The following is a 110,264-nucleotide window of genomic DNA, read 5'->3' as shown; positions in this document are numbered from 1 at the left end:
TCTCATCAAATTCCCCCACACGTAGCTTTTGCTAGACCCTTAGCAAAAACAACACCTCACGAAAAACACTAAGACTCAAAACAAACGAAAATTTAACTAAGTATGAAAAACCTAAAACCAACGAAATCAAAGTAAAATGTAGAGAGATTAACATTAAAAACATAGCAAATATTGCTCTCATCAAATTCCCCCATACTTAGCTTTTGCCTACCCTTAGCAAAAACAAAAACAAAGACTCACAAAAAACACTAAGACTCAAAACGAACGTAAATTTAACTAAGTATGAAAAACCTAAAACCAACGAAATTACAAAAGAAAAACCAACGAAAATTTTAACCAAGTACAAATACTCAAAACGTTTACAAACACAATAACTCTAATGTCCTTTAACATTTTGTCTCAGAAATCTCATACTTACATGTCACCAAGAATACCAGTCAACAAGACTTTATCACATATTTTTTTAGAGTTAAATAAAAGATATACATAACACATAAGCATGTAGGACTTGGGAGCAACAATGGTGAGTGGTTGGAGCTTAGCATGCATATACAAGTAATGATTCACCTCACAAAGGATATACACTCTTTCTTCTCTCAGAATTCAAGGTTCATGCTTAAAAGCTTCTTGTTCACTCAAGTATATGTGAGAGATGATATATATTTTTAAACAAAAAACTCACATATCACGAAAGAAAAGCACATATATACATTTTTTTTCAAAAGATCTCATGAAGGATATCAATCACATGCACAAATGAACCCAAGCCATAAGTTCAATAGTTATAAACTCATCTCCACAGATCAAAGGCTATCACATCTTATGGATAAAAAAGGTCTTATAAAAGGGTTGTAATGGGGCCAAGACTTAAGGTTAATAGAAATGAAGGAATAAGGAAATCACAAAGGTGTCCTAAAAATAAAGTAGAGCACTTATAATGTAGAGACTTCTTCGAATTCCAACAAGACATTCTTTAACGTCATGGCTCCATAGAGGTCATATAAAAGGCCTGATTTCCTCTTGTTGAGCTTCTGCTTCATTCTAGACTTTAAATCCACAATGTAAAAATACAAAAGTCCACAAAAACTTAAACTTTTCAACCAAAGCCGTATACATCATATTTCTTTTCTTTTCTTTTTTTTCTACCATTTTTTTCTTTTTGTTTTCACGGCATACACATTACAAATAATTCTCATGGACCATTATACCCCCACACTTGAACTTTCACCTCTTTTCAATCTTCAATCTTTACTCCTTCTTCCTTTGCAAAGTCTCAAAATTAGCTCCACTAAGTCTTTAGAACGAAGGGCAAGGATGAAACTATACTAAGGTTTAGGGTTAAAGAATTTTAGGGTGCTGAAAGAAAAGGCTAACAATGTAGGCTCAGAGGGGTTAAACTAGGGGATAGTGCACACGTGTGTACATGAAATGGAGACACAAGCTTATTTGGTAATGGTGGTAAAATTCTAAGGTGCCTTTAGTCATTTCCAAAACTAGGGATATATATTGATAAAAGTTTTGACAAGTATAAAAGTGAATTCTAGCATTCTCTAGTCCATTAAAGAGCTATGACATGTAATCAATGAAATGAAAGATAATGAGATCAACTAAGCATCGCCAAGAAATTCAAGAATATACATATGAAGCATACATAACGTTTCACTCCACAAAAAAAGGGTACACGGGCTCAAATTCTCACATTGGCTATTTTGAATCAAAACTCATTTTAGCATGCTCATAATCTGTACCATGTTATCATATCCATATCCACTACACAATTATATATCACAAATAAATCATATTTAACCAAAGAAAAATAAATTTCCATCTTAATTTTGTGTTCATCTTTTAGCCATGATTTCAGATATATAAGCTCATCTAGACAGTTGAAAGGGTGATTGTAAGACTCAAAAACACAAAACAAATGACAAAGACAAAAACTACGCAACAAACAAGACACAAAAACGTTTTGGACTTGGGCTTTTTCTCTTCTTCTTTCGGTAACTCCTTTGAGACATGACTAGGTGAAGAGAGGAATGATTTAGGCGGAACTCAGCTCACTTGGTTATCCCCTCCAATTCTTGACGGCTTTTGAAGCCCAGGAGACGTACATCATCCCCTCCAAGCGGCTTGAAGCGAGTTGAAGTGTGGAGGTCGAATTGAGGATTTGAAATTCTAGGGTTTCACTGAATTCTTGAATTTTCGAGGTAAATTTCGGCCAAATGGCTTAGATTCTGACTTTGCACTAATTTTGAAAGTTGTTGTACATGTTGAGATGAACATTTTGGCCTAGGTTTCATGACCCAATTTGGGGGTTGCCGGTGGCGCGTTTGGCCAATTTTTTGGGGTTCACTTTTTAGGGTTGTCGTATACTCGTCTATATGAGCATGTTGATATATTATGGGGTCATGTTGTGATAATTTGAAGCATGCTAAATTTAACGTAGTTTCAATTTTCTCGATTTGCAATCCGTGAGGATCTGACCATTGGGTCGTCTTATAAATTTGAGAAATTGATCCTAGAAGTGTTCCGAAGAGCTTGGGAGGTCTCGGAGGAAGTTTTGTCTCGATTGACAAAATCTTCGGTTTTGGGTTCAAATGCTCGGTTCGAACTGCAACCGCTTTCGTTTCAAATCGTGTGTTAAGTTCAGATCTTATTTTACTTAGGTGATTGACGGAGTGTGCTCTGTACTTTATCTCAGCTATAAGAGAAGACGTAGTGGGATTTAGAGGTGACTAAATCTCACGAGGTTCATTTATGAACAGAGTTTAGTTTATCATTTCGGTTTAATCGCTAAATTGTGAAATTGTTTTCTGGAAATAAATATTTGTTTTAGATTATATGAACTTGATCGACTACTGTTCATAGGTAAGTAAAATGAGATTTTAATTATAAAAATGATTTTTCTTGAGTTTTACGATTGTGGACTATAGTTGGTATTAGTGGCATTCCTGAGTGGATGACTGCGTGTGTGTGTGTGTGTGTATACACGTAAAACATACATCTTAATGGTGTGGCATTGTGATAAGCACAATAACTGTGATTTTATTCAGGTTATTGTTTTGAGCATTTACTCTTTTCGGGAATGCAATATATCATGTAATTGTTTATCTAATTGTGTTGAAACAGTATTTGAGTTTTGGTGTAAAATTTGAGTCCTGTGGGAGCTTTTTAAATATTTTCGGTCTACGGATCTGGTGTCACAATAGTGATGGAGACAAATATATCAGATACCATGTTTTTGGCCAGGTGACGAGTTACGATTCAGTTAGAGCTCTAGTCTGTCTGTCATTATATGTCATGGGGGAAACACGTAGGTTTCTTGCAACTTATGAGTACACGTTTAGCAAAGAGAGTTTCGGGTGGTTTATTTTTTTTTATTGTCCATGAGGACATGGGTGTTGTATTTAAAAGGTGGGAGTTTTCACTGGAGTTAAAATGATGTTTCATTGGCTTTAGCGTGAGTTGTCTGATTTTCTTATTTATTTTCCTTTTTCATTTGAATGGTTTGGCTTTTACGCAATCTTCTGAACTAAAATTTATGCAGAAGTTGCTATGATTTGAATTGTATGATTTTAGGTGATCTTCTTAACTAATTTTCTATGCAGGGATTACTGATTTTTACCTTGTTTGATTGTAAGTTCGGTTGTGTATTGTGGAGTTAAATGTAGTTGGCTTTAACTTATTCATAAGTTGAGGAAATTATAAGCATGTGTCTTTCGAATCATTTCAGTTGAGTTTTACTCATACGAACTTAAAAAGGTTACTGGTTTGTTGTTGCAACACGATGCACTATTCCATGGTGAACGAGTTATTCCTGTAGGTCAGGGCAACAAGGGTTGAGATCGTGGCTTGTTGTGGTAGCAGCGTTAGGTTTAGAACCTAATTTGTGTATCTACTGCTGTTTGTAGGTATGCTACTTGTGAGCGTTTACATTTACTTTGATGCTTTCGAGTTTATGTAAACACTTGGTAATGTCATATGTGACTCTAGAGAACAATTCGGTATTGACATTTGTGGGTTTGGTTTGTTTGTTACTTAGTTTAAATGAAAAAAAAATATTTGTATGCATTTTGGGGCGATTTGTTGAGTTATCGCATTTTGGATTTGAATTTTCTATATTCAAAATTCGGGTCGTGACGTATAAACTTTATTTCTCATACTTTGTTATGTTTTTACCTTTATTATATAGTTTTTAACTTAGTTTTTTTTTTATAGGTGTTTTGGAGAAAATGATTAAATAAAGGCGTTAAATGACAGATGATAAGCATGTGAGAAGTATAAATATGGCATGAGGAGATGACAAGGACAAAATCTACATGTGCTACGCACATGTGACACCAAAACATGAAGGAGAAGAAGTTGTCACATGTCTTGCATGTGAGAATTAAAAAGTCTAAACTTTAGCTAAGTGTCATGTGCATATTTAATGATGGCATGTGACATTTAAATGAAAGTGTGCAAAGCATGTGCAACTTAAAGATCATATGCCAAACATGTGTGGTGCAAGACTTCCTAAAATTTATAGGAATTGGTTTTCTACTTCAACTTTCTGGTACTCATTTAGATACTGCAGGAGCTGTAGAACTTCAAATTTAGATCTGCAAACTCCATTTGAAAGTAGAATTTCAGGGCTTTTGATCCATATATTATCCATTTTCTAGTTCCTTGTGAGCTATGAATAGCAGCCCAGCAAAGTTGACAGACAAAGGTGGCGGAAAATCATAACTTTCTTCCTAAAATTTAGGAGAATTTGGTGGAGCACATTTGAAAAGAAAAATCTGATTTGACTTCTTTTACAACTTGGATTGGAAACCATATATAATGCACATGGAGAGCTCAAGAAAAACCTGGAAACATGTTCTAGACATAAAAGACTTATTTAAAGCTAATATAGACTAGGATTTCTTCAGGAAAAAAGGATTGGATACTCAAGTTGATTGAGAGAAGAATTTGTGGGACAAATATCTATAATTAGAGAAGGAATTCACATTTGAAACACACTACACACTTCACCTTCTCTTCTATCTCTCTTTCTTGTTCATCCGCCCCCATCTTCTTTTTCTTCTTCCTTATTTTTTTTATACTATATTTTAAGAACTAATTTCAGTTTACCCCCCTGAGGTATGGGTTCAACATCATGTTAGTCCCTATAGTTTCAATTTAATCAGTAACACCCCTAAGCTTTCTAATTTCATCAACCGTGTCCAATTTCACTCACTCCGTCCAAATTGAACATTAACTTTCATGATGGGGTCCATTTTTAGGGTCAAAATGGTCATTTCACCTTTTAAAAACAAAAAAAATTAAAATTAAAAAAAAAACCCACAACCAAATGGTCGATCAAGTCTCTCTCTGCTCCCTTTCTTCTTCTTCAACCCCTCGTTCTCTCTGAAACTCTGTACTTTACAGAAATCCAAAAATCTCACAATGAATTAGCCCAGAAACCGAATTCCTCTGAGAAATGAAAGCTTTGTTAAAAAAACAAACAACAATACAAGTTACAGAGCTTGAAGCTATATGGTTCTTCTTCAAAAAAATGGTAGTCTTGTTGTCGAGTTCTGTTGAATTACAAGCTCAAGAAACAATAGGAAGAATGAAAGGAAGCCATTTTCTTTGTCTTACCTCGGAGGACACGAACACCAAATTATTGTTGTAGTCAAGTATCCTTCAAAATCAAGTCAATGGGGAGCAAGTTCATGTGTTCAGTTGTGAGAAAGCTTGGCGGTGGAGATATAATCAAGGCCTGTCATATAAAGAACAGATTCAGTGCTATAATTAAAAGCATGATTGTTAGACATGTCAAAACTCTTAAAGTGGAAGAAGAAGAAGAAGAAGAAGAGCAGAAAGAGAGTTGACCATTTGGTCGTGGGATTTTTTGTAAGGGTTAAATGACTATTTTAGCTCTTAAAGTGGGCCATATTTTCAGAGTTAACGTCTAATTTAGACGGAATAAGTGAAATTGGACACGGCTGATGAAATTAGAAAGTTTAGGCGTGTTACTGATTAACTTGAAACCACAGGGACTAACATGATGTTGGACCCAAACCTCAGGGGGGTAAACTGAAATTAGTCCATATTTTAATTTTTTTTTTTTTCAAAACTATGAGTAACTCACTTTCTATTAGTCAGGGGCGTCATTATGAAGTCCCATTTATGAGCATACTTATGATTATTTTTACTTAGAAATTATTTGATTGATTTTGTGATTGGTATGTTTTGATTTGGTTTATAGAAAATTTTTGCATGTTGATTTTCTTTGAGTGCACACTTAGATTAAGTTGCATGTAATTGAAGCTAGGGTTAAGAGATAATTCACCTCATTGTTTTGTTTCTTTTTCCCAGTAAGTAGTAACCACTTTGGACAAAGGTGAAATCGAAATTTACTTAATGATTTTCTTAGGTAAGTGCGTTTCATACTAAGAGAACTTTAATCAATGAATAAACTTTCTTTGTGCTTAATGATTCTTGCTTGACTTATTAGAAATGCGTTTCAAATCCAGTTTGCATGCTTAGGAATGCTTTTAACGAAAGAGTGTGTTTCACCACGTTAAATAATTTAAGGAAAGTAACAAGGAATGCATTTTATGGTTGTTCTTGTTTGTTGTCAATCACATATCAACTAAATATTTCTAAATTCTTTTTCTAAGTATGTATGTAAACAGTGGTGAATTAGTAGCGCATCTAACTTGTTCATCTCATTTATCACAACTCATAAAAAGATTCTAAAGTGTTTTAATTTGTTCTTTCTGTTTTCAATAGTTAAAAACCCAAAACAATTTTCGTTTGTTTCCTAACCTTTGTTTTTCGTCAATTCTTAGTTAATTTATTTTGATGTTTGTTTCTAACATTTTTAGTGTTTTATTTTGTAGGTACCGACGTGGAAAACAAAGTGTCCCTCCCAATCCTTGGCATCAACGATCCCTAATTCCGAATGATACTACAACCACACAAGAGGGTTAAATCGAGTGCTTGCTTTGAGTGTATCACTAATTGAGTTCGCTAGTCCATCCCCTCTCTCATAGTGTTTCCAACAACAATATAACACATGCACTCATAATAATTATATAGGACTAAATACGGTTAACTCCCTATACTTATAGGGTTTTGACGTTTCAATTCCTTACTTTTTAATTTCAACAAAATAGTCTTCAAACTCTCTAATTTCACACAATAGATCCTTGCCATCAAGCTCCATCTAAATTCTCTGTAAAATTGCTGACATGGCATCCCTTTCACACCAAATTATCTATTATACCCTCATTTACTTTTTTTTTTTTTTTCCTTTTTTCTCTTTACCTCTTCTTCTTCTAGCTCTAGATCTCCTCCTTCTGTTTATCTCCATCTCAAAATCAAGCTTCTTCTCTACAGAGACAAGACTAGAGCTTCCGAGCTTGATATCAGATATGGAGAGTCTTTGTTTACAAACCTCCTCCATTGTCTGATGGTTGTGCATTGCTTCGATCGTCGTCATTGTGGTGATTTATGGAAGCTCCGACGCTCCAATCGGCTCCTCCAACTCCAAATCAGAATCTCCAGTCTTGATTTTGATTCTGATGGTTCAGTTGCGTAGCAAGCATCACCATCACCGCCACGCCCTCCGTTTTCGACGATCATAAAATAGTAATAAGCTTCAGTAATCAATTAGTGCCATGATCAACAAAGGATTGAATTTGCTGTGATTAGGACCCCTATGCAAACCTAGTTAATGGTGTGATTCTAAAGCAGGGAAATTTTCTTTTCTTTAACCAAAACTGATCGAAGCATAGTTGGAGAACACATTTGAGGGGTTTGATGTGTTGCATCGGTGCCTGCATGTATCCAAACTCAAAGAATTCATGTAGCAAGTCTGAATTTTGGATGGTTTGTTGTGTTAGCAAATGTTTGTGATTAATTAATTGGGGAAAAGTTATTTTAATTTCAGGGGTTGCTTTCTTTTCTTTCTCTTAGCTTTGTTTTTCTTTCTTTTCATTAGTAAGATTAATTGGGGAAACGTTAAGGTTTGTCTCTTGTAAAGCTGATGATGTTTCTTACATGGAGATTAGTTCTCCATCGTTGTTATTATTTTTAAGCAGTGGTTTGGAAGGGGATGATTGTTCGGTCTGGGGAGAATGGAAACTAATGGTAGCATGTATTTCTGATTCCCAAAGTCAAACATCAGATGCTTCAGATCGGTGGTGGACGCAGGAATATATATCTTGTTAGGTTTCTAGCCCATGAGTCTTTCCTAAGAGGTTTTGGATTCCTACTGATGAATGGAGTTCCAATGAGGAAGGAAAATCCTTATTGATGTAGGATTACCTGTAATCCTTGTTGATTACAGAGAAGGAAAAGGCATAATTGCCTACCACCAATAGGAATAGGTTTCCTAATTGGTGAAGAAAATTGATATCCTTATGGCTATATAAGGAGGGGTTCTGCTCTAGGTTTTTCATCACAGAGACAGAGAGCAAAGTGTATTCCATTCTCGGAGTTAGAGAGTGAGAGAGGGCAAAGAAGGGAGAGATAGGAAGAGAAGAGAGAGTCCTTGTTTTCTTATTCTTTCTGGTTGTACCCATTATAAATATAGTGGAAGATCGTTTTTCTGCCCGGTGGATGTAGGCAAAAGTTTTGCTGAACCACCTTAAATCTGTGTTCTTGTGCTCGTATCTCTGTGGTTGTTTCTCTTGGTGAGCTGTGTTTATTTGTGTTTTCGACTTCACGTATTGACCGAATCTCAATATATCTATGGAAGCAAGTTTCAAGTGACTCATTTATTAACATATTTGCACCAAATGGGAAGCAGAGGAATGCAATCAAAGAAACAGAGTTTGATAGAAAATTTTAAGTGACTCATTCATTAATAGATTTGCACCAAATGGGAAGTAGATGAATGCAATCAAAGAAACAGAGTTTACTAGCAAATTTCATGTGACTCATTCATTACAGACTATCATGCTCAGCCCTTCAACTTGGAAAAAACAATGTTTAGTAGCACAAAAGGTTTAACAAAAAAGAGAACTTGCAAGAAGCAATAAAGAGCACATACCTAGAAAAGCAGAGTACTTCCACATCTATAATTGTCCTCTACGAGGTGCCATGCTTTGAAAATGTTGAATAATAGACTCATTGTCAATGAAATTGAATATATCCTTATCAAGAAATACAACTAAGTTGTCATTCATCCATTGGTCTCCCATTTGCTTGCGAATTCAATTCTTTATAATATTCATGGTAGAGAAAGCTCTTTCAATAGAGGCCGTTGTAACGGGAAGTACTAGAGCCAAAGTGATCAGCAAATAAACATAAGGATATGTCTTATGTTTTCTTGTCTCAACTGATTTCTTTACAAGATCAGCAATCCCTTGCAATTCTTGGAACTTGTTGTTAGATCGCATATCATCAATATAAGTCTCCAACTGACATTCTAGCAACAACAACTCTAATGTAGAAAAATCATGAGGATAAAACTCAGCAAGACGCATCAAACTTTGCTTGTTATAGGCTGCAAATGAATAATTAGGACTTAGAGATGCCAAACAAAGGAGAAGTTCAGTAGTAGCCTCACTAAAACAGTTATCTAGCTCCTGAAGTTGGAAATCAATCACTGCACAAAAGAAGTCAAACCAATAGTAATGCATATTTGTCATTTCAGGAGCTCTACGTCACGATTTTCCTGGACATACATATTGATCATCCATGTTTGGAACACTAATATTATCTTTTCCACAAAATATAACAACATGCTCAAGCAAAGAAAGCCATCCACTCTCCCTTAAAGGCTGCAATTTTCTCTTACACACTTTCACTAAAACCATAGCATTCACTATGTCCTGATCAATCATCTTTTTGTAGGGCTTGTGATAACTCATGAGTGATTCCAAGTATAATTAAAATCAAATGCAAACTGAATATGAAATCAAATGATTGTAGCAACTTTAAAGAAATAAAAGCTTCATGCTTCTGATCAGAACTCGCTTTATCAAATGCTATTTCAACCAACAAATCAATTATGCAAGAAAACATGACAGTAAAGTTTAGAAGAGCACCATATTGTGAGCTCTAACGCGTATCACATGAACGCTTAATTTCAGTTTCTTGATTGAGTCCATGTCCATTTGTAGGTTCTCTAATTTTAAGTGACTCAATGACTTTAAGAGCTTTCTTTTCTCTAAGAATGTCCCAACATTTAGAAGATGCCCCAACAATGTTTACAACACTACCAACTGATGTGAAAAAAGCACATACCATTTCATGTTTCTTGGCTACACTGACCAGAGCTAATTGAAGCTGATGCGCGAAATAATGAATATAAAAAGCACTCGAGTTCTTCAAAATAAGTGTCTTCATACCATTAAGTTCTCCACTCATATTACTCGTGCCAGCAACCTTGACCACATAGCCTAGAGAAGCTTAATCCATGTTTAGAGAATAGTGCATATATAGCTTTCTTAAGTGAGATAGCAGTAGTATCCGCTACATGTTCAATGCCTATAAAGGATTCAATCACACACCTATTTTTATCCACATAACGAAAGATAACAACCATTTGCTCCTTTACGGATACATCCCTGGATTCATCAACTAGAATAGAAAAAAAGGCATCGCTCATATTTCTAATAATAATATTTGTAGTTTCAACAGCAGCAGCATTAACAATGTCCTTTTGAATCCTAAGTGATGTCAATTTAAGATTTTCAGGAGCATTCTTCTCACTTCATCACTGTGAACAACAAGAAATCGCAAAAGCTAAAGAAAGTTACCTTTTTTTTTTCTTTTTCTTATTTTTAAAAGAGGATCAAAGGATTTCACTCATGCCCTCATGGTGACTCGAACCCATGACTTCGTACATAGGTAGTGGGTGCTCTAACCACTGAGCTAACACCACTTTGTCTAAAGAAAGTTACCTTGATTGCTTGAGTTCTCTGACTCGTCATGACCACGAAAGGCAAGGCCTTTTCTTAGAAGAAACTGAATGCAATCAACTGATGCTCCTAGTAGAACTCGGTAATCTATTTGGGATAGATGTACATTGTGATCAATAATGTTTCGAATATGCTACTTTTCATTCATCAATGCTTCATATTTTTGCAATGCTTGATTATGGCCACTATTCTGCTTCCCTACATGATCATGCAATCTTTCTTTTTTCTTCCAATTTCGAAAACCAATACCAGTAAAACAATCACCTCCTCCTTGCTCACCAACATTTGATTTGAACAGATAGTAACACAAACAAAATGCAGCATCTTTGGCCATGCTATATTCTAACCAATTAGGGAAGTCATTAAACCAATTAGAGACAAACCTTCGTTTCCCTTCTCTGCACTGTATTTGGACAAATTGATGATTTCTAGGCTAACAAGGACCTCTTAGCAGATACTCTCTTCTAATTTGATCCATACGATTGGGATGATTTTAGTTCTTTCTCCAGGATTAGAAGCAAGATTAGCCAAATCAATTTCTACATGACTCTGTTTTGATCTTTCACTCTCGATAAGGGGTGATGATAACTCGTTTGATGTTCGTTTAAAGAATCTCTCCATCTTTGATCTTTCAAAACTGCAATTTTAATAAAAAAGAGTAATTTAATCTAATCAACAAATTCATCGATTTGGGAAGTAAACTAGAAGATGAACAACTAACCTGCAAGATTCGTCAATCCAAGGCTGAATTACAGAAGAGCAGAGATTGAAGACTCAAAGAGTCGAAGTCAGACTCGATCGAAGACTTGAAGTACTGAGTTTGGTTGTTTGGGGATTCTCAGTAGAACAAAAAGAATAGGAAAAGGTCTGGGGCCGTCTGGGAATTGGAATCAACCTTTACATATATACAATTATATATGAATGATAGAGAATTGGTGAAACGGTACCATACGTATCAATTATCAATTATATATTATATATCAATATATATATATATAGAGAAAAAATTTCAAATAGTACCCAAACTAAGGCCGACTCCTAACTTCAATACCCGACTATACAAAACTATCACTATGGTACCCCAAGTTTGAAGCCCGACCCAAGAACGGTACAAGTCGTTCATTACGGTGTTAACTAACAATTCGCATGCTAAATTTGGATGGGTATTTGGGTCATTTCGTTATCCCTTCTTCTTCCCCACGTCTCCTTCATCTGGGTTTTGAGCTCTCTGAGCTTAGAAGTTACTGATTCCTCTTCCTCTCCTCAACCACAGCTGTGGATGACCCATTTTCAGAGGTGGGTTTATCTCCATGAGAGGTTACTTCATACTCATGTTAATCGAACCAACAAACCAACATAAACATCAAACCAAATGGCTCAATAATAACCAAAAAACCCAAAACGTCTGCAGCCTAACTTTACATATCCAATTCTACAACTTCAACGATTCCAGAAACATCAAATCATCAATTTTTGCTCACTGTTTCATGTCATGGCTGAAAATTGGTCAAGGAAGACCAAAACCACCATCGTGAACAGTGAACCACAGTGGTTCAGTAACTCCAAAATTCCAATTTATGCTAATCTCCCCCAAACTTAAATTCAAGTACATAACGAGGTAGAGCTCGACAAGGGAAACAAGTTTGAGACCTGAGTTGACACCAAACGTTGCCAGAAAACATGGAAAATTTTTTTCTGAAAACTCAAACATCTTCTCCTCTTTAATTCTCTCTCCCAAGTTGACAGATGGACAAGAAGGTACCACAGGCTTCTTCACCTCACCAAGACGAAGCTACAACCACCAGTCTCGCTTGCAGCTGTGGCCGGAGTCGGAAAATATGCTGGAAAACTTGAGAAGCTTTCAAAGTTTGTCCTATCGTCGTCGCTGCTAGCTAGTTCTAAGAAGGGAGGACGGGGCTCCACTTCGCGCAGCCGCAAGGTAGCTAACGGCTTTGGTGCAACTTCGGGAGTTGGTCGGAGAGTGAAGAAATCATCGATTCCCCTTCGAAAAGAAAACGGGTTGATGTCGACTCGAGCTAATCTAACACCTATTAACCAATTCAATATTCAATCTTCCTCTCCCTCCTTCCTTCCATATGATCACACAAACAAGAGGCAATTATGGGGGAGAGGTTGTCTCACCTGTTGCACACAGAGAGAGAGCGAGAAGAGAGAGAGAGAGAGAGAGAGAGAGAGAGAGAGAGAGAAAGAGAAAGGTGAATAGTGAGGGAGAGAGAAATCAAGTTGGTATATTAAAAAAAAATCTGGGTTAAGACATCGATTGACCGAAATATCCCTCTAAATATGCCACCTAGCACAAAACTTAACGCCGTTAACAACGGCGTGTACCTTTTTTGAGTCGGACTTCAAACTTGGGTTACCAAAGTGATAGTTTTGCATAGTCGGGTACTGAAGTGAGGAGTCGGCCTAAGTTCGGGTACTATTTGAAAAAATTTCTCATATATATATATATTAAACATTGAAACATGGCTGATATTTATAAAAAAAAATTAAAAAAAAGATACTCAGTTGCCAAATGTCAAAAGCTGACTGGGGGCAGTGACCCCTACTCATCCCACTTTGCGTCCGCCACTACTTCAGACAGTACTAATAGTTAAAGAGAAGCCTACTGAGATGCCTAAAGATGCAAGAAGTGACAGTCACCTTCTTGAAAATTTCCGACAATTATTGGGTAGAGTTTGGTGAGGGAGTAAGCGATGACTTCAATATTCATTTCTCTACTAGCAAGTTCCTTCATTTTCAAATGGAGATAAACAGAAGGAGGAGATCTAGAGCTGGAAGAAGAAGAGGTAAAGAGAAAAAGTAAAAAATAAAAAAAGAAGGAAAAACAAATAAACTAATAAAAAAGAAGTGATTATACTCATTTATATGCGTGTAATTAAATCTAAAACACTAGAAATAAGTCAATCCTCATGTCAATTAATATGTAATTACTTTATTATTTATTTATTTTGTAGAAAATAAGAGGAGTTGCGGAAACGAGGGAAAATTGTGCGAAATTAGAGTATCTGACAAAAGGACGAAATAGTCAATCCTAGTCAATAATGATCAATGCCATCAAGGGAGTGGAATTCAATTATGTAATACCCCGAAAATTCGTTATTAATTTCTTGGAATTTCCAGGAATTAATATAGTGTTCTTTAGTATAATTTCGTGGTTCGAGGCTGGAGCGAAAGTGTTTCGGACGAATAATTACTTGAAACGTTTTATTTTCGAGCGGTCAAAGAGTTGACTTTTATTCGTTGAGTTTCTCTGAAAACTTCCTTCACGAAAGTTGTAGAGCGCATCGATAAGAATTCGTACATATGCGAAACGCAAAAGTCGGAGTTCGTATGAAGAAGTTATGACCATCGGAAAAGTTTCCATTTTGGTTAAATAGGAAAAATTACCAAAAAAAACAGAAGAAAAAAAAAACAAAAGTTTCCATTTTTGGAAACTTTTTCTCTCTCCTTTCTCCCGAGCTTTTCCGAGCAGCCAACTTTGTCAATCGATTTCCCCGTTGTCCGGCCACTGTTGGCCACGCCACGGGTAGCGTTCACTTCGTCTCTCCTCCCTCTACACATCTGTGGTAGCATCGTCACTCAATTCGAGCTGTGGAAGGTGCAACAAGGCGAAGAACATCTGTGGCGGCACAACATCAGGGGCTCGTCGGAACTCACATTTCCGACCACCTCAGGCGATGATTCTTGGGGACTTTTGGAATCCAGAGGACGTAAAAGCTTTCTCCCAAGGTAGCTTGCAACGATTCAACTTGTGGAGATCGAATTTTGAAGATTGGAATTCTAAGGTTCATCAGATTTCAAATCTTTCAAGGCAAATTCCGGTCAAATGGCTTTGATTCAGACTTTGTGCTAGTTATAAATGTTGATGTACATATTGAGAGGAAGAGTTTGGCATAGGTCGCGCCGCCCAATTTGGAGGTCGGCGGCGGCTCTGTCACAGTCTGTGGCGGCATTTTCCTGTAGCTTCCGGCATTCCACGGAAAGTTTATGTCCCTGATTATGATCTACTCATCGATATGAGCATTTCGATATACAACACTTAATTTTTGGAAATCTTATGAGCATGTTAGGGTTTTAGCGTTTTCGATTCGATTGGTTTTCGATCCGTGAGGATCCGGCCGTTCAATCGACTTGTGGTTTTGATATATTGATCGTATAAGTATTCCGGAGACTTGAGTGGTCCTGGATGAAGTTTCGCCTCGATTGGCATTACTTTCAGGGTTTTAGTTCAAATGGGGGTTCAAAACTTAATTGCTTTTCATTCGGGTACTAAGTTGTGACGTATATTACTTAGGTGATCGACGGAGCGTATTCGATATCTTATCTCTACTGTAAGAGAAGACGCAGCAGGATTTAGAGGTAAGTAAATCTCACGTGGTTCATTTACAAACGAATTTACTTAATTGCTGAATTAATTGATAAATTGTGAATCGTTTTCGGAAAATGAATGTTTGTTTTAAATGATTTGAACTCGATCCACTACTGTTCATAGGACTGCAGGTCACAGGTATGTAAAATGAGATTTTAACTATAAAAATGATTTTTCTTGAGTTTTGCGATTGTGAACTATAGTTGGTATTAGTGGCGTTCCTGAGTGGATGACTACGTGTGTGTATATATATATATTTCACGTTGATGGTGTGGCATTGTGATATGCATAATAATTATGATTTTATTCGGAATATTATATTGGAGCATTTACTCTTATCGGAAATGTAAATTGTTGATTTTATTGTGTGGAAAGAGTATTTGAGTTTTGTTTTGGTTTTAGATTGTAAAGAGTACAATTTTGCTATGGTGTCCACAATTGGTTTGTGTGACCTGATTTCGGGGGAAAACAATATATTTTGAGAATGTTGATTTATATTGTTTTGAAAGGTACTTGGAGTTGTGATGTAACATTTTGGGTTGAGTGGGACCTCTTTAACTGTTTTGGTCTTTGTACCAAGAGAATCTTTTATGGAGATTGGTGTAACATTTTTGGGTCGAGTGGGACCATTTTAAATGTTTTGTTCTGAGGGTTGAAAGGCCTGAGGTCCGGAGGTTTCAGGGATAACCTCAGTGCAGGACTATCGAGATACGAAGCCTTTGACAGGGTGATTGGTTACTATTTAGTTAGAGCTTTAGTCTGTCTGTAGTTGTACTGCTTAGGGGATAACTTTGTGTTATGGCACTCAAGAGTACATGTTTTTAAAAAAGAGTTTCGAGTGTATGCTTTCTTTTGTTGTCCAAGAAGGAAATGAGTTTAATATTATGGTGTTAGTTGAAATAATATGATTTATCACTTGGTGATGTATGTTACCTTTGAGAGGTAAGGATGTCGAGTTTTGAAAATGAGTCTTTTTGTAAGATCGTTTATTTAAGTTGAAAAGTGATTTCTTGGTTTGTTTTTGAGATTTCAAATGATTTAATTTGTCACGGTGGTGACATGTGTTTTCCTTAATAAGAAAAGGATTTTGATGTTGGAATTAATCATTGTGTTGATTTATTGTCCTTGAGTCGAAAAGGTGTTTTGTGGTTATGATAGGAGCATTTTAATGCGACGTTTTACTTGCTTTTCCCTACATTTTCTGCGTTATTTCCTTATTAAAACTCTGTTTAGGAAAGTTTCCATTCTTTGATTGGGAAAGTTCCTATTTGTAGAAAGTTTCTATTTTTGTAGTTTCTAATTTTCATTTTTAGAAAGTTTCCATTTTCAGTTTAGGAAAGTTGTCATTTTTCATTTTAGGAAAGTTTCTATTTTTCTTAATAGTTTCTATTTTCAGGACCTCGGAGCTAAAATGTGGAAATGAACTCATAAATGGAAAGAGGAGCTTGCGAAAGTCAAGGGGAGCAAAAATGAGAAACAATGAGCCACAGAAATGAGCAGAAATGAAGAAAAGAAGTTTTCCTGCTTCAACCAGGAAACCCTGCGAAAAGGAGGAAAGCTTACCAATGAAGTTTCCAACGTTATTATGAAAAAGAAATGGAAAAATGAAGTGTCATGACGTTGGAAGGTGACAAGGCTTGAAGTTGAAGCAACAAGGCCCAAGAACTCTCAAGACTCATTGGATTTTCGGCAAATTGGATAAAAGCCCACAAGAGCCCATGGAACTAGGGTTGTGACGCAAGAGTAAACCCTAGAGATGTTGTTGCCGTGAAATTCTAAGAAATAAACAAGGAAGTTGGCGTGAAAATCAGAAAATAATAAGAAGATTTCGGTGGAGATTTTCTAGGGTTATTTTTATGGAAAGAAAATATACTTGGAGATAAACCCTAGAGACTCCTAGCCGTCCAAGGCAAGAGGAAAACTAGGGTTTGCCGTGAGAAAAATCAGAAAATAAGAAGAGATTTCGAAGGAGATTTCCTAGGGAGCTTTTTAAGGAAAGAGAATATGTGTTGAACACAAAAAGCTCTCAAAAGGAGTCTAGATTCATCCCCCATATTCTCTAAATATATTGTTGCTGAAATTGGTGAAGAAAATCAGAAAATATCTCTATATATTTCGGCAAGATTATTTAGGGAATTAACATTGGAATTTTGTGATTGGATGGACTACATCATAGGGCTTATGTGGCATGCTACCATTGGAGGGAATTATGTGGAGTTACCAAGCAATTGCCGTGAGGATTCTTAGGGTTTGGACGGCTTGGAGACCAAGAGGCCGTCCCCTATATATTCTCCCCTTTTCTCAACGTCAAGGGTTCCCAAGTTTTGACATTCTACACTTTAGAAAAAAATCAGAAAAGTTCCTTAGCATAGCCGTGAGTTTCTCCATCTTCTAGGGCAAACCACGAAGTTCAAGCAAGGCCAAGGGAGAAGAAGAGAAGCCGTGAGCATCATCCATCCTCCACCTTGAAGATTGCTTTCGAAATTCAAGAGACCACATCACCAATTCGTTCATCTCATCTTCATCCACGGTGTAATCTGATTCTCCTTTGTAACCTTTGCTTTGTATTTCGTTGGTTTTGCCTTAGTTGACATATATGTATGAACAAAGTATTATTTCTGGAATTTTTATGATTAATTGATAATTTCAGATTCTTATATTGCGATTTATGGTTGCTTTTGTGTGAGTGTTTGATTAAATTTGCATGATAGATGTCTTTTGTATTTTGATCTTAAAAGGTTCGAAACTTTTAGGGTTTTTATATGATTGGTGCTACGAAATTAAGAACATGAATCAACTTTTTGGTTTTGTGTTCTTGAATCGACAAGTAGTAAAGGTTTTGTTGCAAAAATCGGATGTAATCAAAGAGAATTGCAATTAGGTGGACTTTTTCATACTAAGTTGCACACTTGAGTTGATAGCCTTTCTAGGTGTTTATTGCGTTGAACATGTTGTGATTGACTAGCTTTCTAGGGCTTGAATGCATGTTTGATAGGATTAGTCTTTGTGCTTTCAATTAGATTAATTAGCATTGAAAAGTAAAATATGGGAAATTGTTTGCTTTTAACGTTTCACATGATCAACTCCTCTTGCATGACTTTGATGAACAATGTTAGAACTTGAATCGATTTTAATCATATATTTCAGTTTTGATCTTTGTTCTCTCATTCCATTTGTATTTTTATGTTTTTGCATTTTAGTTGTTTTGTTAATTTAGTTTTATTTTCGAAAAATCAAAAACAAAATCCCCCTTTTTTTCGTGTAAAGTGTTTATAGTTGTAAATATCTTTGTGAATATTATACTTTGTTTTAATTTTAATTGTTTGTTTGTCCTACATTGACAGGTGTACCCTCAATCCCCGGAATAGAACGATCCCTATTTATTATATACTACTAATGACATTTCAGGGTTAAATTATGCGCTCGCTTTCGGGCGCATCAGGTTATTTAGGTTTACTCATACGAGCTTGCAAAAGCTTACCAGGTTTGTTGTTTCAACCCGGTGCACTATTCCATGGTGTATGGTTATTATGCAGGTTAGAATCTCGAGTAATCGTCATTGAAGCTGAGGTGTACTTTCTGCAGCATGGACGTAGAAGAGTAATTTGGTTTTAGTCTTTCGCTGTGTAGAGAGTATGGTGGGTATGTTTACTTATTGAATTGTTAATTAGTTTAATTTGTAAACTCTCTGTAATGTAATATATGACTCTAAAGAACGAGTCGGTATTGACATTGTGAGCTTGGTTTGTTGGTTGTTTAATTTAAATGAAAACTTTTCTAAGTGTTTTCTTGTGCTTGTTAAGTTATCGCGTTTCGGATTCAAAATTCTCTATTCGAAATTCGGGGCGTGACAGTTTGGTATTAGAGCATAAGGTACATATTTGGTGATAATTAATACTACTCGAGTGATGACTCGTCTGCAGCAGATCCCTATCATATACTCTTCGATATTGGTATAATCATTGGGTATGTCGTAGTGTGAGTGTTGATCATGGTGTAAGTCCTTAGAACTATAGGGTTGCCTTGTCGGTTTATGTTGGAACAAGTCTAGTTTTCTTGAGTTGCAGTCCTTTAAGGAATGATATGAACACTCAATTAAATCCTCTTCCTTCCCTTCCTCTAAGAATAGACCTCACCCTTAATTAAACCCAATGACGTCAGCAATGGCATCATCAGCAGCCTCATTTCTTCACTTCCCCTCGTGCTACTTATTATTTTTGTTTTTTTTTTCCTTCTCTTTTTCCTCTATCCTATCCCGTGCTGCCACATGTCCCTATCCATCCTTCTCTCTTCCTCTTGTGCAAGACAACAGCCACACAATTAAATCCTCTTCCTTCCCTTCCTCTAAGAAGAGACCTCACCCTTAATTAAACCCAATGACGTCGGCAATGGCATCATCAGCAACCTCATTTCTTCACTTCCCCTTGTGCTACTTATTATTTTTGTTTTTTTGTTTTTCTTCTCTTTTTCCTCTCTCCTATCCCGTGCTCCCACATGTCCCTATCCATCCTTCTCTCTTCCTCTTGTGCAAGACAACAACCACACAATTAAATCCTCTTCCTTCTCTTCCTCTAAGAAGAGACCTCACCTTAATTAAACCCATATCCCCATTCGTCCGCTTCTCTCCAACACACACACCACCAGACCTCACCCTTACCACAATACCATCCTCCATTTTCCTTTTCTGCCTAGAACCCACCAAAAGCCAAACCCATTTTATTTTCGAGAAAAATGCAGCCACCCTCCCCAAACTATCATGCTAAGGTCAATTTGATACCCGAACTCTCAAAAGTATCAGTGTGATACCCAAACACATATTTTGACATCAACGTGATACTTCCGTCAAAAATTTCTAACGGCTCCGTCTATTTGCTGACGTGGCAAGCACTTGGGTCCAAAAAAAGTTAAATGACTATCTTACCCTTTCGTTTTTGTTTTTGTTTTTTTTTTCCTCTTCACTTCTTCTTCTGGGATTTTGTTCTAGCCAAATCGCCGCAACCTCCGAAGCAAACTCCGCCACCACATTTCCTTACTTACCTGACAACATCATCAGCCACCAACCACCCACGTTAAAATGAATTCTGATTTCAGCCTCGAACGAGAGCTCAGCCCCTACCACAGATACCGCCCCCAACATTAAGAATCTCACATTAAATGCAAATGCAGTAATTTGACAACTTCTAATCCAATTAAAATTGAGAAAATAAGAACTAACAATGTCTGAAAACAAGAACAAACAATTCAACTTCTAATCCAAAATTTCAATCTCTCATCTCCACTACCAAAATTGGAATCCCACCTGAAAACTTTCACCGTTAACATGAAAGGCAGCAGCCAACCCAAGCTGTCGATGAACCCACGGCTACTGCCACCATCAAAGCCGCTCGACCACTTTAGCCACCGCGACTCTGACGCCAGCAGCCGCCCATAACCCTCGTCGCAGTCTCCGACGTCAACAGCGCATTCTAACTACTCTCATCCTCTCTGATCGCTCTCTTGATCGCCGAATCAGAACTTCCTCCAATCTCTTCTTCTTCTTCGCTGCTACCGCCATTATCGCCATCGACGTCATTGTTTAATCTGAGTGACGACACTCCCATCTGCCCCTGGTTCATAATTCGCCATTGGGAAGCAGCTACGAGTGGGAAACGACGGCATCATTTTGGGGATGGTGATCCTCGTCGTCTTTGGAATCGACGGCTGCAGTGGCATAGTCGTCGTCGATGTTGGTGTCCGAATCGACTGGTCGTGGAGGAGTACCAATAGCTACTATGGATATGGAGGCATGGTGGATAGCGAAGAAATCAAGGATGAAGTTGGTGAGAGAGAGGAGACAGGGGTCGACAGAAGGAGAGAGAGTGAGAGACTGATAGCCTCCAAAGCCATCAAAACCCAAAAACCAGAACCAAGAGAGAAAGAGAGAGAAGAGAGGAGAGAGAGAGATGGAGCTCTGTGCTCCGTTTTTTTTTTAATTAGTTAGTAGTAAAAGACTATTCTGCCTTGATAAAAATATTACATAGGACCCACGTGCTTGCCACATCAGCAAATAGACAGAGCCGTTAGGAATTTTTGACAGAAGTATCACGTTGATGTCAAAATATGTGTTTGGGTATCACACTGATACTTTTGAGAGTTCGGGTATCAAAATGGCCTTGGCATGATAGTTTGGGGAGGGTGGCTGCATTTTTCTCTTTATTTTCTTTTCTCTTCTCTCACTCTACCACCAAGCTTCATCAATTTTCTCAAGATTTGGAGGGTATTCAAAGGGGAACACTACAAGCATTCAAGGACTTCATCTCCATCTAGATTTATAGTTTGGGTAAAGGGGAGAAATTATAATGGATTAAATATTGCTTACTCTCTATACTTATAGGGTTTCATTGTTTTAGTCCCTGACCTTTGAATTTCACCTAAAAAGTCCCTGAACTCTCAATTTCCTCCCAATTCGTCCCTGCCGTCAATCCTCCGTCCAACACTCCATTATCTCGCTAACGTGGCAGTCATTTCCATGCCAAGTCAGCTGGGTTCATTAAATTTCAAAGGAAAAATGTCCAACATACCCTTTGCTTCAATTTTTCCATTTTTTCACTCCTAACTTGGTCAATTTTATTGCTCCAAATCACATATATCATAAACCAAAAAATGATTGCTGATAATTTTATGTGGCATAATAACCCAAACAATCAGAGTAAGCTGGAAGCATAAATTGAGCAATTAAGGTTCATCAACTATGAAGGTTCAAGACAACCATTCACCTACATTCATAATAAACCCAAAACGCATGGTATTTTCAGCAATAGCAAGCCACACAACAAAGATCTAATTTACCCAAAATAAGAAAAATATGATCATTACATCCTCAATAATTGTTCAAGTACCAATTCTGCTGGAATTGAAGATAGCTCTAATCATCTTATCAAAATATTAGAGCTAGCAACCAAGTGTCACAACACAAGGTTGCCCAAAAAAAAAGGATGCCTAAAAATTAATCATGTGCTTGCTAATGTCTGTTCCCTTTGGACAACTATTATCCATCTCCTTTACCTGAGTATTGCTTGATCCTTTGAAAGGACTTTATAGCTATTGCATCCTGCTTCCTTGATACCTTAGAAGATTGGACAGGCCTTGAACCTATTGGGGCAGATGCAGCTTGTTGAGGCCTTGAAGTTTTCGGGGCAGATGCAGCTTGAACAGGCCTCGAAGTTTGCTTAGCAGATGCTGCAGCTTGTTAAGGCCTTGATGCTTTTGGAGCTGACCTATTTGCTTCCAACCTTGATGCCTTCAAGGCAACCATTTTTTTCTAGAAACATACACAAAAACCCAATAGAAGTACATGAGCAAAGTTTTAAAAAGGTTGAGCATTACATACATAGACATATAGAGAAGATAATGAGTGTGATGTTACCCTTTGGTACACTGCCCTTTCTTTGGCTTTCTGCCTCAATTCATTATTGGTCATGGACTGTTTCTTGGCTTTCTTGGACTGCAACAAATAAGGAACAAGTAATAACCATGTTAATTGACAACCACACTTCAAATGACAATTACTTGAGTCATATAACTACTTCATACTCCCATTTTACCTGATTTTCAGAAGTTTGTCCCTCCTCATTGGAATTCTTCGTCTTCTTATTCAATGCTGCAATCTTCTTTTCTTTTGGGGGTAAATGTCTTTGACTTTTGATGTTGTGACCAACTTGGCCACAATTACGACACCTCAGCGATCTTTGTGCCCTTCCTAGTTTAACACCATCATCTGTCACCTTTTCTGAAGCATACTTGAATCTTTTTGTTTTTGGTCTTCCAAGTTGCCTTGTATATTTGGGGGGGGGAGATAGGTGGATCCTCACCTCTAAACCATAAATCCATGCTATTAACAGGTTGGACCAGGTTGCTATAGATACTCATTTAGGTCTTCGGTCTTCTTGAGATAGCATGCTGCCACATAGTCATCTGGGTCTTCCCTCTTCATGTATATGGCAGATTTAGCATGCTTGCAGGGGATTCCAGTCAAGTCCCACCTCCTACAAGTGCATGTCCTCATTACAAGGTTCACTACATTCTTTGATCCCTCAATATTCTCAACCTCAGCAATGTCTCCACCATTGAATGTTGCAATACAGTCCATAGCAGCCTTTTCCTTGTCTCTCTCTATAATAGCCTTTGGCTTGGGGCAGATATTCCCATGGTACCCTTTCATTTTTTCCTTTCTCACTGCAATCCGTCTCATTAACTTCACCCTTAATTCTTCAAATATAGTCACAGGGGGTTTACCCCTAGCATCTAATATCCAGGCATTGAAACTCTCGCAGATGTTGTTAATCATGATGTCACAGTCCACATCTGTGTTGAAGAAAGCCCTACACCAATGTCTAGCTGGTGTCTCGGGTACTGCAAACATAATCAATTAGGTTGTGATGAAAAACATCATATTGTAAAGAAAATGGAACATTGCAAGTAAAAGCTAATCAAGTACCTGTCATCCACTTATATGCATCATTATCCAGGCTTTTCATCTCATTCATTTCTTTCTGAAAATAAGGCAAGGTGGTTGCCTTTGGCACAAGCCCACATTTGATCCTTCATGACCTTTCCCGGAAAGAGCTTTGTGAAGTTTGTCCACATATGCCTCACACAAAATCTAATGTGAGCCCTTGGGACTATCTCTTCAATTGTAGGTATTAAACCTTTCTGTTTATCATTTATAAACACCCAACCCCTTCCTTCATATTGAATGTCTAGATCCTTCACCAATAACTCCAGAAACCAGATCCATGCATCCTTGGTTTCTAGCTCCACCATCACATATGCCGCCACCCATGATGTGTTATTTGCGTCAACTGCTACAACTATTAATAGTTTCCCCCAAAGGTCCCTTCAGGTGTGCCCCATCTAGTCCAATGACAGATCTGCATCCAGCCTTGAAGCCATTCTTGAGAGCTCCCAAGCAAATATACATCCGTTTAAAAACTGGTCTCTTGCTACCCTTAGGAAAACTTCATTTAATATCAATAGAGGTTGCTGGATCAACCCTCTGAAGCTCCCTGCCATAATCATAAAGCCATGTATATTGCTCTCGGATGCTTCCCTCATATTCCAACACAGCTGCCCTTTTAGCTTTATATGCCATTGACTTGGAAACCCTTGCTCGAATGGTTGATGACATTGTCTTTGCAAGAGATTCTGCAACAACAAACAGTTCACACTTTAATATATGGTAAAGCAACACAATTGCAAACATAATTGAGCAACACAAATAGACAACACATTTAGACTTTGAACTTTCATACCTGGCTTCACACTCTCATTAACCACAATCTGGTCCTTAAACTTTGCTGTCAAATATCTAAGCTTCACCATGCTATTGTTAAATTTTCTTGTGCACTTGTGTGTACCATCATATCCCTTGATCATGAGAGTGCTCTCATGCTGTATTTTGGAAGCAAACAAAAAGAAGGGACAATTGTCCTCCTTGCATACAACCCGCATCCTTGTCTTATCATTCTTGATGAAGATATACTCCCATCCACCTTGAATAGCATGCTCCCTCAATGCATCTCTCAATAGTACTTGAACTGTGGCAAACTTCTGTTTTAGTTTAAATTCTGGTTTCTTCATGTCGGATTTGCGATTGAATTCCAGTCTTTCATCTTCAAGCTCCCCATCGGAATTTATGGTAAAACCCAAATTCTCATCATCAGAATCTCTCATTATCAAAAAACTCAGTCACATTTTCTTACTCACTTTCCCTTTGACTATTAGAAAGCCCTACACCAGCCTTAGATGTTCTTTGTGTAGCTTCTTCATGCACAACTCCCTCCATCCAATCCTCATCCCCCTCATCACCATACTGTTCATACTCCTCATCATTGGCCTGGGTGTCATAGTCCTCATCCTTTCTGCCATCTTCACCAGAATTGACTTCCTCACTATCCCCTTCATCATATCTGCCTTGCTCACTGCCCCCATTATCAGAAACCCTTCCAAGGCACCAAAGGTCTGACTAGCATCCAAGTAATCGATATTTACATCATGGAAACATGAACTTTCATTCTCTACACCACTAGACAGCCCCTGCACACCAGACTGCCCTTGTACACTAGACTGCCCTCCACATGACTTATATACACCACTAAACTGCCCTCCGCCACTTGTCACTTTCCCTCCAGTTGAGCCTTGCTTACCACTTGAAGTATACTCCAAGAGCTTCTGTTTTCCCTTATCCTTTGGATTAAGACCACAAACTGTGCTTGCCTGAGTAGGTACATGGTCTTGGTCAACCTCTCTGATCTCAATTCCCTTGCTTATTCCTGGTCTTGGTTCATTTGGTATCTCTTTAATCACCACACCTAGCTTTTTTCTTAGTTCATCTGGTAGGTCTTCTATGACCACCCCACAGCTACCTTTTTGGCTGAAAAAGAAATCTTCAAATATGAAGCAGTCCTCATGCTCTTCCCCAAACACTCCTTTAAGCTCCATGTGGTCTAAATAAAGTATGACTAACCGCCAATGGGGTACAGCTGTACACATAACAATCACATCTGCTTCTATTTCCAATTTCATCAACTCATCAGTTTCATCCCCACACCTATACCAGTAATCAATTCTTTGGTGTTCATATTCCAGATTGAGTTGCTTAGCCATGTTGTCTACCTTTACAAGGGACATCTTGTCCTTGTCTATATTATCAAAGTAATCCACATTTCCAGCGACGTATGTGCCATGCCTGAAGCACCCTCCATGATAAACTTTAACCGTAAAATAGTCTGGATGTTATGCAAATTCAACAATGAAAATGGTTGGTCAATGTATATGGTCAATTAAAAACAGTTAGTCAATGAAAATAGTCAACCAAAAACCTTTAGTCAATTCAAAAAACAGTTAACCAAACTGCCTCCATGAATAGCTGAAAACAAAAAGGAACCAAATAAAAAAGCCTTTACAGGGCCAATATTCTTCACACATGGGAGACAAAGACAAGCACAATTCTTTACTTTACTACAAACTAGGACCACAATCAAAAACCACACAGAAACAACAATATTAAAAGTCAAACCTACACATCCAACCACAATTTCGACAGTATTAAAAGCCAACCTAGAAAATTCAACAACCACCGAATGCAAATCTCAATTAACTAAACCCACACACATAGTAGGCACAATCTTTATTACCACTCAATACAACAAGCCATGTTTCTCAAAACCCATAAAGCATACCATATCCCCAATTTTTAATCAAACCCTAGCACTCGAAACCATCACCACACTAAGAAAAACTATTTTTAGCTACCAGCAATTGTAGCACCCCGAACCCGAATTGAAATTACCAGAATTTCAACAAGTTTACCATTGATCAGGGGAATTTAACAGAGCCGTTGCTCTTGCATATCGCCTTCCTTCTAATTGAAAAGGAGGCAGTGTGTACATCAACGTTTCCTCATCAAACCATGGCTTAGCTGATGAGTTCTTCACGAGAATCAAACATGGTGATGCCAGTCTTGGCGTGATCTGTGTCAGCGACAAGAAAGAGCAAGTAAAGATGAAATTCGCGTGGTTTCGCGAAATTTACATGAATCTTCGCTTCACAAAGCTGTGATTGGATTGATAATTAATATCGAATCCTATGCCTTGCTATGTTATTTACTGGTGATGTAAAAAAAGCAGAAAGCTTCCTACAAATTGCAAGAGAAGAGAGAGAGGGGAATTTCTCAAGGGTTCCCGAGAGACCCAGTCTTTCTCAGTCCTATTTTTTTTTTTTTCTCTCCCTCCTTCCCCCATGATAATAATCAGAGAGATTAAGAGTATTGGTTTTTTGGGCAGCGTCGGTGAGTCGGTGAGTGGATAGAGATGAGACTACGTGTATGTTCACGAAGTGAGAAGAAGCTTCTCCCCCCTTCCTCAGATGGTCTTAACTTATATATACTTAATTTCAATGGTCAAGATTAAGCGATGATAGACAACGATCCAGATTCAACCACTTAAATTCCCTTTATTTCAAATAAACTTTAATAATAAATAGCTTGAGTATCCGAAAAATTTCACATAAATTTCCACTGACTCGTCTCGATAGGAACTTTAATACCAACTTACCCAGTCCTCAAATTGGACATTATCACTCATGAAAATTTCAGAAAATTTTTGTCTTAGGCACCCTTAATGATTACCAAGATAATAAAATTAATCTCAAAAATTTCATCTTAACTAATCATATAGTTTGTGTCACAAATTTGTAGGGTATTACAGCAATCCAATAGCAATAACCCAGAAACAGAAGGCCTAACCAATTTTAAAACCCCCAATTTTGGATTTCAAAACCCTAGATTTCATCATCTTCAATCCATTCATATTGGAGATGAATAGTTCCCCTCCAAAACTTACCATAATTAGGGATTTCATCCTTCTCGTTCTCCCCGTTTCCCGTTTGCAGCTCGAGGAACCCACAAATCAGCATCGTTCACGACCATGTCGCCACCACAAAACGTCGGTCTCTTCTTCGACTCAAGTTGCCTTCCTCACTCCTAGTAACAGATGATAGGTAATCTGATTATGATTTACGGTTTTCGATTTGCAATGTTGCCGGATTCTGGGTTTTTTGGGAGTTTAGGAACAGGGAAGAGATTGGCTTCGTTCTAAAAAATTCACATTTTAGGGTTTTTTTTGGAGTTTAGGAACTGGATTTTGAGTATATCAGATCGAAAGTACCGTAATAGAGGCAGAGCTGTTTTCGTCATTTTACAACCCACGTGGATCCACGTGGCGCCAATTGTTGACTCAAGTTGCCACCTCAGCATCTTAACAGACAATTTGGAAGGAGGATTGACGGCAGGGACAAATTGGGAGGAAACTTAGAGTTCAGAGACTTTTTAGGTGAAATTCGAAGGTAGGGATTGAAATGATGAAACCCTAAAAATATAGGGAGTAAACAGTAATTAACTCAATTATAATTCTAAGACTTGTTATGTATACTTTCTAGCATTTGCAACTTGTCTTGGTTGTTCTCCCTCAGTCCCTCCTCTATACCTTGTCCTCTTTTATTTGTATGAAATTGATGGAATTGATGATGTATATATTTATGGGTAGTGAGCAGAAATTTTTTGGGGGGCTAGGGTTGTGTGTCCTAGCCCAAATTTTATGTAAAGGATGTATTTTTTTAATGTAGTGATGCAATTTACTTTAATGGATGCTTATATCAATTTTTGTTGGGTTGAAATGCATGTCTAGAAGCCTAGTCAACTCTAGGGTATATATTTTGAGCATGCCTAGGATGGAGTTAGAGGCTTGACCCCCTCTAATTCCTAAGCTAGAACCAATTTGGTATTGTAGGGGATATAAGCATGGTGATTTACACTAGCCGCATGATTACGCGGGTGAATCGCTCAGTGGTCTAATTCTTGAGCTTTATGTCAATTAGAGCGAGTTAGAGATCCTTGAACCGGCTCTAACTCTCTCTTGCTAATTGAGTTTGTGTGACCCTTGAAACAACACATTAATACCGTAATTGAGAATACATGGTCCTTGAGCCTTGAACCGCCTTGGATATGACTATCGCCTAATCAAGAATTTTGCATCTACATTAGATAGTTTCCGGCACATAGGATTTGGGTGAAGAAGCCTCCTTAGCACCCAACACTCTCTTGTCTTGAATTTTTCGCAAAATACTTTAACATTGCATTTTCATTTTTAGCAATTTTCTATTTTCGGTTGTCAAATTTAGCTTTAGTTTGAAAAGTTAAGAATCACAATTTGGGACACTTACAATTTGGGATACTTGTTGCTAGGATAATTTGTATTTGTGCTTAGTTGTCCATAACCAAGTGGGGTTTGCTATTCCCTTGGGTACGATACTTGGAGCTTAATTTTTTTGTCCTAAACTTGATGACCATGTTGTATTACGCGTGAGGCTCTAGTATATGCACCAAATTAGTAAGTGAGGGTATAATAGATAATTTGGCGTGAAAGGGATGCCACATCAGTAATTTCACAGAGAATTTGGACGGAGCTTGATGGCAAGGACCTATTGTGTGAAATTAAAGAGTTGGAGGAGTATTTTGTTGAAATTGAAAAGTAAGGGACTGAAACGTCGATACCCTATAAGTAGAGCGAGTAAACAGTATTTAGTCCTAATTATTAAAATCACAAACACAAAGTAACTCAATTAATGATCATAACATCCATAATCTAACGATAATATGAAAATCCATAATTCATAACCAAAATTAATCCAAAGCATTTCTCCTAAATTAAACTCAAGCTCAAATCCGAGATATGTATCAAGAATCATAAATTACAACTAAAACACCAATCCAAGGAAGTCGTAAACCATAATAACACTCAAATCTGACATTCTCATCGAAAATCAACTAATATTAACTAAATTCACATTCAAACGAAACCCCGAAACCCCTATTTAATAACTCGTCGAAAATCCGAACTCACATCGGAATCGGCCAAACTTCAAAGGTTTCGTCAACTCAATAATTTAAACAATCAAATTAAGGAAAAGTCATAATGATCCAATGGTCGAATCATCCTATCTCGAAACCTGAAACTCCTGATACTACGAATTTCTGATCGATGTCAAATGATCAAAACGTGTTAAACAAATTATATCCATAGGTTCCTCACATTGAGCTCTACCTCAAGAGCTAAATTACATAGCTTGAGATGGCCTCACACGCCAACACTCCAACCCCAAATCGGGGGTCAATATATATACAAATGTTCATCGCAACCACCACCGCAACATCTATAACTTCGATAAAGTTTGATTTTGAACAAAAAGGCTAGAAATTACCTCGAAAGTTTTGGTACTCAAAACTTTAACTCGTCAAATTTCCTTACTCGCTTCTAAACGATCCATACTACCTTGGGGGTTTTGATCAGCGTTTGAAGGGCTAAATAACACAGGAAATTTGAGTTATTGTGTGCCTTTTGAGTACAATGTACTTCTTGGCACAGAAGGCGTTGTCATTGCAGGCCTTTCAGCATCTTCCAACTGACCAGCCTGGCCCATGGCACCGACCAAACACGTATGATGCTCAACGGTTGGTTCCAACTCGTAATCTGCTTTATTCGGGTTAACCACCAATCAGTTTAGGAAACCAAAACGGCAAAACCGCATTGCCAAAGCACGTCATAATTGCTAAGAAAGCTATATTCATCCTTTAAATAAGCTTGAATGCTGAAACCTTATCCCTTTGTTGTGCATATGCTGCCAGCATGACACTGCATCCACAAGATTTAGCACCAGAAAATTCTTATTAAAAACCTGCCTAGCATCAGACACAAACCCAGCTTTCCCATAGACATCAACCAAAGCAGTCCCTTCAACCTAAATTCACATCAAGCCCCGTCACAACAGCATGTGTATATAGTATCCTGCACTGCTCCAAAGCGGCAAGCTCGGCTGCAGCCTTCAGCACACCCGAAACACTATACATGCTTGACCCAACATCACAAGATTTCATGTCAGCAAAAGCCAGACGCATCAATGAGCCTCGAGTTCTGCGCCAACCCAACAATCACCTCCCCAAAACAGACCACATCCTTCTGGGAAATTTTTGTTGAGCACCTTGCGTGCATGAAGGGCCATCCTACATTTGGAGTAGAAATGAATGAGGGCTGACCAGGAAAACGGTTGCATCGAGATACCAAGCTTCAAGGAAAGCGAGTGAAGGGAAAGAGTGAGAGAGGAGAGAGAAGTGCAGGGTGGCGGAGCATAGAGCCGAAATGGTGGAGAGCAATGGAGGTGGATCGGCGGAGTTGGGTTGTGGCTGCGGTGGTGGTGGGTTTAGCACTGATGTCATCGGAGACTTGAGTTGATGGTCTTGGAGGGTTTTGCGTGTGCCACAATTAACCCATTAAATAGCCAATGAGACACATTCCCTCTTTGTATACTTCTCAAAATTTTTGCACTACATGGGCAAATGACCACAATCACCTCCAAGATTCTACAGTACTCCGTTTATATCACAACATCAGCACACAAGGACAATGTCAACAAATTCCATTGAATCCATCCCCCAAAGAAATCAATACAGAAATTTCTGCAACAAGTCGTTCTACTTCAAATGGATTTCTGCAAATAACACAAGAATACACAACATATGTTCATTTAAATTAGAGTTTTCACTAGTCCTACTACCACCCTGCATTTCATTATATTTTAATTCTGCATCCTAAGTTTCTGCATCTCATTTTTTGCATGCATTCACTGACCTATAACTGGGCGAAAAGGGGTAACTAACTACTTTCTCCCACCTTGCAAGCAGAAAGACTGAACAAGCAAGTACATTGAAGTTCAAGCAAACCTATGCATCAATTCAAACCGTTCAATAATTGTGTTCCCTTCCCTGTTGCCTATGCTACTCAAAAAATCAGACAATGAAGCACTGTAACAAATTTTCTTCATCTTTTAGCATCTTGAGAAGGCCCGCCATCTTGGATGTTGCCCTCTGGAGAAGCATTAGGAACTGTTGCTGCCACTGTTAATCTATCCTTGCTTGCAGCTGGCCTTGGCCCTACAGAATCCTGTTTGAGGGGGTCTTTCTCAACTGGCTTGCTAGATTCTGAACTACTCAGGGTACTTGCCTCAGTTCCAAAACTTTTCTTTGCACTGTCACCTTCATGGCCTTTTGCTTGGCCATTGACGGTTTGTTTCTTCGTCTCAGCCGCAATTCCCTTCACAGTTTCTTCAAGTTTTTCTAATCTCTCTCTCACCTCCGAAAGCTCCGGAACCGATCTTGCTTCTTTTTCTTTAGTAGCATTTAGTTCTATTTCTTCCACTTTCTCTTCTTCTTGTTTCTTCTTTTTCTGCTCCAGTTCCTGGGATGAACATTTGGTAAGGATTGAGAAACAAATGAAACGTAACCAAGAAACCGTTGGAAACCATATAACAAGCATGGCATTGATATGAGAAAGCTCATCTTGCTTAATAGTTACGCTGTACAAACTTATACATTAAGATGCTTTTACAACAATATACAAAGTTTACAAAATAGTTGCCTGTAGTATATATTCATGTATATATGTACATAATGATTCTGGAATGGACTTCGGGGAGTTGCAAAGTTTCCACAACAAGAAAAGAGTAAACACACCATTCACACAGCTCTGCATTTCAGTGGAAGTTTGCAAATCAATATCGACCCCAAGATCAGTCACGTATATATACATATATGTAGATCCAAATTGGTTTTCGTCAATTCTGAATATCTCTAGATGCTACTTAAAATTAATGAAATATCTAAAAGAAAAGGTTAGAAAGCTATGAGATAATTGTTTCTCAAAGCTAGTTGAGCTTCTGTGCTACTTTTTTCTTAAATGAATTAATTGTCCAACCTCCCAATTGTCTTCTAGCAAACACAGGTCAAGCAAAGGAGTATCTATCTTTTAGAGAAGTCTAGGAATTTTACTGATATCTATATTGGTACATATATGCTCTTATCAAACAAAATGTTATCACATTGTGCCTTTAAAAACACCTCTCAGCCTTTGAATTCAATCACTGAGTGGAAGGTTTCATGATACATGAGTATTGAAGGACCAACATAATTTTCCTAGAAATTGGGGTCAACATAAGGTAGAAAAACTCAAGTTACAAAATTAATGGGGTGGTAAGCTTGTGCAAATACCCAAAATTAGGTAGCAGTGATGCATGTCAGCTAATTCAATGCTTCATCTTCCCAAAAAAATCATCACAAGCTTCTACTATAATTGTTCGATATAATAGTAGAGGCCGGTTCAGAGAAAAAGAGTTTGCATTTGAAACTTGGCAAGTGTCCATAAGCTAATCTGAGGTGTTCAATGCCCAGTACTATTTAATTTCTTTCATCTAACACAAACCTGCAAGTAAACATCTAAAACCTATGTCTAATTGGAGATGCTCCAATCTAATTTATAAAACAATCCTGTGGAGACCGGAAATCAAAATCTGGAAAAGACAAAAAGGTAGTGAAAGTATTATTCAAATATGTATGCTCACATTCACATTTGAACAGTTAGTTTTACATATACACATATGTATGCATGTTAAACAGTCAGGTGGAAAAATCAGTAATAGATCCATTGTAGCGTCTTTCTTAAGGTTGTTTACTAAATTCAAGCAATGGTCTCAGTGCAAATAGCTAAGAGTGAGAGAAAATAAGAGGACAGATAATGATCTATGAAGGAAGAAACACCACATGGCATCCAATCCCTTGAAAGAGCTGCTAATGTATATACACTATTACACAATACAATATCAGGGATTCAGCACAAAGCATAAATGTTTACTTACTGCTTCCATTTTTCTCATATCATAGCGAGCATATTGAGCTACCAGATATACAGCTGTTACAGGAAAACAAGTTTTCAGATAGTAACTTGAAACCATGGGGACAAACCAAAATATGAAATATCAAGGACATTGACTTACATACCCAAGGAAGGCATACAAGCAAAGAATAGTTGTACCAGGTGGAAATCAAGCCTGAGAAGGAAAAGGACAGGTCTCAGAAAGTGAGAGGGATGTAGCAAACATTCACAATGCTAATAATGATTCTTTGGCAAATAAGCTAGAACACACGGGAAATGATTTGAGAATGTACAGAGGTAGTTATGTGTCGACTTTCAATGCGAAAAATAATAACAATAAAACGCCGAATGTATCTTTTGAAATCAGTATGATGAATCCTTGAACAACAACAACAGGCAGTGGTTTTAAAGTCAACAATATTGTATCCTTTAAAGCTTAAACACATGGGCATGGCTCCCTCTATCATATGAAGTCTCTAAATAACAACAAAAAGAGCAGAGAAAAGGATACCCAAATTTCTTTTTCTTGGGCGGGTCAGTGAAGAGCATTTTAGCGGCAGTCAGGAAGTCTAGCTTGTCAAGCTTCTTCAACGACTCGTCGTATGTAGTCAGACCATGGGGGGTTTGGAGCAAAATGGTTGCTTCTGGAATCGGACCCAGGTTTGTCTGCTCCAAAACATTGCTTGCAATCTTCGGCTGCAGTGGTACATCTCTCACTGAGGGCTAGTTGTTGTGTGATTGGATATGTGGAAGAAATAACTTGATCTGAGAATCCATCCCGATGATGATGATGATGTCTGGAAAGGAATTCAAAATTTGAAACACACTCTATTCCAGAGAGAGAGAGAGAGAGAGAGAGAGTGAAGGGTTTCTACAAGCAAAAGAAGAGCACTACCCAAGGCTTCTTTGGGCTCCGACGTCACCCAACCCTCTGCCCTTACAAGAAACGCAAAGCCTTTGGGGAATTTTATCGAACAGGTTCTGTGCATCAAAAACCAGAAACTTGAGCGGCGCGCGCGAAGGCGAAGAAGACGACGTTCGGTGCTTCAAAAACGCACCGTTTGGTTTAAGATGGAGATGCAATTAGGGCTCTTATGAGGTCCCCACTGTTTTATACCAATACAAGCTTTGATGTCTTTAACAGCTTCACGTTGTTTCACAAATGTAGAGTTTATTCTCTTTGCCCTGGGTTTGATGGATTATCATTACTTAACGTTAAGAATCAACTATTTTGGTTTTAAGGAAAGGGCAAAAGAGTCTTTTCACACCCTTATGAACAGTCAAAAACAGTGCACTGATAAATTTCCCACAAGAGGAGAGCTGCTGGGGGCAATTTGATTTGAACACGTGTTTCGCAAGGTTCGGCTCGAGTCCTTGTGGGATGGTCGCATTTAGAATTGGGAACTATGCTTGTCTGTGTCATCTCATCATTCTCATGTTACTTTTTTTCCATTTTTAGCCTACACCTTTTACCACTACACATATGAGACGCCACTTTGGATCAAAAGTTGTTTCTATTAGGTGAATCAAAATTATGCATTATTTTTAATCCTCTCTTACCAAATCGATGTGAGGTCGCTGAAAATAATCAATATATTGCAAACACTCCATAACACTGATAACCCTCCATAACTTGTTAGAGAAAAATTCTTTAATTGGGAAAATTTTTCCAACAGTGCACATGAACCAGCAAATCTCAACTATTGATATTTATCAACAAATTTTTTTTTTTTTAATAAATAATTAATGTTACCCAACCATCCATTGACATTGGTGCAAATGCACATCGATATACTAAATACTCTCTTTTTTAATTGGACCTGAACCTTGAGAATTTGCAGAGAAACCAAAGCCAGGCTCAGTAAACCATCCAAATGAATGATGAGAACCACTACATTATCAAAACGCCAGGGCCTCCTTCAAAATCTCGTCACAACAGTCTCCGAAGTAAATGAGCAAGAACTCTCTCTAACGCCTCTCGAATTTTGATGCCACCTTTGGAACCCACATCCCACGAATCCAATTAGAGTTCAATGACACAAATTGGCGAGAAAGCAAATGAGAAGATAGATAAGCTTAAATGGCATTTAAAACAAATTGCCAGAAAATCACAAGATCTACTACAATAGAATTAACTAACGCAAAAGCAAGATTTAGGTCAGCTGACCTAACAAACACTATAGAAGTCAAGGATTCAAATGTCACTAACATGAAGAATGGGTAGAGTGGAGTTGCTAAAAAAGATGTAAGCTACGAAAGATCAAAAAATTGTGCTAAAAATCAAATTACCCTAGAAAAGATGCAACTCCTACTTTAGCTCTCTAAAATAGCTTCGAGCTAGATACTGTTGGAGATTACTTTTCCCATTGTTCTCTGTCCTTCCATTGGATTTTTTTAAAAAAAAATTACATTACGAATACACAACTGGTATGGGTTTGCAGCTTTGGTAGTTCTGAATTCAATTATTGGTTTACCCAAAAGATAACCAAATATATATATATATATATATATATATATATATTTTTTTTTTTTTTTTTTTTTTTTTTTTTTTTCTCGGATCCCAAATGAAGTAGGAAAATTTTCATTCCATTTCTAAACACCTCATATAAAAATGCCCAAACAACACCAATTACTATTTGTATAATAGGTACAACCACTTCATTCAACATACAGTACAGACGCACTTAAAAGTTAGTATAACACATTATACCTATGAGTATAACCACTGGTAGTAAAAAAGCAAACACTGAGGTGAAAACTGTTATTCATCATCACACTATCCGATTCTATGAGGCTGAGGTTCCAAAACTATAACAGACCAACAAGACTACAATCTTAGTACTTCAAAAATACTCTAGGGCACTTTTAGTGAATACAAAGTACTCCACATTGAAATATTGCACAAAGTTGCTGAAAGGGGATACAAAATTTGGGGGAAAATGAATAACTAAGAAACAAATGAAAAAGAAGAAAATAAATAAACAGTATCTCCAGCCTTGAAAAATGGAGGTGGTACTGGAAGGAGGATTGAGACCTGTAAGAAGAAGCAAGAATATGTAAGTTGGGCTTGTGTGAGATGCATGAAAATAGTACTGATAAACTATTATATGAATATTTTTAAACTAGGCCTTGGAACATTCAAAAAAACCATTTTAGATCCAAGTTTCAAGTAAATCATTTGAATCAAAGAATTATCCCAATCAACATTTTGGTCTGCATTCTTTACCAAAAGTTCAACTGTTCAGTAAAGCCACTGTTATCAGCAGTGCACTGTATGTTACCCATTTGGTACTTTCTTCCAGTAGGTCATATGCATACCTTACAAGATGATGTCCTCCTTCCACGATTAATCCATCCCAGCTATAAAATATGGGAAGCACATACAGCGGTCTTTGGAAAAGAATCTCAGCAACAAAAAAACACGTCAAAATATTGGGGAAGAACCACAATTTGCGGCCTCACTCAAACAGCTTCTTAGATAAATGCAAATAAAAAGCAAGTAACTGACTCTCAGCTTTTGGGGGCAAATGCAGCAAGGGCATTGGCATGTTGAGGGGAGAGATTGTTCAGAAGGGGCTGCATTTGATGACCATAGATTGAAATCAGGTGAGAAAAAGCTCTGCCTGCATGTGCTTTGACCTCGGTAGTTTCAAGTGGTGATGCCACAACTTGAGCAAATACATTGACCAACTCAGGGACCAGAGAAAGAATCTGCTTTAAACAGAAAAGAAGTTGGTAAGAAAACTAAGGACCAACCCAGTCCAACAATTCAGACCATCCATTTTGGGAACCACAATCAAGAATCATCTTTAGTTCTTTACAGAAACTCCGCCAAATCAACAACCATTTGGTCATCTAACTGTAATCGAAAATTACATTTAGCTATCTAATTGTGACCGAAATAAGGACTCAAACAATTTCTTATCTGGCTTTTGTAAGGGGGTTTGAATCATGAACACACACACACACACACACACGAGAGAGAGATTTCATCATCTTGATCTAAATCAAGTTTCGGGTTGAAGAGGGGAACAACACACTGACCTCAGCATTAGATGAGAAAACAAGAGTAGAGATGCAAGTGTACACTGCCATGGACTCCTCATGATCTTCTTTTAATGGAAGAACTTTCAAAAAAACAGGAAGTACCTGAACAATTAACCAGGACAAATTACTGAAGCTCATCAATAATCACCCAAAGGGAAAAAACATAGTAAGTCAGAAAATGCTATCGACAAGATTACCTCATTCAATGGGATAAGCTCGGGGTGCACCATTATCATTCTTGCAACTGCACCAGCTGCATTATCCCTGACAGCATTATCTGGCTCAGATTCCCCAAATAGTGGGGAAAGCCGACGTAATATATCTCCATAGTATCTAGAATCTAATTAAGGAATTCTACTGGAAGGTAAATTCAAGTTTTAATAGTTTAGGCTTCAGTGCCAAATTTGTTGGTAAAAACCAGATAATTTTAAAATGATTCAACAAATGCAATAGCCACAACACAAATGAGATAACAACAAGAAAATACAAAAAAAAGAGCGAGGGAATGAAAAAAATAAAACCCTAAGCAAGGATACTTGAATGTCCCCTCACCCCCATTTCTGCACAACTCTCCAACACAAAATGCAGCATTCCTCCTATTGGTTGAGTCTGAGGATGATAGTTCCTTGAGTACCAAGGGCATCACATTCTGAAACCAGACAGACTTTCAGAAACTAAATTATTGTATTCCAGAATTCATTTGACATGTACTTAATTTTCATCTAAAATAGTAATATATGATGAAACTACATCGACATATGCTGCAATTGGAGCACCCATGTTCTGAGCAACTTCAGCAAGGCAGGCAATAACCATGGTCCGATCTTGCAATGGGCGTGAAGCTCTCTGCATATGCCAATAGTCAAATTAGTAGCATGCTACCATAAGGAAATGTTAGCAAGGCATTGGAACTAAATATGCTATGAATGTTATCGCAACCCACCGCAAATTCCATTAAAGGGCCGAAAAGTTTTGCAAAATTAGATGCAAAATGAGGACCCATTGACTTGGCAAAGGCAGGGAGCAGGTCAGAGACTGCATCCATGAGCTTTTCATCATGTTCAACATCACCATCATCGATTTCATCATCAGATGCTATCTGCTGACAAGCTGATTTCTCCTGAAGCAGTACCAAAGTAGCATCGACCAGCCGAGACATATCTGTTTAGATGACCGCACTTCATCAGCATCAACCAATAAATAATGCCTTGCATCTTATAAAAATAGAATAAAATGATCCCAACTATAAATCATACTTACAGGGTTCAATCGCCATATATCCAAAATCTTTGATGATGTCAGCAAGGCTCATACAAGCTTGAGCAACCACTTCCTTGTCATCATCTTCAGTCATAGTCTTGATATAAATATTCATGACAGTATCTGCAGATTATGAAGAGTATTATTGTATTAAAACAGGGCAAAACATCCAAAGGCACAAATATTACCCAATAACGGTTTTACCTAGTACTTCTTTAGCCTTTGCTTCTCCTTCCTGCAAAACAGGCAGTATAATATTAGTAGCATGACACCAATAAACTTCAGAGAAACTATCATGAACTCGAAAAGAAACCAAAGTTGCTTAACCAAATAGCAGGCTAGAAAACATGTTTAACAGATCAATAGTACTAGAATATTTAAAATGCAAACATGTTTTAAATAAGTCCTTTTTCAATAAATGAAACTGAAGATCACCAGTTGAAGGCATAGTTATTAATTACAAGTTACAGGATGAATGCAATAATTTTTATAAGGTGAGAGTGAGAGAGACTAACATTATGATTCTGGTATATCGCATGCGCTGCTGTTAAAATATCTGCATTAGAAATCAAACGAAAAACACAGGAAATTACTGGAATGGTGATATCCAACTTTATTATCCACATAAAAGCAACAACACTACAGAATGCAAACATTAATCCCTAGTCCTAATATCATCAAAATGTCCCAAGTGTTAGCCACAAAAGAACTAAAATATAGTAGTGTTGTCAAATAATAGAGATGTTCCAAATAATTCTTCCTTTTTCTGTTATTGAGAAAAGAGCTAGTCATGCCACCATTAAGGTTGGAACAGAAAAAAAAAAGACTCGGAAAGCATTTCATTTTTCATTAGCATGACTTGGACTGACCTTTCCAGTACTTCAAATGAAAACACTTATGTTGTTAATATTATAAATATAATACACACACACATGTACTTATTTGTAAATCTTCTGGTTAAGATGACATCTTTGGTATTATGCACACATGCCAACACTCAAGCTTCTGTCCCTTAATGATAGAATAATATTATTCTCTGAAGATGTAGAACACTCTAAACTATATTTCTTGACATACTGAAGAATGCATCCTTGCACAAACCAACTAGAAGAATATTAGATATTCATTGCTTGACTTTACCATGCATGAAATCCATGACCTCAACAGAGTTGAAAAAGCTAATCAACATGCAATAGAAACAAAGGGTTGTGCAATAAATAGGTAATTGCTACTTTCCTAGCATGTGCAGGCACAGAGAGAGAATGTTGCTACTCACGTTTCAAGGCAATGATTGCCTGAAGCCGAACATCTTCATGAAAATAGCCTGAGTGTCTAATTAGAATCTTCAATGACTCCTCCAAATAGCTTAAAAGAAGTCAAAGAACCCGATATAGTATTTGATGTATAATTAAATTTTTAATAATAATATAAAATATAAAATATAAAATAATAAAATAAATTAGATGTTTACAGGATACGGTCCATATGAAGTCTTTGTATGCTGCGCAAATAAGCCAAGAGCTTGAGTTGCAGCAGCCTTTTCATCCAAAACTCCTGTTCTTACACTGATATTTCGTACTCTTGGTTCATCATGAGCTTCGTCATCGGATGAAACTCCACCAAATCCATTAATATTTTCGTCATCAGACTCATCGATGTCCACTGCAGAGCCATCATCAAGATTGCAGGAGGAAAATGCCAAGGGGACAACATGAGGAAGATACTGTGTGCAAAAAATGGAATAACATGAATATGGATAGTAACTGAATAACTGCACTAAGTTTAAGCCAACCAAACCATTCCAGACCTGTATAAAACCTTCATCCAAAATTTCTGCAACGTTACTGAAGAATCCATGAGTATATTCTCGAAGCTCACTAAATTCCAATCCAAAACCCTGTAAAATACTAGACATTAAGGGTAATTACATAAAAGACGCAGAAATCATAGTCAAAGGGAGAGAATGTTATTACAGAAATTGCAGCTTCTATATAAGGGGGCAAAATTGGTTCCATCCCAGTTCTCCCCACAGACATCGCAACTATTCCAACTAATTCAGTAGCTCTTGCTCGTGAACAGAGATCCTCATCATTAGTAAGCACCAAGAAACTCTTCATCAACTCCAAAACCCTTTCGGCATATGGAACAAAGGCTTGTTCTGCAGCAGAAGCAACTGAACCAATTGCAGACTGCAAATGTGGTACCCAAAAGAAAATTAAAAGAACTAAATTATCTATCCAGAATAGGGAAGGTTTACAGAAATCATTTGAAATATTAGGGACAAGAACCCATACCATGCATGTCTCCTGCAAATTACGAGGGCTACTATGGAGAGCCCCTAGCAGTTTCCCCATCAAGGGATCAAGGAATGGAAGTATTTCCTCACCCATGTTCTCACAAAATGCAGCCAAAGCATAATATGACTTTTCCTGCACATATGGATTATGTTTTTAATCATTCAGCACATCAATAAGAATCTTGTATTTTATTCCTTTTAATAGGAAGACAAAGATTATAATGAAAAATATATAAAAGAAAAAATAGGACAGCAGTCCAGAAGAAAGAGAAACTACAGAGCCTACACCCAACAAAATACCAGAAACAAGAAAAGGCAAAAGCCACCAAACAAAGAAAATAAAATCCCCACACTCAAAACCAAACTCTAACCCAGAACTAATAGATACCTGAGGACCTCCCAGTTAGTCAAATCAACCTAAGACAATCTTTTAATTCCTTCATCCCACCAAACATACCTTCACTTCGTCAGATGCATCCTCAAGGGCATTCAAAATGCAGGGTAGTACACTTTCATAGTGAGATACAATTTCAGGCTGTAAATGCTCAGCAAACTGACCCAAGGCAAAGGAAGCAGCTCCCCTGACCATTTCCTCAGGATCTCTCAAAGCACCTAAAACAACATGAAGAACTGGTTCCATCTTATCTTTCATCAAATCCAAACAACCCTCTGAAATGACACCTAAAGCAGTAACAGAAGCTTCCCTATACTTGGGATTTGCATTCTGACTGCTTAAAGAAGCAAATTCGAGAACAGGACTGAAGACTTGCTTCGGTATATTCAAAGCCATAGTGTCAATAACTTCTGCAGCAGCTCGATCCGGAGCAAGATCATCATCTTCATCTCCATTAGTTGATTCGGCAAGCAATGGGCACATAATTTGCAGAATAGGAATGATGAGCTTATACTTTTTAAGGGATTTGGATTTATACTTTGCTAGCCATGAGATTATTTGGATTGCCTGCAAGATAACAAAGAAAACCAGACAAACAAATATAAGAAGAGAGGAAGAGAGAGAGAGAGGAGAGGAGAGAGAGAGAGAGAGAGAGAGAGAGAGAGAGAGAGATTGATATATTTAGTTCTAAGAAGACGAGCTACGTTAAACAGCTGTTCGACTACTCAGAATCATAATCTAGGATCAAGAGCATTTTAAAAATTTCAAGAAAACATTTACCCTTCAAACTAACCTGATGACGAGTGTTAGACTCCAAAGTTTGACTTGAGCAAACTTCAAGAGAGAACTGCACAATGGATTTAATAGACTCCCCAAGAAGAGGTGCAGGAGATTCAATCAACTCGTCAAAAATCTCAAAAGCAATTACAGCAACATCCTCTTCGCCAGCAGCAAGGCATTGTCTTGATACATTTAAAATGCTGGGAATGAATTCTCGAAACTTGACCTGCATTATTATGAAAAAGATTTATGCCAGCAAAGAAAAAGAAAAAATCATGCTGATAAGACATGCAATGAAAGCAATCCAAACAACAGCAGAAGAGATTGAAAAAGATAAAACCTATAATGCGTGTTTGGTACACTTGACATGACATGTAGAGATAAGAAGATTCTTGAAATCAAATGCCAAAGGAATGAGATTACTATATATGGTCAAACCCGATCTTGGGTATAAATTTGCAAGGAATCTGATTATATTGTCGTTATCAGTTGGTTCAAACTTCAAATAGAAGCTGTAAAATATAATTTAACTTCAATCTTACAATTACCATTGAATACCACACACCTATTGGAGAGGGTAATTTTCAAGGGATTCTTAATCATCATCTCAAGAGGAATCTTGATCTCTTTTCAATTTGGCATATTACATCATTGCTGTCATAAGAATCTCAATTTGATATACTATACATTTATTTGCTATATATGGCATAACAAATGGGCAGTTAGAGCAGGTGGGCATTGTGACTTTCCCTGGATACCAATTTATGCACTAAAAGAGCATTGAGTTTACAAAAGAGGAGAAGCATTATTGTATATGCACAATACAAGCATTTATATATTATGCTTGCTTTTTAATATGAAGTGACAACATGAATACAGGCTTACCACTTCGGTCCCATCATGAGTGAATTCTAGAAAAGACCCCACTGCCCTGGAATTATATGTAAAAGCCTCTAATAAGTAATACAAATTAATCACTTCTGAGCAGAAGTAGCAGCAACACATCAAAACTATAAATAAATGGGATACAAGGATTAACATTACTTGAGTGCAGCAACTCTGACACGGTTGCTAGTCTCATCCTGCAAGCATTTCAGAAGAAGAGCTTGCAAATCTGCGAAATGTGGTCGAAACGTATTCCCAATTGTTTCAGTCAAAGAGCTGAAAAGGATCAATGCCACCTTGATAAAGAAAAAAACCATAAAAATCAGTGTATTCAACCTAGTAACTGGGAGCAGAGTAATAACAGTTTATATGAACTAATGCATGATGTGGAGAAATCAGATTTTGAAATCTTCTGTCCATGAAATTTTATTCGATCAACTTCAACTACAACAGAGTTTGGTCACTTTATATCACAATAATTTTTCCTCAGAAATACTTTCCTTACTCTAATAGAAAATCCAGTTGACCTTGTTAAATCGAATGTTGGTAGACCTACAGAAGTGCAGGATTTTGTTCGGTTGTTGGCTGGCCCATGGGAAGATTTATACATGTTTTGGATAGTCAAGTCCAATAACAGAAAGACCTGATTCTTTGAAGGAAGGTATAATCCTCGGAAAGCAGTTTGTTAACAGGGACAGAGCCAGAGCCCAACCACTATAAAATCTACACGTAATGGACACATCCTCCCCGTTTGAATTGGATTGCATTAATAATTGATATCACATTCATGCATAATATGTATACAGCAATGGTACATTGGTCACCATTTCATTTGTTGTATGGGGTGGCAGGGCATAGTGCAGTTGACGGCAAAGCTCATGTCTTATCTAATGAAAAAGAAATGACACATATGAATCAAATGCAAGTTACCTCTCTATGCTCCTCCTGTGCACTCTGACTACATTGAAACAGAAAGGGCAACAAGTCCGGCCATTCTCCAGCCGGGACAGCATATTTTGCAACGACACTAACTACATTAGCACTGGCTCGCCTCACCGGCGGACTACATTAACACCATGCAAAACAAAACAAGCTCTTATTTCATGGAAGAAAGCAATTCGATTCGAATGCCTAGCAAACTTCACCACAACTTAGCAGTAGATTAAGTAGGATCACCACAACTTATCGGAAAGAGAAGCGATTGATCGGAAAAGGAAAAGTAAAAGAGACCTGTGCTCCATGGTGATGCTCTCAATGAGGGACTGCTTGACGAGGTTCTTGAGCTGAGGAGAGAGCTTGGCCCAGTGGCCGGTGATCTTCTTGCGGAGAAGAACGGCGGCGAGCTGGCGAACGTTGGGAGTCTTGGCGGTGCGGAGGTGTTGAACGAGAGCGGGGACCACCTGAGGGTCTTTGGCCAGCCGCTTAATCTGGTCCTCCGCTTGCCGCCGGGCGTCGTTGTCCGGCATCAGGAATTGTATCAGCAATAGCTCCAGCGACTGCGACATGTCGTCTCGTCTCTCTAGGGTTCCACTTCCTCCCTTGCTTTTCAGCTTTCCTTCCTCAGCCTCTCTAGACTGCTAGTGTGTTTTGTGTCGAGGGTTTTGGGGGTGGTGGCAGACTGTGGCAGGGCTTTGCTTCGGACTTAAGGGTTTTTATACGCTGTGGGGACACTCGACAGACAGACATGGACCCACGCTTCGAAATTTTCTCCGCTGTAAAACCTCTCATTGCGTAGAAAATCCGATGGCTCAGAGTTTCACCCCAAAACAAAAAATAACTACTTCTCGTAAAAACTAAGTCTTGAGTTTTTTTTTTTTTTTTTTTTCATAAAACATGATAATATTTTATTTGTGAGTTCAATTACCATCAACTAAAGTGTGTTACCTTTAGATGTCATTTTGGTTCCATTCACGTGATGATCACATGCGGTTATCACTAAATGTAAGCAATCACATCGGTCATTTGGTTTGAAATTTGAATTTTAAATAGATATGATTTCTTTAATTGTCGTGCTTACTTCATTTTATTCTTTGTCTTCTTTCTACTATTTTCTTCTCCACTACCTTTGTCTCTCTCTTCTTTCCTCTCTTTCTTTCTTCATCTATTAAACCGCAACACTCCACTTCCTATGTCTCTCTCCTTTCCTCTCTCTCTTTCTTCATCTATTAAACCGCAACACTCCTCCAAATCAAGCATGGCGCCGGAGAAGCTGCCATCCAAAAGGGCGAAACCAAGCTCCAACATCTTTAATAGAGGTACCCTAAAATGTACCAAAATCGCGAACTCTAAAGCGTAGGAAACCACGTTAGACTTTGAGGTTTCCAACAAGAATTCTCCAATTTCTAAGATCACCGCGGTGTTGTTGAAGAGAAAAGGGAGGAAGTACAAAAGATTGTGTCTGAACCGGTGTATCCGGCAGTGAAACCTTCTTTGAACTCGTCTTTGCTTCAAAAGAGTAGACACCATTAAAGGTCTAGTCATCTACCTCATCCAACGAAGTCAAAAATGTGAAGAATCTAAACAAGTCCATAGAGGTTGAGAATCCAAAGAAGCCTATCATGCTCAAGAAAAAAGGCTCCCGAACATTCCATGGACTTTTTAAATTACTTGTAAGTAGTGAAATTGAAGAGAAGCATCAGTACATAGGGACTTATCGGTATACTAAGGAAGAAGGTTCTGATGAAGATTTGTTGGAGTAAGTTTGCATTGATACCTCATGCTCTCCATACACTTCAAAGCTTTGGTTTCATAATAAACTGATCTGACAAAGGCAACTTATTCAAAAATGAGATTTGATGTTTTGTTGAAGATTGATAGAAAGAAGATGCGCCACTCTATGTTATGGTTTCTTGGGGACTTTGTACACTCCAACAACAGAGACTGCTTCGCTTGCGACATCACTTCATCAACTACACTACACATAGCTTCATCTGCTTTTGGCATCTTTCCATTTATTGAATGCAAAAATGCCCGCAACACCCAAGTGTGTGTCTCCACAGTTTGGTCGATAATAAGAGTAGCGCCAAACATAATACTTTCCCGATGATTGTTTGATCTAACAAACAAAATCAGTAGCTTTTTATATAAGTTATCAAATATCAACACATTTTCAAAAACACATATAATCAATTAATGAATGCCCATTTCGCCAAAATATATTTGCTAACTAACATGTCTTCTTTGTCTACGTTGAACCTACAATAGAAATATGGGTCTTGTTTGCCGACAATTCGATGTGAGCACAGAAATGCAATATGGTTTTCAGTTTCTAACCAGTGAGAATGTTCGACAACGAATGTCTTTACAATGTGAGCTCCTACATGCTCATTGTAAATGATAGCCCTACAATCTATCCTTGTCATTTTCTGAGGAGTAAGAACTATTCCCTCTATTATGAACCATTTTTTAGCTAGACTCGCTTACTTGTTACAAAGTCATTCTCTCATCTTCGTCACACCTTAAACATCTCCCTCAGTATCCCTCCTATATCCAAAGTTTAGTGTCAAGAAATAAGTAACATAAAATCTCTCTGCATGTGCTATCATTTTGAATGTCATGGCCTTCACATCTTCAATCTTTAACTTGTTGTAGTTTTAGACATCGTCTATCATTTCGTAAGCTCTTATAGCATATATGTCCTCTGATTGCTGATTTTCCATCGATCCAGTTGCATCCATTGGATCTCTATTTGTTGCGTTGTCCATCGATTCGTGATTCTCAAAAAGGATCCATGGTTGCTTTGAATGCTCTTTGAGAATGAATAGGGGAAGAGAAAGTTGTTAGAGACGAGAGAGAATGAACTAGGGGTGTGAGAGAGATTGGTTAATGGTTAAAAATTTGGATGCATAAGGTATTCCAGTGATCATTTTCTCCCAACTAGTTCTTTAGGTAGTTGTATACAGTTTCTTTGTGAGTTCACAATACCATCCATGCGTACAAAATTTAGTGTTTTTTCTTTCATTACTCAATGTTCATAGCTTATATTTATATGGATGGAGGTTACCAGCTTTGACAAGACCAACCTCGGATCCTGCGGGGCCCACCTTAGGAGAATTCTACCAAAATTTTAGTATAATTACTCCTAAAATGGACTACCCAAGCCTGTAGAAATAAAAGAAGCACTCCTAATAACCACAAAGATAAATCAAATTTCCAGTCTCAAATTATTATTAATAACACTGAAAGTTAGTTATCAAAGCAAACTAAACAATGAACTGAAATTAGAAACAAGTAAGTTAAACATATAACCTACAACAATAACGGGAGTGGTGAACACTATACTTCAACTCTTATGCAGACCTAGCTTCGGAAGGAATTATGTCCTACAACAATCATTTTGATGTAATTATTATTGTAATTATTATTAATCAAAAGGACAAGTTTATTGTTCATTGCTTATATTTAATATTTGATTGAATAAGGTCCAAGGAATATGAGTTAAAGAGAAAGTAATTTAAAGAGTTAGATGTGTGAAACCTTTACTCGTTTATATTCTTATCCTAAAAGGTTCTTAGTCGTAGGATTATCATTTGGACATTGATGATCCGGAAAGACTAGCACATACTATGTATGCTCAATATAGAGGATGATATGTCTATTGTCATTCGTGTAGAGACACTAATACAAGTATGTGGAGGCTCTTATCTTAAAGAGTACACTGAAGACGATCATTAGAGTTCTTGTATGGAGTTTTACTTACATATCAAACTTGAACTCTAAATTGCAATAATACAAATTAGTCTTTTGACCTGAGACACCATAGTTGTCTTATGAGTGAGTGGATTAACTCTTGATGATGCAATAATATTATATCCCTTAATGGATATGATTGATGCATTTATTGGTATAATCAATTTGGTCATAGACATGTGAGTGTACAATAAGGAATCTCTATCCTTAAGTAAATAAGGTGTATGTTCAAATATGTGATTTAATAAGTCTTTGGCCAAAGCATTGAATGAGATTAAAAAGAAGTTTCTAATCACATTCTAAGAATCACATAAGGTGTAATTCCAATTGATCGAATAGGTTATTTGTAATTCTATATTAACTACGATAGTCATGATATGTTGCAAGACATCACTCATGACTTGTGAAATCCCCGAGAATTAATAAACATTTATGATCTATTAAGGGAGAATCAAAATGGAGTTTTGATTCGTAAACGAAATAGAATGGTTCTATAAACTTCACTGCCTTGTTAATTAGAACCTAAGAGATCGCACACCATATAAGTGGATCATCGAGATTGTATATAAAGAAGACTAAACAAGAGTTGGTTATGACCAAATAATTAATTAGATTTATTATTTGGACATAATTAGGTTTTTCGGGTAAAACAGAACCTATTGGGCCTAAACGATTGTCGGGTTTTTTGGTGTGGACTTGGGCTTCATTAAGTGAGACTTAAATGAAAGCCCAAGATTTAGTGCCTAATAGCATGTATAGACCAACCAACATATTGGCTTTGTGAAAGTCAATATTTCACTTTTAGTAGTTGGAGTTATTTCCTATTATATAAGATGAAAGCATGGACAAAGAGAAACAAGTGTGTGTCTTCACACTATCATCTTTTAGTTGGTAAGAGAGAGTTCTCCTTTTGTCTAATTGCACAAGTTGGTGTTATAACAAGGATGGAAGAACACTTGCATACTTCTTCCTTTCCTTTCATCTTTCTTCATCTCTTGATTCACTTGGTGAAGATCCTTAGAGGCCACATCCTTTTGTGGCTCTATTTGTTACATCAAGAAGGACTCTACAAGCACAAGAAGGAGTTCTTAATCTAAGGAGCTTCAAGGTGGAGGAAACACACACAAGGACAGATCAAGGAGATCGAGGAATTTTGGTGGTTCACTTGGATCGGATTGAAATCACGCTCCAAGGGTGAGTAGAACATAAACTCCCTCTTTATTCTTCCTTACTATGCATGCTATGTTTATATACATATCATAATAAGCCAAGATCATGGGTTAAAGGAATGAGTTTTTTGTTTAGTTAGTAGTTTAATTGTTAAACTAATTCCGCACTAATTAAATTTTTTTTGAAATCCATCCATTCCTTCAGCCTCAACTAATCTACAGACTGGGCACAAAATACCGAAAAGCCCAGGAAAAAGAAATTAGGAAAACCGTTAGAGTAAGTGGACAAAAAATAAATAATTACAAGTAAAGTAAAAACAAGAAGTTTAATGTTCTTCCAATTTTACTCTCGTACAAAATTCAAGCATGTAGTATAAGTTTAAGAAAAATACTTTTAAATGTTAACTGAAAAGAGCATCTAAAACTATTTCAAATCTCGTGAAAATACTCTTAATTATTCTCCAGTATTGAAATCTCAAATCATGCATGCTGTAAATCATCTCAAAAATCATTTTAAATCCTTACATGATAGAATATCTCAAAATCATTTCCAAAATTTCTGAAATCTCATTTAAAATACGCGCATCATAAAATAGGTGATGACTATAGGGTACCGCTGACCAATCATCTCATCGGATAGTATTGTCAATCGAAATATGAGGAGACGATGGCTAGAAGGTACTGCCAACTAACCATCTCATGTCGTTTGGAGGGTACAACCAACCAGATGACGCATCGGAGGGTACTACCGATCAGTATAGTATAGGGCGATGGCTAGAGAGTATCGCTAACTAACCATCTCATGCCATTTGGAGGGCACCGCCGACCAGATGACGCATTAGAGGGTACTGCCGACCAAATTATTGTCTAGAGGGTACTGCCGGTCAAGTAATTCATACATGCACTAACATCATCATCTTTCGTAATTTACCTTCTTAATTACATAACTCTGAACTCAAACTTATTATTTTCTAGTTTTATATTTAACTCATCAACTCGTAATATTTAAATCTCAATTTCATCAAAAGCATGATTTTCGATAAATCATAAGTAAAATCGTAAGATCGATATCAAATCTCGACCATTATCAAATTAATACTCAAATCTCAACCAAGTCATCGAAAACATACTTCCGATAAATCTTAAGTAAATCGTAAAATTAATATTAAGTCTCAAACACTATCAACTCAAATCAATATGACAATTTAATAATCAAATATATAATACTGCATGCATATTTAATTTGAAAAGTATTCGGGTCTAAATTGAGGTCTCAGAGGCTTGCTGTTGTTGGGCTTGATGATCCAATCTCCCCAATAAGTTATGAGACTAAGCTCAAAGTCTTTCTTAAGATAGACCTTGTTGTGAAGACGAGGCTCTAAGCATGCGGTATCGAAAAAGAAAAATGACTTAATAATGTGCTTGTTGTGGGAGCTAGGATTCTGCAAGTGTAACAGGATGCATGCTCATCATAAAGGATTTAGGGCAGATATGGGGTTCTCAATTGGTAGTACAGGGTGAGTGTTTAGGGAAGAATGAGTAATGTGTGGTGACCTTAAAACGGGTTATGCATGAAGGGAGTGGTGATTGTTTGAATGCAAGGATTGTGCTTGATGTCCCTTCTTGCCCAATGTGGTCCTCTTTATATAGGGTTTTAGGTAAAGGGTTGTGGGTTTCAAAATGGTATGTGACTCCTTATTTTAGTAAAGGCAAGACCTCTTTTTCTCACTGCTCTCTCTTAAGTCTTAAGCTGAAAGAGTGTAAAGATCAAGCAGCGATTCAGGATTTCATTTACCCTTTGTCATGACTCTCTTGGGAATACTAATCTTAATTTCTTATCAAGCTATTCTTGGTTAAAGGTTTGAAACCAATTTTGGTCTTGGGTTTGCCTTAAGTTTATAATGTGAAAACTGGGGAAGCATAGGTTTTGGCTTAAGGTGGGTTGTGATTCAAGTTGCTTTCTAAGCCAATAGGGTGATGAGATGAGGTATATGTTACTAGTTTGTGTGCGGCAAACCCAAATTCAAGTTTGGTCCTCAACTCCCAAGACGCCTTAGACACTTGACATTTGATCTTGCAAAATCTTGTGACTTTCTACACCACAACCCACTAATAAGCCCTATTTTGGCCTAGTGGCATAGTTCCACGATGCTAGTCGGTCGTGTTGCATGTTGTAATAGGCGAGTCAAGGCATGTCATCGAGAATTCACATGTACAACTTTGCATAACATATGTTAGCATGTGCTTGGCTTGAGTAAGCATGTGGTTACCAAAGGACATTCATGAGAGACAGTGTGCCCATAAAAGAGAGTGTTCCTGGTAATGAAGGACTGTCTATGTGAGATTGGGCATGTTTGAGCGTGGCTTGGCCTGACTCTCAAATAGAGGTGGCAAACGGGTCGGCCTGGCTTGACCCAGCCCATTTTAAGTGGGCCTAGTCGTACTTCGTGTCGTGCTTGGGCTGACCCATTTATTATTGTGCCGGGCTCATGCTGACCTATTTACTTAAACATTAAACCCGGTCTGGCTCATGGGCCGAGCCCATATCGTGTCGAGCCATGCTCGTGCTGGGCCATGCTCGTGCCTACCCACTATAAAACACGATTTTAAAATCTTAATTTGAATAAATAAAAAATAATTTTATTTAACTATTTAGAAAATTCAAATAAATTAAGTTCTACAATTTTTTCTCAATCTTAGCTTTTTAAGATTAGTTTTCTAATAATTTTTATATTCCACTACAAGAAAGAAAGAAAGAAAGAAAGAAAAAATAACTCAAAATATATTGCTTTTAGTATATTATTGTGAGATTAATCTTTATTAATATAATTGTATTATTATGAGATTAGTTTTTATTAATAAACATATATTTAATATTTAGAAAAAATACTTTATGTCAAAACAAGGATATAATGTTTTATTTCACTATTTTGACAACATAAAAGAAAATTGGTGGAATTGTCATGAGATTAAAAGAAGTCTAATATTCAAATATCATCATTGTGGTTTTTTAATATTTTTAAAAACAAAATGAAATTTTGTGTTTGTAACGGGCCGGGCCAATGGGCTAATATTCCTAGGCTCAACCCGACCCGTTATTCTAACGTGCTCGGGTCGTGCCGGGCCACTAATGGGGTTAGGCCGTGCAGGGCCTCTTTTAAGCGTGCCGTGCTCGTGCTTAACGGCTCGTTTGCCACCTCTACTCTCAAATGGGCTTTGTGTGACTTTGTCCTAGGGAGAGGCTTGGCCTTTGTGATGTCCCTTGCTTATTGTTAGGCATGGCATGGCTTGCCTCCTATAGGTTCTAAATACAAATTTTGTGACAAGCCCAGCTTCTTAGGCATGAACAAGATGGCACAGTAAGTGAATACTCAAGCCTATTACTCTAGGCTTCACTCATTGACCCAATATCGATACAATGGGCCTTAGATCGAGTCTAGACCCAATCTTCGGCCTTAGAACTCTCCACAAAAATTAGGTTTACATTTTGGATGTCAACATTAGCCCCCTTGATTATGTGGGTTGCATGTAGCGAGTGACATAATCAATAAAAATTTGAAGGATCTTCACCATGTGAGACAAATTATACTTCCTTCATAATACAACAAATTTCATCTCTTATGGTACTTGGTCAATGTCACTCATTAGGTTGGAGAGTGTTCACCAAAGAAACTGAAAGCTTTAGTGCTTAAAATAATTTGGCATACTTGCTTGTAGCTTGGTTTGTCGGGGCTGTGGCTTGCCTTTAGGAGCATGTTCCATTTATGACATTCATAATAAGGTTGCATCATGTAATTTTCTATAAATGTGGCATGCATGATAAGAGTATATCATGCAATTTCGTATAATTGTGCTAGGCTTATATATATATATATATATATATAGGAAAATTCTGGAATACGCCCCTTGTAGGCTGCGCCGACACATCCGTTAACGGAAGGGCAAAATGGTGATTCTAGGTTAAAAAAACGACAAGCTTTCCGTGGTGGTAAAAAAGGTTTTACAGCAGCTCATACCTCTGATGTGGCAATGGCAAGATTGTCATTTGACCGATTGTGGCAAAATTGTCAATTGACTGAGTGTGTCGTACTTAGTTGAAGAGGGAGGCACCAAGATTTTTTTGGTAACAACAGACACTCGAAGTGGAAGACTCTCAATACAGATCTCAAACACCTATAGCTCCAGCAGGGTGGAGACTGTTCAATACACACCGAATCCGAACCGCTGTGTTCGATAACCCAGAAAGGTACATAATCTATTTTTAATGAACTCTTCTAATGAATGGAACATAGTAATTTTCCCTGATGGTACATGAGTTGGTTGAATATATTTGTCTAAGTTTGGGTGAAATAGATTGAGGGTGAATGAGGATTGGTAAAAGACGGAAATTTACCTGTTGCATTGATTTGTAATTATAAAAATAATGTTCATAATAGAAAACAAGGAACAATGGATGCCAAGATTATGAACTAGGAAGTGGAAGGTAGCTTGTTTGTAAACAATTTGCACTAAAATGGATAATGTTATATAATATTATTCTGATTACTCGTAGACATGTATGAACCCAACGGAGGATGCATTACAGGGGGCTTGTTATTTGAGATAGGCAGCTATTGAGCAACTAGAAGGGAACCGCAAAATGGAAGACGTAGCGAAGCTGAAGAACATAATTTATAGGGAAGAAAATCAGGTGCATTATTTCATGTCATGTAATTTTATAATTTGAAGATTATAATAGGAGACAACATTTTAGGTTGTTGGTAACCCATGAATACATGTTTAAGGTCAGCGAGAGTGCTGTTCAAGTGGCCAGTCTGACAACTGATGATGATTGCAAGACATTGTCCGGTGTTAATGACGAATCAGACCTCGAGGTTACAATCAGAACAGCGTGTCGAGGAAAACACTTCAGAAGAACTATGTCTTCTCTGTCAGATGAAAAGGTAGCTGCGACATATGAAATTGGGTTTGGGTCACTGCACCGATTTCGTTGTGGCAAAGTGAACCTCCCACTATGCCAAATGCTGGTTGAAAATTTTGATGTTGGGAACTCATGCATCAAGATACACAGAAGAAACCTGATAATCACACATGAAGACTTTCAGCGCATTATGAGCGTCATGGATGGAGGATGCGATGTGAATCTTGAAGGAATCATAGAGGACCCTGATATACTGGGGCTGAAGAGCAAGCTTTCAAGGAAGGAGAAGGAGATAACCATACATGGTCTGAGGAGGTTGTTGATTGAATCTGAAAGTATTGAAGACACTTTTAAGGTCAGCTTTGCTTTGTATGCTCTTCCAACTCTGTTAATCCCAGTTACGGGAATCGAAGTTGATCTAAGATACCTTATACCACTTAAGGATCCTAATGCCCTGGGTTCAAAAAACTGGGTAAAGTTTGCATTCGCCAAGCTTGTTGAAGGGGTGTCATCATTACAGGCCACACAGACTGGTTTGGCAGGAGGTTGTATTCTGTTCCTTCAATTGTTCTACCTGGACGTTGTTGGCAACGGTATCTGTATATATCCAAAGATTGGGAAACCAGTGATGACGTGGAGCAGAGATGACTTGAAGAGAATTTATGAAAAAGTGGAGAGCGATGGCGGATTTAAAAGCGAGAATGTGCATGTAACGAAGAAGTATTTCAGGGGAAATGTACTTTCAGGGACTGGATCAGTTGTTCCCAGCACAGGGATTAAGACAACTGTAGTAGACGATTTATCAGAAGTGAGGTCTGATGCTGGTGTTGTGAAAGAGGATATAGAGAGTTTGAAGTTAACGGTTGGTCGGTTGGAGCCAGATATGGGTCGATTGAGGAGAGCAATTCTAACACTAGAATCCATGGTTGGGGAACTTAAGGCCAACGATCTCGGCAGCATTGTTGCTGAAGCAATCAAGCAAGTGTTTGAAGACAAATCCTACACTTACGGTGGTAATTTTGGGAACGATGGTCTTTTTATCAATGAAGAGCACCAAGGCACAGAAGCTGAGCAACATGACAATGAGATGCTTCATAACAAATCTATCATTGTAAGTTGTCTCCTATGTTGTTACGTCCCGAACCTAAATTTATCGGTTTACTAGTCACTTAGACGGTAAACGACAATTACTTTCACTTTTTACTTTGTTTCGATACTTTTAGTGGCCCTAAAAGTTGATTTTTTGTTTGGGTCAAAATTTGAGAAAATGTTCTTCATGAAAGTTGTAGAGGACGTTAAACCGAGCGCGTGCATATGTGATACGTAAAAATCGGAGTTCGTATGCGAAAGTTATGGCCAAAATACTAAAGTTATTGTTCATGATAAGTTTCTATAAATAGCCGAGTTACTGTGGTAAGTTTTCATTTTCGGAAACTTACCGAGCTCTCTTCTCTCTCCCCGATTCTGTCATCCTCTCCGACCTCTTCACCTTCTTCCGACCATAACTTCTTCATCTGGCGGCCGGAATTTCCCTCATTTCAATCACAAAACTCTGAACTTCGGAAAATCACAAACAATTCCAAACTCCTCCAAAATTCACCAAACTTCACATACAAGATCTACAACATTTCTACAATTTAATGGGCTAAAAATTGGAATTAAAACACTGCCCCACGTGCCGGCCACCACCACCTCCGATGGCCACCCAATTTTGGCAGCACCACCTACTCAACAGACCCAACATTTTTCACAACTACAATAAGTTCCAATTTTACCTTGAAGGGTTCCAATTTGGCCGGTGAAATTTTTCCAGAAAAACCCAAGAACCCTAGAACTTGAAATCGTCGATTTGACCTCCACACTGCAAATCGTAGCTCAAGGATAGGGGCGAAATGATCCTTGACAAAAACCGAATCTTCGACGCCAGTTTGGTGGCCGGAGACGGCCGGAAATAGATGGAAATCCCGATCTGCTACAGTGACCGCCCTCTTCTTCTCGTTGCAGCACTCTCCACAGTCTAGAATCAATTACCAAACCACCATAGAAATGAAGAGAGGGAAGAGAGCTTTCCAACGACATCTTATACGTCAAAATCCGTCGCCGGATGAAGAAGTTATGGTCGGAAGAAGGTGAAGAGGTCGGAGAGGATGACAGAATCGGGGAGAGAGAATAGAGCTCGGTAAGTTTTCAAAAATGGAAACTTACTACAGTAACTCGGCTATTTATAGAAACTTACTATAAACAGTAACTTTAGTATTTTGGCCATAACTTTCGCATACGAACTCCGATTTTTACGTACCACATATGCACGCGCTCGGTTTAATGTCCTCTACAACTTTCATGAAGAACATTTTCTCAAATTTTGACCCGAACAAAAATTCAACTTTTAGGACCACTAAAAGTATCGAAACAGAGTAAAAAATGAAAGTAATTGTCGTTTACTGTCTAAATGACTAGTAAACCGATAAATTTAGGTTCAGGACGTAACATATGTAGAATAAATTTACAGCCACATTTTTGGATTTATTTGGATGGTGTTATTTGCTTTGTGTGATGGTTGCATTATTATCGGAACTGCTGATTTAATTTTGAATATAATATTCACAAGTCATGTCCACTGACAAGGATGCATGTGGATGCGACAGCAGTGACATGGAAGAAGATGAGGTAGGGAGTTTCCCAGTAGTGTCTAAGATATCGCACAGCGACTCATACCTACTGACCTATCTATTCAGCAAGAAGGTTACCGCCGACGACAATGTTGGGAGGTAAAAAGGCTACAAAGTTTATATCCTCTGGTTATATTCACACAACAGTATTAGAATTTGATATAAAAATAGAATAATATGGATCGAACATGGCGCAAAACCATATGCATTGCACAGATAGAACTTGTTGATATATCGCACTGCATGCATATAATTTCCGGAAGTATACTGATAATCTACAGTTTTTTGTAAATTGGATAACCATTAGTTGTACTGTTTAATGACAATCTTGGCATATAATTTCGTTGAATGCCAGCAATGAAGTTGCTAGGCACGAGGAATGGTCTATTTTTCGATGGGACATGAGGAGCTTGTCCCCAATGCAATGTCTGACCTGTGAGGTAAGAAACTTCATATCAGACCTCATTCATCTTATGTGAGACCAATTTTTTTTTATAAAAAGTCAGATTAATTCAATGTTGAAGGACCACACGCAGATTGTTAACATATCGACTGCTTACTTGTTTGATCGGGGATCGGACGACTGGTTCATGCCAACTTCATTCTCAATACGTAACTATAACAGTTAAATTTGGCCTCGTTATTTTACGATTCGTATACATATTTGTTCACCCCTATCTGTTTTGACTTAACGAAGAAGGCGCTTGTGATACACATCAGGAACGTGCTAAGGAGTATTTAGCGAGTGTGCAGGTGGAAGGTCTCGTGCCATCTACCGTTAAACTGTGCCGACTGGGAAGATTCATTGGTAGATTTATGTCGTGCAAAAAGGTTAAAACCTAATGTGCCCCCATTTCTTGTGAATTCTTATTTGAACCAAGCTGCATTGTTTGTATGTCATGGTGGCCTCTAATTTTTAAAAATGGTGACAGATTTTCTTTCCTATCCATGACGGCGTACTTAAGCATTGGTTCTTGGCTATTCTTAAAATACCCAATTGGCAATGCAAAATATGGGACAGCAACCCCGAGAAGTCAGCAAACAAAAGCCGGGAGGAATATGTTGCTGCATCTGTGAGTAATCCCACACATGTTTCAGACTTTCTCACATTAAGTTTGTTTTGAATGTTCTGATAAAAACTGATAAATACTATGTTAGGTTACCTTAATGTTACTGTCGAACCCTGATTTGACATTCCTTTACCGTGAGTACAGATATCGATGATTGAAAAAGTTTTTGCTGCTGAAATGCAATTGTCACCTGGCATTCATGCCAAGATTGGTTCATTGTCCATCAAGTATCCATGGAGAAGCCTTAGGCATCCCAACAGCCAAGACTCAGGAATATTTCTAATTAGAAGCATGCAGTTTTACCGTTAGCGCTGGTACCAAGGGGTGAGTACAGTACCATACATTGAGATCCGAATAAATTTTGAGTGCATGATTGACTTAAAGCATTGTTTTTGTTCAATTTAACTCGGGGGACCAGAGGGTTCGTATGGCACTTGAGAAAGTGAATCACCCAAAGAATGAAGTTCTGGAACAGGTCTTTGAAGCCGCTGTAGAGGAAGTCCCATATGATGTAGCATCTGCATGGTTGGCACAAGAATATTTGAACAAAAATGGAAGTCTCCCAACTGCAGGCATGAAGTTCAACCCACGCCGGGCTAGGTGCTGATCATCCTATTAAGAACAAGTGATGTGAATGGTTTAGGGCCAGTAACCTCGTTTTAAATCATTTATGTGGATTTTATTTGGTTGATGGACTGTTTCATTCATTTTTCATTTATATTTTAACTGTGGTCAGAGAACGGTATGAGTTATGGAGATCCGTGTTGTTGTATGCTATTGATTAAGCTTATCTGAATTGGCATATTACCTGAAGACATAATTTTAATTGTTATCATGATGTATCTGAGAACTTTTATTCCAAACTTTCCATGGATAGACCTTTCAGGGTCCTTTACTCTATAGGGCATATGAGTTGGAAAAAAAAAAAAAAAACTACTCACATTACAGGAACCCTACATTACATATATTGTTAACATGTGCAGGGAGAAGCAGATTGTTCACACCCTAATAACACTAGCATCTAGTTATGAATGCACTGTGCAGAACCAATTACCTACTTCTTGACTTCTGCTTCTTCAGTGCAGCAGCTAATAGACTCTTTCACTGACATGGAGCTTGAGTGTTTCACAGAAGTCACTATCTTGAAACCTTTTGTAGTTTGAGCGTCCCGTCCTTTCGCCTCCAACCATCTAACCGGAGATGTTCCAGAGCTTTTGAAGAAATGGGCCAACGATTCTTCAGTGAAGTCGTCATCACCGTTGAGACACATTTTGCTTCCAAACCCATTTTTTCTCACTGATTCATCACCACTCACGGATCGATCACCTCTGCTCCCCATACCCGAAATGACTGTGAGATGTGAAAATCCTATGGCGATGTGATTTTATGGAGGGTTTGGTCCATTCAACTGCAACTTAAAGAAGGTTGGTGCGTTGTAGGTGGAATGGTTGAAGACACAGTTATAGTACCCTATGTGCATTTATGAATTACACATTAAGAGGGTATTGAGAAAATTTCAATTTGGGCCTGATTACAAGGAAGCAGTTTGTTATAAGAAGACCCAATATGTCTTTGCCGTAGGCATTGTTGTAGTTCACAGATGGTTCGAAATATTTTACACGAGGACATATTTTACACAATGACAGGTAGGAAAACAGCCTACATATTTATCGAGACTAAGTGCCTAACAAAGTTTGTGAAATTAGGTAAAACCTGAATATAGTTTGACGATATTACAGGCCACATAACCCCTAAATAGGCATGAAATAGAGCATTTGAAATCGAAATAGTCCCAATTAAACGCCAATGAAAAATAAGTTACCCACAGGAGTAACTTTTGTAATAGGAGTAATATCACTCACCTAGGACAGACATCTCAAAAGTTACAGAACTGGAGTGTATTCGACTAGGAGGAATATAACTCAAACGATGAAGGATCACTGTCTGACAGCCCACTGGCTGAAGGTGTATGTTCTGGTTCTTCAAAGTCACTGTAGCCGTCGAATCCCGCAAAATGTATCTTGCATTCATCCACCCATATGAAAGACGGCTTGTGGATTGTAGGAGCCTGCAGTGTAGCAAACAGGTTGAACCAAAATAATCCCAACTGATGTAGAGGCACGAACAAGTAACTCTCCATATACTTACCGGGTACCCATAGCAGAACCAATAAGGCCTGCCGGGATTTGTTGCAGATTGTGAAATAAATGAAGACATGATGCGACCGCATACTTGGCAATTAGGATCAAACATTGTTGGTTTTGGATACTCCTACAGTTTGGTAGTCCTCCTATCCTACGATTGAAAAATAAAACATATTAAGTTGACCTTGGCCCCCTTATCTGGTAAGCTAGTTTGCTAATATTACTATGAAACTGTAAGTAGCCTGTACAACATGATATATCACCTCTTCATCACACTCAGAGCCTTCCCCCACCATCTCGTTAACCCATATATGTATAACCCATGCAATAAGGGAACCCCTGAAATGCAGACGAGTGAGTGTCGCGATGTCTGTGGTAAGGGGTATAAACTGATAGACTCATAGGACAGTCATAAATGTAAAATAAATATCAAGTGAGTTATCTCACATTTCCCCTGCAACACCTCTAGTAAGGCCTTTCGCTTAGAATCTCATGAACCCAATCGTGCATCATTGTTGTATTTCCTTCACAAAGTGGGCATCTAGGACTCTCGTTTGGTATTGATTTGGTAGGTTTTTTACCCTCCATATCCTGACATTCTTCTGCCTTAGGTCCCCTTACAACTCGCCGGATCTGACCGCATGCAGGACACCATCTCTGAAGAGGACATTTATCATCCTCGCCCAATTCTCCAGCGCCGTTGAATCTGTTTACAACATTTGTAGAATATCACTTACACGGCTATAAGATGACAAGTAGTTCAAATATGGCATCATTTTAGTTCAAAGTGAATGGCTCTTTGTCTAATTGGTAATGGTGCGGCTGGAATACGCCCTACATAGGGTGCACCCGTGTGGGTCCGCACGTCGTGGCTTCTTCTGGTCCTCAGGATTTGAATTAGAAGGGCAATATTGTAATTGCAGAGAAAAAGTTTGTTATCAGTTAAATCGCTGCCGTCAATGTGGAGGGCGGAGGGTATTCAGGTAATATGCGGAACGAGGTAAAATGTAGGTTAAAGTTTCTGGTGATGGAGAAACAGCCATGTCCCCTTTCAAATGCTAAAAGAAACAGCCACGTCCTACTCCCATCGGCCACACAGTATACCTGTTTGAGGAAAGAGGGATCCCGGAAATAGTAGGCAAGGAGTAGCCGTCATCAGCAATAAACAATGGTGTAAAATTTGTAGACCACTGAGATAAGGAGATCGATGAAGTGAAACATCCGACGACATTGCCCCTTGTATCAGATTTTGGAGGCGCTTAGAGGGTCGCTTGGATCTGGTAAGTGTGTATATTGATGAGACGCATGTCTGGGTATTTATTGATGTTCAGTGAATGAGGTTTGCAGAAATTGAATTAGAATATGCATTTGAGGTCTTGTAGCTTACAATGTATCTGTGTTGGGTTCAGAGGAAGTGTGAAGGTTAGCTTTCTAGCTACTGCTGTTTATTATTGATTGGTTCCGTGTCAACTTATATGGTATTGCATCTGTGTCAGTGTAATGCTCGTACCATTTAGTCAAGATAGGAGTTAGTATATGTGGTTGTTGTTCGGTTTACAGTCAGATTAGTTCTTCTCTTGTTCTGTTCTACTTTTCTGGAAAGCGAAGAAAGTATGTTTATCTTTATAATCAGAAGCTTAAGTGTTCTGCTCTGTTTGTATTAATGATGGTCCATTTGCCTTCCAATGGTCCACTACTGCACTTGGAGGTGTGGACTTACATCAAAAGAGTTACTTTTAGAGTGTTAGTTAACTTAATTTAGACTACTGCTCTTATACATTGCCTTAATATAAGCTCCGATTCATTTCATTTATTCATTTGTTTTTGCCATGTATCTCACATTCATATGGCATTCTCAAAACTAGTTGGTCGGAGAGAATTTGTGATTTTCAACGATGTGAGATCTTGTTTAGGCTTAAAATTAGCTCACTATTTGGAAGCAAGGGTCTAAGCTATAGGATATTTATTTTTGTATATTGATCTATAAAATTTATGTAGGAGAGACTGGATGATGATGGGTTTAGAGTATGATATGCACGAAAGTAATTCATGGATTTATAATTGGTGAATAAAGTGAAGATCGTAAGCCAAACTAGTAAACTTACATTTGGTGTTTCAGGCTTTTTTTGTTATAGTTCAAATGATGTCTGTTTAGCTAAATGAATAAACAAACCCATTTTTTTGTTTTGGGGAGGTTGACTAGACAATGTTGCCATTGGTGTCAGATTGTTTGAGATCTAATTTTTGCATTGAAGTTTGCTGGTAGAAGATCTCATTTACTTGCATGGGAATAGTTTAGCTTTTGCACTTTAAACTTTACATGGGAGCTTAGTTTTAATGCTTGATTTGTTTGTCTATTGTAGTTGATATTGAATAAGGTTCTCTTGGTGGGCACAAGTAGTCAGACAATGATCGGCAGACCAATAGTTCCTGATGCAGCAGTTCATGCAGTTGTTGAAGAGCATGTAAGTGTGCCTCATTTTCTTTCTCTTATTACTCGTGTGTGAGTGTGAGTAGTACTAACTTTGCTTTTTTCGCACAACCAAATGGTATTAGAAGAGCAAAAGCATAAATAGCAAAAGAATAAAGTTTCGGTATGAAGAGGAGGGTTCTTGTAGCCAACTTAAGAGAAGAGTATCTAATTCCTTCTTAGTTTTTCTGTAAAGCTTAGGGAAAAACTAATGGAATCTGGTTTTATATATGTACGAAACATCATGTGATTCCGTCGTAAATATTATCAATGTGACTAAATACTTGATGATTGAAGTGGGATAACAATTTGACTGGACTAGACTAAAGATTTGTAATATGCCAGCGGTCAATATAAATGCTGGCATAATTTTGAAGAATCCATTTCTGCTTGCTGTATTCCTCTATGTGATATTCAGAAAAGGTCTCACATGTGTGTGACCGTGCCATATTAATTGTTAGTTGGCTTAAGTTATTCTCACTATATCAGTCTGAAACCCTGTTAGTCCTAGATGATATCTTCTTTCAGGTGTTGAATTCGTTGAATTCAGCATTTATGAATGTTCATCAAGGTTTCATGTCAGTTATGAGACACCTTTTATGTAGGAGGCATTCATCTATATTTGTTTTATCTTGGCCATTTAATGTATGTTTCAGTGCACTGCAATCGCATTTGCATCAAACATAAAAGCCCTATCATGACAGATACAGGTAGAGGGAAGATAGAGGTTAAAGAGATAGTAAACTTCTACCAGTAATCTGGAAAATGATGCATCAACAAGATTCAATGTTGTTATTTTATTTCACATATGAACTGATTACTGAAGTCGAAATTAACAGCTTCTTGGTATATTTGGCTCTATCATTCCGCATACATATGCATTTGATTGACTTATTGGGTGTAATGGGAAGATATAGAATAAGGTCTTCGACCTTTAGAATAAGCATTTACAATAGGCATATATTTGCTCACTTTGCTTTTCCATAGGATCTGGTATATATTTAAATTCGTTAAGGTCGAAATAGCAAAACTCCTTATTTAATACCTTATTTGTTTAGATTCTTATTTGTTTAGATCACTGCATCTAAAAAATGGTTAGTGCATTAAATGCTTAATTCGCTATTTGTGAAGTTTTGGTCTTTTCCATAATATAGCACTCCATATATCAGGATAGCAGACCTGTGAATTAACTGAGGGTTTGGAACATACATTTCAATATCTGACATTTCATGTTCATCTAACAGGTTAGCATGGACACAAATGAAGGTGGTCTTCGGTACAACGATCATATTTATCATGAAAGATTACCATCAGACGAAGACGAATCAGAAGATGAAATGTCAATTTGGTTTGGTAAATGCACAGAGGTAACTGCGCATTCAAAGGAGGCAACGGGGAGTGGAAAACCGGCTGAATCAACAGAACTGAGGCAATCACCTGGTATAGCACAAGAGGTCAAAACATTACCTGATGTTGGTGTTGAAATGCCTGAATTTGTGAAACATACGGGGGCTGAGCTTAATGGTAAGCATTTTGAAGACCTTACAATGGACGATATGAAGGCAGTATACTTCCCAACCATACAGGAAGCAGAGAAGTTCTTGTCATTGTACTCACGAATACTTGGTTTCAACATACGGAGGGATAGGTTGCAGAAGGAAGACAATGACATGGTGGTAAGGAGGCAGTGGGTATGTTCAAAACAAGGACTGGCAAGTATGAAGTCGAGCAAGCACAAATGTGTGGATAAGAACAAATTTACAAAGCATCAGACTATTGGAGAGCAGAGGAAATCGAGGAGCAACATAGTACCTAGAGGAAGGAGATACACAAGAGTTAACTGCCAAGCTGCATTCAGTGTTAGATAGTGCAAGGAAAGGGAGCTATACCGCGTGACAAAGTTTATACATGAGCACAATCATGAGCTTGCCATGTCTCATGAGGTTCAGTTCTTGCGATCAAACCGATATGTTGAAGACAAAGATATTGCTCAGGTTGAGTGCCTTCGTCGCGCACAAGTCCACACTAGTAGAGCTTATGAGCATCTGGTAGAGCAAGCTAGGGGACACGAGGGTGTCGGCTTCATCATAAAAGATCTGTACAACAAGATTGATGAGAGGAAGAGAAATGCTGAGCTGGATGGGGATGCACAGGCCGCATTGACTTGGATAAACATGAGGGAAATGAAGTCACAACAGTTCTGCTGCAAGTACAGTTTGGATGAAGAAGGCAGACTAGCCAATTTGTTTTGGAGGGACTACCAATCATTTTTGGACTACAGCACATACGGTGATGTGGTTATTATGGACAGCACATACAAGACAAATATGTATGGAAAGCCTCTTGTTGTATTTGTTGGGTGCAACAATCATAGAGCTACTATTGTTTTTAGATTTGCCCTTATACGAGATGAGAGGGAGGATACGTACACGTGAGTGTTCGAGAACTTCCTTGAATCCATGGAACATAAACAGCCTTGATCGATCCTAACCGATGGTGACAAGTCAATTAGGAATGTGGTAGAGCGAATGATGCAAGCTCGACACAGGTTATGTGCATGGCACATTGGCAGAAACATAGGGCAGAATGTGAAGGACCCTGCTGCTCAGAAAACCATTGGAAAAATGATTTATTTGTCAAAGACTATCAATGAATGGGAGGCTGCTTGGCACTCAATGGTGGTCAGAAATGGATTGTCAGACAATGCATGGGTTACAAGCTTATACAACAAACGGGATAGGTGGGCGGAAGCATTCTTCAGAGGGCACTTTTTTGGAGGAATGTGCAGTACCTAAAGTGTGGAAGGCATGCACGCAAAGCTGAAAAAAGAGATTGGGAGGCACACTAGACTATGTGAAGTTATGCCAAGAATGGAGAAGACACTTGGGCGCATGCGGAACAGAGTATTGTATGACAACTTCAGGTCAAAAAATAGTGCACCGGTTTATGAGACGCACATGAGGGGGATCGAGGAAGATGCATGTAGGCTGTTCAAGTATGACATCTTCATTATGATCAAGTCACAAATCATGTTCGAGAGGAGGTTTGTTTTAGTGCAAAAGGTACCCTTTCCTATCAATGACACAGTGATATTCTACCTTGCCCAATATGACAGGCCTGAATGACGATGGTGTGTTGAGTTCCATGGTGACCCGAAAAACCCAAAGTGGCAATGCTCTTGCAAACTATTTGAATATGATGGTATTCCTTGCAGTCACATTTTCTGTGTAATGAAAGATCAGCTTCTGTCTAGATATCTCAAGAGTTTGATAAGCAAACAATGGACAAAGGCTGTGGGTGATTCAACAGTTACACCAAAACTGAAGGTCCCCGGTCATGACAAGTTAGCATAGGTGGCCAGGTATTCTACCCTCATATCAGAAGCAGCCAAAGCGAGCTTAAACTACTCATTTTCAGAAGAAAGATTCAAGGGGGGAATGAATGAATTTGTAAGGTTGGTTCAAACCTCAAGAGAATTCAACACAGTTCCGCCTACGAACACATCAAATGTGCCTCCGAGTAGCAATGTTGTGAAGGACCCAAAAGTATCACGGATGAAGGGGATGCCTTCTAATCCTGCAACAAACCCAGAGAATGGGAAGAGCGAGCAACGGTTGTGTTGAAAATGTTTAATGCTCGGTCACAACAGGCGCACTTGTACAGTTGGTGATGAAGGAGTTCCCACTCGTGCCAATGCAACATCAGCAGATTCAGAGACTCAAATGATACCTTCAGTCCCTTATCCTGCACATTCAATACCTCATCCTCCTCCTAATTTATCTGTCTATCAACCCATGGAAGCAGAATTTCAATGGAATGGCACCAGCGGAAATGGTCATTTTGCTCAATTCCCATTCTTCACCGCTTCCCAGCCTTCTAATCTTGCCTTTTTCATTCAACCTAAACCAGTCCGCCGAAGATGTTGCTGGTACGTTGATGAACGGATTCTATGAACCATACCCACCCACCGGCTGGCAGCCCTAACATACGACGTCGAATGTGGATTCCTATTTTGCGTTACACCAATCTCAGATTAGGCTGAAATTATTGAAGACAATGTTGTCCACATTTATGCAAACCCCATGGTCATGTTGAATTATTATTGTTTCTATTTCTATGTCATTTTGGTAATTGACAGGAGGAAGTGATGTTGAATTATTAATGATCACCTATGATGGAATTATCTCCGTTGTTTTTGGATGATATAAGTGACTTCAGGTAAGATTTTGCATCAAATGCTAAGCTTCTGCATTTACATGGCCAACGTTTGACATATATGTTGCACTAATATCCTGAAGTGCAAATATTTACCATATTTACCATGCATGCCCATTTGACACAGAAATTAAATGTCAACATAACATAACATATCGCAAGTAAATTTCAACACAACGATAGTTCATCCTCAATCATGCATATCATAATTGAAATATCTAAGTACACATTATATATGTCCTTTTGAAATTAACAATTAAAACAGATACTTACTATGACAGATATGTCCATAAGTACAAGAAATAAAGGAATTTGCATCAAATGGGAGTTTTATTTGTAAACATTGACATGCTTCAGAAACATATATGAACTGCCTAAATATTAAAAAAAATATGGCTATCGAATACTAACAAATCGGCATCATTGGGGAAGTTTGACGGGTAATGTGTGGACTAATTGGCCTGCTCATGGCCAAACCAATCCATCAGATTCTGATGTGCTGTTGCCCAATAATACATTTGATAGGAGAAATTTGCAGCCTCGACATAGTACTTGCATAAATCACAACATTCAGCTTGGTTCTTATTCCTGTTAACGAACCACATGTTTTGAAGGAATGGGCGGTGAAACTCATGTTCCCCACATAAGGTACATTTTCCTGGAAGGAAAGAATAGTTGGAAGGGATGTGTTTCAAGATGTCGACATTTGTTGGTTCGGAACCATTGTTCAACTATCTGTGAGCTTCATTCCGACAAAATTTTGCGTCCCACCCACTGATCCTTCAATTCAACCGACTAAGCATCTCCTTCACGGTATTCTTTTTGACCCGATGGTTTCCCTAAATTAGATGCAACATACACAACACATAATAAGCCACGTCGTGGTAGTCAATCCATCTGTTGAGACCCCTATAGATTGTGCCTTCTCTGTATGCCATTTTTAAGTACTGAATTGTCATCAAAATGTTCCCAGATTTCTTCATGGTTCAGATTGCTTGATGAAACAGTGCTTTCGGGTTATTCACCTCTAAGCATTGCTGAGCAAAAAAGACGCGTTGTGTAACTTTCGAGAGAGGAAATTGAATATCGTTCAGACCATATATTCCGACCACATATTTCGACATGTTGATGCATGAATAAACATTCCAATTATCAATTAGCCTCCGAAAAGTTTTACAAACCGTTCTACACTCTAGTATTACGTACAAGTCATCTGCAGCAACGTACTGAAGAATGTATTGCCATATCACAAGCGATAGTGTGAAGTCGTTGAGCGGAGACGGGTTGAGTCTTCGACGTTTTGCAGACACGAAAATTGGGTGGAAGTATGGCATTTTGGCTCCTGTGGTGGGATTTAATGGTTGTTTCCGGTATTGCTGTGCGTTGCGACATTGGATGGTACATATATATATATATATATATATATATATATTAATTCACCAAGTCATAACCACCTTAAAGGTTGGATTTGGCAACCGCCGTCTTGGAGGGACATTTGATTTATCAAAATCCGCCCAGTGGCATGACCGCTGTGAACACGCACTGGGTAGCAGTTGATAACATTCAACAGTTATTTTGTAGATATAATTTGTCAATAAAATAAAAAATAAAAGAGAGAAACAGATAGAGAGATAGAGAGAGAGAGAGAGAATTAGACATAATATTGTCTAAGCTAACGGCCACAAATCCTTACTTTGTGTGGTAATCCACACAGTAAATTCAACCAATGTCCGTTGGTTGGATCAAATGTCAACTATATAGGTACATAATATAGTTTAGGAGAGTATCAACATTCCTAGTTTCAGGTCGATGAATTAACAATATGATCCTTAAAGTAGGATGCAGCGTTCCTTCCTCCCTCTCTCTCTGTAACAACAGATACAAAAATCCGTTAACATGAACCACACATGCTATGATGTTAATGGAGCAAAACTAACCTATTTGTCCCAATTCACCCTGTAGGATAATAAGATTACTTCCGCAGTCCCTTCTTCATCGACGACCCTCTCCACTGTATCACAAAATACACAAAAACTTTGGCGGCAGGAACATATAATTTCCACAAACGCTCCAAAAGGACTCTATGAAGGATCTAATCACTAAACATTCCCTTGAAAAATCCTCCCCTCAGGTCCTTGGTCCCTCCTACAGTGCCCGAATAACCCTTTGTCGCTGTAGTCGCCCCCCCCCCCGACCTCATTAGCTTCCAACTCATCATCTATGTCATCAAACTCAAACAGTTCAACTCTTTCCCATCCAGTAGCAGCGAGGACGATGTCCTTTTTGAAACTTCCCTCCTCAATAGCAAATGCCCGTGCTTCTCTAAGGGTTAATTTGGCTCTCTCATTAGCAGGGGATTTAAGACAATACAGAAGCATACTTGATCGAAGATCATCCGATCTGGCCTGCACGGGAAGTATATTATATGGCATCAATCTTGCTTGATTCTCATTTGAACATATTCCATAAACATATACACCATATTGACCTTAAGTAACAAGCATTGAATATGTCTAATAGTTACCTACCCCTTTAGCCCAATTGGTCTGATAGTGCATCATATTCTGTATGACATATATGCCACAATCATAACCATTGATCTACTTCGGTACATTTTCCGGAACAACATAGTCGAATAACCCAAACTCAGTGGTGCTCCCTTTGTTCCTTATCTTGTCAAAGTAAAAGCAATGGTCAAGATGGCGCAACTGCAATTAAAGATCACGGGACATGAGTGAGTTTGTCAATACATTAATGTAGACAGCCAAGTAAGTTATTTACCGTTGTCACTGCAATGTCCCATCTATTGGCACTTGAGAACTCATTAAGAAGACTGTCCCAAACTTCAGCCACCTTATTCTCCATAAAGGTTATGGTCAGTGGTTTAAGAACACTCACGAAGCTTGTTAGAAGTTTCTTTGGGCCCAAGCATGATATTTCATCACGGTAAAGTATAGACCTACTGTTCCCACTTGATGCAACTATAATCTGCACAAAACAAATCCTCAATTAAGTTCATGTTGTCCAATCACCAACTTAAGCAAGTTCTAAAACAGTTTATGCGCAATATGAAAAATGGCTATATACAAATTATTACCTTGTGGTTTAGGTCCAAAATCAATTCAGTCCCTGAACTTCTAATTTCATCAAAAACACCCCTGCATTTTCAATTTTGATCTAATAAGTCCAATTTGTTAGTTTTCTGACAATTGAGTTATTTAACTTGTTAATGTGGCTCATATATGTCCTATGTTTTATGATGTGGTGTCGAGGTGGTCTGCATAGTCAATTTAGGAGTGAGTCATACTATTAAAAATAAATAGTTTTTCAACAAATAATCCAACTATAACTTGAACCCATAACATAATATTAACGAATTGGACCTATTAAATCAAAATTGAAAGTACATGGGTGTTTTTGATGAAAGTAGTAGTCCAGGGACTGAATTGATTTTGGACCTAAACCACAGGGTACTAACTAGTATTTAGCCCTATGAAAAAACCATCGTTCAACTGAGCTGACAGATTGTGTCCTAACCTTCCTTCCTCCATCGTGTATTGCTTCCCCGACCTCCAAGAAGATGTAATTGATCAGAAGATTGTCATCATCCTCTAAAGGATTTAGCAGAATGTAAGGACCTGGCACAGTAGTCATTTTGTTGACATTGATTCCGTCTCCCTTATAGTTCACACCCTTCGGGTAGTCTGATTGGAGATTGTGCGCTATTGCGTAAGTGAAAATGGCACGTGCATGTGGAGATGCGACGATCTTATATGAATGTGCAACTTTACCCTTAGTTTTCCTGTCAGTTTTTGCTGGTGGTGCACTAGGGCTGCTTGAGCTGGCAGACACGGCTTTCACCGCCTTCCCAATGGCATATCCAGTTACCTCAATAGCCTGCACATATTGTGTAGTAAAGATGAGTGTATATACATTACTTGACCGAGTACTTCATGAAAATTAAGCATTTAGAATAATATTTTTCATGCATGCCTATCAGCATCTAATTATGTGTGTACTGATAAGTCATAATGAACAACGGTTTACCTGGTTAGCACCTCGATTTGGTGTATTAGTTATGTTTTCCTCTAGTTCAAATGTTGCATCAGTACTGACTTTGCAGCTCCCTTTGCGCCATTCTTTGGTGGAGTCCACACCGGGACTGTATGACCATCAGTCGCATCCCCCGTTTGAGGTAGGTATCGCTTCATTTCCATCTTCACCTTCTTAGCACAGTCCTCCTTCAGGCTAGCAATCAGTTGTACTATAATCTCTACTTTCCTTGTAACCTCCACCATGTCTGGCTGGAGCTTTCCAACAACATCCCGGAGCCTGCACAAGTCATTCTTAAACCCCATCATTTCCAACTTTACGTCAAAAATGTCCTCATAAACCCCTCTCCTTGGTCCTAGTCCAAACGCACCGTCATCCACACAGCACTTACTTGCCATCTTCGAATGCTTACTCCTTTCCATCAAAACAATTGGGCTCTTAAAACCACCATATGTTCTGATCATGCTAATCAACTGTCTAACCTCAAATTCTCCCCATGCCCTGAGTGGTAGAATTGACCTATCGATGTAAAAGGTTGCCTCCCCGACCTTGTCGAAGTAAAGAACCTGCAGAAACAATACACACCATCCAACCACACAGTCCCCAAATTCCCTCTGATTCTTAACCTCTTCTTCCAACCTTTTCACACAGAACGAGGCCTAATTTTTCTTCACAATCTGACCGGTTTCTAGCAGTAGCAGTAGCATGGAGGTGTCAATCGCGTCCACTGTCTCGGGGCACAGCACTAGACCCAGTGCAAGCAAGGCAAAGGCAATCTGGAAAGTGGCGTCAACCTGATCACGTTCTCACAATCTCCTCCAGAAGACAATACTGAATCCTACTTGCACCGTCGCACAGGTCATCGACAATCGCCCCATATTCAGCCGCATATGCAGCAGCTCCCAAATCAAAATCTGAACCCCCATCACACACTCCCATAAAGCGGCCGAGCTCCTCCCCGTTTATTGGATATGTGCGACCATGAATTGACACTGTGAGGTCCCTGAGGTCGATTTGTTGCATCATCATCCTCCAAACGGGCCCGACAAGGGTGTTGCAGCCAATATCCAACAGACTCTCGTAGCCTATTTCAGCTACTGTAGCCACCTTTTTCGGAGACAGGTCTACAACAGTGAATGAGAACTTGGCGGGGTTGGAATACGTCACCAAGTCCCAAATTACGAGCTCACTGGCTCTCTTGCCTCTTTCAGCGTTTGCGACCCCATATAAGAGTCCTCCACCGCCCATATTGCCTCTCGGTTCCTACATTATATAAACCAATCAAAAATGTACCACGAAGCCCAAACATGGTGCCTTGTAATATTCCCGGAAACCATCTAATTATTTGGGCTTAAACGGTTTACTCAGGCTACCATGTAAACCCTAAACCCATTTGACTTCCTGTCTACCCAAAAATAATACTCGCATACCCTAAAATATATCATTTGGTCCCGACAACCTAGACTATGCAGCAAGTTCTGATTGTAGAAGGGGTATATCCTTAAAAAAAATAAAATAATAAATAAACAAATATAGACTCCAACTACCAACTGCAGATGTCAAATTTGCACTAAATGATACCGGAAACAACCATCCAAAACGCATTTGCATTTAGACCTCGAGCTGGGTTCCCCTCAAGCTACCAAACCATTATGGTGGATTTAGTATCTTTAAGGAACCATTCACCAAAAGAATAATCTTTAAGGAACCTAGATGACCTAGGAACCAAACCACCACATTTAACAACTTTTGCAAGCAGTAACAATATTAATAAATTGCAAATGAGTTTAATTCATAGCTGCACACCAAGTCAACAACATAGATGAATACAATATCCACAAAGAGCAAATATGAACAACTTGCATAGTCGAAAATAAATTATTTCAACTTTCAACAGAAGAAAAAAGGGTGACTCCAATCAAATCAAATCAAAGGGTCCATTGGGTAGTGTAGAGAACAGTATCCTTACTTTTGAAAACCTCTTGCAACCCGACACAACCAATATTTTGGACGATCTCCTTGCAGATTTTATGATCTTGATTCGAAGGGTATAAAGGCAGACAAGTGGAGTAGATGTGCCGTTACCTCACAAATACCCTTGCGTTTTGAAAGAGAGAAACTAAACCCTAGTGCACATAAGCTTCTGAGTATATACCAGGACTCACAAATATGCCTTAATATTCACAAACCATTGGTGAGTGAAGATCCTAGATCCACGTCTCCATATACTGTTCATGACATCAGCAACGTCTAAATTATAGAAACCTTTATGGTTTTCCCCCCAAAACCAATCTTGTTTGGGCGCCATTGTTTGTTTGAGTGAAACTCTAGTGAGAAATAAAAATTTGTTCTGTTCCAAGGGGACCATATGATCGATCATCAATGCCGTTCATCCCCCTACGTGCTATAGGGTTTATGCAAGTCATCAACGCCGTTCATCCACAGTCAAGAATGATTCGGTGGGTAGGACCCATCCATATCATAGTTAATTCAAATTCTCGTATACGGTACCTGCATAGGACTTGCACCTCGACACATGTTAGGAGGCCCATGTGGTTTTGTCCCAGCCACATGCTAACTGTGGCATTAATTGGATGGGACTACACTACTACCATTACGTCACCTCTAGTTCAAACCCATTCAACCACGTCACATGCGTGCGGAGATGGACGATTCTGATTCGACCCTAAACCCTAAACCTCAACACACTATACTCTATAGACCTGTAACCCCTAAACCCTAGTAACCCATCCAAGAATGTTTTTTATGTGACCAAGACTTATTAGTTATTATATGAAAAGTGTTTTTGTTGGGGGGGGGGGATAAACGGGATATTATATTCATTTATTCATTTGTTGGGATGTGTGCTCATAAGGCATAGAAAGAATCGTTAGGTGTATATAGGTTGACATGCTATTTAAAGAGATATAAGAAATGGATGCAAGGGCATGATGTACAATTTAGAAAAATAGATCAAGTGAGATGAGAATATGATTGTAGGGAGTAAATATGCAATTTTTTACGAATATAGGAAGTGGATATATGGAAGTAGTGAGATGGAAAATGACTGTAGCCGTAGACTTACAATTTATAAATTTAGGATTTGGATATAAGGACATGACATGCAGCGGCTGAATTAGGATATGAAAATGGGTGGGCTGATTTTAAGTACTTATAAATTTCCGAACTTCTATATATATATATATATATATATATATGTGTGTGTGTGTGTGTATATTAGGTTTGGAACCCAGTGGGAGGCTCATCCTCATGCTTTTATTTTTATCATTCAAAACATACAACGGGGGAGACATAAAACCAAAACCCCGTCAATTAAAAATTACAAACATAAGTCCAAAACTTATTGAATTGTACCCCCGAGGCATCCTCACACTTTCTAACAATAATGGTGTTTTGAAAACTTTGAGGAAATTATAGCACATATAGAGTTCAAGCTAAAGGTAAAGGGTAGGTCACTATATGTTGTAGGCTATGTAGATCTTGACATGTCACAGTTGGAAAGATGTTCATTTAAGTGGACTTGAACTTGTAGAAGTGGTTGATAGAGGTGGTGAAAGTGTCGCTGAAGATGAATATGTAGAAGTGGTTGATGAAGATGAATTTATTGATAGTGATTATGAAATTAGGCAAGAAGATGATCCTGAGTTTGGTGGAGTCAGTTCGGTTATAGATAATCAAGACTTTTTTGCTGATCGGACTAATATTTTCTATGTTTTTAGGGCATTTTTCTCTACATTTTACTTATTTATTCTCTCAACATTATCATTTCTAACTTAGTTTTATGTTTTTAAGTACTTTTGAGTCGAAAATGAAGGCAAGGAAGAAATGAGGCGCAGAAATGAGTGAAAATGGAGAAATGATGTTTTCTCGGTTCTACTAGGAAAATAAATCTCAGTTGAAGTAGGAATCCTAAGTCAACTAGGAGTCGAGTTTGTGGAAATGATGAGAAATGACGAAAATGCAAAAGTCCTAATTGGACTAGGAAACCTGTTGGCATGAGAAGTCCTGATGATACCAGGATACCTGGATGGACTATGAGAGCCCAAGAACATTTATGAATCTTCTAGATGATGTCATGGATGCCATGTGTAAGGCATATAGCAGTAAAGCAATCAAGATTAGACAAGGAATCTTAATTGGACACAAGATACAACGATCAAACTCAAATTCGTTTCAAATTAGGAATCTGCCTATGCAGATCAGCCAACTTCGACAAAGTCCTGAGAGCAGTGCAGAAAGAAGAAAATTATGATCTTTATATGGTTGGAAAGTTACAGATGTCTAGTTTCTATCGCTTTTTATGGTTTATCAATATCAATTTTCTAGAATAAGTTATGACCGATTTAGTACATGAAGGTCAATCTGTCTGGAAATCTGTTTTGCACAATCGTGAATATCTTTTGGGACGAATTTGGGAAGGTTTCTACTCCATATTTAATTTGATTTGGAGAATATATTGCATCCATGATTATGTGGACCAATGAGAAAATTCAAGAAGAAATCTACATCAACACAAAGAAGGAAAGTGAATTAGAATTGAAGAAGGAGAGCTAGGGTTGACATCTAAAGCTTCCTCTATATATAGAATGCATTGAGCAACTTTTTTATCATCATCAAACGCAGAATCAAAACGCAAATCCTCTCTCTTTAATCTTAAAATTTCGGCACCTCTCCAATTGTTCAAGACTTAAAGCTGTGAAGTAAGTTCCATCCTCCATTCATCATCCTTGCCGGGAGCCTCATCATCCTTCACCACCTTTGAAGACCTTCTTGCGTTCTTGAAGCTTCTTTAAAAGTGTAACCATGACATCTATTCTTTTGTTTTCAGTTTTATGTTATTGTAACCTTCTAAACAATTTCACTTGCGTTCTTGGACTTTGTTTTAATTGGATGTTTTGACTTTTTGTTAGAATAAAGAGCATCTTTTGACGTTTAGTTTTCAAATACTATGAAGCATGAAATGTTTTAGGATTTTCAGATAATAATTTGCGATTTCTTTATGTGTTATTGGATGTTTGTTGATTTTGTGCTTCAATCCCACCTTTTATGTGTTTATCTTAGTTGGTTCGAAATAATTAGGGTTTGCATGTAATTGAATTCAAATTAAGATTTGCTAGCATTTTAGGTCTTAATTGCTTAAGTGGAAAACCTATAAATCCTTAGGTAAATCAACAAAGAGATTTGCATGCTTGATTAGCGTTCTAACTTATGTGTTCTTCTTAAATCAATCAAACTTTCACATGTTCTTAATGCATTGATTGTGTTTTGTTAGGGAATTCACTATGATTAATAAGATTAATTATGGTGTGTTCATCTAATTAATCTAATTAAGGGAAGTAATAAGGAATTTGTATGTGTACATCTCCGTTCTTGATTTCTTTCTTTCAATTGCATGTTTTGATTCGTGAATTATTATTTGGTGTTTTGTTTTCGTGTTAATAGTGGTTGACTACATCATGCATCTTTGTTGTCTCCTTTATCTCTTCTTGATTCATGGATTGATTGATCATTGTAGTTAGTTTAATTAGATTAAAATACAAACTTGTATAAACCCCTATCTTGTAATTTTGTAAATATATTCTTTATTTTATTGTTGTTTTATACTTTGTGAATAATACTAACTTGTTTGACGTTTTTGATAGGAAGTATACCACAATCCTCGGCTTAGAACGATACCCTACTTACTCATACTACAATTCAATGTAGGGTTTAAATTGACACTCACTTTGAGCTTATCAGTTGCACATGTTGATGATGAAGACATACTAGAAGAGTCTGGTGATATGGGCTTTGCTGGTGAGATCTCTAACCACTTAAATGACACTAATGAGTTGTGTAGTTTAATTGAGAGCTCTGAGGAAGATAATGGTGATGGTGAAATAGCATACAAATATTATTTTGGAACCATGCAAAAATTACAATGCCATATATAAGTTGTAATTATTTTGTAATAAAAGATATATTATTTATATAGATCAAGTCTGACATGTGGTCCCAGTTACACTTGAACCTCACACTGCACATGGTTCATTAGATTTCAGTTGGAGGTCACTCGAAGCATCCACATCCACCACCAACTCCACGCATTAATGTCCATTACCATCATCGTCCTTATTTCTGTCTTTGCCGTCTTCGACGTCATTGCCATCGCATGACTTAACATCCACAGAATATATTTCGGATGTTGCGATAGTGCTCAAAATCACAGTGTTTATCACGTGCTTTGGTGTTGGAACCTTCTTCTCCTTATCAACAATGACCTCATTGCGGTTTTTGTATATGGCGTCGAACAACATCTGAAGGAGACCTAAGACAAAACCTAACCTGTATGAAATTGATATGAAAAGAAAAAAAAATAGTAACAAGAAGAAAAAGAAAGTTAAAGGAGGACTTGGATACCAGAAAGAGATCTAAAGGAGCCACACTTTGAATTAGGTCTAGTGTTTGCTGATTCTACTCAATTTAAGGATGCAGTTAGAAAATTTGCTTTGAAGAATGGTTACAAGTTAACCTTTCAAAAGAACACAACTAAGAAGCTTGAAGTCATATGTGGGACAAGGAAAAGGAAGAGGAAAGAAAAGCTTGCCCATTTTGGATATATGCAGTATTTATCTCTAAGAAATCACATGCGGTGTCAATTAAGTCATTGCATTTGGAACACAAGAACTGTCCAGTTGTTGATAGAATTAAATTATGCACATCCACCCTCACTAGTAAAGAATATGCACATGTTTTTAAAGTTGATCCTTACATTTGGAGAAACCACTACTACAAAAAAAGCATTTAAGGACGTTCGACAAACGTCTTTGAAAACTTTAGATGACACGCAAAAAAAACGTCATATGTCAAGGAGTCATTGTAAGTGTCTTTTAAGGACGTTCGAAAAATGTCCTAAAATATCTACTAAGGCACGTAAAAAGTGTCCTTGTATCTCTAGAAAAAGGTCATCTAATGTCTTCTAGGACGTTTTTTAAACGTCCTTATAACTCGAACAAGCGTCCTCTAATATCTTTTAGGACGTTCAAAAAATGTCATCTAATGTTTACTATGACACTAGATAAGTGTTGTTAAATCTAAAAAAATGTCCTTATGTGTATTATAAGACATCTAAAAAGTGTCAACATATATGAAAAAAAAACATCCTTAAAACTTCCATATGAAACAAAAAAAATATATTGGAAACCAATTATCTATGAATGCCATTACTAACCAAAATTATATATTATTGACCAAAGTACTGTTTGAAACAAACTAAATGCAAATTAAATTCCTAACAAGTTCCTATCTACATCAATTTCCTATCTACATCAATTTCCTCATGGCTGCACTGCATGCAAGTCATATTTGAACTGCAAAAACGATTAAAGAGGAGTATTATAAAATTTCTCAATGTTAGGAGTAATGCTAAAAAGAAGATAACATGCACAAATAATTTATAAGCATGAAGTACTAAAGAGTACTATATCAGCAAACATATGAACAAACAAGATTGACATGATTTCTTAGTAAGTGAAATGCTATAGCAAAATTTCAGTAAACTTATATCTAAATCCCAAAGCATATATATAAGCATTTTAAAGAAGAAACATGAAGAGCAGGACCTTCTCTACTTCTCTCAGATCAAAGTAACCTACTTCTGTTAGTCTCCCTCTTCAATTCCAGGCAATTAATCAATTCAATTGGATTGAAGATTTCGTGGTCAAATAAACATTGCGGTTTAAATCAATTGCTCTGGTATGCTATGAAACTGAGAGTGAACAAGGAGGATAAAAAGGTTAAACCATTAACACCAAGGGAAGCTCCGAAGTTGGGTATGCAATTCAGCTATCTGACAAAACCGTTCTTGTCTTCTTGATGTTCGTCCCTCACTCCCTCTACGTACAGAACACAAAAAAAAGGAACATCAGACGCAAGCCCTAAACCCTAATTCTCCTAAACCCTAAGCCCTAGAACACGCCATTTTTTCCCTATGATGCAGCCCCCAACCTCCGCCTCTGATTACCCAAATCCCTCACAACCCTCGGCCTTGAACCCTAAGCCTACTTTTGCATCGATCCTAGCCCGGGATCAGCCACTAGGGTTCACCATTGATGATCTCCCCCTGCCTTCGTTGGACGACGGGTTGATTACAGTTCAGATTTCTAAGAATTCATTCCTCTGCGGTCTTGACAGATGCAAAACCATCTTAGTGGGTAAACTCTTGTCTCCCCCCAATGGTATAATGCCAAAAGCCCATGAACTTGCACAACGCCTGAAGCTTTTCTGGAATAGGGTTTCAAACTGGTCTGTTGCCCCAATGGGTAAGGGGTTCTTCATACTACAATTTCAGTCCATTGATGATATGCAACGGATTTGGTCACTAGGTTCCATCAACCTCAACCCAGGCATCTTGAGGTTGATTAAATGGACTCCAAATTTTTCCCATTCAACGTATAAGAACACATTTGCGCAGGTTTGGGTGCGGTTTTGGGACCTAGGATTTGCGTATTAGGGTCAACAAACTTTGTTTGAGATTGCGAGAGGAATTGGCACCCCAATTAAGATTGATCCGAGAATAGCCAATAGGTCTATTGGACTTTATGCAAGAATTCTTATGGATGTGGATCTCTCATAGCCACTACGTGATAAAATCAAAGTAGCCTGAGTTCAGGGACATTCAACTGTGGCCAATATTGAGTATGAGTCTGTGCCCGTTCTGTGTGACCATTGTGGTATTGTAGGGCACTCTGTCAACAAATGCAAGAACAAACAGGTAAATCGGGAGACGGATACACAGGAGAACATGAGTGCTTGTGGCCGCTCTCGAGAGAGGTCACACCTCAAGAGTAAGAGATGGTCACGAAGAAAATCACGACGGCCTGTGGAGGATCCAGTGGGTATGCCAAGTCCAAAGGATGATTATGATCATGTGGAGCATCCCGTGCTGGCCCCCATATTGCAGGAGATGCTAGTGCATGCTCCCAGTGCTTTGGAGAGCACAATAAGAGGCCAGAGGGGGGCAATTTCTGTTTTGGAACTGACAACAATTATTCAGGAACCAACTTCGTCCACGTCGTCAGTTCCTCCTGGCTTCTTAGAAAAATGTGTAAAGCTGGCACAAGCAGACGGTAAGGCCTCCACCTCGGTGGAGCAGGATAGATAGCTAGCACAACTAGGGGAGATGCCTGTAGTGGCTTCTGATGACATGTCGAAGGAGTTGCTTGAGGAAGGGGAATTCATTCCAGTTGTCTCTAAGAAGTCCAAGAAACTGGAGATGCACCCGGTAAAAGCAAAATTGAAGATAAAGCAAGGTGTTTCTGATCACAGTACCAAGAGGGCACTCGTGCAAAAGGGTGCCAAACAAAAACTTTATTAATGAAGATACTGTTCTGGAATGCCCGTGGTGTTGCTGATACTGATACACAGCGAGCACTAACAAACATGGTACGTGTGCATAAACCTTTACTTGTTTGTATTTCCGAGCCTTTTGTTTTAGTGGATTCTATTCAGATTGCTTTCTGGAGATCCTTGGGCCTCCGACTGGTAACTACTAATGACAGGGGCAGTTTAGATCCCAATATCTAGTTACTATAAGATACAATATCTAGTGTGGTTTTTACGGTTTTATGGGTGCCCTCAATTCATTCTGGTCTCAAAGCTCAGGGCCTTGAAATCTATGTTGAGGGTTTGGAGCATGAGCTCCATTAGTGATGTTCACCAGCGGGTCAAAACTTCAAATGAGAGCTTAGATCAAATACAAGAGGAAATTTCTAGACTTGGTCCTTCGGAGGAGAGATACGAAAGGGAAGATGTCGCGCATTCAAGATTCATCTCTGATCTAGCGTTACAAGCTACTTTTCTTCAAGACAAATCAAGGTTACGGTGGCTAAAGGATGGTGATAGAAACACCGCTTTTTTACATAATATGGTCAGGCTCAGACGTCTAAACAAATCCATAACCTTTCTCAAGGTGAATCAGGAAATTATTACAGACGCAGGGGCTATTGAGGATCATGTGGTGCAGCACTTTGAAACGAATTTCACCAAGGACACCTCTATAGTGAACACGGGGCTTGTGGAGCGTACTATTCCTCAGCTAGTCACTGAGGCTGAAAATGCTGCTTTGGTCAAAGTCCATGCAAGTGAAGAAGTCCCTGCCACAGTCAGAGACATGGACTGGTTCAGTGCCCTGGGCTTGATGGGTTTACAGGTGGTTTCTTTACTTTTTGTTGGTCAGTAATGGGGCTTGAGGTTACTTCGGTGGTTCAGGATTTCTTTGCAAATGGATTCATCATGCTGCATTTCAACTCTAATGCAATTATTCTCATTCCCAAACTTGTGGAGGCTGAGAGCATCTTGGATTACCGACCTATTGCCCTAGCTAACTTTGTATTTAAAATAATTACAAAGATCCTGGCTGTTTGGCTGGGAAGTGTTGCTTCAAGGATTATTTCCCCAAACCAGAGTGCGTTTATCAGAGGGCATACTATTGTGGATCCAATCTCTCAAACCTCAGAGTGTGTGAACTTACTTGACAAGAAGTGTAAGTATGGCAATGTGGCAATCAAGTATGACATACGAAAGGCGTTTGACACTTTAGACTGGGATTTCCTATTGAGAGTGCTAAATGCTTTTGGGTTCAATGCTACTTTTGTTAAGTACATTCAAAATATCCTCAGCTTAGCTTTTCTCTCCACAAGTGTGAATGGTCAGGGTTGTGGTTATTTCAAGTGCTCTAGAGGAGTCCGTCAGGGTGACCCTTTATCACCGCTTCTTTTCTGTTTAGCGGAGGAAGTCCTGAGTAGGGGTATTACTTCCCTAGTGGATTGCAATAAAATAAAATGCATATCAGCACCTCTGGGAGTCACTCCCCCATCACATGTGCTCTTTGCTGATGATGTAATGGTTTTCCTACAAGGGGGTACCAAGCACCTTCGGAATCTCGTCTCCTTCATGGATGAGTATGCTTTAAACTCAGGTCAAGCAGTAAACAAGTCGAAATCCAAACTTTTCTTGGGAAAATATGCAGCTCCAAGGCAGATTCGGATCATGAGCATCTTGGGGATTTCACCTGGGTGCTTCCCCTTCACCTATCTTGGGGTACCGATTTTCATTGGAAGACTAAGAAGTGAGTACTTTCTCCCCATTGCTGACAAGATTAGATGCAAGTTGAGTACATGGAAAGGAAAGCAACTATCACAAGTAGGTAGGCTTCAGCTGATTAGCTCTGTTCTTCAAAGTGCACTCACTTACAACTTTCAAATTTATGAGTGGCCAAGGGAGCTCCTGGTAAAAGTGCAACGTTGGACCCGTAATTTCTTTTGGAATGGGGACCCTCTTAAAAATGGTTCCGCTTTGGTGGCTTGGAAAACATGTTGCATGCCCACATTACATGGTGGTTTAGTCCAGAAAAATATTTTCACACTAAATAAATCTTTGTTACTTAAGCGCTGCTGGGAGGTGGTTGAGAGGCTATCGCCATCTACAATTATGATCCATGACAGATTCGTTAATGAGGGGCTTCAACTAGTCGAATACTACAAGAAGTCTTCTATTTGGCTTGGCCTCAAGAAGTTGTGGCCTACACTTCTTCAAAATGTGTAGTGGGTTATTGGGGACGGCAAACTGGTCCATTTTTGGAAGGATAGATGGTTGGGAGAGGAGCTTTTGCAAGTTGCAATTTTGGATCAGCAGGTTCACCCCTTTCTTAATGATAAGGTTAGCATTTTCATTGAAAATAGGGAGTGGCTTATTCCTTGGAGTTTCCAATGAGCATACCCTGGTATTGTGGAAACCATTTCGGGGGTCTCATTGCCAACTGAAGATTGCATTGATAAACTAGTGTGGGCTTCGGAGAGCTCCGAGACTCTTACCACAAAAACTGCCTATCGTTTTTTCTCAGAGCTGCAGCCCATGGCCACTTGGGGTAGGAAAATATGGTCGCGGAAGAGCCTGGTTACATGGAAAATTCTTCTAAGAAAGATCCCTATAGAGGATAATTTGCAGGGCGCGGTAGGTCACTCTGCTCACGCTGTTACTTGTGTGCATTTGAAACTGAATCACTCCATCACCTCTTCTGGAGTTGCACTGCTACTGCTGGTTTTTCCCTCTCTTCCGCCTTAATTTTCGGCCGGATTTAGCAGTTAGTGATCTTCTCCTAGACACCTTAGTCTCATCTCTATCTATTTCTTGCAAAACCCTCTGGAATATATCAGTCTGCAATATTCTTTGGTGCTTGTGGTGTGAAAGAAATGGCTTGAAGCATGTGGGGGGAACTTTTGATTTATTCAAGTTTAAACATAAAGTAATGCTTTCGGTCAAGGAGTCAGCAAAGCTAGTCTTTGGCATCTCTAATCACCCATAATTGGTCCCCCATTTTCACCCTGCTTGGATTGTCCCAATTGCGGCCTTCTGCTCCAAGGATTGTCCAAGTACTTTGGGTGCCTCCTCCGGATCATTGGATAAAGGTAAATACGGATGGGTCCTTCCATGATCATCTGAATGCAGGTTACGGGGCCGTTTTCCGCTGCAGTGAGGCATCCTTTTTAGGGGCTTTTGCCACTAAAGTGTGTGTCTCATGTGCTCTGGATGCGGAGGTGCTGGCGGTGATTGAGGCTCTACGAATTGCAAGAGTGAAAGGGTGGTATAACGTGTGGGTGGAAGTGGACTCCATGGTTGTGCTTACATACTTCAAAGACCCAACCAGGGTTCCCTGGCGCCTTCGCATGAAGTGGAGAAATTGTTTACACCTATCTGGGCAATTAAACATTCGTTTCTCTCATATCTTCATAGAGGGGAACTCGGTGGCAGATAAGCTTGCAAATTTCAGAGCCTCACATGATGGTTTCACTTGGTGGGACACGGTTCCTCATTTCTTACTTCTGGCTTTCGGCCATGATTTTGGCTTGTGTCCATCCTATAGGTTTTCTTAATCTATCTACTTACTTTTAGCTGGTACTCTTCATGTATAGTTGGTTGGTGTCTTGCTTGGTTTCTTTCCTGTTCATGCATGGTTTTGTTCTTAGTCTCCTTGACTTGGAACATTCTAGAATGTTCTATGCTATGCTAGCTTATTTATGTACCCTTTCTTGGGTTGGCTTTGGCATGGTCCTCCATCCCGTTTGTGCTTTTCTTTTAGTATTAATAAAATTCCGAGAGAGGACGTTGAGCTAGTCCTCCTCTCACTTCCTTAAAAAAAAAAAAATGAAGTGCAGGTTGAGTAATTAAAATACTGCATACAACAACAAACACAGAGTATCGTACCACATTAATAATCAAATTATCAATTATGATCTTGAACTTACATATCTATGTGAATAACATCCTTCTATACCCATCGTTGCTCAAATTTTTCTCCACAAACCTGCTCAAGTGTTAACAAGAAACCCAAATAAGGGTGTTAATTTCAGCTTTGAAATTCAAATACCCAAAACACTAAGACAAAATGTCTAAGAAGTTTCTTTCTTATCCAAAAACACACAGATACATACAAGTAAAATGTCTAGAAACCCACTAAACAAATGGTGAGATTCACATTTAAGAGAAAACACAGAGGGATGGATTATTCGTTTTTGTTATAAATTGGCTTTTACACTGGTAACTATACTATAAATAAATCTACAGCTGAGAGAATTAAAATAGAGAGAGATTTAAACAAAATTACTTCAGACCATAAATATCAAATTTTGCTTATTTTCAACCTGCATTCTCAAAAGTGTAACAAGTGTATTACCCACAAACAGTGTCCTGAATTCAAGTCTCAATTTTGAAACAATTAGGCAAAAACTACTTCTACTTGAAACTTCATCTATAGGAATATATACCAAACGATGACTGGCTTTACAGTGATAAGACCATTCACATGAATAAACAAATTAAAGGAAGACAAATGTCTTACCTTTCATTTTGACGAGAATGACCTCAAGCTGCTGGTTAGTATGTCTACAAGAGATTTAAGCAAGAAAGCCTCCATACTGTTTATGAAAAGGATAAAATGTATCAATTAATAGAGAATGATTATAAACATATTTTGGATGTTTTGATTAGCACAAAGCAAAATTTACTTTGAACAGAAAAATATAATCCAGATGAACTCACAAATAGATAAAAAAGAAAAAGAACAAAAATATCAAATTATGCATTGAAGTAGCCAAAAAGAGAGTAGCTGATCCAGAAAATAAACAAATAAATGAAAAAGTTGGACAATATTTATGAAATGAAGTAAGAAACAGAGACGCAAGTCAATTTGAAAACAAATCTGAAGTGTCTTACTTATAGTGGAACTAGAGAAACAGATGAAACTACAACACATGAAATATGCTAGAAACTTAGATCTCAAATTGAGAAACAAACCAATATTGCTGCACTAAGTACAAGCTAGAAATTGAGATCCTAACTGAGAAACAAACCAATATTGGTGCACTAAGTATAAGCTAGAAACTAGATCCTAATTAAGAAATAAACCAACAAAATTATTTGTCTTTGTTACCAAACTCAAACTAGCCTTTATATATTATACTTAAATTAAACAATACACAATACAAGCATATAGAATAGAGAAATATGAGAATACCATGCAAGCTGGCAATATTTTCAGGGGTAGGTAGAAATCCTTTGTTGGCTAATGCCAATATCCCTTTGCATCCTTTTTGAACCATCGACCCTTATCATGGTGACTTGATTATTCATTAAGTTTAAGTAAGCATGAATAGAATTATGAATACAAGTTGATTAAATGAACTTATATAACTAAGTGTATATATGAGATTCACATATACTAGCCACTTTGAAGCAATCCAATCACGTAGATAGAGTTACAATAATATTGTTTCAAATAGTATTCAACCACCTCTAATTCTAAACCATAAAAAAGGCATGACCTTAACAACAAATCCCAAACTTTCGTTACAAAGCAATAACTTTGAACAATCAAAACATCCAGTTACCAGATATAAATATAAAAAAATAGAGAAAACCCAACAAAACCCAATTAAAAACGGAGCGATTTACTCACTACCCAACACCTAATTTCATTCAATGAGCCCTAACTTGAACACATTAGTGAGAAAAACTTAATCAATAAGCCATAAATGGAAAACCCAGCAAAATTCATCAAACTTTCCTCATACATATAACAAATAAAGCCATAAAGAAAATCAAAATGGTACCTAATTGTGTTGTTGTTGGAGATTCTCCATGGCCTCGGGATGAAGCACGAAGATTGAGTTACAATAGTCGATGACTTCTTAAACCACAACTCCACAAGCCGGTTCGTAGTCTCCCTGCGGTCGAGAAATGCAGTGTTGAAATCTCTTTGATCTCTTACTGCACACAAAAACCACAATCACAATCCCTAATTTTGAAAATAAGAGTTAGGTTAAATTGATAGAGCATGGTTGAATCTTATAAGAGGATCGAGAATTGGGGATCATAGATCGAAGATCTATTCCTTACGATTCAAACGATTGGTCATGGTGAAGATAGAGAGAGTAGGATGAGTGGGGAGAGAGAAAGAGTAGAAAGCGTCGAACAAGGATAGTAATTTTTTTCTTCCTTCATGGCTGCTTATTTAGCATGTTTGTATTAGTCTCAAATGTCCTTAAATGGTTACTAGGACATTTAAATTAAAACACATCCTTATAATTCTGAGCCACGTGACCTCTTATCCCATTTCTGTAGTAGTGAACGGTTTTAGGATTGTGTTAGAGTTGATTATGGTCAAAAATCGCACTCATATACAAGTCATAAGGGCTAGAAGACTATCTACATAACTAAATGAAGGAAGTGAGGTAGACCAGTGCAATATGTTGGAGTCATATGCTGCAATATTAAGGGAGACCAATCATAATTCTATTGTGAAGATGATGACTGAAATGAAGGGAAATGTTAGAAAGTTCAAGATATTTTATGTTTATTTAGATGCATGCAAAAGGGGGCGAAAGATGGTTGTAGGTCAGTTGTCAGAGTCGATGCTTGTCATATAAAATGTAATTATCCATGACAATTGCTCGAAGCTGTTGGGATAGATGCAAACAATGGCATGTATCCCATTGCTTATGCAATTGTGGAGTTGGAAAATAAATATACATGAACCTGGTTAATGGAGTTTTTAATGGATGATTTGATTGAAGATTGAGAATGGAAATGATGTTGTGTTCATGTCTGACAAGCAAAAAGGATTACTAGAGGCAGTAGCTAAAATGGTACTAGGAGCTGAACACAGGCATTGTGAGCGTTATCTACACAACAACTTCAAAAAGAAAAACTTTAGACTAGTTTTGAAAAATCTACTGTGAGTGGCACCAAGAAACTCCACTATAGTTTGGTTCAATAGGCATACGAAAGAAATGGCTTATATATCTAGTAAGGCATATGACTGGTTGAGAGATCATGATACTTCTAATTATTAGAGTATAACACATTTTAAAATAGATTACAAGTGTGATATGCTGCTTAATAACCTTTGCGAGTCCTATAATGCTGTAATAGTTCCATGTAGGGACAAGCATATGTTAGTGATGTTTGAGCAGTTGAGACAAGATTTGATGATAAGTATAGCAAATAGAAGGGTTGTTGCCTTACTGGCATGAAGTGGAAAGTTAATGTTGGACCAATGATCCAAACACTAATTGCAAAGAGAGCTAGAGAATACTATTGACAAGACCCGCCCCGAATTCCACCCTGGAATCCAAAGTGGCCCTGCGGGACCCACCTTTAAAGGAGATTTACCAAAAATTTCGGCATAACCTCCCTTAAAAATGGATAACCCAAAATCCTGTGGAAAACCAAAATTCACTTCAAATAATCCAACCAATCCCATCTCAAAGCTAATAACATCATACACAATCTCCAAAAGTTAAAAGTTACTACAATCACCAAAGTTAGGTCGTAGACCTCAAATATAATTCATACAAGTTTGGGTCACATATCCCTTAGTAATCAGAGCAATTCTAGGAATATAAATAGACAAGGAGTGCAGTAGGTTAAACAGGTAACCTACAGAATGTGATGGCGGAAGCAGGTACGGTCACTATGGCTCACACTCGTACACCGAGCAGCGATACTGCAATCTGGGCATTTGAAACCGAAGGGCCCAGGGAAAAGTATATAAAAACGTTAGCGTGAGTGGACAAAAATAAATGATTGAAAGGAAAAAGGGATTTTATACTTTTCCACATTTATATCAATCAAAGCTCCCGGTGCATGCAATGATTAACAAAATAAAAATAAGAGGAGTTTCGCTCTTGAAGGCCGACTAGCCCCGCTAGTCACATACGAAAAACAAAAAAAATGGAAACTCCGATACTCAAAGAAATAGAACCAGCCCCGCTGGCTAAAACAAATCGGACTAGCCCCGCTAGTCGAAAATAGTATAATGAGTAGGGGAAGACGATAGCCATACGAGTGAGCCTCCCAGGCTCGGGTGATAGCCTCCCAGGCTAAAGTACTCCCATTACTCCCGTAATATACCCTTACGCCACTATGTGTAGCGATAGGATACTGGGCTTCAGAATTACTGTCACAAAGACAGTAACCAGCGCCACAAAGGCGGAGGGCTTCGGTGATCCCATCACCTCGCCACAAAGGCGGAAGATCAAAGCTAGCAATGATAAGTCACCCAAAGTATGGCAAAACAAAATCCGAAAACCACAGTAAAATTACAAATACATAAGGCTTCCCCATATCTCGTAAAAGAATTTCCCATGACGTGACCCACACGCCAAGATAATCTCATCATCAAAAAATAAATAGGATATAAATGAGTATAAGGATTAACTTCATCGAATCTCAAATTGTCGAATATAAGTATAATATAAATAGTATAAATCTGGGAATCAAACCGGAAATAAATAAATAAAAGAAGATAAGCGTAATCCAATGACGTGACCCCGCACGCCATAAAATCTCCAAGTAAATCAATTAACCAAAACCGTTTCCGAAAATAACCGTTTGCTCAAGGAAGTAAATTGATAAATAATTCAACTTCGGAACTGTTTAAATAAATGCATGCATCATTCTTTAAAAAATAAAAGTCCACTCACTATATATGCTCAATCCTGACGTCGCTCGGTATTTTCCTCGTACGAAGATTCCTCTCGTCCTGTACGAATAGCACTCGTAAACAAAAACATTTATAGAACGACAATTAACTTTATGATAATTAGAAATTGAAATTCATAACGTTCCCCCTTCAAATCCAACTCCTTAATTCACAATAAATCCATCCTCGAAATTCCATCAATATCCATTCATCGATATATATATTCTAAAGTGAATTCGAACGAATTTCGGCGATCGAATTCACGCAAATCGTTAATTATTCGTTTAAACACAATTTGTAATCCCTCCAATCTCCACCAAACTTCATGTATAAACTACTACAATTGTTAAGGGATTTATGGAGCCAAAACAGAGAATAAATTTCAGCTCCACACGCCTCCACGCGCCACCCACAGTGGCGGCGCGTGGGGCCCACGCGCCCCCGGCCAACCACCACCAATGGCCACCAAATTTTGGCAGCACCACCTACTCAACACGCCTAATCACTTTCTCAACTACAACAAGTGCCAATTTTACCTGGAAGAGCTCCAATTAAGCCGGTGAAGATTTTCCAGAAATTTCAAGAACCCTAGGATCGGGTTCGATCGATTCGACCTCTACACTGCAAATTGAGAAGCAAGACCTTAGGGAAAATAATCTCCAGCAAAAACCCAACCTTCGACGCCGGTCTAGTGACCGGAGAAGGCCGGAATCGCCGGAAACCGGCAAAAATAGCAAACTGCACCCCTTACCTTCCCGGCGCGAAATCGAGCTTCTCCGGCCAAATCTTCGCAAAATACCACCGCCAACGTGTCAAGGGGGAGGAGGCGAGCTCGGGGATAGCCAGATTCCGTCGTGGGTCGGCCGGAGGAGGGAGAAATCGAAGGTGGAACAGTTCGGGCCGAAAGGGGAAGGAGTCGGGGGTGAAGAGAGAGGGAGAGTTACCGGGTTTCCGAAAATGGAAACCCACAGTGGTAACTTTCCATATTTATATTTTTGTTACCATGAACAGTAACTTTCACATTTTAAGCTATAACTTTCACATACGAACTCCGATTTTTACGTACCACATATGCACGCGCTCGGTTTAACGTTCTCTACAACTTTCATGAAGGAAGTTTTCTCAAATTAACAACTCATAAAAAGTCAATTTTTAACCACCCCCTAAACGTTAAAATTATAACTGCGAACGGTAACCATAACGAATTTCACGTAACTTAGTAAAAGGTATATCAGATGTGGGGTGTAACAACTATGGATATAGATCAACGGACTATACCTTCAAAGTTGTTGGTAGATGTGATAGTGTTCTTTCATCAAAAATTTACCATTGATTTGGCTAAGAGGACTTGCACATTTAGAGGGTGGATGATGTCTGGAATTCCTTGTCCTCATATCATTTGTTGCATCTTTCTTAAAGGATATGAACCCATTGACTATGTGGATGACTGTTATAGTAAGGAAGCCTACCTCAATGCATTTGCACATCCTATAAATCATGTTCCTGGAGTTGAACTATTGCCTGAGATTCATGCTCCTATTCATCCTCCACCATTTAGGAGGCAAGCTAGAAGACTAAAAATGGCTAGGAGGAGGGAGAAAGATGAGCAACCACTAGCTCCTAATGTTGGGGCTACTGAGGCTGGCATAACTAAGATGGCCAGGAGATCATACGTGACTACGTCATGCACAACATGTGGTTTAAAGGACCATAACAAAAGGACTTGCCTTATTGAGTGTGCCAAGAAGGCAATGAATGCATATGAGGTTATTTAAACCATTGTTCAATAATATATTTTGGCTAATTATGTTTTCCATTAAGATAAACATTTGTTATTTTATTCTTTATGTAGGGACAAAGTAATGAAAAATAAACGCCAAACCAAGTGAATGTCAATGTAAATGCAAAAGCAACAAAGCATGCACCAAATTAACAGGATAGTTTCATATATTTTTGTGTTATGTCTGTGGTTTACTATATGTTTATGTCAAGTTTGCATTGCCTTCATGAAACACATGATATATAGCAATGATGTTCACATGCTTGATTTAGTGTAATATTCAAGACATATTGAAAATTATTGGCGTTTTCAAGTCGAGAGATCTCCAAATTCAAGGAGGATATCAAATATACGGCTGGTGCTTCATCTAAAGCAATTGGTTATTCATCTTCAGAACCAGCAGAACCAATTTTAAGAACTTCAGTTGCCCCAACATCATCTTCACAACCTGCTCCCAAAAAATCAAAGCAACCAAACACAGGAAAGAAATCACAATAGCTTACTATCAGGCCATTGTGGAAGTGATGTAGATCATTAGTATTTTTAATATCAAAATCTGTTTGCTCTTCTTTTTTTTTATAATTTTTTTTTTTATGGTAATTGGCTGAACGCAAGCTATGAAATGAAACTGATTCTGTTTTTTATTTAATTGGTCCAAGTAATGGCCATTAGACATTGATTTTGTATGTACTGGAGGTGTACTATATCTTTTGTTTGGAGGTTTATTATATTACTAGGCAGAAGGCCCGCGCAGTGCTGCGGGTATACTATTGATATGGTTGAATTTTACATCAAAATTACATTCCAAATATATAGATATATTACATTGAAACACATTGTTCTACGTTATAGATATATTACATTGAAACTACATTATAGGCAGATGTTAAAGGCTACAGATGCTAACCAAAAATCTGGTGCCTTTTCTAGATTTTAAATCTGGTATTTAGCCAGATTTCCAAAAATAGGCATGCTAACCAAGTAGTTGTTTATGTACATTGTGCCAAAAATGGTTAGGCTTGGCCAAAACATGTGAAGACGGGTAGCTATTTACATCAGGTCTTCAGATGAGTCTTCAAGTGAATCTGTGAGGATGTCACCCCTGCAATAGATGAAGGTAACATTATTGTTGTATATGTTAAATTTTGTGATTAGTGTAAACATTACAGGTGAAAGTAACTATGCTTACATTTTGAGATTTTTGGTTGGATATGTTTTGGAAAGTTGTTTGTGACTCAGACGATTGAATGTTCCTTTTTTTTGTTGTTGCAACTTTGTTGGGTGTTGAGTTTAAGGGCTGGATGTTGTCGGCTGTTGAGCTCGAGGGCTGAATCTTTGAGTTAGATTTAGTCCACGAATATCTTCATGTATTCCCTTAACAATAACATTTTGTGCAGTGCCTATTTCAAGTTCCAGCAGTTTGATTTGGCCTTCTATTCGGAGAATTTTTTGTGGTAGTATATTTGGATTGTCATGATTTTTGTTGAGGATGAGGTCCTCACATGTCGTACCAAATAGTTCCTCCGCTTGTTTCCCTTTTATGATGGCTGATGCCTCATCAGTTTCATCATTTATTAATGAAGTTACTATGAATCTGCAAAAAGAGAATTAAAAAAAAAAATTTGCATTAGGGTTAGTAACTCAAGCTAGTAGTATTACAGAGCAAAATTTATAGTGGTGTTTAAAATTTTATTTAATACAGTAAAGTACACGAACATTGACAAAAGTTGCAATGCTATACCTTCATCAAAATTCACAAAAGATGCAAAGCAGTTAAATTGAGAAGTCCATGACAATTGGAAACCAAAATCAAATATAGAAGGGAACTTCAGATATGACGGAAAGTGATGAGGCATAGGGCACCAAAACTGACCGTGAAAACTCAGGTTTCTGGAAGTAGGTTAAAAACGGAAATGGTTTAAGGCAATAAAAATAAGATAAAGAGTACGCCTAATGCTAATAAAGTTTCAATTTTAGTAGACGCACGAATTGGCTCAATTGTTCTTGAACTTCTACGTAAGGTTTGGAACCATTATTAACAGAATGATCAATTTTTCCACCCATATAAGTGAAACTGAACATTCAATTGTAAATATGAATATTAGCTCTAAACAATGAATTCTTTGAAGGATCCAATAACTTATCTAGAAATTCCGGAGTGTCAGGCTCTGGTGGCAGGCATATCTTGCCCTCTCGGCAGCAATGTGTAAAAATTGGCGGTTTATTCTTGCTGCTCTGTTTCTTTGATTCATTTCTCCAGAACAGTGCGTTGCAATAACAACAACAATATATCATGTCACAGTCCCTACCATAAAAAATACATGCTTAGTTTCATCAAATAAATACTATATATATATATATATATATATATATATATATATATATATATATATATATATATATATATATATAGACACACACACACACAATATAGAAATAATAAACATATAAACATGTGATTGATACTTTGATAAACATATAAAAATATAGTTGCTATGTAGACTGTGATAAGCATGAGTATCTGATAAATTTGAACCTTGAATACTTTTTTGATATGAGGCTTGGCCAATTTTACTTGCCCCAGCTTGCAACTCACATCCAAGTAAATTGTTCATGCACTCATTATTAACTCCACCTTGTGATATTAACTGCTTCCTCTTGTCTGATTTTAGTAGCGATGCTCTCACTACAAACAACAAACCATTTCACAATAAGAATTTCATATGAATGATAAATTCAAAAAATATATTAAAACACAAAACATAAAGCAATGACCTTGAATACTGCTATCAACGGAACTCTTTAACATTAATCGCTTCCTCTTATCAGATTTTGATCCAGATGCTTGTTTATCAAGTGGATTAGCAGCAATATCATAAAATGAATGGATGTTGCCACTATCTTGGTCTTTAGACCAAGATTGGTTTTCAACGTTGTCCCTTGTTCCAACAAACATATCCTAGTATCCTAGTATAAAATTGAAACACCATTACAAATACAAAATACAATAAACAAATAAATAACCAAAAAAAAAAAAAACAGCAACAAATCAACCATATAGGTCATCAGCAACCAAGCAATGAAGGAAAACGTAGACACTACGTCATTGCATTTTTTGTTTTCAAACTAAAACATGTAAATCAGTCCTTTTCATTGACACACATACATAATCAAAACAAAAGAGTTAATATACAACTTGTATGTAAAAGCATATTATGCTGTGAAAATAAAGATGTTCAACTTGATCTAATCTTGGTAAGTACCTTTACAAAGGAAACACAAAATGATTTGCCTTCTTCTCTCTTTCACTACAGTAGCTAAGCCTTTATAAACACTGCAAATAATGGAAAAAAGAGAAACTTCAAAACAACATAATATAGAGCAAAAACACACCTCAGATTTGGCATGAATTGAACATAATACAGCAGGGGTTACGATGTCCTTCTGTATTGGAAGACTTTGGGTTTAAATTTTAAATTGCTGAATTTTCAAAGAACCAAAAACCAATGCAAGAGAAATCAGAAAGAACCAAAAACCCACAAAGAGAATTTCCAGTCAAACAAAACACTTAATTTATCAAACCCATGAATAACTCAGCCTTACAAACCAGATCCAAATTACCAACTAAACACCATAGATCGAACACCAACAAAAACAAAAACAAAAACAAAAAAACAACACACCAATCACAAAAACCACTCACCCAAACCACAAATCAAACCGGAAACAACTGTAAATACACAGAACTACCGCTAAAATGATGGAAAAACAAACTGAAAAACTAAAGTTCAGAGAGAAACATATGCTTTGCTCATCGAAAATCCCAATAAAACCACCCTTTCCCATGCAGAAACCAATAAATTGAGATACATCATGAATATCAGAACTAATAAAATAAAAATTGAGGACCAAGAACAAAACTCTGGCGGATAATCGATCCGAGCATAAAGGGAATTAACAGAGATATCGAACTGAAAATTTCATATTGGATCTTGCTGTTCTTGCAATATGAAAGAAAATTGGAACTTTTTCCTCTACTCCCTTAGGCCTATGTGTCTCTCACTCTCTTTCTGCATGAAAGAAGTAGCTCCTCACTCTCTCTGCACAGACCCTATATCGTTTGTGGAGCAAAGACACAGTGCTAGACTACCAGGCCGAAAGCAATCGGAGCCACAAAAATTGAACAGCTGGAGGGACAGTTTTGTAAAAACCCAGGTAAGAGGGGTAGAATGGTCGCGTCACTATTCATTTCGTTTGTCATTTTTCTATTTGCGTTTTAGTATAGTTATAATTATAATCAGAATTATTTTTATAAGAAAAATAATTCACAAATTTTTTCTATTTATCCCCAATTGATGACCTTGTGCAATTTGGTAGGAAGTTGTGAGAATTTGGAAGGAAAATTTGTCATTTTGGAGGGGAATAAATTTGTTTTTTTTTTTTTTGTAGGGAAGGGTTTATGTGGCTGCACATACCGTTTTGCCCCCAAATACAAGCCACATTAGCATTTTAACGTTAAAGTTAACGGAGGTAGCATATTTGGTATCAGTGCAATAGTTTAGGTACTATTTGAAGTAAAAAATTCTGAGGTACCAAAAAGTACCTTTCGCAATAGTTCAGGCACTATTTGAAGTTTTTACCCTAGGGAAAATTTTGCAAACAGTACACCAAGTAAAGACCACTAATAATTTTCATACTTAAAGTTCCAAACCGAGCATTTTAGTACACATACTCTAGAACCCGACCCACTATGTAGACACAATGTCAATGACGCCGTAATTTGAGGGGTAATTTGGTCTCTTCTGACTCTTACTCTGGGCTCCCAGCTCTATCTCTCTCTTACTCTGGGCACCAACATCTTTCTCTCCTCTCTCTCTCTCTCTCACATCAAAACCAAAAGCTGCGAACTCTCTCTCTCCTCTCTCTCTCATGTATTTGTGGTCTGCAACGAATCAAGCTTGTGGGTTTGATTAAAGAAATATGCCCATAAACTGATAGACCCCATCATATTTTGGTAAGTGTCATTACAATTATGCAAACATCAAATGGTTACGAACAAAAGTGAAAGCAGCCCAGCAGCTGCGAAATCTCTCTCTCTCTCTCTCTCTCTCTCTCACTCTCTCACATCAAACCCAGAAGTTGCTATCCAAATAGAGGTTTCTTCTTCTTTTTTTTCCTTTCTTCCACAACATTTAATCCCGCTGTTCATCAAATTTCTCCAACGTTTCGTTGCATTAAACCAGAGCCACCAAAATCCCCAAATCTTTCAAAACCTAGATGCTCCTGGGAGCTCCAAGGCAGTGATCAAAAACCTTGAAACAGCTTCACACAAAGGAGGAGTCTTGGCTCCAGAAGCTTCTCTCACTCCAGCTCCTGTCTACCGAACCACTCCGATGACCCCAGCCTATGCCACTTCGTCGCCCAGACCATCGCTGTCACTGCTTCATTAAGTAATTCATAGCGATCACTTTCGATTATACTTGATAACAAATTGGATTACAACCAAGTTCCCGAAAGTCTAACGGTCGCAACTGTGACGTAAAACTTGGTGTACAACCCGACTCGGCCCTGGATGTAGACCAAGTGCAGCATCGGGACGATGAGCAGCAAAACCACAAACAGGCCCAGGCCCACGCTGATCCAGACGTAGGCGTCGGACTTATGGGCGTAGAAGAAGATGACCAAGAGGATGACGAGGCCGACAAGCATGTACGCGACAGAGAATATTCTGGACATTTCATCGAAGGTGGTGACCGGCATAGGGGTTGTGGTGGTGATCGATGGTGGGGATGGGGTTGGAATTAGAAATTAGAATTAGGGTTTTGGTGGGATTAAAAGTGGGGTTGAGTTTGGTGGGTGTGGATGTAGAAGGTGGTGGAGATGCGGTGGTCATCGGGGTCGAGCTTTCTGGGTTTGGGTATGTGGGTGGAGGGAGGGAGGGAGAGAGAGGAGATCTGTTTTTCTTTTTCTTTTCTTTTTTTTTTTTACCAAAAAAATGAACTTGTGTGTGAGAGTACTAATTTACCCTTTGACAAATTAATAATTACATAAGAGTTAACGACGTCAATGATGTCGTGTCTACATAGTGGGTCGGGTTCGAGAGTCCGTGTACTAAAATGCTCGGTTTGCAACTTTATGTATGAAAATTATTGGAAAAAATGCAAGAACAGTGTCTGGAGACTTTGAGGATTGTTAAAATGATACCTGAACTTTCAAACGTATCAATGTGATACCTGGACTTATATTTTCTTGTCAACGTAGTACCTGCATCAACTTTCCGTCACGGCACCGTTAAATTTACCACTTGTGAGGCACGTGACATACAAAATGAAGGTAAAAGACTAATTTGCCCTATAACTGACATTTAAAATACACGAACAGTGTCTGGAGACTCTTAGGACTGTCAAAATGATACCTGAACTTTCAAACGTATCAATGTGATACCTGGACTTATATTTTCTTGTCAACGTAGTACCTACATCAACTTTCAGTCACGACACAGTTAAATTTACCACGTGTGACTGTTTGAGGCACATGAGGTACAAAATGAAGGTAAAAAGACTGATTTTCCCTATAACTGCAATTTTAAATATTTTTTTTGGTAAAAACATTTTAATTTTTTTTTAGGTAAAAAGACTGATTTACCTTTAATTTTTTTCACCCCTCCACCTCTCGTCTTCTTCCTCTCCCCTCGATCAACCACTCTCTAAAAAGACTGGTTGTCCTCGCCAATTCCTCCTGCAACAACACCTCAGTATTCCTTGATTTCAGGCACACAACGCTGATGCTGTTGATCTCGACGAAAGGATTGGCGGCGCACTTCATCGCCGATTTCAGATCTTTGACAAGCGAGGCTTCAAGAAGACTATGTCCTTCATTTTGGAGGACGAAATTGAAATTGGGATTTGGATTTGGATTGGGTTCTCTGGAAACTTCGACTGTACTCAAAGGGGGACTTGAGATCGAGGAAGGAGGAGGGCGGAGAGATCATCTATATCATTACTTGCTGGTGTTTTTGTTGTAGTTAATAACTTGATATTAATGGATTTTGAGTTTGAGTTCGAGTTTTGGTGGAGGTGTGGGTATGGGTGGTGACGAAAAATGAAATTCAGGGTTTCTGCAACGTCTTCTTGGTTCTTCTTCTTCATTGCCCATTTCATAACAGGTCTGCATTGATGTTGTTGAGGCGATTTCAAAGGAGGAATGAAATTTTGTGTTAATTCGATCTGATACATCGGTGATTGTTTTGGTTGTTTTGCAATCCAAGTCTTCGTGCTTTCTCTGTTGGACTTGGAGGTGTTGAAGAGGCCATCGACCTCGCGGCGGAAGCTAATAAGGCAGCGGGTCTTCTCCTAGATCCAATGCTCAACCTGCTTCTTCAGGGCGTGGACCTCGTGGTCCTTGCCACAGCTGCTGGTGTTGCCACCAATTAAGGCAGACTTGGGAGTTGAATAGGGTTGAATGATTTTGCAGAAACAAGTTGGACTTGGTTTTGTGTTTTAGAAGAATCGAACAAGGGAGAAGCTTTGCTAAAAAAAATTATTTCTCATTCTTTTTTGGTCTTGAAGTTCCCAGATCTTTCATTTGTCTTTGAAAATGGGTTTGTCGAGTTTAAGAAGATGAACAAGAATGGGTTCACGAACATGAACATTTGAGATTTCTTTTTTTTTTTTTTTTTTGGCCTTTTTGCTGGGTTTGAGAAGATGAACATGAAGAAATGTTAGGTTCATACTTATCGGATTGAGATTTTTTTTTTTTTTTTTTGGGAATATATTGGATTGATCTTGGTTAATAGAAAAAACAAAAAAAATTAATCATCTTTTATTTTCAATATAATAAATTATTATGTTTTTATTTTTAATTTTAAATTTATTCATTTAGGATTTGATGGAGTGGAGAAGTCTTTTTTGCCCTCATTTTCGGCCTCACATGCAACAGATGTGACTTGAACTGATGGAGTCGTGACAGAAAGTTGATGTAGGTACTACGTTGACAAGAAAATATAAGTCTAGGTATCACATTGATACGTTTGAAAGTTCAGGTATCATTTTGACAGTCCTCAGAGTCTCTAGACACTGTTCGTGCATTTTTCCCTTTAGGATTTGATGGAGTGGAAAAGTCTTTTTTGCCCTCATTTTCGGCCTCACATGCGTCACACGTGACTCAAACTGATGGAGCTGTAACGGAAAGTTGATGTAGGTACTACGTTGACAAGAAACTATAAGTCTAGGTATCACATTGATATGTTTGAAAGTTCAGGTATCATTTTCACAGTCCTCATAGTCTCCAGACACTGTTCGTGCATTTTTCCTAAAATTATTAGTGGCCTTTACTTGGTGTACTATTTGCTAAAGATGAAGGACATGAGAGTTCACGCAAGGTATCTTCAATGCAATCACTTAACTATTTTTTTTTTTTTTTCACTTCTTGATGCTTAATTGCAGAAAAAGGACCATGTCGAAATGTCTCTCAATGACTCTCCGAACTACTCTGAGAAAGAGATGGTGAGCGTGATCTTGCCACATGATTTTTTTCTTGATATATATGCAATAGATGTGACTTGAACTGATGGAGTCGTGACAGAAAGTTGATGTAGGTACTACGTTGACAAGAAAATATAAGTCTAGGTATCACATTGATACGTTTGAAAGTTCAGGTATCATTTTGACAGTCCTCAGAGTCTCTAGACACTGTTCGTGCATTTTTCCCTTTAGGATTTGATGGAGTGGAAAAGTCTTTTTTGCCCTCATTTTCGGCCTCACATGCGTCACACGTGACTCAAACTGATGGAGCTGTAACGGAAAGTTGATGTAGGTACTACGTTGACAAGAAACTATAAGTCTAGGTATCACATTGATATGTTTGAAAGTTCAGGTATCATTTTCACAGTCCTCAGAGTCTCCAGACACTGTTCGTGCATTTTTCCTAAAATTATTAGTGGCCTTTACTTGGTGTACTATTTGCTAAAGATGAAGGACATGAGAGTTCACGCAAGGTATCTTCAATGCAATCACTTAACTATTTTTTTTTTTTTTTCACTTCTTGATGCTTAATTGCAGAAAAAGGACCATGTCGAAATGTCTCTCAATGACTCTCCGAACTACTCTGAGAAAGAGATGGTGAGCGTGATCTTGCCACATGATTTTTTTCTTGATATATATGCATGTATACTTATATAGCCTCCCATTTATATGCACATATAGGAAAGCGAGCATAATCAGCTTGTGGATGACCATTCTACTCAAAATCTAATGTGGGAAGAGAAGGTGTACACGTTTATAATCCTCCTATTCTTGAGTTCATGCATGCATGTAGTTTTTTTTTTTTCTCTTATGCATGTCTTTGTGTATATTGTGCAGGAGGATAAAACTGATGAGCTTAGAACTTTTTCTCGGTCCATTGTTACCCCATAAGAAAAAGGGTAGGTAGGCATGATATGCTTGTCACTCTCCTTGTCTTCTCTATAATAATGCATGACTCCGATTGATATATGTTTTTTTTTTTTTTTTGCAGGAGAGATTTTTAAATGAACAACAAATGTTAGTCTGCCAAGATCTTTAGACTACCAAAGTGAGTTCCCGAATTAATTTCATAAGGCGGGCCACAATTTCCAGCAAAGAAGTTTGAGGAATTCCCATCAAGCATTAAGAACTTTGTCTATTGAAATGTTAGTTTTAAATGTAGCACTAGAAAGCTTGATAGCATAGAGAGGCTCCATCCATCTACCTATTCCGATGAGCACCAAATTTCATTTCGTGGTATTGATAGGAGCATTTTAATGCGACGTTTTAATTGCATTTCCCTACATTTTTCTGCGCCATTTCCTTGAAAAATCCCTGTTTGGGAAAGTTTCCATTCTTTGATTGGGAAAGTTCCTTATTGTAGAAAGTTTCCATTTTTGTCTTCATTTCTCATTTTTCATTTCTCATTTTTCATTTCTCATTTCTCATTTTTCATTTCTCATTTCTCATTTCTCATTTCTCATTTCTCATTTCTCATTTCTCATTTCTCATTTCTCATTTCTGGAAAGTTTCTATTTTTCATTTTTAGTAAGTTTCTATTTTTTTCATTTTTAGAAACTTTCCATTTCTCAATTTTAGAAAGTTTCTATTTTTCAAATTAGGTAAGTTTCCATTTTTCATATTAGTTTCTATTTTCAGGACCTCCGAGCTAAAAAGTGGAAATGAACGCACGAATGGAAAGAGGAGCTTGCGAACGTCAAGACGAACAAATATGAGAAGAATTGGGCCACACAATTGAGCAGAAATGAAGAAATAAGCTTTCCTAATCCAACTAGGAAACCCTGCGAAATGGATGAGCGCTTACCAAGCAAGTTTCCAACGCAACCATGAAAAAGAAATGGAAAAATAATGTGTCTAGACGTTGGAGCATGAAAAGGCTTGAAGTTGAAGCAACGAGGCCCAAGAACTCTATGGATTTTCGGCAAAATGGATCAAGGCCCATCAAAGCCCATGGAATTAGGGTTTGTGACGCATGGAGGAAACCCTAGGGATGCTTTGCCGTGAAAACCAAAGGGAGGAGAGAAAAGTGGCGTGAAATATCAAGGGAGAATAAAAGATTACGCAAGAGATTTTCTAGGGTGGAATTTATGGAAAGAAATCAAGAAAAAGCACCAAATGGCGTCTAGATTCATTCCTAGAAACCCTAAGTATATTTTGGCCGAAAATACAAGAAGAAAATCAGAAAATATTCAAGGAATTTCGGCAAGAATATATTAGGGTATCTTCTTGGAGTTTTATGATTGGTTGGATGACACACTAGGGCTTACTTGGCAAATTCTCATTGGTGGAAGGCATGTGGAATTAATAATTTAATTCCTTGAGAAAATAAACAGAAAATCACGGCTTGAAGGCCAAGCATTGCCGTTCCCTATATATACAAGCACCCTAGACGTTTCAAGGGACCACTACACAATTCAGAAAATTCTCTCTACGCGCGGAAGCTCTCTCCATTCTCTAGTTCAACATTTGGCGTTTTCAAGCAAGGAAGGAAGAAGCAAGCTTAGGCCGTGAGCATCATCATCCATTCCACCTTGAAGCCGTGCACTTTGAAGCTTGCTTTCAAGCTTCATTCGTTCATTGTTCAAGTTATTCATCCATCTCTCCATTCACGGTGTAATTCAACCTTCTTTCTTGTAATCACTTTTGATTCTCCTTGTTTGATTTCGTTGGATGTTGTTCTAGTTAACATTGATGTTTGAACAAGGTTTATATTCTGAAATTTTATGATTGAATAAAGGATTTTCGATTTCTATGTTGTGATTCCAAAGTTGCTTATGTGTGATTGTTCGATTCAATTTGCTTTATAGATATCTCTTGTATGTTAATCTTAATTGGTTCGAAACTCTTAGGGTTTATGTATGAGTGGTGCTAGATTTAAGAACATGAAATCAACTTTTTGTTTTGTGTAACTTGAATCGAAAGTAGTAAAGGTTTTGGACAAAAATCGAATTCAATTGAAGAGGATTGCAATTAGGTGAACTTATTCATACTAAGTTGTGCACTTGAGTTGATAGCCTTTCTTGATGCTTCTTGCGTTGAATATGTATGATTGACTAGCTTTCTAGGGCTTGATTACATGTTTGATAGGATTAGTCTTTGTGCTTTCACTTAGATTAATTAGTGTTGAAAGTAAAATATGGGAATTCGTTTGCTTTCGAATGTTTCACATGATCAACTCCTTTCACATGACTTGGAAGAACAATATGAAGTTAATTCGAATTTAATCATGAACTTGGTTTTAATCTTTGTTTCTTACATTTCATTCTTGTATTTGTGTTTTTGTTTATACTTAGTTTTAATTCTTGTTTTTAATTTTCGAAAAACCAAAAACCTAAAACCCCCCTAAATTCGTGAATAGTGTTTATATGTGTGAATATTATACTTTGTTTTTATTTTAATTGTTTAAATTGTCCTACATTGACAGGTGTACCCTCAATCCCCGGAATAGAACGATCCCTACTTGCTTATACTACTAATGATGTTTAAAGGGTTAAATTATATGCTTGCTTTGAGCGTATCAGGTATATATGTCCGTCCTAAGGTCATTGCTCCTTTAACTGTATTTTTTGAAAAATATGGAGACATGAGCCAACTTGATTGTTTCAAGTGTTGCATGTGTGACATTGAGAGTATGATATTTGAGAGGCTTGGGCTTGTACTTTATAGCATGGATAAGACATTCATCTCTAACTTAGAATTGGATGATATATTGGAATGGCGGGATGTAGTGCGTGATGTTCTGTGTTTAAATGTTCTAATAGGGTTTCTCCTTGAGTACTTGCAAAAACTATCACGTGCATGTTATTTCTTGAACTTCAGTTTAAAGGAATAGAGCATTCACCAAATGGGAAAATATATGCTTCTTGAGAGCCCTGCCGAAGATATTTACAAAATAGTAAGGATAGAGCAGAAGCTGCGTGATATTTTGTCTCGTAACTCAGATTCCCTTTCAGATATTTTGAGTTCATAGTTGAGTCATCATCTAGTATAGAGCAAACTACTTTACTTGGGTTACTTGATTGTAGGCCTTGAGTATCGTATGTGGAGATAGGTACGCTTATGATGAATGATGTACATATCCCCATTCTGTGAGAAGAAGCTTATAACCCATGGTGGACTTACAACTTTATTTTGTTAACTTTGTTGCTTCATTTATAAGGGGCGAACTGATTTACTTGGGTTGCTTGATTGTAGGCATTGTGAATGATGTATATGTCTCCATTTTGCGAGAAGGAACTTTTAGCCCATGGTAGACTTGTAACTTTATTTTGTTGCTTGATTTGTAACTTTCTTTTGGCCCTAATGGATCTTCATAGGAACATGTGCACTTTTTTTTTAATTTTTTTTTAGGGGGAACATGTTGCATATATTTTGCTTAATGAAATCTGCTTAGGATCCCATCATTATGGCTTTTATCACTGTTATCTTTATTAGCCCCCTTGGTTAGGTGAACCAAAAATGGGTTACATAATCAATATATGAGTGTATGCATGTGTGTATGAGTATATACACATTTTTTTTAAAAACTTTTTTTATGAAGGAAAGATTGTGTATTGAGGAAAAATGGGATTCAAAAGGGATACTCTTTCATTTTGAAAAATGATTCATAACACATTTCAAGTGATATGCTTTCTTGGTTGGCTATACCATAGCGGTCAACATAAAAAAGTAAGGGAGCTTGAACAAATACAGAAAGAGTCATTTTTTTGTTTTTATAAAGGGTAGATAACTTAAGAATAAAGCTTGAGCCATTTGCCATTTATAGGACACGCCGCTGTACCATCGTGCGAGGTGAGCATGTAGTATCCACTTTAATAAAGTTCTTTCACAATGAAAGGACATTCCTATTGTGGGGCAAACTTAGAGGGTCCAAAAATTTGCCTCCTCATATCAAGGTTGGTCCTGAGATTCTAATGGTCTGAGGCGAAGAAGTAAAATGTGACCTCTCACATACACACACACACAAACACACACACACAAACACACGCGCGCGCACACACAGCGCTAAAAAAAGTACAAAATCCTATGAAGAATTAATAACAAAACAAAAATATACGAATTTTTATTTGTAAATAGATGTTTGAAATACAAAAATAGTTAAACATAATAAATATATAGAATTCTTGGTCAAAACTTTTATATGGAGAAGGAAATGAATTAGTTATTAATATGAAAAAGGAAAAGAAAATGAAATAATTGTCTGTTTTTATATGGAATAGGAAAAGGAGAAGGAAAAAACCTTAAAAGAAGCAAATATGGGATACAAGGCTCAAACCCTAGTTGGTTCAAACACAAACCAACAGCTCTACCGCTGGAGCAGCATGTCACCCTATGATATTTGTAGCAAACAAAATATATATACGCTACATAACTGTTAACGTTTGGATCCGTTGGGGATCTAATTAACGATAAGTGAAGAGAGAGAGAGAGAGAGAGAGAGAGAGAGAGAGAGTGACACAAGCGAAGTATAGTGGTTCACCTCCCGCCTTAGCGGGAGACTACGTCCACTTGAAAGCTTATACTAGTGTGTCGAGCCTTGCGGCCTAACAAGATTACAAGAGATGTAATGGGATTATGTTGAATCGTGTTTAAGTGGGAGGAGGCATTCCTTTTATAGGTGAAGGAATGCCTCTCCTTTACATTTTCTTAGATGTGGGATGCAAAACTACTATTCTAGTCTAGAAAGCCTATTTGTGAGGGCATGTTGGCAAGGCCGGGAAGGTGGCTTCCCGGCGACGGATTTGCGACTTCCGGATACCGTAGCGTAGCTTGAACATAGGGCTACAAGATGCATGTCTCGGTTGGGCCTCACCATGGCTTGTGGGTGTCCCAAAGAGGGTGTTACTTATGCTTGGTGATGTAGTAAATACTCCATATTGTTGGAGGTATGTACAAGTCCCCGAAGTCCCCAAGTAAGAGGAGCTTCTTGGTTGGGGAGTTATAACCACGATGTCATCAAGCATAAGTAACCGGGCGGCACGGAGCCCCTACAATAACGTATATACATAATTAACCTCCAAGGCCCCCGGAAACTAGTGGCCTGAGACAGCTGCCTCAGGTGGCAGCCCTCAGGGTCGGCCCTGCCTTACATGCTTGACAACTTGAGGACAAAGTTGTCTTTTTGAACTGTTGCGGCTTAACTTTCTTGTTATATGCTTCAATGACTCTCTTGTGGTATAGTGAAATCTTCTTTTCAACTTCTTATCTTTTTTCCTCAACTCCTTCTAAGTCTGTCTACCTACAGTCTACACATGAGCTAGCATCTTAATCTATGTTATTAATAGCAGCAACTCTAGCAGTGGGGATTGCCACCTCTATGGGAGAGATGACCTCAAACCCGTATATGAGTGAGTATGGAGAGAATCTAGTAGCACTTCTGGTGAAATTTGATAGGCCTAAAGGGTGTTAGAGAGATGATTACTCCAGCCCCCGGAGTATTCATATATCATCTTACTCAAAATTCTCAAAAGCATCTTATTTGTTACCTCAGCCTGACCATTCTCTTTAGGGTAGTAAAAGGTTGAGCCATGGTGCTTGATTCCATAACCATTGAGAGTCTCGCTCACTTACTTGCTGATGAATGGGGTTCCGTTATCTATGGCTATCTTATATAGAATTTTAAATTTGTAGATGATATGCTTTTTGATGAAGTTTGCAATAACGGCTCCTGTGGCTTTTTGGAGAGGGATTGCCTCTACCCATTTTGTGAACAATTCTGTATCAGTAAGAATCTACACATAGCCACAGGATCCTGGGTGAATTTTGCCAATCAGGTCTAGCCCCCAAGTGTGGAAAGGCCATGGTGTGAGCATGTCTTGGAGCAAAGTATGTGGCTTGTGATTGAGATTTCCATGAACTTGACATGTGTGACACCTTTTGACTGTAGCTTTTGCATCTCTTGCATGGCTGGCCAAAAGTAACCCATGTTGAGTAGTAGCCGGTACAACTTTCTCATACCTTAGTGTTCTCCACAATCCCCTGCATAGACTTCTTTTAGGACTTGCTGAGATTCTTCTAGGCCTAGGCATGTTAAATGTTCCCCACTGTAATTAACCTTTTTTGAATAGTACTCCTCCATCCATAAAGTACCTTCTTGTTACTCTTTTGAACCGATAGGCTTCTTTGGCGTTAGTGGGTAACTTTCCCTCAATGAAGTATGTTAAGTATGAGGTCTGCTAATATTTAGAGGTCGTGAGAGTGAATGCTTCTTCCATTGAAAGTACCTTAGAGCAGTTTGGGCATGTCGCTTGTAATTGTGTGGCTTGTCTTTTCATATCAGGCCAGTAGTATCCCTTGCATTACAGACAGCGGTATAAGCTTATCATTTGATCCATGCAACAAGTATTCTCATGCATTTCCTACAACCTTTTCTAGGACTCTCTTTTCTCTATGCATTTGAAGGAATACCACTGGAAAGACGCTTGTACAATGTTCCTAGGAGCATCATGTACTATCTCGAGACTTTGATGTTATTCTTCCATAATTAATCCTTAATGCTTTGCACCCAATCATCTCCTTCACACTATTCTGCGGTGAGCACCATTTTAGTGACCGGCATGTCTCTTCGGAACAATGAAATATTTGGTTCCTCATTAATGTAGGAGAGCTTGGAACCCAAAGTGGCTAAAGCGTCAGCGTATCTATTGGTGATGCTGATTACAAGCATTTCTATGCGTGTAATTGCATCTTAAACACTAGAAATATGCTAATCTCCAAATCAATTATTATGTAATTAATTCATTTTTGTTTAATTGTAGGAAAGAAGCGGAGTTACAGAAATCAAAGAAAATGGTGCAAATTTGGAACAAATTGGAGTTTTTGACAAGTATACGAAAAGTCAACATTGGTCAACCATGTTCAACATGAGCGAGGAAGCCAAATCCGATTATTCCAAGATGGGGAATTTGGTTGTGCTTTAAGATTGGAAGAAGAAAAAGAAGATATTAATAAAAAATTGAAGAAAAGAAAGAAAGTGGTGTTAATTAATCAAATCACTTGATTAATTACATTAACTAGATTTATTAATTGGCATGCTTCTGCTACTCACCTGCTGCATTTCAACTTTAAACTTGATCTAGTCAGAGAGCGACACGTGGCAGCTCAACACCATTTATCTCTCACCCATCCAAGCAACACCGGATCATTCTCTTTCTCTTGTGGAGCTAATGAGGTGCTGCCACCTCACCTCATCCTTTCTCTTGCCTACAAAAACGTAGCCACATATCCCTTATATTCTCGCTTGGTCCCTTCGAGAAGACAGCCACCACACTTTCCCAATCCATTTTCTTCTCTAACGGCCGCAACACACCTCCGCTCCATTTTTCTCTTCTCTCCCACTTCTCTCACTTTCCAATACCATTCTCTACCATTTTTCTCAAGAAACAATTAATGGGTTTTCACTTCACATCATCAAGGATATATCACCACAAAGGGATTTTGACTTTGGTAAAGAGTGGGGGGGGGGCTTAATTTCAAGTTGGGTTCATATTTGCCTATAGCAAATTGTAAGCTTAGCTTGTATTCCCTCTCTTCTTTATCATTTCTCTTAATTTCTTATGCATTTGATGATGTATTTGATAATGGGTTGTTGAGTAGTTCATAACTCATCTTGTGTAAATATTGATGCTTTATTGAAATAAATGCAATTTTCCTTGTGTATGCTTTAATTCCAAATTTATTGGTCCTTAGAAGCACGTTTCTAAGCTTTGTCACCTTTGAAATTATGTTGTGGGCAATTGTGATGGTTAGATTGATAAATTGACAACTAATTAGTCTATGGCATCTATGATTTAAGTGTGGTAACCATTAGCTAGCTTAATTGTAGTTAAGCTTGCTTGGTGTCTATTATCTTGCTCTAAAGTCCTCTAATTTTAGATTAAGGCCTAAATTAGAGAGTTGATTGTGGCCCTAACCGACATAATCAGTACAGTAAAAGGATAATTGGTTTAATAGCCTTGACCGGTACTAGATACGAGACTTAACACATATAGGAAATGCATGCATTTGTGAAATTGGCATTGATATTTGCAAGATAGTTAGTGTAAATCCATTAATTTGAAATTCCAAAATTTCAGTTTTATAGTTCGATAATTAGTTGTTTGGCATACTTTTCAGTTGCGTTTAATTGAGTTAATTCTCAATCCACATTTTCCAACAAAATTCTAGATTTCATTGTGCATAATCCATTTCGGCTACAAGTTAGTGGCTTTGATTAGGCTTAGTGTGAGCTAAGCCGAGTATTGTCAAGGATTGGTAGCTTGTGTATTTTATTTTATTTTATTATAGTTTTCCTTGTATGTTTTTAAGTCATTCTAGCATCAATTACCTCGGTTAGGTCTAATGTCTAATCCCTGAGGTACGATAATCAAGGTTTAAATATTTCCCTTACATGACAATGATACGTGCACTTGCATAAAATATATATCAAGCATGCCCCTGGTATGTTCTATGGTGATATGCTCAAATGTCCCTATGAGGCTTTCTGCAACTGTCCTGTAGGGTGCCAGAGCCGCTTCATTTAAAGCAAAATCTCCTCTAAGCTGACTCAGAACTAGATTTGAATCATCAATGACATTGAGGCTTTTGATTCTCATTTCTTGTGCTCTATACAAGCCAATTGATGAGAGCCTCATACTTGGCTGTGTTGTTGGTGCAGGGAACATTTAGTTTGAAGGACAAAGTTGTGGTCTCCCCACCAAGACTAGTCAAAACTATTCTAGCTCCTCCTCGAGTAGTTGTAGCTGACCCATCAAAGTGTAGAGTCCATGGACTACCATTGTGGATACATTTGAGAGTTCACCATAAACTACCATAAACTAACTTAGATAAAACCAACTCATCATCTTCAGAAAAAAGTGCCAACATATCAATCGAAGCTTGCCCCTTTATGGCTTCAGTGTGCATGTGTTATCAAACTCTGATAGTTATAGCAACCATCGTGCCAAGCGTCCAAACAACATTGGCTTAGTAAGGAGATACTGCACCAAATCAGTTTTCACCATAAGATAGAGCTTGTGTGCCAAAAAATAATGTCGCAACCTTTGAGCTGCATAGATAAGCTCTAGACATATTCTTTCGGTTTTGGGGTATCGAGTTTCTGCTCCTTGAAGTTGACGGTTCATGTAGCTCACCGATTGTTCTTCTCCAGAGCTACTATCTTGAGCAAGCAATGCTCTCCTACCAAGGCAAGATAGATCTTCAAAGAAATGGCTGGTGTAGCTGTTCTCATAGTTGGGAGCGAGTCTCGTGATTAATTGGTTGACCTTGTCATATGCCTCCCTGCATTCATTGCTCCACACAAACATTTCCTTTTGCTTCAACAGAGGGGTGAAGACTTTAATAAGAGCAGGCAGGCCGGGGACAAAGCGTCTAATGCATTAGAAGAAATTCTTGAGCTCCTTTTTTCTTGATGGTGGTGGGGATGAGATTATAGCCCTAGTCTCGGCTAGATCCACATCTATTCTCCTATGGTGTACTATAAAGCCCAAGAATTTTCCTAAGGTCACCCCAAAAACACATTTATCTGGATTCATTTTCAAATTATGGAGCCTGCATCTTCTCAACACCTTCCGAAGGGTCTGCCAATGTGCCTCCTTGGTCTTAAACTTCACAATCAAATCATCTACATAGTTCTTAACTTCTTTTCCCATCATGTCATGAAAGACAACTGTCATCGCCCTTTGGTAAGTGGCTCTTGCGTTTTTTTAACCCAAATGACATCACTGTGTAGTAAAAATTCCTGTAAGGATTACGGAAGGCAGTTTTCTCCTCATCTCTTGTAGCCAATTAATCTGATTGTAGTCGCTGAAGCCAACCATGAAAGACAATAATCCCTGCCCAGATGTTGAATCTATCAAAATATCCATATTGGGCAATGGAAGCTCATCTCGTAACTCAAGAGGGAGATTGGATCATCAAGCCTCTGAATCTTCAGTTTTGACTCTAACATAAATTGGAGACTCCACTAGGGATTTAAGGTGGATACGGGATTATCCATTGGTAGTACATGATGAGTACTTAGGGAAGAATGAGTAAGGTGTGGTAAGCTTAAAATGGGTTATGCTTGATGTCCCTTCTTTCCCAATGTAGTCCTCTTTATATAAGGTTCTTAGTAAAGGGTTAAGGGTTTCAAAACGGTCTGTAACTCCCTATTTCAGTAAAGGCAAGACTTCTTTTTGTCACTGCTATCTTAAGCGCTAAGCTGAAAGGGTATAAAGATCAAGCAACGATTCAGGATTTTTCCTTTACCCTTTGTCATGACTCTCTTG

The 110,264-nt window shown here is 38.1% G+C and overlaps 4 protein-coding genes and 3 long non-coding RNA genes across 7 annotated transcripts; 1 reads left to right on the top strand and 6 right to left on the bottom strand.

Annotated features, from left to right (window-relative positions):
- Positions 1 to 23,191: 23,191 nt before the first annotated feature.
- On the bottom strand, positions 23,192 to 23,932 carry LOC121050652. Its single transcript, XM_040511449.1, has 2 exons — positions 23,774 to 23,932; positions 23,192 to 23,688 (listed from the first exon to the last, which is right to left on the bottom strand). Exons 1-2 carry the CDS (start codon positions 23,820 to 23,822, stop codon positions 23,192 to 23,194), a joined length of 546 nt encoding a protein of 181 aa, XP_040367383.1. The 5' UTR covers positions 23,823 to 23,932.
- A 363-nt stretch (positions 23,933 to 24,295) lies between these two features.
- On the bottom strand, positions 24,296 to 25,008 carry LOC112177943. The gene is made up of 2 exons (XM_024316179.1): positions 24,588 to 25,008; positions 24,296 to 24,480 (listed from the first exon to the last, which is right to left on the bottom strand). Exons 1-2 carry the CDS (start codon positions 25,006 to 25,008, stop codon positions 24,296 to 24,298), a joined length of 606 nt encoding a protein of 201 aa, XP_024171947.1.
- A 6,541-nt stretch (positions 25,009 to 31,549) lies between these two features.
- LOC112177942 lies at positions 31,550 to 35,364 on the bottom strand. The gene is made up of 5 exons (XM_024316178.2): positions 35,347 to 35,364; positions 34,105 to 34,316; positions 33,719 to 33,768; positions 33,577 to 33,629; positions 31,550 to 32,123 (listed from the first exon to the last, which is right to left on the bottom strand). The coding sequence occupies exons 1-5, from the start codon at positions 35,362 to 35,364 to the stop codon at positions 31,707 to 31,709; spliced, it is 750 nt and encodes a 249-aa protein (XP_024171946.1). The 3' UTR covers positions 31,550 to 31,706.
- An 862-nt stretch (positions 35,365 to 36,226) lies between these two features.
- LOC112179482 (importin-4) lies at positions 36,227 to 44,875 on the bottom strand. The gene is made up of 21 exons (XM_024317899.2): positions 44,486 to 44,875; positions 44,186 to 44,318; positions 43,415 to 43,551; positions 43,256 to 43,301; positions 42,384 to 42,596; positions 41,654 to 42,157; positions 41,195 to 41,329; positions 40,874 to 41,089; positions 40,708 to 40,797; positions 40,379 to 40,623; positions 40,177 to 40,265; positions 39,416 to 39,456; positions 39,105 to 39,135; positions 38,901 to 39,023; positions 38,584 to 38,801; positions 38,391 to 38,486; positions 38,177 to 38,289; positions 37,838 to 37,973; positions 37,638 to 37,742; positions 36,912 to 37,304; positions 36,227 to 36,627 (listed from the first exon to the last, which is right to left on the bottom strand). The coding sequence occupies exons 1-20, from the start codon at positions 44,758 to 44,760 to the stop codon at positions 37,104 to 37,106; spliced, it is 3,147 nt and encodes a 1,048-aa protein (XP_024173667.1). The 5' UTR covers positions 44,761 to 44,875; the 3' UTR covers positions 36,227 to 36,627; positions 36,912 to 37,103.
- A 16,182-nt stretch (positions 44,876 to 61,057) lies between these two features.
- Positions 61,058 to 63,863, top strand: LOC121050484. The gene is made up of 3 exons (XR_005803112.1): positions 61,058 to 61,197; positions 62,281 to 62,382; positions 63,632 to 63,863. It is a non-coding gene; the product is annotated as an uncharacterized LOC121050484 (long non-coding RNA).
- Positions 63,864 to 77,885: 14,022 nt separating this feature from the next.
- On the bottom strand, positions 77,886 to 86,246 carry LOC121050452. Its single transcript, XR_005803001.1, has 5 exons — positions 86,109 to 86,246; positions 85,823 to 85,979; positions 84,553 to 84,628; positions 83,960 to 84,018; positions 77,886 to 78,025 (listed from the first exon to the last, which is right to left on the bottom strand). It is a non-coding gene; the product is annotated as an uncharacterized LOC121050452 (long non-coding RNA).
- A 5,013-nt stretch (positions 86,247 to 91,259) lies between these two features.
- On the bottom strand, positions 91,260 to 94,624 carry LOC112175100. The gene is made up of 5 exons (XR_002926306.2): positions 93,739 to 94,624; positions 93,251 to 93,434; positions 93,012 to 93,161; positions 91,665 to 92,780; positions 91,260 to 91,577 (listed from the first exon to the last, which is right to left on the bottom strand). It is a non-coding gene; the product is annotated as an uncharacterized LOC112175100 (long non-coding RNA).
- Between the last annotated feature and the right edge of the window lie 15,640 nt (positions 94,625 to 110,264).

Source organism: Rosa chinensis, chromosome 7, assembly GCF_002994745.2.
Source record: "Rosa chinensis cultivar Old Blush chromosome 7, RchiOBHm-V2, whole genome shotgun sequence".
In the NCBI taxonomy this organism is placed as follows: Eukaryota; Viridiplantae; Streptophyta; class Magnoliopsida; order Rosales; family Rosaceae; genus Rosa; species Rosa chinensis.
The sequence above is the reverse complement of the archived record's forward strand: the minus strand, read 5'-3'. Positions and strand labels throughout refer to the sequence as shown.

What these genes read in the sequence shown, in the direction of transcription:
- LOC112179482 (XM_024317899.2), bottom strand. Translation starts at nt 44,760, where the DNA reads ATGTCGCAGTCGCTGGAGCTATTGCTGATACAATTCCTGATGCCGGAC. An exon ending in CACAGGAGGAGCATAGAGAG is followed by an intron (nt 43,552 to 44,185) that starts GTAACTTGCATT and finishes TTCTTTATCAAG; the next exon opens with GTGGCATTGATCCTTTTCAG. An exon ending in GTCAGAGTTGCTGCACTCAA is followed by an intron (nt 43,302 to 43,414) that starts GTAATGTTAATC and finishes ATATAATTCCAG; the next exon opens with GGCAGTGGGGTCTTTTCTAG.
- LOC112177943 (XM_024316179.1), bottom strand. Translation starts at nt 25,008, where the DNA reads ATGAGAGATTCTGATGATGAGAATTTGGGTTTTACCATAAATTCCGAT. An exon ending in TAATGAGAGTGTGAAGCCAG is followed by an intron (nt 24,481 to 24,587) that starts GTATGAAAGTTC and finishes TTGTTGTTGCAG; the next exon opens with AATCTCTTGCAAAGACAATG.
- LOC121050652 (XM_040511449.1), bottom strand. Translation starts at nt 23,822, where the DNA reads ATGAATGAGATGAAAAGCCTGGATAATGATGCATATAAGTGGATGACA. An exon ending in TGCATATAAGTGGATGACAG is followed by an intron (nt 23,689 to 23,773) that starts GTACTTGATTAG and finishes TTATGTTTGCAG; the next exon opens with TACCCGAGACACCAGCTAGA.
- LOC112177942 (XM_024316178.2), bottom strand. An exon ending in CCCAAGAAAAAGAAATTTGG is followed by an intron (nt 33,769 to 34,104) that starts GTATCCTTTTCT and finishes TTTCCTTCTCAG; the next exon opens with GCTTGATTTCCACCTGGTAC. An exon ending in ATATGAGAAAAATGGAAGCA is followed by an intron (nt 32,124 to 33,576) that starts GTAAGTAAACAT and finishes TGTTCATCCCAG; the next exon opens with GAACTGGAGCAGAAAAAGAA.